This window comes from Vulpes lagopus, chromosome 2, assembly GCF_018345385.1.
Source record: "Vulpes lagopus strain Blue_001 chromosome 2, ASM1834538v1, whole genome shotgun sequence".
Lineage (NCBI taxonomy): Eukaryota > Metazoa > Chordata > Mammalia > Carnivora > Canidae > Vulpes > Vulpes lagopus.
Window position 1 is genome coordinate 67,431,008 of NC_054825.1, and position 109,743 is coordinate 67,540,750.

The 109,743-nt window shown below is 38.6% G+C and overlaps 2 protein-coding genes across 6 annotated transcripts; one reads left to right on the forward strand and one right to left on the reverse strand.

Annotated features, from left to right (window-relative positions):
* Positions 1-8,137: 8,137 nt before the first annotated feature.
* Positions 8,138-41,821, forward strand: MYEF2 (myelin expression factor 2). Of its 5 annotated transcripts, XM_041744430.1 has the most exons (18): positions 8,138-8,790; positions 14,305-14,513; positions 15,750-15,802; positions 17,027-17,034; positions 17,136-17,229; positions 20,733-20,924; positions 21,671-21,824; positions 22,362-22,411; positions 22,533-22,596; positions 27,132-27,233; positions 28,699-28,749; positions 29,047-29,115; positions 29,355-29,453; positions 29,749-29,811; positions 31,531-31,739; positions 31,819-31,870; positions 32,240-32,389; positions 38,336-38,461. In XM_041744430.1, the coding sequence occupies exons 1-17, from the start codon at positions 8,621-8,623 to the stop codon at positions 32,347-32,349; spliced, it is 1,749 nt and encodes a 582-aa protein (XP_041600364.1). In that variant the 5' UTR covers positions 8,138-8,620; the 3' UTR covers positions 32,350-32,389; positions 38,336-38,461. The 5 variants fall into 5 exon arrangements, with proteins under 5 accessions (XP_041600364.1, XP_041600366.1, XP_041600363.1 ...); XM_041744428.1 differs by lacking the exon at positions 32,240-32,389 and having other exon boundaries at positions 8,141-8,790; positions 38,336-41,821; XM_041744432.1 differs by lacking the exons at positions 31,819-31,870; positions 32,240-32,389 and having other exon boundaries at positions 8,139-8,790; positions 38,336-38,478.
* On the reverse strand, positions 39,076-65,556 carry SLC24A5 (solute carrier family 24 member 5). Its single transcript, XM_041744433.1, has 9 exons — positions 65,436-65,556; positions 64,555-64,734; positions 46,685-46,768; positions 46,491-46,594; positions 46,062-46,162; positions 44,081-44,364; positions 41,810-42,016; positions 39,903-40,004; positions 39,076-39,398 (listed from the first exon to the last, which is right to left on the reverse strand). Exons 1-9 carry the CDS (start codon positions 65,554-65,556, stop codon positions 39,076-39,078), a joined length of 1,506 nt encoding a protein of 501 aa, XP_041600367.1.
* Positions 65,557-109,743: the final 44,187 nt, after the last annotated feature.

Here is a 109,743-nt window from a genome sequence, read left to right on the forward strand (position 1 = left end):
TATGCATTTAAGGTTCCTCTTTGACTTTTCATGGCTAGATGCTCATTTCTTTTTATTGCTTAGCAACATTTCACTAGATGGATATACCACAGTTTAGTCATTCAATTACTAAAGGGCATTTGGTTGCTTCCAATATTTGAAAATTATGAATAAACATGCTGTAATCATTCATGTACAGGTTTTTGTGTGAACATAAATTTTCAACTCATTTTGGTAAATACCTAAGAGTGAGATTGCTGGGTTGAATGGTAAGACTATGTTTAGCTTTGTAAGAAACTGCTATATTACCCTTTAAAGTGACTGTACCATTTTGCATTCCCACCAGCAATGAATGAGAGCTCCTGTTGCTTCACATTTTTCATCAGCATTTGGTACTGTCAATGTTTTGGATTTTGGCAATTTTAGTGGCTATGTTATGGTATCTCATTGTTTTAATTTTCAATTCTCTAATGATACGAGATATGAAACATCTTCTGCTTGTTTTTCATCTTTATATCTTCTTTGGTGAGATGTCTATTCAGATCTTTTTTCACTTTTTTTTTAAAAAAAGATTTTATTTATTTATTGATGAGAGACACAGAGAGAGAGAGGTAGAGACATAGGCAGAGGGAGAAGCAGTCTCCATGTAGGGAGCCCGATGTGGGACTCGATTCCGGGACTCCAGGATCAGGCCCTGGGCCAAAGGCAGCGCTAAACCACTGATCCACCAGGGCTGCTCTTTTTTCACTTTTTAATTGGGTGATTGGTTTTCTTATCATTGAGTTTTGCAGTCTCATAAAATACATGTTTTGCAAAGATTTCCTCCTAGTCTGTCTTTTCATTTTTTGAAGTGGCGAGTTATTTCTAGGGGATAATTTTGTAAAACAAGAGTTGTTTTCCCCTCAGAAATGTGTGCATTGTTAAAGAAGAAATACTTGCATACTTGATATCAGATTTCTAAAATGAAGCTAGCCAAATAAAACTCACACTTCTCATATTCTAAGCAAAACTGAACTGAATGAATGTTTAGTAAGATATAAATTCATTTTAGGCAACTATCGAAGATAATTAGAAAGGCTTACATATGGGCCTTATCTTTCAATATTACCTAAAAGTCAGTAAAAAAAGTTGAAGTTAGTGACTAGTGCATAAAAGAATACCTGAAAGTATGAAAATTTTAAGGAGAATATTTTGAGGACTGATTAATTTTAGTAATTTTTTACATAATCTCTTTCTATATATAGTAGCTCTTATTTGACTGTTCTTAGATGATGCTCAAAGCAATAAATAGTTGGGAAGAATAAGGTCTGATTTTTCAGAAATAGTTTTGACACTGGTTTCCAGAAATATTAGGAGTCTAGATGTAGAAATCTAGGTTGAAGTAAATGGACACTTATGTAAACCTACATTTCCTCAATGACTTTGGGGCTATCAAACAATGACCTTGACATTACTACCATGCAGTTTCCCTAATAATCTGAAGGATAGCTCAAGGCACTTACAACTGGGATTTGTTGATGAAATCAAGAGTAATATCATGATAAATATTTCTACATATTCAATCTTATTTAGAGGCACAGACATTTCTAAATTTAACAGATACAATGAATGAATCGATGAATGAATTGATGAAAAAATGGACATAATAATTCTGTTTTGTTTTGGGGTACCTCAGAATGTATGCCAAATGGCTTAGACATTGTGCCAAATATTGCCTATTGATATCCAGCACCGTCCTCATCGTTCTATGTTCTCTCCCTGTATGAGATATTTCTCAGATTCTGTGGTCAGTAGTACTCCAAACTAAATTCTACCAAGGAGAGGCACTGGTGTAAAATTTAAGAGGAGGAAAAGAAAAAGAAATCACTAATCTCAGCAGCAGTAACCTTATAGTTATCAACAAGTGGCAGATGAGGTGTAATACCAGCAGTTTTGGGATGTCAGGAAGCTCTGAGACTTACCTTGCTGCCACAGGGACAAAGATCATTGGAGAGATACTCCATGATTCCTGCTCTTCCTAATTTTTCAAACCCTAGCAATAGCTCCTAGACCTTGGTTTCCCCATCCCCCCTCTACATCTCTGCGCATTAAATCCTACATGAAATACCAACTGTGTTTGGCTGGATTTTGGCTAATGTTTTTAGCATGTTTAGTTTGTGAATGGAAATGTAATGACATGAAACCACTCCAGCTTACCATTCTGTAATACATTATGAAAAAATGTACCACATTTGTATACTACTGAAAAACCACTATTTCCAATGAATTAGGCTCATAAACAGCCATCAGGAATGGTGTGTCCCTTGTTAAAAGGGGTTGCAAAACAATAGGATTTTTGAATTCTGTTCAGTTTCATGAAACTGAGATAACAGAAATTCAATGGCAATGCCTAAGGCAAAGGGAGTTCTTTTTCTCCCCAAATAAGAAGTTTGGATGTAGGCAGCCTGAGTTTTACCATGGCTCTGTAAGGTCATAAGTGTTTCAGTCCCCTATTTTTCTGATCTATCATCCTTAGCTGTGGCTTTTGTCCTCATTCCTATTCTCTCATGGTTTCCAAAGGGAAGCTGGGCACATTGCTACTCTAAACAAAAGTGTGGTTCTGTCAGTAAGGTAAAAAGGGAGAATGAATACCAGATAGGAAATTTGTAGTGTTCTAAACCATAAAGCAAAGGAGCAAACAAAAAAACAATGTAAATGATGTCTTCAGAAAAAAAAATTTTTTGTAAGTAGTGTTGTGTGACCATAGTGTAGAAGGAACTATTGAAGCAACTCCATCATTTCAATAAAAATACTGATCATCAGGATTAAGTTCAGCTGTATATGAGAAAGACTCCAGATGATAGCAATTTAATTAGGATAGAAATTTATTTCCTCCTCTTGAAAACAGTTTTGGGTTGGAATGTGAGGGTTGTTAGTGTCCCTATCTAAAGATGGGCTGATTAATCTATTAGTCTATTTTCCTGTTCCATCATCCTCAGCACTTAGTTTCCAATCACAAGGTCACTTCATGGTCAAACATGGTTTCTATTGCTACAGACATCATTCCTTCATTTCAAGCCAGCCAGCAGCAGAAGGCAACGACAAAAGAGCTATTCTTCCAGTTAAGTCAGTTCTTTCTAAGGCCTATTTGGTCCTCACAACATTTTTGTTTAGATTTTACTGGCCATAAATAGTCACTTCGCCATGCAGAGCTGCCAGTGAGGCTAGGGAATAGGGGCTTTTATCAATTTTCATAGTCACCTTAAATAAATTCCTATTATCAAACAAGGAGATGAATATGGATTATGTTAGTTGTTCTATCACCACCATTTTAGGATTACCTTCAAATGTGCAGGATGGCATGTGGATTAAATCTTATTATTCATCACTATAAGAAATCTATTTTCCCTTCCAAATGCTGTAATTGAAAATTGAGAATAATTGTTCTAAAAAAGGCAATTATTTAAATGAAAAACAATATTTGTTAAAATCATTTTCATTAATACTCTTTAGATTTGGACTAAACCTAGAATAATTAAAAATGTTATCATATAGTACCCACTGCTTTGGACAGAGGAAGCCCAGTTCATGGGATTATTAAAAAGGAGGGAGCAACTATGCCTATACGGAAGGAAGGAGGTAAATTGGCTCTTCTGATCCGCTTTTTAATGGAGTTACTGGAATGAGATTGAAGAAAAGGCAGGATGATTTAGGAAATTAGTAAGTAGACAAAAATTGAGACAAGTAAATGTCTAGGAGTTAAGGGGCCTTTAGTCTTCAAAGAAAAAAATGTCCAAATATTGCTTACAAAAATCAAAATTAAATCTGTTATTGGGTGATAATCCTGGCATTGTAAAGTTGAAAAATGAAACAGTTATCTAAGGAATTCAAGCAAAACCCTTGGTATTATCTGAGTTATTTGAATAATAGAGGGGAAAGTGGGATTTCTGCCTGGATTATTTAGATAATTGCCTCAATTCTAAGTTTCATTTAGTTCATAGGGACCTTTCCTTAGGATATATTTTTAGAATGCTAAATGGGAAAATTAGACTCCTAAATTAAGCAAAGCAATAGAATGAGGGAGGGCAGGAAGAGAGAGAGAAAAACAATGAAAGAGAGAGAGAGAAAAGAAATAGTAAGTAGTTCACTATCAGAATAAATCCAAACTTTTCTCCCCCATACTTTTTCTAAAGATAATAACTGACATTCACATTTCATCATAGAATGAACTTCCATGATGAAAAACAGAACTATATATGGATCTCAGATATAACCCATAGCATTTTTTAAAGTTTAAATCCTTTTTGGGTTTCAATTCTTTAAAGTGTGGAAACTTAACAGCTCCAAATTCAGCCATTTAATTTTATAAAGCCAAGTAAATTGATTTAAAAATCATACTATACTTTCTGCTGACTTCATATTGTTGACATTTGCCTCCAATTCTTTTTAAAAAATTTTTATGTATTTTTATTCATGACAGACACAGAAAGAGAGGCAGGGACACAGGCAGAGGGAGAAGCAGGTTCCATGCAGGAAGCCAGACATGGGACTTGATCCCGAGTCTCCAGGATCAGGCCCCAGGCTGAAGGCGGCGCCAAACCACTGGGCCACCAGGGCTGCTCTTTGCCTGCAATTCTTCAAAACAAATTAAAAGGGGATGCCTGAGGGATCCCTGGGTGGCGCAGCGGTTTGGCGCCTGCCTTTGGCCCAGGGCGCGATCCTGAAGACCCGGGATCGAATCCCACGTTAGGCTCCTGGTGCATGGAGCCTGCTTCTCCCTCTGCCTGTGTCTCTGCCTCTCTCTCTCTCTCTCTCTCTCTGTCATGCTCCCTGCAAGGAGCCTGCTTCTCCCTCTGCCTATGTCTCTGCCTCTCTCTCTCTGTGTCTCTCATGAATAAGTAAATAAAATCTTTAAAAGAAAAATAAAAGGGTGATCCTATCTGAGTTGCCACTCCATTCTCTTCTTTGGTAACAGAACTGTGGGCAGTGAGGCCAACTGAGAAATTCTTTGCCCACCTTCCCTATAGGTGAATGCATCATATTACCAAGTTTTGACTGATGAGCTGGAGTGTTGTTTGAGACTTCGGGATAGGATCCCTCTTTTCTGGACTGCTTCTGGCCTCCAGTGAAGACAAGATGCATAGATCTCCAGTAGCCATCTTGGGCCACAGGGCAATCCTAAGAATGGAAGCCACATGCAAAGATTGTGAAAGATTTAGAAGGAACCCGAGCCCATGATGACCATACCTGCTCTGCAATGCCTACTTTCGCACCACTTTTACTTAAGAAAGTAGTAACTTCTATTTTAAGACTATTATTTCTAGTCTCTGTTACTAGCAGGTGAACACAATTACTAAATAATACATATTAAAGTGTTGATTGAAAATATTCTGGAATTTTAGGGTTAAGTTTCCAGATATGTGTAATGGCCTCTTTCAATCGACCCTCCCAACCCCATTTTCACACACACACACACACACACACACACACTCCAATTCGTAAGAAAGAAAATTAAGTGGTTATGAGAAGTTGTACCAGTTATACATTTTGTGCAATTGCAAATAATAACATTTGCAGTGGAAATTGTAAGAAGATAAAAACTAAAGTATTACTCACGAATTTTTCAGTAGTATACATAGACAAAAAAAAAAAAGCAGAGGAAGGAAGGAAGGAAAAGGAACAGCACAGAAATAGAATGTAGCAATAGGTTTTATTTTATTTTATTTTATTTTATTATTTATTTCAGGCGGAGGAAGAGTGAGACAGAGAAGCACACACCCCGCTGAGCAGAGAGCCTGACAGAGAACTCAATCCCAGGACTCTGGGATCATGACCTGAGCCCAGTGAGCCACCCAGGTGCCCCTGTATCAATAGAATGTTAACATTTTTTTTTATTTTTTGCAGATTTAACTAAGGTAAGTATAATATTGATAATAAGAGAGGAAGGAAACATCTATAGAGCAGTCTGATGGAATAGTATTCATCATTTTCTCTTTAGAAGCTGTCCCAATTTTCCCCATCTTTTTTTTTTTTTTTAAGAGTTTATTTATTTACTCATGAGAGACACAGAGAGAGCCAGAGGCAGAGACACAGGCAGAGGGAGAAGCAGGCTCCATGCAGGGAGCTTGACGTGGGACCCGATCTCGGGTCCCCAGAATCACGCCCCAGGCTGAAGGCAGGCACTAAACCGCTGAGCCACCCAGGGATCCCCAATTCTCCCCATCTTTTAAAGCTCTAGCTCTTCTATGAAATGTTCATCAATCCCTCTGCAGGAATTACCTCTGCCTGTTGTTGCATTTATTAGAACTAGGACTAAGTTAGATACAGTGAGAGAAGTATTTGTCTTAGGCACAGCATTTTGAGAGGCAAAAAACTCAGCAATCAAGAAAAATATTTTAATGGAATATTTTAATTAGCACACTACAGTAAGTAGGTCAGTCTCTTGTTTTCATAAATAAATTTTTTTTGGAAATAAATTTTTAATTATGTTTCACACTTATCTCTATTATAGCACTCAAATAGTGCTTTTTATAAATTTTCTCTCCCAATAGTGCCATACTCATTTTTCATATTTCTCATGTGCCTACTACTCTCTTTTAAGCATAAAGTCTCTTAAAAATATTAAATTCGATTTATTGAAAGATTTTGCAAGAATATACTGTATTAGGGACAGCACGATTATGTTTTCATCATTAAATTCAACTGTAGCAAAAGAATAATAGAGGGTAATGAATGTTTTGAAAGTACTTATAATTCAGTTCTATGGGAAAATCACCTGACTTCTCTTTGACTAAACCCTGCTCAGCCTTGAGAGGGAATTGTAATTCTACTTTATATTCATATAGCACTTTGCCCTACATAAAGTGCTTTCTTTTAATTCTCACCTTAATCCTGTAAAGTAGGTATTATCACTGTTATTTATTACAGAAAGATTGAGAAGTGACTTGCCCAAGGAGTTACAGGCAGAAAGTGGCAGAGCTGGGATTGTAACCCAGGTTTTCTGTATCAAAATCCAATGCCTTTCTCTTATTCCAAATGCTAAGTCTTGGAATTGACCAAGAAGTAGTTCATGCAGCAACTACAACAGCATATATGTGTTTATGAAATAATGTTCTTAGCACCCAAGACAACAGTATTTTACCCAGTGTGCTCCTCATGACTAAAACTGTTCTGATTTTTATGTGTGCATGTTTGATGAAGTAGCTCAACTTTTCTGATATTGGATCAGGTGTTCTAAGATCCTTTTTTTTTTTTTTTTTTGGTCGACGGCAGAAATCTACATAATTTAAATGTCAAAGAACAGGGGGAAATGAGGAAATTATATATTACTTGAATATTAGTTCCTTCCTTCCTTCCTTCCTTCCTTCCTTCCTTCCTTCCTTCCTTCCTTCCTTCCTTCCTTCCACACAGAGAGGCAGAGACATAGGCAGAGGGAGAAATAGGCTCCCTGTAGGGAGCTGGATGTGGGGCTCCATCCCAGGACGCCTGGATCATGACCTGAGCCAAAGGCAGATGCTCACCCACTGAGCCACCCAGGTGTCCCTGAATGTTAGTTTCTAACTACCACTTTACTACTAATGTGTGTGTGAAACTCTGCAAAGCACGTAAACCATACAGGTTTGCTTCTTTATTAAAAGAAACATTTGAGAAGGTCTTTAAACTTCTCAGCTGACAAAGGCTATTTGAATGTGAAATATTATCACAGTCTTCAGGAGTTAGTAGTTGATTATGTTCAACGGGTTACTTTTTCATATTTGGGAAAATCTATGAGTATATTTTAAAACTCCATATGGTAATCAAATGTTTGAAAGCCCATAACCGCTTCGAATGTGATTTTCATCAACGTAAAATAAACACAACTCCAAGCCAAAATGTCCACTATCAGCCAGTCTAGCAGAAGATTTCTTATCAAAATTATAGATTCTCCTCATTGGTTGCTGCCCAGAGAATTCAAAAACTTCAGCCTTCTTTTTGGAAGCTGATAGCTGAGTTCTAAAGCGTCTGTCTTAAGAACAAGCGGAATGCAAAGAAATCCAAAGCTACTCATTTTGGTGAATTGCAACCTGTCGTCAATAACTGTATATCGGACGTCCACAGAGTGCCTAGGCTTTGAAGTAGCAAGTGATTTATTTGCATTATTCAAAGGATTTCTAAGAGGGGGAGGGGTGTGAGTCTGAAGATTTGCAGACGTCTTTAGAGATGCAAAGGGTATGTGCTTCTTTAAACTGCCCCATCCCAGGAATGGATTGAGCAGTGCGGGTTCCGGAGCTCCAGGGACTTCTAGCCTCGGGGCCGACCGCTGTACGCGGAGACCCCAGGGGGCGTCGAGCGGCAGGCGGGCGGGCGGGCAGAGCAGGGCCGCAGCGGGGGCTTCTGGGCACGTCGGGCCGCCCGCGGGCTCGCGCAGGGCGGGCTGCGGCCCCGCCGCCCCCCCCCGCCCCCTCCCCCTCCCCCCCCCCCCCCGCACGCCCACCCCCCGCGCCCGGCTCACACCCTCGCCTAGTCTCCCGGCTCCGGCCGGTTCTCGCGAGATCCGGGCCGCTGAGCGCTCGGGGCCTTTTCAAATCGGGATCCGTTACCGCTTCCCCGGCCGCCGCCATTGCAGCGCTCGGAGCCCCTCCGCGCAGGCGGCCGCGGCGGAGGCGGAGGCAGCGACGGCGGGATGGCGGACGCCGACAAGCCCGAGGTGCTCGGGGCCGCCGGCGACGACGGCCCGCATCAGCCGCCCGTGGAGCAGCCGGGCGAGCCGCGGCGAGACCCGCACGCGCCGGAGCCGGAGAAGCAGCCGCCGCAGCACGGCAGCAGCAGCAGCAGCTCCAACGGCGTTAAAATGTATTGTCTTTTCCTCCGGGGGCCGGGGCGAGTGCGAGTGGGGCGGCGGGGCGGGGGTCAGGGCCGGCCCGGGGCCCGGGGCCTGGGGAGGGGCCGCCGCCGCCGCCTCCGCGGCCGTGGGCGTGGGCGTGGGCGAGGGCGAGGGCGAGGGCGCGCAGGTGCGAGCCGGGCCCCCCCCGGGCTCCCCCCCCCCCCCCGCCGCGCGCGGGGCCCCGGGGCCGGCCCGAGACCGCGGGTCGCGCGTTCTTCCCGGGCCTGGGCGGGAGAGCCTGGGAGCGAGCCGCGCGGCCGCCGTCCGCGGGCAGATGGTCCCCCTTTTAAAGCCCAGCCGTGCGGTTGGTGCTCATCACTAGGGAGTAACTAGGGATGACATCATCGGGCATTTCCTCCTGACTACGGGGAGCGCGTTTCAAAGGAAGAGCCCCCCCCCCCCCCCCCACCTCCCGGCCTCATCCCGAGCTTTGTAAGTTCGGTGTTTGCCGCTGCTTGTTCCAAAGTATGATCTTATTTTCCGAACGGATTATATATACCAAGGGGGGGGGTCTAATAATGTGCGGTTCGCCCGAATCCATGGTGTCATTCCTGCGTTGGTTAAGAGGTTGTTCCCAAGGAAGACGTGCGTGGTGCCTTTTGCCACCCACCCCTCCCGCCCCCGCAGGCGTTTGTAGGCCAGCCATACAGGTTATTATTATTATTTTTTAAAGAACTCACTGCGTGACGGTTTGTTCTTGATTTTGGTAAAATGGTAAACTAAGTTTTTTTTTTTTTTTTTGGTCGTGGTGGTTTAAAAATTGAAGAAAGCCCGCCGCTTTTAGGATTGCCCCTGTCACCAGTGCTTATAAAGAATTTGGTTGGGTCGAATCCATGATTTCTAGTTTATAAGGAAACACGCTCCCCATTGTTCTTGTTGTACAGGTGATGTGAATCAGGCATTCTTTTGCAGGTGCCCAGCTCTTTAAACTTGGAGCTGAAAGCCTGTTAATAATTTAGCCAAAAAAAAAAAAAAAAAAAAAAACACCCTTTTCCTTCTCTTCAGTTGTGCCTCAGAGTAGAGAGCGGTGAACATACACGGTCACCCTAAAATAGGAAAGAAAAGTGTTCTTTTGTGTGTGTGTGTGTGTGTGTGTCTGAAATGTTTGAAGCAGGAGGGTAAGACCTGAACTAGTTGGTGTAGGGGTTGAGGGCAGATGAGGTAGCTCTCCCAGCTCACTTAGAACCCTCTTGTTTTCAGTTGGGTTTGAATAGGATAGATTGCATCTTCCAGGCAGAATAGAGGTGCGGGTAGAAGAGATTCGACCTCCGTGGAATTTGTTCCTAGGTGCAAAGTGGTGCACCTCAGGAACGGAGCAGCTGGAAAGTGAGCACTTTCTACCATGCCTGCCAAAATGTTGGCTCTCTGGGATTTGGCATCATAAATTTGAAGAGAAAGCATTGGAATGATAAAGTACGTGCTTTTTGTTTATATCAAACATGGACTTGCCACCCTATTCTCCTGAACAAGAAGTACAGCCTTGAATTACAGAGAGAAGCCCTACTATACTTGGGTGTGATTACTATAATAGTGTCAGTACAGATAAAGCTGGCATCTAAACCTCCCAGATCTGAAAGTCTCTAATCCCTTTGAAAGTCTCATTGTGGTTTAGCTGGACAGGAGAGGAGAGATTTTTTCCTACGGTTTTTCCTACGATTCTTTCCGACGAAAAGAATCTCTCACTTCTAATTGAAGAAGGGGGGAATATAAAGTGAAGTTAAGAAATGTTACTAGTAAGTACAAATGGAGGTGCTTTTCATGTTACTTATAATTCAACTCTCACTCTTTTTTCCCAAAAGTTGAGTAAAGATGCAAATTTATTCCCAAGGGTTTCTTGTACTGTAGGTTCCATGAGAACCATACAGTGGTCCAGCATGGGTCGCTCATGCTGAATCACTGGGGACATTTACCTGCATCAACCTAACAACCTTTATTTGACCCTATGAACCAACTGGAGTAGTTAACAATCCAACACATAACTTTTGATTTGATTACCTTACATTTTTAAGGATAAGAATTCACAGTATGTGAATGTAAAATATGTATTACTTAACATTGAGCAGGGTGCCACCTGCCAAGATTAAAATGACTTTTCTGAGGTTAATCCATAGTCACTGAGGATGGAAACCACTATGTCTTATTCATCTTTGTATCCCCAAGGCCTTATACGTAAAAAGGTCCAGTAAATTTATGTAAGAAGTGCAGACGTGAACTTCTATGATCATGACACTTACGCACAGAGGATTTCGTGGGCATGTTCGCATCTTTTGAGAAGTTAAAGATGTCTTCCTAGGTTTAGTCTTTTTGTTTATGCCAAAGTGGTAGGCCAATTCTCCTTAAGTGAAAGAGGAGGAAAAATAGCAGTATTGTTACAACTCTTCATTATTTCTGTGTAATTAAGTAACACTGTATTTTGAAGATTGAGAGTTACATTAGGGTATAAAATATTGCGTAAGATCCTAAGCATTTAGCGTGAAGCGAAGTGAGGTGGAGTAATATTTTTTATATTCGGAATAAAGAACTGCGCATAATTTTAGATCTCATACTAAAGCACTCTTTGTAAATCATATTAAAACTGTGTTTCATTATTTGGTGTTGAATATTGACTTTTCAGAAATTTATTATTTGGGTAGGCATAATTCCATCCTAAGAATAGATAACATTTTTGTGACTTAAAATAGTCACAGTCTTTATTTCAAGGGCATTAGGAATGAATGGTTCGGGCATTATTACAAGGAATTCTGGATATAGTGCCAATATTTAATACTATGTAGCATCATTTCTCTAAGAGTTTTCGCATGTATCTGAATTATTCCATAGTGTATTTATGACGTTAAAAAGAGTTTAGGAATTGAATAATTAAAGCTTATTTTCTTAATAATCAGATAATAATATCTCTAGCCACTAAACTGATCTGCTTTCCATAGATAATTTATGCATTCTAGATGAGCAGTGTAGCAGTTATCTTTATTTAATATGTCGCTAATTGGGGAAAACTTGAAGAAATTGCTCTCTGGTCATCATTGAAATAAATATTTTAGAGAGGGTATCCTACCCTATATAATAATATCATTGCTTTCTAATGGAATTATCAGATTGTTGTAAGCAAACAAACATTCATATAAGAATAGAAGAACATAGTATTTCAGAAATTTGCACAGTTTTCATAATTGGTTTCAACCAGGAAGAAAATAGGGAAGAGAAGGCATATTGAGCTAGAGACTATATAGATGTCTATTTACCTGAACAGAGACTTGGTGATTTTAAAAACATTAATTCTGTCTACTATGTAAATGAGTTCCTTGGGGGACGAAAAAGAAGAGTTCTTGTATCTTACTTAAAAACCAGAGAAAAGGCCTTTGTACCTTTTGGCTGCTTCCTTCCATTTGCAGAAGTAGCGCACTGTTCAGACAGGTAGGTACTTGCTGGAGTTGGGCAGTTGTGAAGACCACTTCTAGATTGTGCCATTTCTGATGAGGGAAGTTGTTTGACAGTGAAGGTGCACCTGTCAAGGTCTGAAAAGGTGGCAAAGCAAATTTGACCCTAATGTCTCTTCCTTGATTTTAGCAGTTTTTCTGGCAGACAGCAGCACCATCTGTGCCCTGATGAGAATGGGTTCTTAATTGACTGTTCATTCAGTCAAAAATTAATATTTATTGAGTGACATGTGCAGTCACAGTGCTAGATGCTACTAATACCAATGCAGATAGTTTTTGTTCTTACAGAGTTTTATGTAGTATATTTACGGCTGTGTTGTTATCTGCTCAGAAAAGTAGTGCCTAGGAAGTTCAGTGTATCCTGGAACAGATGACCACAATAAAAAGTGTGTGTGGACCCCTACAGTGTATAGGTTCCCACAATTGCTTGGCCTAGAAGATAAATTAGAGCCTGGATTATGAAGCCTGGTTCATTGTTGGCATAATCTAGGAAGCTTTAAGAGATTTGGAATTCTGAATGTCATTCCCAGAGATTTTTATTAATACATGTTTGTGGAAAATTATATTATTTTTTATATTTTTAGAGATGAGGAGGGAGAGCAGGGGCTGGGGAGTCATGGAGGTACAGAGGAAGAGGGAGAGAATTCTTTTTTTTTTTTTTTTTTTTTTTTTAAGAGGGAGAGAATTCTAAGCAGGCTTCATGCCCAGTGTGGAGCCGGACCCTGGGCTTTGAGATCATGACCTGAGCTGAAATTGAATGGGATGCTTAACAGGCTGAGCCACCCAGGCATTCCATGGAATTTAAATTGAAGTTTTAATTAAATAGTTTTAGATTCACTAGAATAATTAATAATTTAAAGGAAGCGTATTGTTATTCTGTTAAAAAAAAAAGATTCCTTTCAAAAAGTAAATTGCATTTTAAAAATCTATATCCAGATTTTTATCTGTAGGATTTACTTTAAGCGTATACTTACACATGGTTGGTGGGTAACGTCATATAGTTATATTGTGATTGCAGTCTTATGATTTAAATAGTTTTCCAGTAGAGTCTCATTAAAAAGTAGATTTATAAAATTCTGATTTGTGCTGCCTTCAAGTACTACTACCCATCTCCTCTCCATACTACCTTCTGTGTAATAACTTCCAGTAAAAATTATATGATTCTGTGAAGTACGCTATCCTAGTTTATAGATTAATATACAGAAAATATTGAGTATGAAAATATTAGAATACTTCACAAGTAATTATGGTGATCAAAATTGAGAATAGAAAAAATTTACAAGAGTCATATGGGAGTGTATGCATATATAGACACATCAGTATAGCTATGTATTTTAGTTATGTTTTTAAGCAAGGAGGAGAAAAGTTTTGTGAAATTGTTAAGCTTGAGGAGATAAACTTTTTTCAGGGTATCCTTTGCAAAGTAAAGTATAGGGTTCTGATTGAAGTTCAGAAAGTTAATGCTTCCTTTTTTAAAGATTTTATTTATTCATGAGAGACACAGAGAGAGAGAGAGAGAGAGAGAGAGAGAGGCAGACAGAGACAAGGCAGAGGGAAAAGCAGGCTCCATGCAGGAACCCTACATGGGACTCAATCCCAGGTCTCCAGGATCAGGCCCTGGGCTGAAGGCGGTGCTAAACCGCTGAGCCAGCCACCTGGGCTGCCGGAGTTAATGCTTCTTTAAAGAAGGCAGATATCTTTACTATAGGAATAAAATCACTCGTTTTCCCCTATTGTTAAGTTCTTTTAATATTTATTAAGTAGTATGATGGGAGAAGCTGGGAGACTGGATGCTGCAGCTATTTAATATGGAAAAAGAAGGATTGTTAAATGAGAAGTTTGGTAAGATGCCCAAATCCTTGCTTTGAAATGGCACTGGGTAATTTCAAAAGCAAGCAAGCTGACTCTCCAGCAGCTTTGCTAAGGTCTAACTTAACGGAGAGTTTTGTGAAGTGAAGTGATAAGTATAAAATATTTATGTAATGTAGGCTTCTATTATTAGAAACATGACTGAGGTTTTCTTCTTGTTTTGTTTTTAATTCATAGGGAGAATGATGAATCAGTCAAAGAAGATAAATCTGAATTAAAAGAAAAATCTTCAGGAAATAAGAAGGCCAATAGATTTCATCCTTATTCAAAAGACAAAAATTCGGGCACTGGGGAAAAGAAGGGTCCAAATCGAAACAGAGTTTTCATTAGCAACATCCCATATGACATGAAATGGCAAGCTATTAAAGATCTAATGAGAGAAAAAGGTAACCATCCCTGATAAACCCACTGTTGGGTAATCTTCATATAGAAGGGGGAGGGAACTAAGCAAACGTGTTTTTTATTCCCCTGAGCCACACAGACTCAAAAAATTGATTTTTGTTTATTTCTTGACGCTCGAATTAATCTTTTCCTCTTCTTTCACTTGACACAATTTCATTACAAAGTCATATGGATAAATGAAGTTATTTTTTTTCCCATTTTAGTGGTATAGTGTGAGCCAGCATATGCATGCCACCAAGAACATTGTTAAAGAGATTGCTTTGTCTAGTTGAAGTTTTTATAGATTTTTAAAGGACTATTGCACTAGTTAAGTAATACATTTAGCGTGTTAAAGTATGAATAATAAGGTCTGATTATTTTTTTCCAAAAGCTGTTTTGTTATTTTCTTGGTGGAGTCTGGAATCTGGCTGTGGAGTTCATTTTGTTTGCATTGTCATGAATGCCATGATGCTGTCTCTGCAGTTCTATATTAAAATTGCGTTACTGCTGTTGCAGTTTTGTTTTTAGAATAACCTGAAAACCTTCATTTTATATACATGGTTGGTTTTGGGGAAAAATAATTTTAATATTTGATCTTGTAAAAGTTAGTTTTGTTATCTCTTGAAAAATTGAGTTTCAACAGTCCTGCAAACTATGTACTTGGCTTTGAGGCTGATCTCTTCTAATAAATAAAAAAAAATTTGCATTGGTGTATCTGTTGTAAGGTGACAACTATTTGATTGGTTTTATTTATTGACTTTATTTAGAAAGTGTGTGGCTTGCTGTGAAGCATGACTTGTAAATTTAGTTTACTGATGGCAAACATGATTGAAGACATTCAGGTAGAAAGTCACCTTAAAACAGCTGTTGTGTGTAGGCGACCAAAGTTATTTGAAAAGTGTTAATGTTGATGTTTTTAATATGACAGGCTAAGGGACCATTTGTTATGTATATGTGTATTTGTTCACCAACTATATCATGCTGGCCAAAATATGATCTGTAGCATGAATTAGGTTAATATGGTTGTTAGCTTTTTTTTTTTAGAGAAAGTGGATGATGTACATTTTAGAAAATTAGTTAAATTTACATAGCCATTGATAGGAGGTATGTTGGTCTGGTTTTGATTGTTGGTGAATAATAGGTGCTTTTCTGTAGAGTTGTGCACAGGTGTGCAGTAAAGCAAGATACTGGTGTTTAAATGTATTGTTTCTTGGTATCTTCCTTTTGTATGTCTTATGTAGTTGGTGAGGTTACATACGTGGAGCTCTTTAAGGATGCGGAAGGAAAATCAAGGGTAAGTGCTGTGGGCAATAATCTGCTTGAGGTTTAAAAGTTCCTCAGCAGTTTACTTTTTTGTATAATATTTGTACCAGTTTTTGGAAACTTAAGTTTCATTTTGCTTTACTTTATTATGCAAGATTTGAGGCTTTATACTAGCAAGTCTGACACTTATCCAAACCAAACTAGCTGCCTGGAAGGGATGGGTTTCATAAAGGGCATTCACTTTTCTAATGCTCTAAGGTAATGCTTCTTCTTAACCAACAGATTTTAATATAGGATTTTTTTTTTGTTGTGTTTTGATGTCTTCAAGGATATTTTAAAAGTTACTGAATTGATAATATTCCCTAAGAGTTCTATGAGAAGCCCATAGCTTAAAGGTGTTAATTCAGAATGTATGTTTGAAACTTTACATTGAAGAACTTAATTTGGTAGCCTGCAAGACTACATAAGAGGCAGTGCTCTGACCAATTGGTATGAATGACATTGATGATTAAATTGACATGGAAGGAATTGGTTGATAGTAGATTTTGAGTTTTAGCAACAAGAAAGCAATATTCTGAAGAATACAGTGGAAAACTTTAAACAGTGTTTAATTATATTGGAAGAACCAGTTGGGTGCATGAGAAAAGCTTTGTCACTACATTCAAATGGCACTTCAAACAGTAATAATGACATGATTATTTTTAAAATGATTCTATAAGTTTCTTTCTTTAGCATAGGTTGTTTTTTTACATATTTAAACTGGATGCTATTAAATTGTGTGCAGCCAGTTTTGTCTAATAGAGAACTGAGTTAAAAAGATTATTTTCTATATTGATTTAATAAAACTGAAAGATATACATTAAAAACAATTCGTGCATCATACATCCTTTGGAAATATTCCTAACGACATGAGAATGGGTGTATTGAAACCTTCAGTTATTTCCTTGAGTTACTTTTTACTGAATTTGTGCGATGATGTTACTTTGTCTTAACTTAAAGAAGAGTCCTCTAAAAGTAAATATTTGTTCCAAGCTTTTTAAATGCTAGATTTTACTCTCTTACATAGATGGATTTAAACGTTGACAGGAAATTTGTGGTCACTTGCCTGTTGTGTTCTGGAAGTGTAAAAATACAAAATGTAATTGTGTTATTGGTTGCTTTTAGTGACTTAAATATTAGAATCTGCCATTAACTTCATCTACTGATCTAAAACTTTTTTTCTTTTGCATATATTGACAAATCTACCTGGATATAGGGTTGTGGGTAAGAATTTTTTTTAAAGTATCAAGTCAAATTTAAACTTCTAATTGGGAAAAAGAAAACTTAGTATATAAACATTTCCTATAATTTTTTTCCCCATTAAGTGTGGTTGAATTCAAAGATGAAGAATTTGTAAAGAAAGCACTAGAAACTATGAACAAATATGATCTTAGTGGAAGACCGCTGAATATTAAAGAGGTAAGATTTCTTATATGTGGAATAATTTAAACTTTGAATATAAGGGCATGTTTTCTTTGGATTTTCATCTTTGGGGATATGTTTCTCTTACTGCAACTTTTTTCTTTTTTTCTTTTTATTTTTTAAGCATAGATGCTTACGAAAGCATTATATAATTGATGAAAGTTTTGCTTGTAAATGCTTTCCTATTTGCTGTTAAGCAGTTTTCCTATGTATTTGATTTGTCGCAAGTTATTAGAAGTACAGATACATGATTAAAAAAAAAAAATTCAGACATTTAATGATGGCAAACCTTAGGTGTGACTTTATTCGGTATAGACATTTTCAGTTTTTAGATTGTGTGGCTTAATTTGATAAATACTATAGATATTCTTGTAGTTGATAATAAAAAGTTGCTTAATAATGCAAATACCTTATGGATTTGAATAAAATTGATAGTCCCTTTTAATGAAAATTACTCTGAAACTGTGTCAGATTAAAATTAAAAACAAAACAAAACAGAAAAAAAACAACTTGTGAATCTATTAGTGAAATTGTAACTAATTGAAAACCCCTCAAGTGGAGATACTCCCTTTGTATGGAACTATAGCAGTATAAATCTGTTGAAAAAAGAATGGTCAAAAGATAACATAAGCAACTATTTACACTTAAGTGTAATTGACCTTGGTAATGATTAGTTTGAATAGCAGTCATTTTCATGTCTTCCTTTAGTTCATATTGGTACTCTTATCTGAATAGTTTAATCACAGACCGGTTATGTTATATGTATTTGCTAAATTCTATATTACGAATAATTGAGAATGTGCTTAGGACCCTGAAGAGTCTCTACCAGCAAGCTTGCAAGTCATTGGTAGTAGAGCATTACTGTTGGTCACAGTTTAATTTGGTATAGAAGTGATTTGAATCCCAGCTCTGTCACTTTCTGTGACTAGGCATATTACTTATTCTCTAAACCTCAGTAAGTATAATAGTACTACTGATAGTACTCACCTAATAGGGTTTTTATGAAGATTAAATGAGATAACTTGGCAAAGAATTCAGGCTCTGGTATCAGATAATCTGTGACTTAGGGCAAACTACTTACCTTTACTTACTTAACAAGTTGCCTAACTCTAATTACTCTCTATTTCTTTGTTTCCTTATCACCAAAAATGGGAATAATATTAGAAGCTATCTGATAGTTTTATAAGGACTCAGAGAGTTAATATATGTAAAGTATTTGATAAATGTTAGCTACTATGATTGTGATGTTATTATATAAAACACTTAGCACAGTGCTCAAAGTAGTATATAACTACATAATAAATGTTAGCTGTATTAATAATTGATTGTTGTTATTCCTGTCCCAGGTGGGAATGTTACTGGTTGTTGGTCTCTTGATCCTGAGTATGAGGTGATAATTGCTTAAAATTAAAGGCCATGCCACCAGGAAATAGAAGTATCCCAAATCTTTTTATTGGAGTAAGCTCCTGAATTCTTCTAATTCTGTTTGAGTCTGGGGGTTTGTTCTTCTTTTCTTTTTTCTTTTTTCTTTTTCCTTTCTTTTCCTTTCCTTTCCTTCTGTTCCCTTCCCCCTTCCCTCTTCTCCCTTCCCTTCTTAAATATTTTGACTGGGAAGTGGAGAATTACAGAAAGTTTAGACTGTTGTCGTCTGTGCCAGCCATTTATGTGGTAGTTTTTATGCTACAAGCTGAGCCCATGTTATTTGTGTTATTTTAAGTTTTAGCACATCGTATATCCTCAGTAATATTTCAGAGACCCTAGTATAGAGTTATGTGATCCAAAATGATGTAGGTTACTTCCCATTTTAAGCTTTTTTTAAGAGAGAAGTAACCGAATTTGGACTAGCTAAATGGAGAGGTACTCTTTATTCAGTTAACTTTTTTGGATTAATATCATAAAAATTCCTGTCCTAGGAATATCTAATTTACAAATGGGTGGCTGAGCTCAGGGGTAAAACTACTAGTGAGAAAATACTAAGGAAAAATGTATTTCCAATATGCCTTACCAGATACTAGAATTGCATTTTTTCATTATCTGAAATGGAGGTTAGTAGCAGTTACAAGCTTATAGCAGGTAGTGACTACAAGGCTGTCATCTAAGGGGAAAAGAGGAATAAAAACCATGTTATGTTATGGTAATTTGCTTTATATAAATTGTATTTTATATATGTTTTATATGTATATGTACATATACATATGTACATATGTACATATACATATATATTTTTGTGTGTACACATTTATATACGTGTCAAATATAAAAAGACAAATCAAAACCTAGCAATATGCTTTATTGTTACGATATTAAGGACAAACAACTTATCTTAATAATTTATGATACATCTCTCCTACCCATCTTCCCCTTCCCATAGGTAACCACAATCCTAAATTTTGCATTTGTACAAGTTTTTGAAACTTTAGTTAGACCCAAAGTATTATTTATTAACTTAAAAATTTTATAGCATTTTTCAAAACATTTATTTCTTTACGTCTGTATTTCTTTTTCTTCATGGTGAAGACATACTTTGAAGCTGGTGTACCTTTATTCTTGCATTTACTTTTTCACCTTCTGTTTTCCCAGCCTTCCAAGAGAATTTCTGAAGGTCATCCAACTTTCTTTTTATTAGTATTCCCAGACTGAGACTAGTAGAGTTGAGTTGATGGTTAACGTTTGTCGTTATCATTTAGTATTGCAGATGATAGTCTTATTAATGTTTATGTGTTTTTTTGTTTGTTTTTTGCATTCCACCTAGTGAGATGAGTGAGTGACAGGAGATGAGCTTAAACTCGCTTTTTTAGTTTTGTTTAAAGGTAAAATATTTCTCTTAATGAACTTTTTAAAAAGCTGTGTTTAGTATCATTTTTCCTTTTGACACTTAGCCTTTCTTTATCATCCCCCAACCCCCTTCATCTCAGATCATAATCCATTGTCAGATCATAATCATTGTTGAGGAAGGAAAAAGGTTGGAAAATGGATAATATTTTGTTCAGGAATGAAGCTTAGACGTTATAATAGTTTCCCTTTACCCCAGTATTTCTGGGTTTTATAACAGTCTGTTCCACTGTTAAAAAGCTTTGACTTAATCTGGTTTGGCATTGCCTTGGGCATCCAGTGGTGAGAATTCACCATTACTGGCATTTTGGAAAGAAAACAGTCAACAGTAAGTATTTTGTTCCTCTTTGAGTTATGTATATTTATGTATATGTGTCATATATTTGAACACTAGTATAAGGGCAAAATTAAACTAATTTCAAGTTCTTAAGTGACTTTAGTGATTGGAAAGAGGTATTTAATTGACACCCCTGGAGACTGAAATCTTTTGTCTGTCCACAGGTTTTTATGGGACTGAATTCTCTGGATAAGAAAAAAAAGCTCACTCTTCAAGAGGGTCAATAATTTGAGCCAGTTGGGATAGCTACTGTAGAATTTGAAGTTGTTATTTTAATGATACAGATTTACTGATGTATCTAGTGGTATTTAACATTCAATGTGTGTTATAGGATCCTGATGGAGAAAATGCTCGTAGGGCATTGCAACGAACAGGAGGATCATTTCCAGGAGGACATGTACCCGATATGGGATCGGGGTTGATGAATTTACCACCTTCCATTCTCAATAATCCAAACATTCCTCCTGAGGTTATCAGTAATTTGCAGGCTGGTAGACTTGGTTCCACAATTTTTGTTGCTAATGTAAGTTTAAGCTTTAGTCTAAAATTTTGTCATTCAGATATTTAGTTCTAATCATGAGATTATTAAATTAGATGAATGGTTTGTATGTAGGTTTATAGAACATTTTGCTTATTTTTGACTGAAGTAAGCGAAACGGTAATTACTGTAAACTTGAATCCAATTTAAGTCTCTCTCTCTCTCTCTCTCTCTCACGCTCTGTGTGTGTGTGTGTGTGTATATATATATATATATATGGTTAGGGTGTAAATATGAGTAGGATTCTTTAGAAGAGAACTGTGGAATTTATAAATACCTAAGCAGTTCTTGAAAATGTTTACTTGCATTATATGTGATTTTTGTTCATATTGGGAAATGGATTTCTTTCTTTAGCTTTGTTATTTGATATTTGTGAATGTGCACATTGTAGTTGGTCTGTCATTTGTTCTAAGCTTTTGAAAGTCAGTGGTATCAACAATACTTTCCAAAATCTGAATTTTTCTCAGTAAAAATAGATGTGCAAGTTTCAAATGTATAAAACAGGATTGGGCAGTTGAGAGACTATTTTGGGAAAAAAATTAAAGATAAGGAACAATGTGGATGTAGCTTAATTGATTTTTAAACAACTTAAGATGTTTATATTTGAATATTATCGATGTACTAACAAGTATAGTTCTTCATAGTTTTGAGAGTTCAGAAAAGATTTGTTTGTATTATAAATGGGGAGAAGGGTTTATTAGGTATGTAACTTTATATAATTTTATGTTAAGCTTGACTTCAAAGTTGGTTGGAAGAAGCTAAAGGAGGTGTTCAGCATAGCTGGAACTGTAAAGCGGGCAGATATTAAAGAAGACAAAGATGGCAAGAGCAGAGGAATGGGCACAGTCACTTTTGAACAAGCAATTGAAGCAGTTCAAGCAATTTGTATCCTGATTTACACCTTAGCCTTATTTAATAAGGTTGAAGAAGCTTGATACCATTTTGTGGGGTCATGAAATTTAAGGTTGCCTGGCTTAGAAATGTATATTAGACTTTAGTCTCCAGCACATAAAACCTTTACTATGTCCAAGTACTAAAGTCACTCTTAAAACTTGAATTAGCTATTTTGTATAAGCCTGGTATGAACTTTTTTCTACTTTCTCTTCCTACCACAACTAATGGTATGTATATCTGCTTGTTGACAGTTAATGTAATCCATAGTACATTAATGCAATTGCTTGAAATGAAGCCTTGTTAATTTTCTTTTTTCAGTGGTTAAAATAAAAGGTTGTATTTTACTTATAAAACTGTAAAGCAAAGATTTCAAGATTTTTCTTTGAACATTTGGAAGAGACTAATATAAATACAATAGCAAAGATGTTGATTAAAGTTTTAGAGGTAGTCTGACTCTAAGATTATTAAAAATGTCTGTTCAAGTATAATTTTATAGTCTTAATGGACTTTCCTTGACTGAACCAACAGCTATGTTCAATGGGCAGTTTTTGTTTGATAGACCTATGCATGTGAAAATGGTGAGTTTCTATATATCACTTCGACCCTCCAATCTCTTCAACCTCATTTATCTGCTCTCCTCTGCATTACAGATCCTTTTAGTTCTGTATTAACCGTATAATAAACTTTTTTTGCAATTAGGATGACAAGTCTGTCCCTCATGAAGACTACCGTTCACATGATAGTAAAACACCACAGCTACCACGTAAGTAAAAGTTATTATTAGAAACAGTGCACACCATTTCTTTTCTATTTTATTATATGCTAAGCAAAACTCCATTTTTGTGCCTGTATCACAAATTTCTGACAGTTTAGGGTTAGTTTGGAGTTAATGAGGTAGATTGTCATGATTGATGAGGAAGACTGAGAAGATATTTTTCTTTTGGTGGTTTTTATGGATTATAACAGCAAAACATACTAAAAAATTGGTAAGTCCATATACATGAAGGGAATAAGGAGTCCTTTTAATTTTACCACAAGTAACCTCCATTATAACATTTTTGTGTATTTTTTATTGCTTTCCTTATATATGTGTGTTTAACGTTAATAAGCAGTATCCCATGTTGAAATTCCAAGTGTTTTTATTGGGTGTATAATAGTCTGTTGTTTAGGTGCTCCAGAATTATTTCACTGTTAATGTTAGGTATATTTTTTAACTTTTTTTTCTTTAATTATCAACAGTTATTCATATCTTTGTATACAGATATTTGGTATGATTTTGGTTATTTCCTTCAAGTTGATATACAGGTTCTCAGGCATGTTATTGATCAATATTATCTAATTGTTTTCTAAATGATTAAAGAACAGTACCTAACAATTTTGTCTCAATGCTCCATCTGCAAAATGAGGATGAAAATAGCACCTGTATCATGGAGTTGGCATGAGTGTTGCATGAGTTAATATATATAAAGCACTTAGAACAGTTCTGATATAATATAGAAACACTTGAAAATACTAGTTCTTGTTCATACCATTTTATTGTACCGTCTCTGGTTTTTATTTAAAAAAAAATATTTTAAAATATTTTAAATATAGACAAATAAAATTACTCCTGTAGCTATCACAAGCCATAATTGTTTTAGATGAGTTTTCTTTAAAATAAAATTTTACAGATAAAGTTGAGACTCCCCCTCTCTCCTGACTACCAAATACCATACCAAAAGGAAGCAACCTATGAATATAGTGTTTATCATTTAGGTTTTAGTGATTTGGCTACGCATTGATACATCCATAAACACTATGTGAAATTGTTTTGTTGGATATAAAATTTGGGGTGAGTGACATCATATTGTATATATTATTCTACAATTTGTGTTTTTGGTTTAATATTTTCAAGTCTGCGACCATACCACCCTGAACGCGCCCGATCTCGTCTAATATTTTCAAGATGCATTTACATTTATGTATTTTTTAGGTTATTCCATATATTCTGTTTTTTAGGTTATTCTGTTTTCTTGGGGAGTTGGGGAGTACTTATTCTTTTTTTGTTAGAATAATCTCTTCTCTCAGTGTTCAACAAAAATTACTTAGAATGCTGTCTGGCCTTCTTGTATAATTTGGGGGAAGATTTGAACTAATGATTGTATTTCCTATCGCCTCTTGAGTCAATTTTGGTAATTGCAGTTTTTCTAAGATTTTTACCATTTTTGTTCATTTTCAGGTTTATTGGCATTAAATAGTCTCCTAAATTTCTACTACATCTTTGGTTTTTCCCTCTGATAAATTCAAAAGGTTTACAATTTCTCTTTTGGTCGGTTTTGCTTAGATTTTTCAGTTTTATTAGTGCTTTCAAACAAATAAATTTAATTTCTGTATCTTAATTTCTGCTCTTTGCTTTAGTACTTTCTTCTGTTTCTTTCGGTTTAGTCTCTTGTTTTGTCCAAATTCCTTAAGTTGAATGTTTACTTGACTAATTTTGCAGCCTCTCTTCTTTAGTAAAAGTAGGTATAACTATTAAGTTTAGCTGTTGTGCACAGGTTTTGCTATGGAGTCTTTTTATTGTGATTTATTTTTTGTTAAATTACTATTATGATTTCTTCTTAAGCTATGCATTTTTGAGTTTCTAAATGTATAGAGCTTTTTCTTACTAATTTTTTAATTTAACAGTGTAGCCAGAGGAGATATGATTGTGATTCTTGGAATTAATTTGGACTTTGCATTGTGGCCTAATATATGGTGCTGTTTAATATATATTCCAGGTGTGCTTGGTGAGTGCAGTGTTCTACATCTGTCCATTAAATCAAGTTTGTTAATCATTTGTAATTTTTTATATCTCTACTAATAATCATGTCTGCTTGTGCTGTCAGTAAGTGAGAGATGTACATGGTATAATTTCCCACTAGAATGTGGATTTGTCTTATTTTTTGTTTTTACTTTAAATATTTTGAAACTAACTTAGTAGGTACATCCAAGTGTAAAACTGATATATTTTCCTAATGAATCAAAATTTTGTCATTATAATTTTATCTTTATTAACTAGGTCTTTTGTCTATTATTAATATAGATAGAACAGCTTTGTTTTGTTTATTCACGTTTATTGATTTATTTAGATTAATTCCATTTTCTTATTTTGTGTTCTGTTTTTCTGCTTCTTACAAATATTTTTCTCCTATCTTGCTTTCTCATTTAGTGGTTATCCTGTATTTTTAGTATAGCTATATAATATCTGAAGTTAATGTAATTATTCTTTTACTCAGTAATAGAGTGACCTATTTTAGTTCTGATCACTTTCCTACTGAATTATATGCTGTTATTGCTCATTGTCTTAGTTTTGTATTGTTTTCTTTTCAGTCCCACAAAGTAAGCATTACCACTTTTTTAAAAAATCTTACCTTTCTTTGCTTTCACAGACTCTGGCACTAGTGTTCCCTGCCACCCCCCCCCCCCCCCCCCGAAGGTTATATTTTAAAAGCTCTTTCAATGAGGATCTGTTGTTGGTAAATTGTCTCAACTTTGGATAGTCTATAAATGTCTTCAAAGATAATTTTACTGGTTTGTAGTTTAAGATAATTATTTTGTATCAACACTTTGAAAATATCCCAGTCTTCTGGCTTCCATTTATTGCTTTATTAAGTCACTATCAGTTGAAATGTCCTTTCTTTATAGGTAGTCTTTATTCTTCTTATGGTTGATTTTTAAGACATTTATCTTTGGTATGCAGTTTTCTACAGTGTGGGTACGAATTTTTATTGGTCTTTCACGATATTGGAATGCAGTTTTTTTTTTTTAAAGTAAATTCTGGAAAATTCTCAGCTTGTGTGTCTTTGCAGATTGCCCTTTTTCTCTTTATAGGGCAGTCTTTTCCTTCCTCAATCAAATTTACCTTATCACTTAAGATGTCCTCTTTCAAGATCCTATCTGGCTTTCTGCAAGGGCTTCTGGTTTACTTTTTGACTATTAAGTACACTTCTATTTATTTAGATTAAAAAATATCCTGTTATATTCAGACTTCTTCTATATCTGTTTTTTGATATTTATGTTTTTTATATATTCTTCTCTATTGACATATAGTATGAATTCATAGACTTTGACGGAATCCGTTTGTTGTCTAGTTAATCATTAATGTCCTTATTTTTCCCTTCTTCTCTTGCTCAAATTATTGTAACTTGTCAAGTGGGGGATTTCTCATTTCCTATGCTGCTGATTCTCTTTTGGTAAAAGCATGATTTCCCAGATTTGGGAAGATTTTTTTTTTTTTTTTTTTTGGTCCCAGAAACATGAGATTGGCCTAGTTTCAAGGAGTCCTTGTTCCTTTTAGTGAAGAATGATATAAGAGATGAAAATGTGAGTTTTAGGTGTAGACCTAGGCATTGCTGATAGTCAAATATGCTGTTGCTTTCAGTTAGACCAATTTTAGGAACTGAGCAAAAAAAAGATATTTCTTTTACCAGATCACAATCTTTCCAATTTAACACAATGTGCTTCCGTACTTTATCTTTTAAAATATGTATATGGTTTTCTCAGCCCCTGTCACCCAATTGCTACAGTGACTAGCAAGAACTTTAAAGCCAGACTCAGATTTAGTAGAATAAAATAATTCCCACTCAAATGTCAAGTCTTTAAGGTCATCAGATTAACTTCTTAAAGTCTATTTTCAACAGATTTAATTAGTTTATTTTAAGAGAGGTAGTAAAAGGAATACTGGATTTAGAGATAGAAAACTTAAATTCTAGTCCTAGCTTAATCACATAGCTAAGTGGTGTCATACAAGTAACTAAAGGTCTCAGAGATTTCCTCCTGTATGGAAAAGAGATGTGAAAACACTTTAAGATGCCATATAAAATGTAAGTAAATATCTCATGGACAAAACCAGGTAATGTAACATTTGTTTTATCCAATATTATGTTTTCATTGTTGTTGATCTTTTAGTTTGATTTAAAGTATCTTAAAAGTAATTCTTCTACTTTAAGTGGTTCTACAAATTTGAGCAGGGTTCTCATTTTCAGATACGTATACCATTTATAAGGTATATAATATTATTTAAAATCCTGTTGGTATTTTTTTGGTCCTTCTCAATATGCCTTGAAACTAGGATATAAGTAAGATAAGCCTGCTTCATTAATAAATGGTATTATAGTGAAGCTTCAGTGTGCTGTGTTTTGATGAAAGCAAGAGCCAGGACTCTTATTTGCAAATTTGCATAATTTTGGAAATAATCCTACAGGCATCCAGCTTTACAAAATTTATTTTGCCAGTTAGTTAATTATATATGAGTTAGTAATAGTCTTACTTATGTTTTAGGTGGTCTTGGAGGCATTGGAATGGGACTTGGTCCAGGTGGACAGCCTATTAGTGCCAGCCAGTTGAACATAGGTGGTGTTATGGGAAATTTAGGTCCAAGTGGTGAGTATTCTCACTTATTTCTTTTTTAGTGGTACATTTGCCAGATGACAACGCTTACATTTACTAGTTTGTAATAATATTCAAAAGACTATTTTACAGTTAAGCATTTTGGATGTCATTCAATCTGAATAAAGAATGAAACCTTGAGAGCAGAGAACATGAAAGAGGGTGAGCAAAGGTCAGGCAGGTTCCTCTGAGGCCAGTTGTATTGTAGCTAGCTTTTTAGCACTTGGGATTTTAAAGCGTCTTTAAGGCAGAGGGAGAATGTTTAAACATAGTGTCTTGTGTGTCATGGATATACGGTATTTGTGGAATGACTGAAATGCTACCCTGTCAGAAGCAGGTTAAATTTTTATATGTAGATGGGAAAGTAGCTTTTCAAAGAGCTGTTTGGCTCTTTACTTGGACTAATATACAGTTTATCTTTGAAGATCAGTTTTTAAACATTGTGGTTTCAGAACCCTTTTACTCTCTTAAAATTTGTTGAGGATCCCAAAGTGCTTTTGTTTATGTGGTTATGTTTGTCAGTATTTGCCGTATTAGAAATTAAACCCTAGAAATTTAAAAATACTTGCATATTTATTTAAGATAACAATAATAGTATCATGTTAATATAAATACAATTTTTAAGAAAATGAGTTGTATTTTATAATACAAAGAAATTAGTGAAAAGAGTGGCATTGTTTTTGCCTTTTTGTACATCTCTTTAATGTTTGGTTTAATGTAAGACAGCCAGACTGTTATATCTGTTTCTGCATTTAGTTTGTTACAATATAGTTCCTGGAAAATCATACCTTATATTCATGACAAAATGAAAGTAAAACAGTCAAATAATATCTTAATGTTACGTGATGAATGAAATAGTTTTGACTTATTGGACCCCAGACCCTACTTAGAGAGCTGCATCTTAATTGATGGACTAATCAATGCTATCAGATTCCTGTTTTTGCTGAGATGCTATAGCTAAACTTTTAAATTATAAGGATAGTTTAGGTAATCATTTTGACCCAAACAGAAACTTTGTTCCTTACTCTTAAGCCCTCCGACTTCCTAAACACATGCTATTTTATTTTTAGTTTTTTACTACCCCTTTAGCTGGCATGTAAGGAGTCCTTACTTTCTGATTTGATCTCTAAATCTGCTGTGGTGATATTTGTGTGTATGTGTGTTAAAAAAAAGTGAACAATGACCTAGTATTAAATATTCTGTACTTGAATGTGAGTGTGACCAGTGAATTTTGTTTTCTCATTCAATAAATATTCATAGAGGCCTTTTTGAAGACTAATTATTAAATAGCTGATGTGGCATAGCACTTTAAAGCGTGCCACCTGTCCCCATCCCCCACTGCTTCTCTAGCATTCCATCATGACTAGACCAGTGGTACCTTTTGCTGTATTGCGTTATGTCATTCTTTAGTCATAAAAATAAGATTGACTGAACGTACATACTGTGTATTTTATTTGAGGTATGGGAATGGATGGTCCAGGTTTTGGAGGAATGAATAGAATTGGAGGAGGTATGTATAAGCGTTTGTTTTTTGTATGCACCCATCACCATTTTTAGTAAATTAGAAGCTGTGTTGAGAAATCCAAGGAAAAAAGTCATGGTTTATTGTTGGCTCACACCTAAGGACCACTGGCAGGTACTGAGCCTGGTACATACTTAGGGGATATGGAAATTGACGTGTTGAGAAGCCCCTGGACAAAAAAGTAGGGTGGATGAAGAGCTTACTGGTGAGACTTAATCTTTACCTAATGTAGCTTTCAGCTGTATAACTGACAGGTAAATCTCAAAATTAATCTTTATTCCATAGGAATTGGGTTTGGTGGTCTGGAAGCAATGAATAGCATGGGAGGATTTGGAGGAGTTGGCCGAATGGGAGGTAGGTGAATGTAGGAATGTGTACTGTAGATGTCTTCAAAGGGCATATGGGCATAGGTAATAGGAACAGGCATGATGGGACTGGGGATAGTATATGGCATATGAGGTAAGTTGGTGAATCAGACTTTTGTTTTTGTGACTTTTGCTGTCTCTTCAGTTTAGTTTCAAAATATTCCTAAACGGAATACCATGTAACTGATGTACTTGAAAAAGAGTTAATTTGTTGCATAATCTTTTCAGAGCTGTACCGTGGTGCGATGACTAGTAGCATGGAGAGAGATTTTGGACGTGGTGATATTGGAATAAATCGAGGCTTTGGAGATTCCTTTGGTAGACTTGGTAGGGCTGGCTGCATATTTTTCCTTTTCTTTCTACAGGTCATATTTTTCAAAGTCTGTTTCCTTTTTTTGTGAACAATTGGAAATTTATAATGTTTCACATAATTTATAACTTGATGAAAAAACACTTTAGGAATTTTAATGTACTCTCTTTTTCCAGTATATTATGTATTTGACCCCTATTTCTAGACGACTTATATTTTTTGGTTACTGTACATCTGAGAGCATAGTACCGTGGAATTTTAAAATATGATTATTCAAATTAATTAGTATATTATCTTTCCATCCTTGTTTAGGCAGTGCAATGATTGCAGGAAGAATAGGAGCTTCTAACATGGGTCCAGTAGGATCTGGAATAAGTAGGTTTAAATTTTACTAGAATTTATTCAGTAATATTTGAGTGCTTGCAAAAGACTTTGCAAGAGTAGTGATTGTAGTATAGTAATACTTTGTTTTTATGTGTTAATGTCTTGTCATAATTTAGAGAAATTTTGATAGTTGAGCTTTTCTGTTTGATCACTGTTTGAAATTTCTAAACCAACTTGGAATTTTACTTCTTTGACATTTATAAACTAACGCCAGAGTATGTGTTAACTGTCAGGTAATCCAAGAAGCTCCATTCCAACTAAGGAATCTGGGGATTTCTCTGATCATGTCAGGAGCAACTTTTGCTTTAGCACCAACTTTGTTTCCTTGCCTGTTGTCTACAATTGCTGTTGGTGACTAGCATATTTCATCCGTAAACAACTTGTGTCTTTTGGTAGATGAACGTGAATCACCCCAGTTATAACCACCTGTAGAGACCTCCTGAGGTTGAGGGCTGAGGTTGAAAGAGATGCTTATTTCTTTTTCTCTTAAGAACCTTTCCTGTGACAGAATCAAGAGTAGTTGCAACATTGGGGAATGCCCATTTCTTCCATGTGTTTCCGCTACCACATTTGAGGCCTTATATTAATTCTTAAAGACATGGCTCAGTTTTTGATCTCTGTTGCTTATTAAGCCATGTGTCTTTGAGCTCTCCATACTCTACTGACTTCCTTTAATTGATTGAAGTCTCACAAATAGGAAATAGAACCTACTTGGACTTTTCTAAAATCCTGTCAGCTAAAGATATTTATTTGCATTGTACCTTGCTTCTCATTCCCTTTAATCATTTTCTCAGCCGTGAGGTAATTTCCCCATTAATCTTAACTTCCCTACTTTCTCTTTTCACCTCAGTGTTTATACTTCTGTTTCCCTAACTTTTTATTTGTTGTTCATAGAAAGTCGATTTAAAGGTGATGTTAATTTTTATAATTTCTGTGTGTGGGGATATTAGTACAAGAAAAAAGGATAAGTTTTGAGAATGGATTGGAATTAATTAAAGGGGACTTAGAGCATAAGAATGAATCGGGTATGAGCTGTGAATTAAATTTCAAGCTCTGGCCAAAGGGGTGTGATTCCTTTTTTTTTTTTTTTTTTTTTTGCTATCTCCTTAAGTTCTATATAATATTGAGATTAAAACTTAGGTTTTTCTGTGGTCATTGAGAAGCTAAATTACATGTGAAATGGAAGATACTGAGGTAAAAAGAATATTATGTAAGAGAGTATGATGAGACTAACAGTTAATGTGTTGGAGTTATAATAATTTGAATTCACTTCATATATCTTTGTTCTAGCATTTATTAAACCTGGTTTTATTAGATAAAAATGATAGAAACTAGTGTAACATTAATGGATCAAATAATTGGTAGGGAATTTATATCCTATGTATTTTATGATCAGAATTTAATTTATAGAAGTATATATGATGTATTCATGTAGTGGCTAGAATGAACAGATTTGGTTAGTGATTAACAGTTAACTAAATGTATATCAAATTCTGCTTCTTGGAAGATTGTTCTATTGTGTATATGAAAATAATTTTATGTTTATTATCTACTTATAGAAACGAATTAATTTTTCTCTTCTTTCTCAAAAATGATTCCTCCTCTTCCTCCTCTTCTTTCTCCTTATTCTTCTGTTTTTTTGTTTTGTTTTGTTTTGTTTTTAAAAACACCCAAATTCCCAAATCCTCCCCTTCCCTTCCTGAACTCTAGGTGGTGGCATGGGTGGCATGAACAGTGTGACTGGAGGAATGGGGATGGGACTGGACCGGATGAGCTCCAGCTTTGATAGAATGGGACCAGGTATAGGAGCTATACTGGAAAGGAGCATCGATATGGATCGAGGATTCCTATCTGGTCCAATGGGAAGCGGAATAAGAGACAGAATAGGCTCCAAAGGCAACCAGATATTTGTCAGAAATGTAAGCAACTAAATGTAAAGGATGCTTAAAATTATTTTTTTCTTTGTATATCTGTTACTAATACATTTTTTCATTCTAGCTGCCTTTTGACTTGACTTGGCAGAAACTAAAAGAGAAATTCAGTCAGTGTGGTAAGTATGCTAATGACTGCAGACATGTTAATATTGATTATGGAGGAAAAATTGATTTTAGACTTTTTAAACACTGTTTAAAAACAGACCTTACCTGTCCAGATGTTTTTTCCTGGGTAGTATGACAGGTCTAATTCCACTTCAAATCAATTATTCTGCTAACCTCTGACATTAGTGCAAATTTACTACTAAATAACAAGATTCAGAATAGAGCCTGCCTGCCATTGTCTTCTGTGGATAAAGAAAACGCTTGTTTTATTACCTTATTTTTAAAAGTTAATATATCATCATTGCTTGTATTTAAAAATATTTTTTTTCTGTGGGGAAATAATAATGAAGGGTATATTTATTTCCTTGTTTGTAATGTAGTGCAGTGCATTGTCAACATGATCCCAAAATGCTGGCATCCAAATGATGTGGAGTTAATAGATGAGACCCATTCTGCACACTTTGTTGCCTATACGACACAGGAAACTTAGCTGATAGCGTAGAGTCCACTGGCTGGAATTCCTTAGACAGGTACATTCTGGTGGCCCTTCTAGCCCTTTTATAAACTATTCTTGGCTGTGGTGATACTGTCTATACAACCTTACTGTGTTCATTAGGCCTGTAGAAGATTAGGTGGTTTTATTACTTTAAAAGAGGGCCTTTTTCTTAATGATGAGAGAATTAGTGTGATCAAAGTGATCATGTGGCTGTCATCTGCTGTGTTCTCAGAGTACTTTATACCCAACTTTGTGGTAATAATCTGCTCACATCTTTTCTTCCCTGCTAGATGGAGGCTCTTAATGCAAGAACTGTCATCTTTTTATTCTAACATTTTTCATTGCCTTGGTACATATAGTAAGACTTTATTAGATGTTTAGAGTGAGTTAAGCATGCTGAGTAGATCTTCATTCGTTTATTCAGTTATTTATTGAATAAATTTACAAATTTTTTGTGAGTCTGTCTAGGATGTTCCTTTGACTCCTTTTGTTGATAGTTTTTTTTTTTTGTATTTCATTTGCATTTTATTTAAAGAAGAGAAACAACATTTTTTTATTGTAAAAAAGTTGTTGAAAATGGGTTAACTGTTAAATAGGTACCACTAAGAGAAAGCAGGATTGTAACATTGTTTTGCAGTGTTGGTGAAATTTGTATGAGTAGGAATATCTATCAGAATGGGTAAGCAGCATCTGGCTACGAATCACATAGACTGGAGAGGAATGAACATATTAGGGCCTTTGTAAAATAGGTCAAATGAGGAGCAGTGGCAGCAGGTATAGATGATCTCTGTTATAGTTTCAGTAGAAAAAAAAATCTCCAAATGAGATATGTGAGATTATTTTGATCAGTAGAACTGAGACAAGAATAAAATGGGGAAACAATGACATTAATGAAAATGTGACCAATATTGAGTTGACTTTATCATTTGTAGGCATATCTCTTTTTTGAGGTCAGACATGAACAAGGCTTGCAGCAAACTTCAAGTCTTTTGGTGGGCTTATTAGTGGAGTGGCATTGTTTTGATAGAAGGACATCAGAAATTCAAAAACATTTTCTGAAAGAAAAAAGATAGTATCCAAATACACATTTAAAAAATGTGTACAGCGTTTTAGCTGATAAAATGGTTCTTATTCTTTGTTATTTTAGCGTTCTTCCTATGTCCTTTATTTGATCAGTTAATAATAGTATGAGAGTAATGATTTTTGTTTTTCTTCTCAGTTCTGTTGTAAAAGCTTCTGACTTTTAGGTTTATATTAAAGTAATACCGTATTTAAATAATTCCCTACAATCTTCCTGTTTTTAACCTTGAACTACAATGATGGGAAGGAAAATAAGTTACGGTAATATAGAATTAAGTGTCTAGCTATTGACATCTATGGAAATTATCTGGCTTGTATGAACTAAATGATCCATCTTTCTGCCACATCTCTTTATTTTTAAATCTTAGAAAGTTTATTCTTTGTTAGTATGTGAAGCTGCTGCAAGTCAGTAATGACCTCTTTCACAGTAAAAGGCAGGTTTTTGTTGATTTTTTTTTCCCCCCTTGAGCCCAAAGTGAGTAAGTATATACTTTAGTTGCTGCTTGGTAAGAGTCTAGTGGTTCTCCAGACTTCTTCCCTGGACAATATCTGCCTATAAATGGCTGATTAACAATCCCCTGGTTGTTAAGTATCTGTATAGATCTTCCTCGACTTAGGATGGTGTTACACTTAACCTACTGAGCATCATAACCTCACCTAGCCCACCCTAAGCATGCTCAGAATACTTAACATTAGCCTACAATTGGGCAAAATCCTCTAACACAAGCTTATTTTATAATAAGGTGTTGAATATCCCACGTAATTGATTAAATATCGAAAGTGAAACATTGAATGGTTGTGTGGGTACAGAATGGTTATAAGGACGTGGATTGTTTATCCTTGTGATTGCCTGGCTTACTGGGAGTTGCTGTTCAGTGCCTTCTGCCAGTATCAGGAATATCATACCAGACGCATATCACTAGCTTGGGCAAAGATCAGAATTCAAAGTACAGTTTCTACTGTGTATTGCTTTTGTACCAACAATGTCAAAAAATTGTAAGTCAAACCATCATAAGTTGGGACCATCTGCAGTGGTTAACTGCCCTTGAAAGGGCAAATACTGAAGCTAAAAAAATGTATTGTAGGTTATACTACATTCAGTACATTTCCTCAGCCCTAGGGGAAAATGTGTTCATATATCCCCAAATGTATAACAAGATGAGAAATAAGTGACTGTGGTAAACATAGATCTCTTTTTATCCTACCCTATGTAATTCATCAGTGACATGCATTTTTAAGAAATCTAAGTATAAATAAGTATACTTATGGGTATAAGTATAACTGACCCATTCAGAGTCAGACCCCACATTAGTTTAAGTTGTGCTAATGGGGTTAAATAGACATAGTCTTTCAAACTTGCTCCCATATTTACTGTCCACTTTAACTGTATTCTGACCTTCCGGTTCAGTGTGATGCAGGACCATAACATATTAGAACTATAGTGTAAAAAAAGCTTATTTAATTATTCCTCCTATAAACTATGGAAACAAATACAACTTTGTTTCACATATTTCCGTTACGGAGTTTTCTAGACCAGTGTACTTGAACCAGATAGAAACTAGAGACTTGTAGTAGATTTTATTTACCAAAGCACATGGTGCTTTAAGCATAACTAGTGGACTTTTTTTTTTTTTTTTTAAGATTTTATTTTTTTATTCATGAGAGACACATAGAAGCAGAGACATAGGCAGAAGGACAAGCAGGCTCCTTGCGGGGAGCCCAGCATGGCACTCCATCCCAGGATCCCAGGATCATGACCTGAGCCAAAGGCAGATGCTCAACCATTGAGCCACCCAGGTGCTCCATGACTGGTGGACTTTAACTATGGAATAATTTAATAGTAAAGATAATGCAGTAACAGTAAAAATAATATACAAAGAGTATTCATTGATAGAATTACTTTTTTTGTTGGTAGAGAAACACTGAAGCATTGTTTTTTTGTCCTTTATATCATAATTATGGCTACTTGTAGAATATCTGATTTTGCTTTTATTTCTTGTGGTTATGTTACAACTTCATTTGGTAGTACATTTTACTGAACTATTTATTTATTTGTGCTTTAATTTGGCGTATTTTTAGATGTGCTTTTATATCAGCATTTCCCAGAACATATCACAGGCTGGATTGAATAAAGTGAAAAGTTTTCTTTCGGCAGGATAGGTTATTTGTATAAATAGTACGGCAGTGTTAACTATAATAGCAAGATGTTTGATTATTCTGTGGTACTGATTTCTCATTGCATACTATTTTGTCCTGTACTGCTGTTAAAATAGCAGTTCTGTTTTTGTTTTTGTTGGAATCATACAAAATTGGTAGATATTTAAGTCACTCAAGAAAGTCCTCAAGAGCATGTGAAAATAGCCAGAGGTCTGATTTTAATTGTTTGAAACTACATTTTTTTTCTCCTGAATTATTTATCTTTAGAAAAGCAAATTATCTCAATTAGTGTTTTTATGGTATTAAGAAGAAACTTAGAAAACCTATAGCTCTTGCTGGTTCTGTTCTGCCAAGTAGGGGTTTTTGGACAGTCTAACCATGAAACATGGATATCTATAGGCCACTTTCAATAGCCTTAGTGTCCAAACGATAAGCATGTTGAAGCATCTTGGTCAAGAGACCTTGTCAGATTGAAAAGCCATGAGATCATTATGAGTTCAGGAATTTGAGGGTCTGGATGTTGGTTTCTAAACTGAGAGAGACAATTTAAGAGGAAAAAAAGAGGCTTGTCTTGAAAGATTGAGATAGATTTTGCACGAGATAATTACATATTTTCCTTTGAAGTTTTGAAGATTTCTTGCTTGAATGAACCTTACTATTATTGCTAATAAACCGATGATGGGATGCTTATGTTAAGTAAAGCCCTAAGTTTTTATAAAAGGTAAAAGTAAAAGTAGAATAAGGAAGAAACTCTAATCTTAAAAGCCCTTGAAAATTTTCCACAGTATCCTTCAGAATCATTGTGCAGTGCTGCCATTTATGAAGGTATGCGTCTTTAATTAAGCTTGTTTTTTTCAGGTCCCAGCATTCAAGATATTAGGACTCTGGAAATTGCTCTGTGTCTGTCTTTATAGCTTTTTAAAGTTTCATTTTACGTTGTTTATTAGAAAATGCGAAAATTTCATTTTATGTTGTTCATTAGAAAATGTGATTTCTGTGTTTTTTTTGTTTTGTTTTAACCAATTGTAGGTTATATATTTGAATCTACTTTAATTATGATAATAAAATTTTTTTTCTGGGAACTAGTCTGTTTTATGACTTTTAGAAACAGTTAAAGGCTGCCTGGGTATAAAATCATGGGTTTGGCTCACTATGATATTTATTAACTTAGACCATGTAATTAGTATTGAGTGGGTAAGTAGTTGACTACCAGTTGGTTTAAAAAAATGCAGTAATGGTAGGATGCGAAATGGATGAAAAGACAAAAATAGAAGAGTAGTCCCAAGTTGTAAATAAGAAAGCATTCAGTTCAAGAGTTAAACAGAAAACAAATTTTTCTACTTATGCATTGAGATTAAAACTGATCCTATCACCTGGAAAAGAGATTATGGGATTTTTTGATAAACTCTTTGCTTTTATTGTCCCCCTCTTCCCCCTTCTTTTTTAGTCCCTTTATAGAACTAAATGTGCTTGCCTTTTAAGTTTGTTGCCAGACTAAAATTAGCCCAGAGTGATTTGGCAACTATATAATATTCAAGGGAAAGGAAATATTATGGTAGGTAGGCACACAGCTCATCTAAATCTGTGTGGATCTGGTGAGAATACATCCCAGTTCGCCTGGGGATAGTTTCCCTTTGCAGCTGTTATTTATGTATAATTACTAATAACTTTCCATTTAGCTCTCTAAAGTTTCTAGTTTGGATGGTGGGTTTTTATGGATGTTTTATAACTTGATAAGTGATAACTAATTTACTCAAAAACCAGTCTCTAGAGTCAGCAATGATATTAACTGTATATGGAATAATTGTCTGATTTTCTTCTTCCTCCTTGAAGCTTCTCTGAGGTTCTTTCATCTGAGTGTTCTTATCATCACTGTTTTTACTTTTATTGTTTTAAATCTATGATATCTCTTCCATGCCAATTTCCATAACCCATTTGGCGCTACTCTTACACTGGAGTTCAAATTGTGATATTGAATAAATAAATGAGTTTGGCACTGATAAGCAGAGTTAGTGGGACCCTTTGTTGCCTAGTAAAAATTAAAATTCTGAGCAGTTGGTACTATTTGCAGCGATGAAGGAATGAAAAGGGGGATAAAAGGGAAAGGAGAGATTAGGGGGATTGGGCAAAAAGCGACAATTTTTTCTAAAACTAATTTTTTTTAAATTTGTAAGTTTGTTATTGGGCACATTGACTTGGTGGCATTTTGTGCTAGTTTGCCTTACTGCTATAAAATTTACTTCAGAAACGAAAAAACTTTTTTAAGACTTTATTCATTTGAGAGAGAATACATACAAGCTGAGGGAAGGGCAGAGGGAGTGGGGAGAAGCAGACTCCCTGCTGAGAAGGGAGCCTGACTGGGGCTCAGTCCCAGGACTCCTGAGGGAGCATGACCTGAGCCAAAGGCAGACGCTTAACTGACTAAGCCACCCAAACACCCCTGGAAACTAAGAATTAAAATAAGAAATAAATTTTAAAATTTTCTATTTTAATAAAATAGTAAGTCCTCAGCAAGTTATTTTTATTCCTATTTTGTATATTTTAACATGTTTATATTAGTGTCTATGAATTGCATTATAGTCAGAATATAATGATGAGAATAATGTTTATATGACGTATTATTTTTAAATCATTAAAGTTTTTAGTTATTTATCATTTCATTGGCTATAAGGAATTTCAGACCTGTGAAGTGAAATGAAACCCATTTAAACTGACTAGTAATTCTATAATTTTTCTTTTACAGGTCATGTAATGTTTGCAGAAATAAAAATGGAGAATGGAAAGTCAAAAGGTTGTGGAACGGTCAGATTTGACTCCCCAGAATCAGCTGAAAAAGCCTGCAGAATAATGAATGGCATAAAAATCAGTGGCAGAGAAATTGATGTTCGCCTGGATCGTAATGCATAATTTCAAACCACGGTTGGAACATTCTTACATCTGTTTTGCTGAATCTCCTAGTAAAAAGTCATTTTTTAGTAATACTGTATGCTTACAAAAGCTGTAAAAATGAACTTTTAAATCTCCCACCAGCTTTTAACAGTATAGTGTGAAATATACTGTGATTTTTGTTAATCTCAAGTTTGGGTTTTTAAAGACAGCAAGTCGGTCATTCAGTTCAAATGAATGGTTATACTGTTTTTAATGAAATAAGCCATTTTTCTTCTTGTTACTTTACTACATAGTGGGATTTGTTTGTTCAAGTTTTCTCAGCTTTTATCAACTTATTGTAAGGTAAAACATAGGTGATTTTTTCAAAACTTCCGTTTTATATATGTAATTGTCCTTGAAAAGAAAGGGCTCAGGCAAATTAGGATGTGATTTGGGTTGGTTTTAAATTACTTTTCTTTGGTGATAAAGAATTACTGTAAGTAAGTTTTAGATTCTAAAGTTCAGGATCTTTTTTATTTGACTTAAATGAAGAAGTGGAGTTTTCCTTCTCTTCCCTCTCCCATCATTCACATTTTCCACATAACACTATTAATATTACCCTCCACAGCCTCTTATTTTATTATTTCCAATGACTCCAAGTTCATATAGAACTGATAATGTGGCAATCCCCAGGTATAATAACAGGCAGACTACTCCTAACTTTCTATCTAATTTCCAGCCATTGAAGTGAACTGCTGAAAAAAGAAAAATAATTGATACATTGAGAGAGATGGTTATGTAAGTTAGTCCTCTGCTGTTCACTTCTACAGGAGCTGATGCATTTATAAATGCAGTTTTAATAAACCATGGAACACCTAGGCACAGCATATCAAACACGTTGGATCCCACGATGTTAGACATAGCCATATCTCCTTTGCCTGCAGAAAAAACATGTTGTTAAAATGTGCACACCAATACTGTATTTTATTAATAAGCTTCATAAAAAAACACTGGAAAATTTTTTTGTTTGTTGGTTTTGGAAAATTGTTATATTAGAACAAAAGTCTTACTGAATTTGTATTTTTTAATTTGGGGGGTTAGTATTTAAAGTCTTAACATTTATTTAATAATAATTATCTTTATTTATTAAACCATTTTTTTAATAAGGTCTATAGATTACTTGTTGCTTTTCATTCTAATTTAATATGGTTAATTATGATTTAATGCACATTTCAGATAAATATTATTTGGGGGATTAGATTTAGTGAAATTACTCTGATATTAAATAGTAAATCCTTCCTTTTGAGTCACTTTTTTTTTTTTTTTCTTAAAAGTATGTTAACTGAGGAAATAAATATCTTTAAAGGTACCTTTGCTCAGTGTATTTCAGAATAGCCAGTCTTGAAGAATGGGCATTGCAGCTTGAGGGGCCTAGTTCTTACCTTTTCTTGCAACCAGCACACTTGTAATTGTGTCTGGCAGGCTTGTTCCTGCTGCTAATAAAGTAAGGCCCATTACTGTATCTGGAATTTCTAAAGTTTCCCCTGTAATAAACAGAGATACTACAAGTTGCAGATCTTATTTCAGATAATTCCTTTCTCAACAAAAAGAAAACAGGCACATTTAGGTTTCACAACTAATATGTACTTAGACTTTACCTAGCAAAATATTTGAATAAGATTGGTAAATTGAAAAACCCAGGTATCATTAATTTTTAATGACTGCCAAAGATATTTAATAGAATTCTAAGGAGTAATTCTTCTACCCTGGTATGCTTACAGAAGGTTTGGATGTTCACTGTTATCTCATCAAGGCTGTTGCTTAATATATGCTAATAAGATCAGTCCTTTTCAAACTCTTAATGTGATCAGGATTAAGTAAATTGTTTTTAGCTATTTTTAACCTGTAAATGTGTTAAGATGGTACATGTTTTTTAAGTCCTACTTTGATGATCTACCTTAAAAAAGGAAAACAAAAATAGGGTTCTACTTGAGTCTTCCTAACATTATGGTCCCAATTTATTAATTCTGTTAAATTTGGTATCAGTTCAATATTTGACAGAAATGTGTTCATTCTGGGACATAATCAGGGAAGTTAAAAGTACATGTAACTACTGTTTTAATGTTGCAATTGAAAACTACTTTAGAATGTTTTTTAAGTAGCTGTTTATTGCATGCTTTATATATTGATATTGGAATTGTAATAATGGTTGTTAATTTTTTGTTACTGGTTTGCCAGAGTTCATATGTACATAAGTAACACTAGTATTTATCATCTTAGGGGCTGTTCTATAATATTGCTTGATTTTGCTCTTTAACTGATTTCCTATTGTCAAATATCTGGCTGAGAAAATTTGGAGAGATTTAATATGTAAGCTAATTGGATTCTTTCATCTTTCTCATTAAAAATAAGAAATATTCTGATATTTTGCTAGCATGCTATTTTAAGTCATATATTAACTTGGGAAAAGTCAGAGATCTGCAGGCTTTTTTTGTAAAGGGCCATGTAGTACTTACTTTAGGCTATGCAGGCTATATGGTTTCTGTTGCAGATATTCACCTCTGCCACTGTAGTGTGAAAGCATCCATAGATAATGTATAAATGGATTAAATGAATGGGTTTGATTATGTTCAGTAAAACTTCACTAGCAAAAACAGGAGACTTGGTTGTTTGGGTACACAGGCAATAAGTTGGGTCACCTCTGATATGCCCAAGTTAACCTTTTTGGGAGAAGTTTTTATTTTTTTCCCCTATGTTTATATTCAGTTTTTTCCTTGGAATTCTGTGGGACTAGAGCTGATTATGGCCAAGCAGTAAGATTGAATTTTTAATCATGAAGATAGTAGAACCTAAATTTAAATTTTATTTTATGCCCTTTTCACCCATTTCATAGTTTGTTTATATGTCCATATTAAAAAGCAAAATGAAATGCAATCCAGTTAAACAGTGAGCTCACATTGTTATCTCAAAATGCTGCCTCCTTTCTTATGTTTCATTATGGAATGGAATTCAGTATAAAGAGTATTGTGGACCTCATACAGTGTGATTTAATTATTAGTGTAATAGAGAGATATCCTGTGTATTTAATTTCATTTATAAGAAGATCCCGTGGCCTTTAACTCTGGCCTATACAATACTGAGAATATAGTTGATAATGTAATATGCAACTTACAAACCCTGAATTGATCTTGTTGGTATATTAATATTTTATCTTTCTATATCTTTAGTCTTTGCTGAAATAGAAATTTCCTCTGTAACTAGATTACTTTTAGTGAATATATGCAGTTTCTTCTTCTATAAAACTAATTATTTTCTTTATAAATTTTGATCTTGTACTAAAGATACATACCAGTTATTGTGACCATCCAAACCAAGATATATGTAAATGCAGATATCCACAGTGCTGACATGAAAAAGGTTATCATAAAATAATTTTTCCAAAATTTTCTTCTACAATCTGGTGTGGTTAGGAAAAGTAAGGTAATAATAGGAAGGGATAGTACCCAAAAAATTCTTTTTAAGTCTGCTTCAGGCATGTTGAAAACACTTGGTGGATCTGTTGAGGAAAAAAATAAATGATTCTGAGTTTTCTCAAATGGCCAATTAAGTTGGAAATGTCCATTTAGAAAGCTATATTGAAATAAATTAGCTGTATCAGTTTTTAAGAGGCTATTTAAAACATTTGAATACCTCATTACTGATATTGCTGGCAAAAAGAAACTAATTGAGACTTTAGGGCAGACAGTATAAAATGTTATACTCAGCATTTCTTGTTTTGGGGCCTTAAATCCATGAAAATCTTGGGTCATCCACTAAATATATTGGACGTAATGTTTATGAAGTACTGGTTGGACTTTCTTTTGGTTTTCTACAGTGTGGATGGTAATTTTTAGTAACTTTTTTTGCTTTATGGTATTAACCTGACTTCTACCTATTATAACTATTATACTTGTCTTTCTTCCTCAGTATTGATGTTTCTAGCCTGCCCTATGTATAAGACAATGCATACATACTTAGGACATATAAAATAATTATAGCATAATCTTTTTCTTAAGTTGAATATTCCATTCTAATTTTCATTGTAAGTGAATTTTGGAGGCTTGCTTCATATTTCTCTCTTAACATTAGTTTACTAAATTTGGAACTCACTACAGTTCTTATGAAGAACCTTTAAGAAAATAGCAACTAGCATGAAACCTACAATATAACTTCTAAAACTTGAGTATGTTCCTTTATACAGTACGTTTTATTAAGTTAGTGGAAGACAATAATACATTCGATAAAAACAAGCATTCACTTTAAAATCATTTAAAATTTGCATGGCATTTACAAAATAATGTACCCATATATTGGATCAAATTTATATTACAACTAATACTAGTAAAATAACTCATAAAAAAATTTGCCAAGCCTCAGCCAGTGGGCCACCAAGTAAATTTTAGATATAATCTCAGTGTAATGAAAAAATTTAGAATGGTCCTTTTGAATTTCTTGTTATAAAATTCAACTTAGCAATATGTACCACTTGAAAGGCTAAAAAGTATAATTTTTGTAAGAAGGGAAGAAGTTTTGTTTAATTTTTTTAGGTAGTAAATTAGAATAACTTCCCTTCCTAATGTACTTAGGTAAATTTAGAATCTGTTTCATACAACCACTTTGTAAGAAGCTAACGTATAAATTTCTATTTCTGGCCATAGATGAATTTGACTTCTACTCAATATCTAAATGTTTTGCTACTGCTTCAAATGACATACTTAAAACTCAAATGTTTTCCCATACCATTCCTTTTTCTTAAATTCCAAGTGTTGTTCCCATTTTCTCAATCAATCATAAACAAAGCCTCAGAATTTTCTCTTTTTCCCTTTCCTGGCCTTTTCTGGTCCTTCTATTGCCTCGTCTTGGTTGATACTTCCTTTGCATTGTCTTTTTTATTCCTACTTTCCTTTATCTAGGCATCTACCAAACACATCAGCTATTTTAGTAGCTTCTTACAGACTTCCATTTCTTTTATCCTCTAATTTTCCTGCTTCATAAACCTGCAGAGACTTGTATACTAGCATTTAAGACTCTTCCTATCCTATTCTTTCCTATCTACCTTTTCCCTGCTTCCTTATTGTGTACATTCTGTGCTCCAGGTATGCTAGTACATGAATAGGCCTTTTGCTCATATATTAATTCCTTGGCATTAATTTACAGAACATACTTTACCCTTCTACCCCTTCTACATCATAGTTTACATAATAAACTTCGTAGCTGTTACTTACTGGTCATAAATCAAGTCATCAGTTAAAATCTGATCAATTCTACAAGGCTCAGTTTAAATGTTCCCTTTTCTGTGATAATCATGCCTGTGTAGCCATCAAATTTTATACAATCTGTCCCATTTAGGAGCTACAGTTACACTTTTCTCTTTCCTGTACTTAAACCTTCATATGTTAGCTATTTTCTTTTTTCCATACAGCATTGGAAGTTTCTTAAGGATAGGACCACCTCTTCTTCACTTCTGAATCTCCACGGTATGTTTTACATAATAAGTGTGTGTAGTAATTGCTGAATTGAAATGAGATTCTTAAGTTTTTCTAGTGAATAGACTTACTAGTGGGCATGATGGGCTTATTACCTTCAGAAACCTGACTTAGATCATGTAAACTTAAAGGAAGCTGAGAGTAGCCAGACTCTTCATAAAATATCCCACTGTCAGTTCTTGATTGCCGACGGATGAATGGCTCACCCTCATCTTCCCATCCCATCAGTGGCTGTTGTTCACTTCTCTCCTCCATAGCTTCAGCAAGACAGGTGCAGCAAGGACTGAATTTCTTTATAATATATTGGTTAATTTTAATGTCAAAACACAGCACCAAAACATATAATCCATATATCAAAAGCAGTAAAGTTCCTTCATACCTATAAATTAGAAAACTTTGTTTTAAAATTAAAAACAAAAGTTTTTTTTTTTTTAAAGAATTAATAGCTTTTGAGCAGTACCTGCTTAATAATTTTCTGGCATAGCAATAGAATAAGCAAAGAACATTTCTAGATATATTTTGGTTTTCTAAGATTTGTCCAAACTTGGGTACAGCATTATTAGAAATTTATTGATGAAGGCTTGACAATCCTTTCTGCATTTCAACTAAAACCAAGAATTATAAACTCATCTTTATTTAGAGATTCTTTCAATGGTAGGCATAAAAAATGCTTTGAAAATAATTGTGGATTTTCAGAATAAAAGTTAATGAATAATGGGCATTCTTCATCTCAGTTCATTGGCAGCAAACATCCTCCAAAATGTATAGTGATTATAAAAGAATGTTAGTTCATTTCAGCTGTGTCTATTCAAATCTGGTATAAGAATTTTATGTAAAATATTCAGAATATATGAGGCTTTGGGACTTCTCAATTTACTGAGTTTTTTTTTTTTTTAAATTTTGATGTAACTGAATTTGGCTTATATTTATACAAGAAAACGAGGATAGTCTTTAAAATAAAATTGTACCTTAGGCACTGAGAACTGTTGCCCTGTACCCTGGTTTCCTAAAGAGTTAAGATTAGCTAATACCATTACATTTGAACCTGTCATTTACCTCTTATTTTATAACCAGTGATTTTTTGCTACAGCTGAAAGCACAGAGTTCTTGATTTCCCTAATGGAGGGAGTATAAGCTTGGATACTCATAGTCATTGTCTCCATAGAGACAACTGCTGAGTCTCAGAAGGATCCTTGCTATATCCATTGGTCTTTCTTCGGAAGACAGACCAGATTTTAGGATGATTCATTTAGAAATTGTTCTCCCTGCTAGATTTTAAGTTTCTCGTCAGCAGGTATTATGCAGGGTTGATAAGTTGTAGTTCTCCAGAAGGGTGCCATTTACATTGTTTTCTATTTTTCTGGTATCCTCTGGCATTGTGCAGTGCACAACCTGTGTGGCTGTGCATTGTACATTTTTCTCTATCCTTTATGATTCCTAGCATAGTGTTTTAACGCCTAGTAGAGACCTGGTTCTTACTAGTTGAAAAAGTTACTAGCTACCCACTGAGTCAGTCTCTGTTTCAGTTTCTTGAAACGGCAAGATACTGGGAGGTTACAAAGAAAGCAAACAGTTAATACCTAAATATTGTTAATTCTCAGAGGAAGAAGGCTGTACTTCCTCTTGCTAAATGAACATTAGAAAGTTGGAAGAATCTAGATTTTAAAATTTACTTCCTCCCTAATTTCTCTCCAATTCTGTGACCATGAGCACTTCTAACAAAGGCAAAGTAAACAACCCAATAGATGAAAGACCCAACTGATGGGGCTTGAGTGGACAAAGGGAAGACTTTCTGAACAGGCAGTGGGATGAAGGAAGATTGGTAATATCCAGTGATTAGTGAGACAAGGAAACTGACATGACTAAAGAAATTTCAAAGAAGGGAAAAACCCAACTGGCAACTGTGATGAGGAAGTTAGCTCAGAGGCATATGAAAAAAATGTTCTAGAAGTGGCAGGTAATTGAGAAGCGACTGAAATAACATTTCTGAAGAAAACATTGCTAAACCATTGGAATCTCATAAAATCCTCTCTGTAATTGTGTTTTACATAAGAGTAACGGTTATTTCAAGCTTACCAGTAAACTTGGTTGTCGAATATTATGCCAAGAACTGCAGCTACACTAATTGCATATGCTGCACAGTCTCTGAATAGGGGCCAACATGATAGCGTTGAGACCTGTAAAATGACAGTTTACTGTTTCCATTACACTGTAACTTTGAGTACATGCTTAGCATAATACTGGAATTGTATGTAGTTAAATATTGTTATCTTTTGCATTTTGCTTAGAGAAAAAGGAATTTTAAGAAAAATTGTGTTTCAAAACCTACTCTGGTTTTCATAAATTTGACCAAGAGCTATTTGTGGGTTAACTTTAAATGGAATACATGTTTTTCTACTGATTAATAAATTTGATTGAACACATTACTAGTGCCTTGTTTGTTCTAGACTATAAACAGTTTATAGTTTGTCAAGACAATAAATGCGTTGACATTTTCTTACATACCACGTTAGATAACAAGCCACAAGCTGCACAGATGCCAAAGAGGTTATACATTGCAGATCCAAGGATGGTACTAATGCCGATATCTCCCTTTGTGATAAATACACCTATGAGCAAGTTAATTGCTAAGTTAGTGTTACTAGACTTGAAGAGAAAATCACATTGAGTAAGCAGAAAATATAAGAAGCAATATTTACCCAGGAAAGCAGTAACTAACTCAGGAGCTGAACTACCGGCTGCCATAAAAGTTGCACCTGCAACATCCTGAGACAATCCAAGGGCTGAAGACAAATAAAATTATGTTAAAGTGGCAAATGAAAGGGTATGTCCCTATACCTAAATATTCAAATCTACGGCTTCACAGAAAAGCACTCACAGTGACAAACTGGAAAAATAAAACATGCAGTTAAAAAATTAGAGGAATCCAGTGCCTTGCTTTCTCAATGAATTCATTACTTCCATGGAAAGGGAGAGAGGCCAGGGACTATTGGAGCTATGCTCTGACTTGGTATTTATTGTAAATGCCAAGTTACTAGATTTCGTGGCACCCAGAAAAGATTCCTTCCTAGCTGCGCAGCTTGTAGGTGTATAGCGACAGCATGACTGCTTTAAAATGACACTGTCAACAGTGCTCCAATAAGATTTGGGAAAATAAAGTATTTCAGGAGTCATAATCCAGTTTGAAAGAGGAGGAAAAAGTGAACATTGGTAGTTCTTAAAATGTGTAAGCAAACCTGAATTAAAGGAGATTATTCACAAATTGGCAATTCCAACCTTGTCAACATAAATGAGAGGAAATTAGTTAACCAGAAACCAAATAAGATTTACTATTGTATAATTAGAATCTATTGATTTAAAACATACAGCCATTAAGACTTTGCTCTAGAGTAGGAAATACAAGAAAATACTACCATTCAAATAGCTGGTGTATATCCCCCAGACTTAACAAGCATGCAAATCCATTATCTTCAGTGATTGCTGGGATGAGAGTCTTAATATTTCTGGCTTTTTTCAGTTTTAGAGCTAAGGGATCTACTATGGGAAGGAAAAGAGAAAGCCATGCTGAAAAACTACCTTGTTTTGGGGAGGCTGAGACAAGGTCGCATCCGAAATCCCCAACCAGGCTTTACTGGTAGACTAAAAAGTAGGCTATAGAAGTAGCAGGCTTTTTTATTGGTGGTGTGACAGATTGCATTTTACAAAAATGGCTACAATATTTGCATCCATGTGATTTTCGAGAACTTTTCCATTCTTTGCCCTTTCCACCTCCACCCCCCCACCCAAAAGTAGAGTTTATGTCTCCCGTGACTGACTTGATTAACAGAATATGGCAGAGCCATGACATTTCTGAGGCTGGGATATAAAAGGTGACAAAACTTCCTTACCGTTCTCTCTCTGGGGACCTTTGCTTTAGAGCCCTAAGCCACCACATAAAGACACCGGAGATGCCTCATGAAAAGCCCATACAGAAAGAGATGCCTGATGCACCTCTACTATTTCAGCCCCCAAATTTTGAATCTCCCTGCCCCAGGCACCAGACATGTGAAAGGGAGAGAGATTTCAGATAACTCCAGTCTTCTACACTGCATGAGAGATCTCGAGCTAGAACTACCAACTGAGACCAGTAAATCCTCAAAGCTGTGAGAGGTAATATGGTGACTGTTGTTTTAAGCCACTAATTTGGAGGTGATTGGTTAAGTAGTCATTGGGAACTGGAACATCTGGGTATCGTTCACTTACTTGTTACACTTTGTGAGTACTATGCCAGATGCTTTTTTTAAGTGCTAGGAATATGGCAGAAAAAACAGCCAAATGTTTCTGTTCTTGTGGAACTTTAATTCTAGTGAAAAGAAACCGATAAGCAAAATTTGTTGTTAGATCTTCGATATTACTATTGGGATTGTTTGTTGTCACCGTGAACCACACTCATACAAGACAATGAACTTGGTTGATAAATACTGTGTGTGTTCTGACTGCTTCACCAACTGACTGTTCTGCTGTCTCTTCCTCTCTTCAGGCCTCCCTACTCCCTGAAACACAATATTGAAACCAGGAGAGTGAATAGCCCTACTATGGGCTCTAAATGTTCAAGGGAAAGAAGGAAGAGTTACAGATCTCTCACTTTAAATCAAAAGCTAGAAATGATAAAAGCTTAGTGAGGAAGGCACGTTGAAAGCAGAGATGCTCCAAAAGGTAACAACTCTTCTGTCAAATAGCTAGCCAAGTTGTTAATGCAAAGGAAAAGTTCTGGAAGGAAATTACCAGTGCTTCTCCAGTGAACACACAGAAGGTAAGAAAGTGAAAACAGGCTTATTGCTGATAGGAAATTTTAGTGGTCTGGATAGAAGATCAAACCAGATACAATATACTCTTAAGCTAGGCCTAATCCAGCAAAACCCTAACTCTCTTTAATTCTGTGAAGGCTGAGAGAGGTGAGGAAACTGCAGAACAAAAGTTTGAACCACTAGAGGTGGTTCATGTGATTTAAGGAAAGAAGCCATCTCCATGACATAAAAGTGCAAGGTGAAGCAGCAAGTCTTGATGTAGAAGGTACAGCATGTGATCCAGAAGATCTAGCTAAGATCACTAATGAAGGTGGCTACACTAAACAACAGATTTTCAGTGAAGACAGTGTTCTATTGGAAGAAGATGCTCTCTAAGACTTCCATAACTAGAGAGGAGAAGTCAAAGCCTGGCTTCAAGGCTGCAAAGACAAGTTGACTCTTGTTAGGAGCTCATGCAGCTGGTGACTTTAAGTTGAATCCAGTGCTCATTGACCATTCTGAAAATCCTGGGGCCCTTAAGAATGATGCTAAATCTACTCTGCCTGGGCTTTATCAGTGGAACAACAAAGCCTAGATGAGAGCACATTTATTTACAACATTGTCTACTGAATATTTTAAGCCCACTGTTAAGATCTGCTGCTCAGGGACGCCCGGGTGGCTCAGCGGTTGGGTGCCTGCCTTCAGCTGGGGTTGTGATCCCGGGATCAGGGATCGAGTTCCACATCGGGCTCCTTGCAAGGAGCAGCCTTCTCCCTCTGCCTATGTCTCTGCCTCTCCCTCTTAGTCTGTGTCTCTCATGAATAAATAAAATAATCTTTTTATTTAAAAAAAAAAAAGACCTGCTGCTCAGAAAAAAAGATTCCTTTCAAAATATGACTGCTCATTGACAATGCACCTGGTCACCCAAAGGTTCTGATGGAGATGTATGAGATGAGTGTTGTTTTCATGTTAACACAGCATCCATTCTGCAGCCCATGGGTTAAGAAGTAATTTCAACTTTTAGGTCTTATTATTTATAAGAAGGATATTTTGTAAGACTGTAGCTGCCATAGATAATGATTACTCTGATGGATCCCAGCAAAGTTTATTGAAAACCTCTGGAAAGAACTCGCTATACTAGATCCCATTAAAAGCATTCGTGATTCATGGGAGGAGATCAAAATACCAACAGAACAGGAGTTTGGAAGAAGTTAATTACAACGTTCATGGATAACTGAGGGAGGGGTTTAAGATTTCAGTGGAGGAAGTACCTGCAGAATTGGTAAGAATAGCAAGAGACCTAGAATAAGAAGTAGAGCCTCATGATGTGACTGAATGCTGCGATCTCACGATAAAACTACAATGGATGAGGAGTTGCTTCTTATGGCTGAGCAAAGTGGTTTCTTGAGATGGAATCCTCTCCTGGTGAAAACGCTGAGAAGACTGTTGAAATGACAACAGAGGATTGAAAATATTGCATAAACTCAGTTGATAAAGCAGCAGCAGGGTTTGAGAGGATGGACTCCAATTTTTAAAGAAATTCTAGTGTGGGTAAATTGCTATCAAACAGCATTGCACGCTACAGAGAAATTGGTCATGAAAGGAAGAGTCTATCAGTGTGGCAAAGGTCATTGTCTTATTTTAAGAAATTGCCACTGCCACCCCAGCAAACACCATCCAAGGTCAGCAGCCATCAACACTGAGGCAGGCCCCTCTACCAGCACTGACATCTCAGATAATAGTATTTTTTTAGCAAAGTATTTTAAAATGAAGGTATGAACATCTTTTTTAGTCATAATGCTATTGCACACAATATAAACATAACTTTTTAACACACTAGGCCACCAAAACATTCATCTCACTTTATTTGTGGTATTTGTGCACTGTTGTGGTGGTCTGGAACCAAACCGGCAATACCTGAGGTGTTCCTGAACCTGAGGTAATAGTGCTCTAGGCAGGAGTGAGTGCAAAGATTCCACGGTGGTGGCCAGCCTGGGTGGTCAAGAAACAGAAAAAGGCTGGTGTGTCTGGAATAAAAAGTGTGAAGGGATGGCAGTAGGTGATAAGGTGAAAGGTAGTAAGTGGCCAGATCATGTAAGACTTGTAAATCCTAGCAAGGATTTTGGCCTTTATCTTGAAAGATATGGGAAGTGCTTGGAAAGTCATCCACACACTGCCTGTCAATGATCCCAGCCCCAGTTATCTTTTTTGTCTTGGGGTTGTTTGGCCTCAGAGTCCCAACTAGCTGGAGGTTGAGCTCTCTTGCCACCTTTTAGGCCTCTGTTGTGAAAAGTTCTGTTAGGATAGTTGAATGATTCCTCACTGTTTTGCCTTTGGTCATGTTGCTTGATGAACATGTTGCAGTAATGAATGAAGGTAGAGAGGTCCTGTTTTGTGGAACATATTTCATAACATTTCTTTTGCTGGTTAGAATCTGTCTCTCCGTCCGTCCATCCATCCATCCATCCATCCCTGTGATGTGTAGTAAGACAAATTGGCCATAAAATTTAAAATATAGTATGATAAAGCGTATTGCTCTGTAATTAACTGTTTTCATTTTAGGAATGAAATAAATGATATCTTACTATCATGGTATACAATTCACTTTCATATTCATAATTTAAAAATCTCAGTTATCCTCAGATATGAGTGGTGGTATTTCCATTTTACCTATGAAGACATAGGTCCGGGAAGTTAAGTAACTCAGTTACATGGATAGTAAAGACCTTCGATGTGAGGAGTTAAGGCATAAACCCTGAGTCTGTTGTTTCTAAATCTAGTGCTATTTCTATTTCACCACAGAAACACAACATAAAAATGGCACTCGGGCAAGCCAATTATATCATGATGGGTGACTGAGTTATTTTCTTCCCTGATTCTTGGCATGGGCATATAACTACCTCCATTCTGGTCATTCCTAGGGGAAATAATAGTTACCAGGAGTCAGGGATACTTTGGAAGTTTTCCAGCATGTTCCAGAGGATGTATCAATTTAATGATATTGGATATTATCATGAATTTTCTAATCAGATCAGAACTGATCATTCATGTGGATGAAGTTGAAAAAACAAAATGCTTTATTTTGAACTAAATGTTCAAACTTGGTGCAGCTGAAGAGTGTATGACCAATCTTTGCTTAATGCTAGCTGAAGAACACTTCATTAGAAAACTTCAATCTCAGGAGGGAAAAGGTGATCTATTGAGCTGTTTGTTGCAAGGTGGGAAAAATAAGTGGCCCTTCTGAACACTTCCACTATCAAAAGGCAGTAACGATAAAGCTTGTTGCTATTCACTGGGCTCTAATTGAGTTATGAAAGGAAAGATTCTGTAAAGATGGATGTATAAAATTTCAAAGATATTTTAACAAGTTATATCTTAAGGTTCTAAGCATATTTTGTAAAATGGTTTATACCTTTGAACTTTAGAATAGAGTGACTTTGTCTTCACTGACCTTTGGGTAGCATTTCTCTCTGCTATAGTTTATTATTAAAGATAAATTTTTCTGGTTTTATTCCCCCCAGAGCTATTACTTTTTTCCTCTTTATTACTCTAAAGGAATAATCACATTTCCTTCAGGATATAGGAGAACCGTTCAAGGTGAGTTTTCTTTATAGGTTTAGATGTCATTACATTGTTTATATAAAGTGCAACTTCATGATAATGAGCTGTGGTCCATGGGGACCACGACTTGGACCAAAATTCATCAGGCTTTTTCTTAAGCATGTTCTCTTTTCTGATGCCGTGTTGAAAAGCTTATAACAGTTTTTGAAAACTCTCTTTTGGAAATATAATATAGTAGGAAGAGTTTAAAATGGAGACCTGTATTCTGGCCCTGCCTTAGTATGTGACTTCAGACAAGTCATTCAGACAAGACTTGTGTTTTGCCATCTGTAAAATGGAGTATTGGATGACATGATCTTTGAGGTATCTTCTAATTTTATCAATTTTTATCAAAATATAGAACATAGATTCTGTGCTTTCAGACTCTATACTCTTATTGTTAAAATCAGTTTCTTTTAATTAAAAAACCCCTACGTTATTGAAAATTTAGGAGATAGGGTGGAAATATAGAAGGGGATTACCATTGTGTTTTAACCACTGCTATCATTTTAATGTATTCCCAGTCATTTTCCTGATGCATATTTTAACAGACTTACAAGCATAAGCTATATATATGTGATTTGGCATCCTCTGGCACAATTTTAGAAAGTCTCCAGTGATAGCAAATTTTCATGCTCTGTGAATGGATTTGGATTTAAGTTTTGGAACTGATCAAAGGTCATTCAGACCCAACTCTAGTGACTTGGATGGTAGTAGTCATTCTGTGTAGTTTTATTTTGGGTCCAAAATGAAGTGTGACAGCAAACTGGCTTTTTTTTTTATGATTTGCAAAACTGGTTCTGACATTAATTTTAAATATATTTTTAGAAATTTTTTGAGTAAAGCTTTAGCATCATTGGACTAAATGCCTAGCTTCTCAATGCACTGTGTGTGTGTGTGTGTGTGTGTGTGTGTGTATATATATATATTCCGTGATGTTTTTTAAACAATAAATACAAACATCTTGAGTTTTTTATAGTTACCCACTTCACATTTTTTTCTAAGCTCTGATGGAATAAATGCTGAAACCCTACATAATGCTTTTAAAAGGCTTAATTCCACTTAGGACACCCACCAACCCCCAGCCTATAGTATTATAGTGAATTTCCACCTGCTCTAAGCCTATCAATAACATATGCACAAGACATTTTATCTCCAGACCTTACAGTTATCTCGGTGTTAACTCCGTAACTTGCCCAAGGTCATATAGGTAGTAATTGCAGAGATGGGATGGGCACCTAGCTCTTTTTTACTCTAGAAAGCTCCTCTTTCAGTTATCCATATAGGTAAAGTGAAGAGATTAATGCATGGCTTTATTACTACTACTACTACTACTACTACAATTATTATTATTATTATTGCCTGTTTCTGCAGTAGCATCTTGGTAATACACCCAGACGACTTGGCACTTATTTAGATCCAGACACCTGAGGTAGATTTAGGTGCAATCCAAAGAAGCCACAACTTAGAGAGAAAAGAAAAACACGATGAGGACAGCCCGGGTGGCTCAGTGGTTTAGCGCTGCCTTCAGCCTAGGGTATGATCCAGAGACCCGGGATCGAGTCCCATATCAGGCTCCCTGCACGGAGCCTTTCTCCCTCTGCCTATGTCTCTGCCTCTCTCTCTCTCTTTCTCTGTCTCTGTCTCTCATGAATAAATAAATAAAATCTTAAAAAAAAAACAGAAAGAAAAACAGGATGAAAATGCTCATAAGAGGAGGATGAGTGTCTTTGTGGCAGGGAGGAAGCACTATTCTTAGATTCTTTGTTCTTTGGGAAGGCTTTGCCTCTGTAAATTTCATGAGGATTAAGAATCAAACAATCCCCTGAAACTGTAGGCTATCCAAATGCCACACTCACGGAATTATTCAGCTCTCTTTCAATTTTATCAATTTAGAACCAATTCTACGTGGAATTAAAACTTGCATTTCTTTCTTATTGTCTATTTCTGAAACATAACATTGAAATGAACATGGGCAAACATTAGTTCAAAGCAGAATGAATACAAATAAATTTTTAATAAAAAATTAAATGTTTTATTTAAGTATGTTTCCCCAATACCTTATTAAGATAATTTCCACTTAAGACATGTTATACCTCAAAGGATTGGCATGATGGAGGGATTCGTATTTCTGAGTAGTATGTTAGTGTAACTTTAAAAAGAAAAGTGTCTTAGCCAGATTATGGTGGACTTTGGGCCAGTCCCAAAGGGTCCTCAGATTTCTATGTAGTTAGCTTGGAAAAAGGTAAAGGAAGCTGCTCTAAACAGTGGTTAGATATCTCTAAGAGAGCCCCATTACCTACCAAAAGGATACATAAAAAGGATTTATTTTGGCTTTATACTGAAATTTTATTGTTTCTAAAACTGAACTGCTTGTACAGATGAGAGACCATCTATTTGGGCTATAAGCTATTATGGTTTACATTATATTTTAATTTATAATATATGAAATATTATATTTAAATGAAATATAAAGATATCACTTTTTAAACAAGGGAAGATTGCCAAAGATAGAATAAAATAGTACGGATTTTAATGTAAGAGAAATAAAAGGAACTCTAAACAGAATATTCCAAAGATATTTGAGGTATCATTTAAAGTTGCCACAAGGATTGTTAGGTCAGATAAAAGAGTGGGTTTCATAAACTTACTTCCTACCTTGTGAAGGTAGTACTTCCTTTATTTGCCTTAAACTTAGTTTTCAGGCTCTAGCAGATGCGCCCTAGATTTGGTATTTTCCCCCAAACATACTCATACTGACTTTGATCACTCACCTTCTGTGCTTCCATCTTTGCTGAGTAAAGGATTATAGTCTGTGTTCTTATGTAATAATGAATATTTAGTGAATGTTTACTGTATATGCTAGGTTGTTGTATAAGCATTTTACTTATATTTCCTCCTGTTTCGGCACACAGCTCTATGAACTGTCTCCTTCCCTGGGTCTCTGTCACACACACACACCTCAGCATATACACCAAGTATGAGTCTAGAGGAACACAGCTGGTGGGGATGAGGGAGCTCCCTTAAGTTTATTCTTTACCATTGAGCTCAAATAACATTCTACCTCTGATGACACTTTTTAGCCCCTTCCCCTGAATCTTCATCCTATTTCCCAATTCAGAAACTAGGTCTTCTCATCAAAGGTAAAATGCTCTGGACAACTAGAGGGTGATTTTTATTCCCTCTATGATGTGGAATTAATTTCACATCATTCCTCTATGTTCAGAGAATCATCATTAACCTCTTTTCCTATAGTACCTAAATGGATGTGAAAGAAGATGGGATTAGAAGAAGAGAGTATAGCAACAGCCTTTTCTTGTATGGGTGCTACAAAGTTAAGATGACAGCAAAATATCTCAGATTGTCTAACAGAGGTTATGTGGGATGGATAGGAGAGCCCGTGTGACTTCTGTGATATCGTGAGTAGGGCAAGGAGAAAGCAAAGATCCTTGCTGGAAGAAGCCGCAGGTGGTGGTGGCTCTAGAAGAAATTGCCAGATCAATATAGATAACTACAGGCAGAGAAAGGCCCAGCAAGGGTATCAGTGAGAGGCTCTGCCATCCACGACCTCCTGCTCGTCCTCTCCACAGAAACTCCCGTCCTGAGCCCCTCTAGTCTTCATCTTGCTGAAGACCTTTCTGCTGACCAAACAAACCATTGCTGGTGAGTTAAAGAGGGGGTGATGGGGTGATAGGGTTGGGGTGGGCCTGGATTCTGCCAATTCTCCCTTCATGTTCTAAGTTGGGACTCAGAGTATGCACCCTACAGAAAGTCATTGCATCATACATGATGATTAGGTCCCATGAACTCATAGAAATCCTAGACAAAATGCTTAGGCCTCAGAATCTAATTATTGTACTGTGGGCAAGTGTTTATAACATTAATTTACAACCTCCAACAGGTTGCCTAAAGTCTAAACTGTTTTTTATTTATTTATTTATTTTTTTATTTTTTAGGAATTCAGCAGATTCTCTTTATTTTGTAGTATACTTCTTCCATAGTAATAAGAGGTAGGGGATCCCTGGGTGGCGCAGCGGTTTGGCGCCTGCCTTTGGCCCAGGGCGCGATCCTGGAGACCCGGGATCGAATCCCACGTCAGGCTCCCGGTGCATGGAGCCTGCTTCTCCCTCTGCCTGTGTCTCTGCCTCTCTCTCTCTCTGTGACTATCATAAATAAATAAATTAAAATTAAAAAAAATAAATAAAAATAAAAACAAAAAAAGATTAAAAAAAAAAAGTAATAAGAGGTATTTGATATATTCTTTTGGTCAAAATTCCAGTGCCCTTGATAGAAAAACACCATTTAAGACTGTTTAAAAGAACAGTTCTTCTAAAACAACCATATTATGACAGCTAACCTCAAATAACGATGTGTAATATTATACAGCAATTGAGAACATTCTTGGAGGTTGGCATTAGAGAGAGCAGGCTCTGCAATGTTCAGACTGTGTAGTCTTTCTTTTAAAGATTCGGAGAGAGCACAAGGAGGGGTGGGGGCGGGTTGAGGGGGGAAGGCAGAGGGAGAATCTTTCAAGCAGACCCCCTGCTGAGCAAGGAGCCTGAGGTGGGGCTCAATCCCACAGCCCATGAAATCATGACCTGAGCTGAAACCAAGAGTCTGACACATAACTGACTAAGCCACCACCCAGGCGCACCCAGGCTGTGTAGTCTTAAGCAGTTATCTGAGCTTCAGTTTTCTCATCAGTAAAACCAATAATCTATAGTCCTGACTTGGTAGGGTTTTTGTGAAGACTAAATGAAACCATCTCTATTTAATTTAGTACCATGCTTGGTCTTCTATAATTGTTTTATGATAAATAGTTAATAAATAAATATATAAATGAATAATAACACTGCAGCACATTGTGGAATGCTTCAGTAAACTGTTTTCAGGATTATATTAATCCTTATTAGTTGACAAAATGTGTGGAATTATTACAACTCAATGCTCATCAAAGAACTATGGGGAAGTGTAAAAGCATTTGCAGACTTCTCTGATGCCAGTTTCTGTGGCTGTAAACAAATTCCAGGGAAATTGTTTTTTATTGTTGATGTTCTAATTTGGATGAGACCAAGCTAGACTTTGAAAGGAGAAATGGCAGAATAATTTATAGCCATTTAAAAAATGAATTGAGCCAGTACTATTTCTATCTCATTTTGTTACCAGGATTTTCAGTACTCAAGACCAGGGTCAATTCCTAGCGGCTGAAGAAGATTTAGCAGCAACATGGGCATCCGTCAATCACCCATGTAATATTGTGATTTATAAGAAATATATATTTGGTCACTCAGTTGACCAAAAATATTATTTCCCATATATATAATCAGCGACAGTTACTGACTCAGGCTCCCTAACCCTTGGAATTTCCTAAGTATTCCCAGTGATGAAGGAATCTATTGCTAACGTTAACAAGATGACTTTTGGGTCCCACTTAAGAACCAGCCTTGTAATTAGAGGGTTACAAATTTCAATCCCACCCCTGGCGTCTAGGAAGGAGAGAGGGACTGGAGGTTGAATCCGTTGCCAATGGTCAATGATTTATTCAGTCGTGCCTATGTAATGAAGTCTCCATAAAATCCAAAAGGACCTTCCTGGAGAGCTCCCATGTTGGTGAATATGTGGAGGTGCAAAGAGGGTGGAAGTTCTGTGCCCTTTCCTGACCAGTTAAGGGACTGTTTGGAAGAAGGTAAAAATTTCTAGAAGGTTATTAAGAAATACATTAACAAAGCAAATATAGAAAGGGACAAAACAAAGGAATCAGAAAGAGGAGAGTGGTGGGACTTGTCCCAGCAGGGTGGAAATCTTTAGATGGTTACTAGAGAATGGGATGAATAAAGAACACATTGATGGGGTATAAACAAAAGTTTAATGCAGCATAACCTAAGGTTTGTGGGCCAGTGGGACCCAGTATTGGTCACCCACCATTAAAGGACCCCAAACAATTCTGCTGTATTTACCTCTGTCTGGGAAATTTTAAAAACTGGAAGGTAGAGATTACTATGAGAAAATGGACCAGCAGTCACCTGGGGCAGTGGTCAGGCAGATGAGTCAAAGATTCCCAAAGGGGCCAGGGTCCCTTGGGTTGACCCCTCACTGAGGACCTTTTGTGCAAGAGTGGGTAAAATGGGAAGTGGGTGGAGAAGAGAAGTTTCTGGGACAGTGTCCATTGGCCTGGCTGTATGATCAGATTAGAAAGGCAATAGAAACCTGAGTACTAAAGGTGTGCCCATATAAGACATAACCCTGTGGAAATCACTCTGAACATTTGAAAGGTGTTCTAGAGAAGAAGCCTATAAGAAGAATGCCCTTCCAAGTTTGGAAGGCGATTGAAATAGATAAGTAGATATCCCTGTATGCTCCCTTGAGATGGCTGACTGGTCCATGAAATGAATAGACAGGAGGGTCTGCAGTAGTGCAAAGATGGGCTGAAACCAGACACATTGTTCTTGCACCCTCTGAAGCACAAAATGCCAATAAGAGCTGCTCTATCTACCAACAAGAGAGATGGAGACTGTGGATGGCTATGTGGTAGATTCCCTGGGGAGAAGGTCCTGAATGTAGCTGGCAAGTGAGATTGATGCTGGTGGCCTTTGGGGGCTACCAGTGGGTCCTGACAGGAGTATTCGCTGCCTCCAGACTGGGCTTTGCTTCCCTGGTGTTAGATGCAAATGCTCAAAATACTACAAAAGAACAGGAGCAGAAGATATTACATGGATTTGGATTACTGACCATCACTTCTTCAGACTGAGGAACGATTTTTTTACATTTTACAGCCCATAATATCCAACAATGGGCAGAGAGATAAATTTGATAGAGAATTGGAGTGGTTGACTGAAACATTGGTTATTGAAAACAGGAAGAAAAAGGCCTGAAGGACTGGCTCACAAGTCTTCACCAGTGTGTGCTCACCCTCAATATGAGGAGTCCTGAAGGTGTGGCCCCACGAGGTAGCTGCTTTTTTTCTGGTGGATCTGGGCAAGAGCGGGAAGGGAAGCTGCTATATTCTTTCTTCCTCACATCACCTCAACTTTCGTTTTGTTTGTTTTGCCCTCCTGCTAGATGCACTGGTCCTTGTAGTTACAAGGTCTAGAAGCAGGGAGGATTGCTGAGCCGGAAACTGTAACTATGTTTTTAACCTTTATGTCACAATTCCTGAGAGCCCCATGGGATAGGATGTACCTTCATCCCCTCTGCCAAATTGGGATTTTTTTTTTTTCCAAATTGGGATTAATAGTGAATTCAGCCATATCGCTTGTGATAAAAATAGCTCACTACTCAGTGCGCCAGAGTGACCTTGCTTTGTGTGATCAGGAATGGACTGAGGGAGAGGGTCTTGCTAGTGACTTTGCTGCCCTTGATCTAGACCGGCATGGTGGACTGGGTGGTTAGTTACTAAGGAGTGAATGAGGGTCTAGTAATGTGCCAGTATCTTTTTGTTTTGTTTTGTTTTTTGTTTTAGATGATTTATTTATTTGAGAGAGAGAGAGAGAGAGAGAGAGAGAGGGCACCCGCACGCGCACATGTGCATGAGCAGTGGGGAGGGGCACAGGGAGAGGAAGAAGCAGACTCTCCTCCAAGCAGAGACCCCCAATGTGGGGCTTGATCCCAGGACTCTGAGATCATGACCAAGCCAAAGGCAGATGCTCAACGACTGAAATACCCAGGTGCTCCCCTGTGCCAGTATCTTTTGACTGCTATGATTGTTTTGGCATTAGGGGGATATGTGTGTGAAGACCAGGAGGTGGGCTGTGATATTGTTGATTATAAAAAAATATATATTTGCTTTTCATCCATAGTTCCTGGTTCACAGCTCCCAAAGCCCTGGAAATTCCTAAATATGGAGAGTGACAAAGGTGTCTTTTGTTATGTTAATGAAGTATATTTTGGTCACCATCTAAGGATGGCTGCTGGTTGCCAAGGGAACAAACCATGTGATTAGGGGGTGGCAACTTTTAGTCCTACCTCCAAGCCTCCACAGAAAGGAGAAGGGCTGGAAGCTGAACCAATTGCCAGTGTTCAATGATGTAATCAATAATGCTTATGTGATGAAGCCTCCATAAAAAAAAAAAAAACAAAAAGATGGGGTTTGGAGAGCTGGGAGAGTGACATGTCTGGAGAGGGCATGGAAGCTCTGCTCCCTTTTCTAGTACCTTGCCCAGGCATCTCTCCACCTTTGGCTGTTCCTGAGTTATATTCTTTAATAATAAACTAGTAAGCTAGGTAAGGAGAATATTTATCTTGAGTTCAGTGAGCCACTCTAGCAAATTACTTGAACCCGAGGAGGGGGTCATGGGGGAACCTATGATTTATAGCCAGTGGTCAGAAGTATAGGTAACAACCCAGACTTATGCCTGGTATTTGAAACCCAAAAAGGGTGTCATTGGAACTCCCAACAGCCAGTCAGTCAGAAGCACAGGTAATAATTTGGGCTTGCAAATGGCATCTGAGTCAGTGAGGACCAAAGGAGGGGACAGTCTGGAATCTGATACTATCCTCTGGGTAAATAGCATCAGAATTGCTTCCTGTTGGGGGGACTACACCCCACCCCGCACCTCCCACACATCAGAATTGTGGGCCACGTTCTGAATTTACACATTCATAATAGCTACTGTATTATATTTCAGAGCAAAGAGCGATTCACTTGTCTGCTGATGATGTTTCAAAATATTCCACAAGTGGCCTGGTAGAAGTCATTATCATAAATATTCAATGAAGTCACTTAATGAAGATTATTTTGAAGTAGCAATCCAAATTTTAATGCAGTCTCTTCTGCAGGGCTAGAAAAGTTATTTATTTACCACTCCCAAGACAATTTTTTATAAACAAAATTCTTGATGAATTTATTCTTTTAGTCAAGTCATTGTTTGGAAATGTGAAAACAAAAAGAAAAAAAAAATTTGGACTTTTTCTTTTCCAGGAAGAGAGATTTTCAAGGTGGCACAAAGTGCCTTGAATTTAAAATTTCTTAGCTTTTGTTTTGTTTTGTTTTTAAATATTTATTTGTTATTTGTTTATCTTTGAGAAAGAGAGAGTGTGTGAGCCTGGGGCAGAAGGGTGGCGGGGGGGCGGTTAGGGAGAGGCAGAGAGGGAGGGAGACAGAAACTTAGGAGACTCCATGCTGAGCTCAGAGGCCAACATGGCTCAATCTCACAACCCTGAGACCATTACCAACATTTAATAATATGGGGAAATGTGCAGAAAACATGTGCAGAAAAATCCTCAAACTCAAGAGTTGCAAGCTTAACTGACTGAGCCACCCAGGTGCCCCAGCGGCTCAGGTCATAATCTCGGAGTCATGAGATCAAGTCTTGTATCAGGCTTTGAGCTCAGTATGAAGTCTCCTTGGGTTCTCTCTCTCCCTCTCCTTCTGCGCCTCTCCTGTTTGAGCTCTCTTTCTCTAAAATAAATAAGTATTTTAAAAATAAAATAAATACATAAAATATATTGTTAGTATAGTTAACATGACGTATGTAGGTTTTCTAATTAAAGGTGCAGTCCTGGCACAAGGGCAAACAAATAGATTATTAGAGGTTTAAGAGTATAGAAGCAGATGTACAAATATATATATATATATATATATATACACACACACACACATATATATTTATTTATGGACATATGTATATATGAATATATATGTGTATATATATGAATTTAGTATATGAAAATCGATCAACTTTCTGAAAAAATTGCAATGCATCCTATAGTAAAACAAGTTCTCAGTGAAAGAAAGAAATGTCAAAAAAAAAAAAAAAAGAAACTACAAGTAAAAGAAAATATGACAATTTTTATGACCTGGGGATAAATGTCTAAGTATAAAACCAAAAGGAGAATCATAAAGGAACATATTTATAAATTTACTTAAAGATCTGTAAACTTCAATGGGATAAACACATAAAATACAAATGCAAACAGCAAACAATGGAAAAGCATAGGATATAACAATTATATTAGAAAAAGGATAATATCCTTATATATATATTTTTAAAGATTTTATTTATTTATTCATGAGAGACAGAGAGAGGCAGAGACACAGACAGAGGGAGAAACAGGCTCCATGCAGGAGCCTGATGTGGGACTTGATCCCGGGTCTCCAGGACCACACCCTGGGCTGAAGGCGCCGCTAAACCGCTGAGCCAACCGCTGCCCCATAAGTATCCTTATATTAAAAAAGAAAAGTCTTGGGAATCAATAAGAAAAAGACAAATCCCTTCCTATTAGAACATGAATAAAAAAAGCAAAAAAGCAAAACCACAAATTTCAATAAATATGAAATGTTCAATCTCACAAATAATAGGATAAATACAAATTTTATAAAGTGAAATTCCATTTTAAAGCAATTAGCAAAGACATTTGAAATGCTATTATTCATGGTTTTCTGGAATGGAAACTATCGCACAATTCTGGAGGTTTAAGTTGGTACACCTTTTGTGAAGTGTTTTTGGTAATGTATAAAATAAAGCTTGAAATATGCATAGTTGAGCATCTTTATCAAAAAATTATCAGAGAAGTTTGCAAAGATTTTATACAAGTATGAGCACAACATTTCTTAGAATAAGAATTAAAAAAAAACCCCACAATGTCTAAAGAGATCAATAATTTTAAAAAATCATGATACATCTACTGGATACCTACTATGTATAAAACCCAGTGTGAGGTACTTAAGTAATTTACAAAATCATGCTACCATTAAAAATTATGTTTTTGAAGAGTATTTAATAATATGGGGAAATGTGCAGAATAATATATGAGGGAAAAGAAAAAAAACTCAAACTCTGTCTATAGCTAGATCTAAAAGCCTGAAAGGAAATACACCAGATGGGGACTGTGAGGAATCTGAGTGATGAAAATGTAGGTGATTTTACTTTTTTCTTTCTTTTTTTTCTTGCATTTCATCAGTCTCAGTAAAAATACTATGTTAAAGTAATTTAATCTGTAGTAAAAAAAGAATCAGTGGTGATGTAAAATGGAATGTCAATATAAAAATGGCTGTTTTTATACCTACTTATGTTAAATGATAATAACTATAACAAACTTACGCTGACCTGTTTTATGAATTTTTTTTCTTTAAACAGTTTCATGTTGAGAGCCTGTGTTCTTGCTAGGTCCTGTTTTAGGTCTTAAAGATACTGCAGTGATGTAGTGAACAGGAGAGAAAATCACTAGCAGTTAAGCGGGGGTAGGGGTCTGGGGCCATGGGAAAAGAGAGAGTTACTGTTCTAGCTCTCTCTTTCTGGGAAGAAATGCTAGCAGTGTGTGTGTGTGTGTGTGTGTGTGTGTGTGTGTCTGTTTGGTGGGGGGAGAGGGTACCTTTTCTGTGCACTCCTGTGAGCATGCAGTTCGAAACCTACCCCTTAATTTTGACATTCTCTGAGGTGAGCATGCTCAGCCATCTCCACTCACCAAGCTGGAGACACACTGGAAACTTCTGCTGGCACTTTTGTTGTATATGGCATGAATGAATCATCATTGATATCCTGACTTTAAGAAGCCAGTATACCAATGAAAGCTCTGTGCTCAGAGTTCTGGGTGATCCACGTGGCTGAAGGGATGGAAGAGAGGGGCTTGGCCCAGCAGATCTTACATTCAGAAAACAGTAACTGAACTTAATTTTTAGTAAAACTCAATTTACAATAATCTGATGCCTGAGGTCACTTTGCATAGGATGCAGGATTTATTTGTTTATTGGTTCATAAACATCGGTTAGTTTCCTTACTAGCAGAAGGCTGAGAAAGGTAAAGGGGGAGGATAGTCCTTAATGTTGTTTACCATCTACCTTTAAAAAAACTTTAAACAATTTTAGAGTAAAACTGAAAAAAACATTTTTTTTTAAAGTATAAAGTGGCAAGCATCAGGCATGCTTTGTCTTAGGAGTACACACCAAATACACATATGTGAAAACTCGAAACAGTTTACTAACAAACAGCCAGCCGGGCAGTATAGTAGACAGAGAGTTTCTGGAGATAGTCATTATAATAGTACTTGCTGGGTACTCATTTAAATAAGATGCCCTGCTGCACATTAACTACCAAGAAAAGCCACACGCAGGCCAGTTTTTTTAAGGTAGGGCCCCGAAACACAGAAGTCTATGCTCTGCAACCAGTTGAGATGGACTAAATTGTTGCTGAGCTGTTTTTCAAGACAGCCACGTATGTGTGGCACAACTATTTCGGAAGCTTTAGGGGAGATTTCCAGCCACTTACATTCACTGATGATTTCCAGGGAGGGTAGGAAGTACTCGTCACAGACGATAGACAGGGCCACGAACATGTAAAGGATAATTAGGAAGTAGATCACGATGCCTCCATCTGTGCGCTCCTGTTTTGTGAAAAACCCTTCAGGAAATTCCAGTGATGGAGAAATAACACATTGGGTGCTATTTCCTGGTAAGGAAAAGAAGGTGAAAATTTGAAGTATGCTTGTGTCACTTGTTCCAAGGCCATGAAGAGAAATTCCTTAAGAAAACGCTAAGTATGCAGTAACTGGGTGGCATTTTAAGAACCCTGGTGAAAATGTATAAATGATGTAGAGCTTTGCAGAGCTTTTAAAAAAAATAATCTTTGGAGCCCAAAAAGGAGCTTTAATGAAATAAGCTGATGATGGTAAAAGAATTAGAAAAAAGAAAATCATGAGATCACTCTTCCTTGTCTGCTTTATTTCCAAAAGGGAATTCTGAATCCCTCCTCCTCCTCAAAGAGAAACTGTATCTCTGATAGAAAGATTCCTACTATCTGTACAATTTCATTTTCCCATTTCAGAGGCCAGGCTGTCCACAGGCCTGTGAAGAATCCTCCACTGTTGCAGAGAGAATTTCTAAGACGAAAGAAGATTCTCTTTCATGATAAAGTCTCCAACAATAAAAAACTGGAGACTTGCCTGCTTCATGATGTCTATAAATGATTTCTGAGCTATCTTTGAGAACTTACTCGAAGGATCAAAAGTCTTTGAAATTATTCCAAATGCTTAAAATCAGAGGAGCGAGCATAAGCCAAAGTGAGTCAAGTGAGATCTCCCACTCTTTGTCCCTTCGTCCCTCCCTCTGTGGCAGCAGCAGCGGGGGCAGCTGACCCCAGTGTCCACCTACCTGTGGCCCTTGGGACACGCTGGAGCAGAGAGGCACCTGGAGGAGGCAAGTGTGCAGTAGCCCAGAGGATGGCGAGGAGCAGAGCTCTTCTTGCCCACCGCTGGCCCCCTTCCGCCTGCATTTCTGCTCTTACTGCAGTGTGCTGCTTTGGGAAGGGGTGAAAGGGAGGAATAAGCTGGATCATGTGAGGAGTCTCTCCTTCCTGCTCACTGCCCTGCCCAGGACACATCTCAGCAAGGCCTGTGCAGGAGGGAGGGTGAAAGGAGCCAGACAAGCTTCTCTGATTAGGAGCCCCAAGCTCCAGAGAGGCTGGGGGAGCTGGGGAGCAGAGCAGAAGATTCATGTGATACAGCTGTAGTAGTCCCCGAGGGCAGATCCAGGCAGCTTGCTCTTTAAGGCATGGTTTGATTTACTGGTCTTCATAGTAGCTGTGATTTTGACTTTCTCTAGATCTGGACTGACCTCAGTTTGCAACTTCCTCCATTTCGCCCTCTCCAGCCCTCCCTCCCTCCCTCCGAGAAGTTGCTGCGGCTGGTGTATGTGAAATCTTTGCCTCGATTGGCATGTTTTTATGTTTCTTTGGGGCCTCTCCTCTTCAGTTAGGGCTAGAGGCAAAAAGGTACCTTTGGAGGCTGTTGCAATAATCTAGTGGAGAAATGACGAGGGCTTGAACCAGAGCTGCAGCGGTGGGGCTGGAAAGAAGCAGACAGCCTTAAGAACTGCAGTGGAGACATGGTGGATGCTCTTTGATCATTGGTTAGCTGTACTCTCTGCCAGAGGTTCTGAAATACAAATTCAGCAAGCCCGGGAGGGCTAAATACCACTATCTTGCCTACCCCAGCATGTAGTTCGCTTGCCACAGCATTGAGAATTTGGGGGCAGTGAAGTAACCTGTGCCTAATAGCACAGATTCTGGAGCCAGACTATATATAATATGAGTCCTAAGCGCTACTAACACTAGCTGTGTGTCCTTGGGCATGTTATTTAACCTCTCTGCTCCTCAGTTCTATTCTCTGTAAAAAAAGGAAGGTTAGTGCCACCTCACCTCTGTGGTGAGGATTACAGAGATGAATGCATGCAATCCACCTAGAGCAGCCTCTGCCGCGTGGTCAGTGTTATCTATTTATCTGTCATCTATCTATATTATTATTAACGTGTTACTCTTGATTAAGATAAAAGCTTCTTGGCCAAAGGATTTCTTTTTTAAGTTTTGTGACTCTCGTGGTTCCTTTGCTTTGCGGAAAAAGCATAAAAATTGATGTGCTTGCTAAGTTTTAGATTTAGAAACTGGGTTTTTCTGGTGGAAAAGAGTAAGTTGCTTCCGGATGTTTATGATCTTTGGTTGGTAACAATTCCCAGATGCCCTTTTGTTTTGCTGGGAATTGGTAGCCATTATAAACCTTTCTGAAATTGTCATTTCTAGGAACTGTCTATCCACATGTGTGGTGTGGTTGTGAGGTTGGGATGATGAGTCAGCAAACTGTAGCCCAAAACAGAGCAAATTCTCAGCAAGCAGCGCCGACCCAACCCCCACAGAAGGTGGCGCCCTGGGCCACTGAACCATGGCCTCAGGGCCTGTAGTGGCTGGGGCCAGGGTTAGGAACCACTTTTGTGCTGAGTGGATGTGTCACATGAGCCTTTCCTCTCCAAAATGCAGTAGTCCAACCAATTAATAAAAGTGAACATTATAAACAAAATAGCACAAAAATTCAAATCAACAGTAAATATTTCTAATGGCCAATATTAATCCAGGAAACAGCAAACATCTGAAGATACAAGCCAGTTATAATGGAATAGGAGTGCCTTACACATAGTAGGTACTTTTATTTATTTTTTAAAGATTTTATTTATTTATTTGAGAGAGCAAGCAGAGGGAGAGGTAGAGACAGAGGGAGAAGCAGACTCCCAGATGAGCCGGGGGCCTGATGCAGGGCTTAATCCCAGGTCTCCGGGATCATGACCTGAGCCGAAGGCAGACACTTAACAACTGAGCCACTCAGGTACCCTCATAGTAGGTACTTAATAAACATTTGTTGATTGATTACATTATAATGGTTCTTAAAAACACAGTCCCAGAACACACGTGTACTTGCTCCGAACAAACTCTGAAACCAAATATGAATTTACCAAGGACATTAGGAGGTTAGTTAGATCTGCCTTATACATTTATTGCTCACTTTGCAAAAGTATCTTAAAAAGTTTTTTTATTGTAAAATCACAGATAAAGCCACACAAAATAAATGTACACTTTGCTGTCATATTATTATTATAATTTTCTAAGATGGATTCACTTGTAAACACCTCAAATCAAGAAATAGAACTTTCAAAAAAAAAAAAAAAAGAAATAGAACTTTCCCAGCCACCCTAGAAGTCCCTGCATGTGCCTCAATCCCATCTCCTGGAAAGTAAACAGCTACCGACTTCCATAGTGGTCACTTCGTGTGAGTGTATTTTTAATAGTTTATTACCCACATCTAAGTGGAGGCATCTTTAGGACACTATAGCTTAGCCTTTGAAAAAAAGACTTTTAAGGTGCTTTTAGTTTACAGATTTCTCCTTCTTCTCTCATTCTCTGTTTTTTCTTTATTTCTTTTTTATAATTTATCTGTTGGAAGACGCCAGGACACTTGATCTGCAGTTTCCCAGAGTTCTGATTTTGTTGAGTGTATCCGATGGCATAGCTCAACATGTCCCTCTGTTCCCTCTTTTTTTGTTAATTGGCAGCTGGAGGCAGAGGCTTGATCAGACTGGGTTTTCTGACCCACTGGCAAGACCAAAGTGGGCGAGTGGTGTGACCTTTCCTCAGAAAGCACACAAGGTCTGCACCTGTCTTTCCTTTTGTGATGTTAGCACCATTCCTTCTTTTGAGGTCACAAAACGGTCATGCTCTAATTCTATCTATAATTTTTTCTTCAGTTATTACTTGCAATATTTTACAGTGAGATGATTTCTATCATCTACTCTTTGGGTACCCAGTTTAGATGGAAAAGATAAGGTACGTCCTTGATCCTTTTCCTCTACTTATCAGTTCTCAAGTTAATTGGTCTCAATTTTTTCCAAAACTAACCAACTAGATTTTAAAAATGATTGAGTCAATGTATTAAAATATATATATTTATATATATTTTAATATAAAAATATATATTTATATATATATTTTAAATATTTTATTCATTTATTCATGAGAGACACACACACACACAGAGGCAGCCTCCATACAAGGAGCCCGACGTGGGACTCAATCCCGGGACTCCAGGATCACGACTTGGGTCGAAGGCAGGTGCCAAACCGCTGAGCCACCCAGGGATCCCCTGTATTTAAATATATTTGATGGCTTCCAATTGCAATGATTATCCTTTTTGAATTTTAAATCATCTCATCTTTAGCTGGTGGGAACCTTATGTCTAGGTTGTGTTCTGAGAGCCTTTGACATGACCTTAATAATTCTTGATAGCTTTCTTATTATCTGATAAAAGAGATGTTCTGGGCTCATCTTACACATAAAACCAGTCATTTCTCCAAAATACTCCTTTATTTTTTTAAGTGGAAAAAACATCCATATCATGATCTAAGATCTGGGTGGCTAAGGATGCTCATTGTTGCTGGATTGCTCATTATTTGTAGTTCCCCTGTCTCCTCCCACCCCAATATCTCTTAATAAAATACCTCATGAGTTCATACTCATACTTCCCATTCAAGGGTCCTGGATGATAGGATTAGAATATCTGATATTTCATAATTACTTATTCACTGATCCTATATTACAGATATGAGTCTCAAAATGATGACATTGATTCTACAACCACTAATATTAATTACTGAGAAGAATTAAAAATTTTTGTTTGTGCTCTTTCTATTCTTCCATTCCAGGAGCTATAGCCTATCTGCATTGCCTGGGCATATAGTCATTAAGTGGCTCCCTTTAACCCTCAACTAGTCTTGGTTGAATTGCCTGAAACTTATTTTCTAGTAGATGCCTTGGAAAAGCTCATGGGAATAGTGTTCCTTGAGTTCTTTCCTGTCAATAATGATTTCTCAATGGTCTTTATATTTGAAAGTCAGCTGTGCTGGATATAAAATCACTGGCTCATATTTTTTTCCTGAGTATCTTAAATATGTTACTTTGTTTCCTTGTGGCATAAAGCATTGTTGTTGACAAGCTGATAATTATATAATTTTCTTCCCCTTAAAGAAGTCAATTTCTTTTTTTTCCTAAATACCCAGAAGATTTTTTTTCTTTTTCTTTAAAGTTCAGTAATTATACTAGAATATATCTATTAGAGTATTGGTCATTTTAAGTCAGTATTCTTAGGTATATAATGTGGTCTTTCAATTGTAGTTTCAAATTTCTTTATTTCAGGAAAGTTTTATTGAATTACAGTTTTTAGTATTTGTTCTGTTCCCTTTCTTTGGATTTATTCTTTCAGGGACTTCCACTATTTCTATGTTGGATATTCTTTGAATATCTTCAATATTGTTACTTGATCATAAATCTTTTCTATTTTTTTCTCACTTTTATTTTTCTCTCACTTCTTTTTGTTTTTTTTTCTCACTTCTTTTTGATTTAAAAATTTTTCTTCTTTTTTTTTGCATTTCATTTCTTTTAAGATATTATCTGCCGTGTTTACTGCTTCTGTGTTCCTTCTAGTTTCATACTCATTTTTTTTCAAAAATTTTTCTTTTATATCCAATATTTCCAGATTGCTACCACACCACATTTCTGAGTTTTTTCTTTCTAATTTGATTTATGTTCTTTTTATCTTATATGATTTTCTTCAAGTCTTCTAGATTCTAGTTGCAGTTTGATATGTTGTGTGGGCATGTCTTCCTAGCATGCTTCCCGTTTCTGAAGCAGTGCTATTCTGCCCCTTATTCTCTTTTATTTTTATAGTAACTTTGTGTGGGATTTGACCTCTGTATCTTTATTTTTATCATTTTTATGTGAAACTAATTTTTCCTGAACTTTAAGAAGAGGTGTTGTTCAGTGTAGCTTTTCTCAATTTGCAGAGATCGCTCTTCTATTGTTTTCTGGTGGTGTTCCAAATCTCTGAAATTTGCTGGCTCTGTACCCCATGCCTACTTGTATTGGAACCTCCTCTGTCCTTTTTTCCCCTATTGTTGCTGTCCTGGTTAGCTTTTATTTCATGACTAGATGTTTCAATATGTAGTTTCAAATCTCTGTGTGTCAGCCTAATCCTGGAAGGGAGCCCTGCTTGATTGGTTTCAAGAGTTCATATGTATCAGACCTTCTTGTGACCCTTTGTACTCAACCACTGTTAGACTGAGCTGAACCTTTTTTTTTTTTTTTTTTTTTGGTGTTTAACTGTTCGTTGCAAATAGTCCTATTGTATTTCATCCAACTTTTGTTGTTTTCTTGGGGTCTCCTGTTCTCAGGTTGGTCAGATTCCCTGGGCCTTTCCTGTACTTCCTCCTGCATACAAGTTGATTCTATGCATATTTGGTGGCATGAGGCACTTTGTGTTTGGGGCTGGTGGTGATAAGCTCCTTACAACTTTCTGTTAAATGCTGTTAATGGATCTTTGCTACCTAGTTTCTTTGTCTATTTCTATGTGGAGATTTGGAAAGATTGATAAACCGTGCCACTCCTGTCTCCGTCTTGAAAAACCTTTTCTTTTTTAACCAAAGGAATCCATAGCTGTATTTTTTTAACAAGAACTTTTTTTAGTACATTGAACATATGCTTATACTTGACAAAGATTCTATTTACATACAACCAGTGGGAAACTCATCTATTATGTAAAGTTGCATACATCTAAACTGTTACTGAGGTTCATGCTGTGCAAACAAAACAAAACTGTGAACCCACTGGGTGTTGACTCTTGGTATTTTGACTTTACTTCCTAGGGTTTCCTCATGCCCATTTAAAATAAAAGGACTGGGCTAGATACCTTCTTAATTCTTCTTATTAGCATTTTGCTGGTATTCAACAGTATTAGACTCTGAGTAGCGGTTTGTATCAAAATGGAAATTAAAATGAATAAACAAATAGGGAATCTCTAGAGCAAGCCATCTCTTGAAATAACCAAGTAAGTAACCCATTAAAGTCAGTGCAGAGGTGGTTATTGAGCTATGGTCAAGTTATAGATTAGTAGCCATCCTTTCTTTTAAGGAGTAAAACTATCAGAATTACCTTCAGCTCTTCTTTGCTCACTGACCAACTTCAGTTTAACAGTCTTCTCTGAGATATTGGAACTCTGCTGAGTAAGACAGCACCAGTTGTGCTTGAGAATCAAAGCTAGCAGTCATGTGTTTAGTAAACCTGAGGTATTCTTGTGCATCATGCAGTGCAATTCTCCTACCAATCCTAAAAGATGAAGAGGAGTTCTCACTGGCTGCTCAGTAGAAGTAGCTGGTGGCTTTTAGAATTACTGATGTTTTGGCACTTACCCATGAAATAAAATTTCTGGGCATGGCTCACGCATGGATACTTTAAAAAATTTCCCAGGTGATTCCAGGAGGGTTGAGAACTACTGGTACTGGGAAGGATATTGCTATCCTTGCTTTATAGATGATAGTTTGAACAACTGCATAAGATCTAAGGTTACATAGTTCCCATCTAAGTGACAGAGCCAAGATGTAGGCAAAGATTTCTCTGATGTCAATGTACGTAACATCCTCACTTGCTGAGCCAGCTCCTAGAATGTAAGTTTTATGAAGGTAAACCCATACCTACCTAATTTCCTACTCCATTGCCAGTGTTCAACACAGTGTCAGGCACATGGTGGGAATCTAATAAATATTGTGGGAGGTGCGAATGAATGAACTACATAAGGAATTTCACAGTGGCTTTTCCTTGAAAACATCCCTGGGCCCCCATAAGAATGCACAGGATCTTTGGTCCCATCCAAATGCCATTGGCTCAGATGTCTGATCATTTGTCTGAAGTGTCCCCTAAATGAGCAGCTCAATTAGCTCTCCAGCTCCACCTGCTGATGCTTCAAACACGGGCTCTCCAACTTCCTGTTGGAGGAAATATGGAAAAATCTACTGTTAGAAGCTCTTTGAAATCAGTCATTTCCAAAGGTTTTGATTCTCCTCCATAGAATGAAAGCTAGGGATGTTTTGCACCTCCTACCTTTTAGTATCTGCACCGTTAAATGAAAGTTTTCACAGACTGCTCCTATTACTGTGAGGACAGAGGAGGAGAAAGAAGCAGTGGCTGAGGCGGTCCCCATATTCTGACTCCAGCTTGTTAATAGAACTTTTTTTTTTTTTGAACTTATATATTATATAATATATATATACATGTATATATATTTGTATATATATACATATATACATATTTGCATACATATATGCATATATATACATGTATATATTTGTATATATATACATATATACATATTTGCATATATAATATACATAACAGAAAAGTGCATGTATTTTGCCATTGCCTTTTGCAGTTTAGACCTGCAGAATCATGCCCCATAGGTAACCCTTAGTAAGGTGAGGGATTGAGTGTCACCATGTTCAGAGCAACCTGGGAAGGCCTGGGGGAGAGTGAGTGTTGAATGTGAGTGCATTGTTGCAAGGAGGCTTCAGTGGCTGCTTGCTTAGGAAAATAGCCCGGGAATCCTCAAGGCAGGGAACTTTCAGTTCAGTCTACCAAGAACGTTCATATTTTGTCTCCAGCCATCACAAGAGCTGCCAGCTTGAGCCATAGCCATGCAGTTGAGTTGAGTAGCATTCTACTCGGTTCACAGATTGACAAGGTGCCTGTTATCTTTCCCACTCCCTCATCCTCAGTGAGTTTATCAGCCAAAAATCAGGGTCGAGCATGGATGGGTTTAGGGTATGACTGAACATGGTCAATTTTCAACCCAGGCTGTCTCATTCACTGCTTGTGTGGGTCCAACTCAGTGAACATTATTCAAAAACATTTTCGATTCCTAGAAGGCCTTCACAGTCTTCTCAAAATTTCTATTTTTCCCTCCTTTTATTGGAGGGCATATGTCAATTCTCTGAGTACTAAAGGAGAGTTCGAGTTTTTTAGATCAAATGTTACTTAAAAAAACATTTTGGAGTGGAAATAATTTTAGATTATCCAAACCTCAGTTAAATCTCCCCTTCTTTGTTGTTTCTGAAATGTAGTGAGTGGGGGATAATGCCACATGTTTTTTAGGCTGTGTGATTATAGACCTAGAGTATAAATATTTGTCCCTTTTCCCTCTGTGCTGCAATTCCACGAGACCACATTTTGTGTTATTAGAACTTGGCAGAATGCTTAGCTTTCAATGAAGTCAAATGCATCCGGCAGGCCATCATCTAGGGGGAAAAGTGGTAAGGGATTTTCATTAGCTATATTTATGAAAATTGGAATTTTGTTTTTAGCTTGCTTTTTGATACTTGTTACTGTCACTTAATTTGTGGTAGTCTTTCTTTGTCTTTGCTCTCAGAATTCAAATAAAAGCCTTCTGTGAGTGTTTCAGTACCTGGTGGCTGAGTGAGTGATCCGGAAAAAGGCCTGCCTCAGCCTGACTTTGCATTTTCTCCTCCAGCTCTATTTCACTGAGGTGCTCTGAAGGGGTGGCAAGTGAGACAAGAAGTGGAGGGGCCTGACTAAAATATGCTGGAGTGTGGAGATTTATTTTCTTCACTTTAATATAATAAACCCCCTCAGGGTCTGAGTTAGCATCATCATTTTTCCTTAGTCTGCTCTCTGAAGGCTGCCAACCCTATGTGAGGAGATTGATGCCTCCTTTACTATAAATAATCAGGACGAAGGCATTTATCAGGGATTCTTCAAAATTTGCTGGCCTTAGAACTTCTCCCTTAGGCTTGGAACTTAAAAGCCCTAGAGCTCATGAGGACCAAACATCAGAGCCTGATCCTGAAGAGAGAAAGCCAGTAAGTGCATTGTGATTCTCTCTGGCTGGGATTGGCTGTAGAGATTATACTATGTGCTTTGAAGTCCTTGCTTAGTAGATGGAGAAGGAAGTTGTCATAGCTCTGTTGCTGTGGTGGTGGGGGTATGGAGCTAGTAGGGAAGTGGGCCAAAAAGATTGACCATTGTAATAAGAGTAGCTTAGTACACCATGCCCTTGTAGTCCGGGACTGCTGTTGCGATTATGACTGTGGTCCGTCTTTGTAAATCAGTCTCTTGCAGGCCTGGAATGCACAAGTCTGTGAAAAGCGCCTTTGCTTTCCAGAACACTGGGCTACTCATTCTGCTCTGTCTTTGGCTAGATATTCCCAAAGAACTAGAACAATAGTACTTTTTTCTGGAACCTAAGGACACACATTCCTCAGTTGTTGCCCTTCCCTTGCCTCTTTTCCCACTTCTTCTTCAAGCTGGAAGGTCACTATGGGAGACATGAACATGTGTCTCCCAGAGCCACTTCGAGAAAGGACTGTTGCCCCAGCCCTGGGAGTGCCATTAGTGGGTGGCCTCCACCTCTCAGCCCCATGTGAGGCTGCCTGAGTAGCACAGAGCTGCCTCACCTGAGATCACAGCATTCCCAGGGAAGCTCACATCTAAATAAGGGAGAGCTGTAGAAGCCCAGGCATGTTAGCCAGACGGAGACAACTCTGATGGGTACTGCTCATTTCACAGCTTCTCATTGGTTCGGCTGTGGCTTCATTCATCTGCCCCAAAGTTCAACTTCTTCCACCACCAAATCCTACTTCCTCCTTTTTCTCTCACAGATGCTGAGCCCCAGGAAACCTCTTACACCCCAACTTCATCTCAGTGACAGTTTCAGAGAAACCTATGTGTGACAGGCTCCAACCTGCCTGGTAGCTGGGGAGAGTCTATGCTCAGAATTCCACCTTCTATTCTTTGTTATAAACAGGGAGTTTTAGATTTTGGAAAACGCTTTTTTTTCTTTTAATATATCGTGGCTTTCAAAATTGTTGTCTATGGATAGAAAAAAACAGATTGAACTTGAAACTCAAATTTGAGGAGTGACTCCCTGGTTCTAGGCTGTGTCTACCCTTTCCTTGAAGCCATGAATACTATTGATTCCATGGATGGGTTGTTAGTCACAGGGTAAGAGGAAATGGGGAAAAAAAAGGAGTTGGAAAGTATTTCTAAAACATCAACCCCATTGTATCTCTATTACAGAGCTTTGTAAACTGTAGAGCACCAGGCAAATCCTGATGGTTGCTACTTTTTGATGGATGGTCACTATCCCTTTCACCATGTTGCGGTCCACTGAACAACTGGGCTGGCCTCATTTTGGTCTCTTCCTCAGCCGACTCTGGTGTTCCCACATGCTTTGGGAGACTATTTAGGCAGGAAAGAGCAGTGGCTATGATGGCATAAATGGCTTTAATTAGTTAAAATAATTTTATTTAGCTGCTGTCTCTATTGTCTATCATGCTTTCTGCTCTCCTTTTGCTCATGTCCATATTTTGTGGCTCTGATGGATCCTTCTAATCTGGAGATCTTCAGACTTTTCTCCTACATACAAAAGGAGGGAGAGGTTCATTTTTGAAGGGCCACTTCTCTTTCTGTGCCTTCTGTGCTTAAACTTTTGAATGTGTCTTGTGCAGCCATCGATTTGTCCTGCATGGTGGACTTATGTTGCTGGAAGTTGTAACATAGGAGAACCCCAAAAGACCAGCAGCCTTTGATCCCTTCACAAGGAATTTAGCTGCAACATTTAAGATTCACTCAGCACTCCCCTAGGACACTTGGCTTCCTTTGAGGAGAGGTCACAAAGAGAAGTAGAAATAGGGCTGCCATGTAGGTAGAGTCTCTTAGCTAACTGTTTCACTGACTCCAGGTCTTTTTGTGCCTGGGAGACTGATGCAGGGCTCAGAAGTTCTAGCCAAGTCTCAGGATTCTTTCTCTCTTTCTTTAAGACTCATGGTTTTCTTAAAAAAAAAATCATAGAAATCATTTGGCACTTCCATATGGCAGAGTAGAGGTTCTGTTAAAAAAAATCAATAATAAAAATAGACTTTTTTGAGCATCTACTATGATCCATGCACTGTTCCAAGCCTTTATAGTTATTACTGTATTTAATTCTTACAATAACTCTACAAGGAAGTTGCTACTAATATTTCCATTTTATCATGAAGAAAGAGAGGCAAAGGAAACAGGCATCCATTCTGGTTCATTTCCTAACTGTTCATAAGGAGCTGCTAGCTATCTTTTCTTTTTTTGGGAGGAGGGTGCAGGTAATCTTATTTTATTAGTAACTGTGTTTTCCTTTCAGTTACTCAGTAACTATTCACTAACCACCTACTGTATGCCCAGTGCAATGGCAGCACTGGGGGATAGAGAGCAGGATAAAGCACATATGGTTCCTTCACTATCGGAAATCAAAGGTGGTCAGAGCATCCAGTTCTTTAGGGGCAATACCTGCACATCAGGGCTTTTGGCTAGGGAATCCGCCTCAAACCCTCTGCATGCTGTCTAATTTTTCTTAAAGGCTAAGCTGAGAGAAACCAGGTTTCTGGAAAATTTCTAAAGGATGTATTATGTGCAGCCCATTTTCCCTCCAAGTGCCCAGTTTTAGTGAATGACATCACCCTGGTTGTCATCCTTGTCTTTTCGTAGTTTTCCCATCCTCTATCATCTCTCTCAATCTCTGAGTCTAGATATTTCTTTCTCCTAAACATCTCTTGGGTCAACACGCTTCCTTCCATGTCCATTGTTACCATCAGTTGTTGCCCAGAGTCTTCCTGACAGAGGTGTCATCTCTCTTACCACCCTACAGCCCACTGTCCTTGTGTGTCAAGTAGGCAGTTGAATATAGGAATACAAACTCAGAGGTGCAGCCTAATAAAAGAGGAGGAGCCAGCAAATGAATTTCAGCAAGCAGGTCACCGTGGTAGGATGAAAACTAGAGGGTTGTGGTATTGCCAGAGTAGAAGATGGGTGGTTTTCAGTGAAGTTAAGTTGAAATACAAAATAGTCGAATACATTTGGCAATATCAGAGATCATGGGTAAACTTAACTGAGAAGAGTCATTAGAATCCTGTGGGTAAGTAAAATGGGAATTAACCCTGAGAAGGAAAGAAGTAGAAATTTATTTATTTATTTATTTATTTATTTATTTATTTATTTATTTTTAATGTATGTGAAACAGAAATTGGATAGCAGCTGGTGGAGAATATTGGGTAAGGGATTTTGGCTTTTGTTATTGGTTTGTTTTTACCACAGAAAATTCTATAGCATGTTTATGCATTGATGGGGATGATTCAATAACAAGCAAGAGGTTCAAAGTGTAGCAAGGACAAGGGAATCCTTGGGAAGGTGCTGGGGATCAGGGTTCCAGAGCTCCAGAGGTAGATGGGCTGTAGTTGGAGGCACTCTGCTACCTCCACTGAAACAGGAGACATGGAGAAGATGAGCATAGATGAGGCTGACTTACAGATTTGGTAGGGAGGAAGAGTGCAAATTCTTACCCGACAGTGTCTATCTTTTAATCAGAACATTTAAAAAATCACATTTAATTCATAGTTAAAGAAGTTTTGAGAAAGACACTGTAGAAGGAATAAACTAATAAGACTGGAAAAGCTAACTTACTGAGGAAACATAAGAGGAGTGTTGAGTGTTTTGTTCAGGTATTCTGGTCATGAATTTGGAGTGAATCTGGTCAGCTGTGTTTCATGTGTGTGTTTTCCCTCCAGGATTATTATTATTATTATTATTTAATACAGGCATGGATAAATGAGTCCACCAGGCTTGGCTTTATTCCAGGCAAGTGTGACAGAAGAGAGAGGTGTTAAGGAGAGGAAATTTTCAAGGAGGCGATAATAATTATAGAGCATATGATCTAAATGACTCAGAAAGAAATTATAAAGAGGGGACTAACAGACTGATGGGTAATGGGAATGTAGTTGATAGTTTGGAGACACCACTGAGGTTAAAGAATGATGTCAGTGAGTGGGAACTACGGGAGGAGGTGTGGGCTAGAGACGGGCTTTCATGAAACAGAGCTGGAGGTGGTGTGATACAGCAGTAACACAGTAGTGGGTGACAATAAGACTAGCTCAGCTGCAATAGGCAGAGGAAAAAACAACCAGAGATGAGAACGTTGAGGAGCTGAACATTCAGCGTTTAGACGTTATCTCATTTTGCACACATCTCAGTGTTTTTCGGTTGTTGGTCTATCTTTCCAACAAGTATGCTATTCTCTGAAGGAAGGAACTCCATTTGTCTTATCACTGCTTCCTCTCTCATGCCCAGTGAAGTACCTGACCCATAAAATACTCAATAAATATTTACTGAATGGGCAAATAAGTCTATTCTTTTAAAAATTCTAGAAGGTATTCCTGAATCGAGAGCTGCACCCTAGGACCATTGTCTTGACTCCTTCTGGACCGCTTTTGGTGAGCTGCCTTGTAGGTAATGCCATTTACTGCTGCTGTGGAAGCAGTCCTGTTGAATTCTCCCTGGTATTTAAGGGCATGCTGAGGAAGTAATTCACTCCTTTGCGTAGTATTCCCTTCATTAGGACCCACAAGGGAAACTTGTCTGAGCTTTCATTGCTAGGAAGACCTGTGACTCCCTTAAGTGAACTGACACTTTGTGAGCCTCGTAAGCAAATGTGTATCCCTCTCCGCTTTGCCCATTACAGGCAGATTTGTGGCTCAGGCTCAACTTCAGCAATTATGCAGAAAAATATGGTATCTATTTCTTAGGAATAATTTTATCCTTTGCTTTATCTGGTTATCTTTTCCTGAGTTCCTCGGTGATTTCTTCTCGTGTTTCATTTCTATTCTAGAATATTTCTCAAATATGTAAAGCTAAAGTATGTTTCCCCAGGGTGCAGCTGGATGGAATTTTATCTCGACCACTTCAACTGGTGCATGCTTCTGGTGATCAGGTGAAAAGCGAGCCTGTTATTTCATAACCTGTAAGAATGAAGATTTAGATTATGACCATTTATAAACAATACATGTTTCTTGGAATTTATTGAGCTAATCTTTTTGAGTTAAGCTTGGAATTTCTACATAGAATGCTATACATGTCACCTATTTTGGACTTAATACCAAGCACAAAATTGCTTACAAAAAGTAAACACTTTTTTGAGAATTTATCAATTAAATCAAAAGCTCTTATCTGAGCCTTTATTAATTTAATTAAAGAATCTTATGAATTTTTTGAGCATATGCTTGCTTAATTAAATAATTGAGGAAATGTGAAAGGAACTAAGTCATGACTAAGGCCTTTGGGAGCCTTATTAGAAATGCAAATGCAATAGTAAGGCAGAGATCAAGATGACAAATATGGACAAAGGCCACTGAGGAATGAGAAGGATGGCCGGAAATGAGAGGACCTGGGAAACTCTATATGGCTAACCACAGAGGAATACTGGGCACAGAAATCTACATACTACAGAAATGAAAGGGAAAAACAGAGGAATCGTGTTACAGCTGTGGGCTTTGCAATACACGATATTGGAGAGTCATTAATGCATTGAGAGAGTACATAAATACTGTCATTGTGGGAGAGTGTGTTCCAGAACACAAGCTGAGACACCTACTATATTTTACAACCGTTGCTTTCCACAGATGGAAATGTGGAACGTACAGGACAGAGAATGATACACAAGTACAACTCAACAATGGCACTCGCACCAATGGGGCCATGACCAGACCTCTGTGTGTAATTTGGTTAGGGATGACTGTAAGCTTCTTTCTGTGAAGTGTGATCACTGGTCTCATTAAGTATTGTGTCTGAGAAGAATGAGATTGTTGATTGTGTTGGCCATGAAATATATGCATAAGAAAATCAAATGCATTAATATTTTATCAACAACTATAAAAATATTCCAGAATGGTCTAAATTATGTTGGCAAAGCAAGTTTCACATATTTCTGTAAGCTACCTCAAATCCTTTCTTGGGAAAAGCTGGGCTATTCATTAAAGAATGTAAAACCAGACAGTCATATTTTCAGTACTGCATTTTAAAAAATGACTCTGGGAATGGAATGTCTCCTATTGGTATTATTAGAACTATTAACTATCATACATTGTGTGCTTCCAACGTGCTAAGCAAATGCTAGACATTCTTTGTGCCTTACTCGTTTAATCCTCATCGTAATCTGACGATAGGGATGACCACTATTCCCATCATGCATGCAGCAAATATTTATTGAGTTACTAATATGTGCCGGCAACTTTTTTTAGTGAGTGAGACAAAGACTGTATTTTCATGGTGTTTCCTTAGCAATGGAGGACAATGAGTGAACAATCTAACAGAAGACCAATAGTAATAAATGCCTGGCGAAATGTGAGGCTAGGCAAGGGGATGGAGATTGATAAGGGGTACAATTTTCAAAGAGTGGTCTGGGAGGGCCTCTCTGAGGAGGTGATATTTGAGAAGAAACCTGCGTACAGTGAGAAAGCGAGTCATTTCATAAACACAAACTCAAAAAAGGCTAAGTAACTTGCAAAGGGTTAAGCCCAGGGTTATCAAATTCTAGAACATCCCTTTCAACCATTTAATTCACTGGGGGTAGAGTTCTGGGCTAATTCTATGACCAGCCTTAAGGGCAATTTTGAAAGTAGGATCTCAACTCTTGGAATTCCATCTTCCAAAGTCAGGGCTTGCCACTCACTGCTTCAGGGCCACAGCAGTGTGGCCAGGCTGCAATTTCATGGCAAAAAGATAAACACGTCTTTGATGAAAACAGATTTGAAATCCAGCTGGGATCTGTTTTGCTATGTGAAAATAGAGGGGAGTGTCTTTGGGAGCTGTATTGTGTGGTGTCGGCACTTCTAAAGCATTACGCCATGAGGTACCCGCAGAATGTTCACGCTGCTTGAGGGTAATTCATGTTGTGTCCTGCGCCGGAGTCCTACAGGATCAAATTGATAGAGTGGAAACACATTTGGCTCTTTTAGCCTCCTCTCACTTGTTTTCCCTGTCATGCTATAGTTGCCACTGGAAGGGAATGCAGAAACTGTCCCATTTACCTTCACAGCCCACCTTCGTTCAGCTAGAATCGTGTCACCTTCCCTTCTCTCTCAGATATTCTCAATGTGGACAATGGACAGTGTCTGGCTGGTGTCACCCACTGTGTTATGGATTAATCACCTTTACTGGTGGTAGTATTTATTCACAAGAAGGCGGGGAGAGCATGTTATGGGTGGGAGCCTGGACTGGGATAAGCCCTCAGGGAAAGCTTGGCCCCTAATATGCAAAATAACATCTTTAAGTTGATGTGGATTTGAGTGAAGCTCTGAAGTTTTTGGAGAGGTCACAAGAAGGGCTCAGAATTCTAATATGTTTGTTCATTTGCTCATTTGCACATTTTCCGAGTACTTATTAGGCACCTTAAATATACACAGCACGTTTCTTATCCCAGGAGGTGGTCTCATGGGACACAGTTGTGAACAAGGCCACTGCATTCAGTATGACAAGTGGTATGGAAGGAAGAGCTACACACGATGTGATGTCAGAAGCACAAAAGGTGACTGGTAGGGGGTTCAAAGTAGCTTCACAGCAGGTGCTCTTGATGGTGGATCTGCGGGATGTAGAATTTGCCAGAGAAGGAAGGAATGAAGGGGAATGTTCTGAGATAGAGGGGATAGTATGTTCAAAGGCAGAATTCAGAAGTGGTCGTCTGCCTCAGGCAATAGTCCTGGGACATGAGATGCATGTGCAGGAACTGAGGGCGGGATGGCAGGAGGGGCGGGGGGGGGGGGTTGGTTTCTGTTCCCAGCCAGGGGCTCAGGCCTTTTCCTCGCCCTCTGTGGAAGAGAACCACAGGTTTGGAAAACATCTGGTGAATAAAGAACCTGACGCCCAGATGGTGACTTGATTAAACTAGATACTGAAAAATAGGATATGATTTGAGTTATTGCCAAATGAGAAATTCCTGAAGATTTTTGTTTTGTTTGCACATGGATGTATTCTATATTATTTTTTTTCCTCCGGTGTGCTTGTGTGCAAATGATGGACAATGTGTCATAAGGGCTTCAGATTCTTACAGCCACAAGAACCTGGTTCTGTCAGAGAGTTTACTGCGCAGCATGAAGACTAATGCTTTGGACACTCACCCACACCATGCAGGTGGGAGTATAAATTGGAACAGCACTTCTGAAGGGCAATCTGGCAATGTACATCAAAACAACCTATGAAAGCTGCACAACATTGACCTCAAACTCCTTTTTAAAGAATTTGTCCTAGGGAATGGCCAGAAATGCATCTAGAGCATTCATTGTAGTATTTTTTTATGATGTCAAAAAGCTGGAGATCACCTACGTTTTCTAATGAAGGGATTATGGTATAATGGGAGAGCTCTGTCGATGTTAAAAGGATTAAACAGAAGTTTGTTCTTATGGAAATTTATTCCTAAATGAAAAAAATAGTTTGCAACGTAATATGTACAATGACTCTAATCTTGTAAAAATTAGATGTATAGTCTACTTATGTGTATGTACAAAAAAAGTCCAGAAAAATATATATAAAGATGTTATTATTGGTAGTAGGATAATAAGTAATTCTTAATTCCTACTATTGGCTTGTCTGTATAATTTCTAGGGTTTTTTGTTTAATAATAAACATGTATTACTCTATGACTTATGCAGTATAATTTTCCCATGTGTTTGCACACTGGCTGTTGTTCACCACACCTTTTTACAATTCTCCTGTTATTCCATCCAGGATCATTTGGCCAACAACTCAGGAGAATGGACAAAATAAAAGATTTGGGGACCATATATTATCTTTGGAAAACTTCTGCCTTGTGTAGGCCATGTCTGTGATGAGAAAGATAAGCTAGGCTTATCTTCATTCCTTTTTGGAACACACATCTTTAGATTAAGCATTGCTGGCAAACTTCCAGAATTTCCATTTCCCTAGTAACTGAGCAGTGTAATAAATTGGATAAAAGCATCTGCTATTTTTCAAGTCATCTGTGCTGTGCAAAAGTCTCACCCGGACACCTGGATTCTTTTTCAAAAGCTGTGATTTTCATATTCTGTACGTACAGCTGGAAATGATCTGGGTTTAAATTAGTCCTTGTAGGGGTAGCTGCTTATTTGGTTTTACCCAGTATTGTGACTCTGGTGTTCAAGTGTGTATTGCCTGAATCTTGTGTCTATTTCTAAAACTTTTGGAAAGGATTCTGTACCTTGGGTTTTATGAAGATCGTAAACACGTTGTGGAAAATGAATTGAAACACCATTCACTGTTCTTATGTATTGACTTCAAGCTGCAAAGAAAGATATGCAGCGATTCTGGCCATTTCCCTTTTCCCTCCTCACTGCAGAGATTGGAGATAACCTTTCACTAGATCCATTCTGGTCCAAACTAGCTGCTCTTCTGCACGTCTCCTGTTGCTTTTATCTGAAAAGGTCTTACCTGCCTTGGGGCATCTGCAACCTGCTTGCACCTTTATTACAGAGTCTTTGTTTATGGCAGAACAAAAGATTGAGATAATAATTGGTGCAGGTTTTCCCTGGTTTTAGTTCAGATGGGAAATTCTTTCTCCTTTCTTAGTTCAGATGGGAAACCAGGTTGTTGGATTTCTTTGCCCTGGAAACTTTTTTGCAGAGCAGAGAGGAGAAGCTGCGTGAGGGAAAAACCCCTCCGGTGTGTTATAAAATCTTGAGCTCATTGGAGATGGCATTGGGTATTCTGGAGAAGAGTGATGTGGAGGGAGCACCTTTGGGGACAAGATGAGAGTAGGGGGTCCCAGGTGATAAGCAGGGTTTGCAGGCTTGGCTAGCCTGGAGTGAGGTCAGGACCCACACCTGTGCCCGGCAGTGCTCTAGGAGGGGAGAGGTTCCAGGGGGTCAAGGTCACGGCAGCACCAGCACGACTGGCCAAGACTCTCTACTTTGGAGCAGTCACACTTCAAGGGACCCTGTGGACATAGATTTTGAGCAAGTCAGAGGAAGCTGTTGGGAGAAATGAGGACCTGCCCCTATTTCAGGGCTTTTTGTACATCTTCCAAATAGTGGAGGGGTAAGAGGCTGGACTAAAAGTCGGAGAGGCCGTGTACCTCTAACCCTGAGTGACATGAGCTTTGAGGTAGACTTACTGTGGATGAAAGAGAACGCTGTTTCTGGCTCTGGTGTCATTGGCTCTGAGTCCATCAGATACAGTTTTTGTTTGTTTGTTTGTTTGTTTGTTTTTTAGAAGACCTTGCTTGTTTCCTTTCAGTATTCCTCCAACATGCTGCCAATGGTCATATACATTTCTGAGGTTTGTAGATCTAAAATGAGATTGTTTGGATTATTGCATTCCCTTTGCAAGGATTAGTAATTTGGGGGCCAGAGCTCAACTTTTAAGGGCCGTGGTTATTAATGGGATTTGCAACCCCTTTGTGTGGGAAAAGTCGCTTCGAGATTGGAGCTGAGAAGAGATAACCCATTTCTGTAGCTTCGTGAGATTTCCTCTGTCACGTTAGTAGGCCTTGTCCTTTCCCTTTGTAGCAGCGCCAGCTGTAATTGTTTCTCTGTGTGTAGGAGCAGGTAATCCATTTTTAGTTGCACTATTTAAAACGATGCGATTGATTATTCCTTGGTTTATGTCATGGTTTCTAAGGCCGTGAGGATGTAAAGTCACTATACGTTTGCAGCTCTGACAGTTGCCGCTTATGTATCTAAGGTGCCTACCTGAGCAGGCCTGAGCAGTACGGATGACACACCTTGCAAATGAACTTGGATTACAAGCTGTGGGTGAGAAATAGAGCTAGGAGGCCTGACTTCAGCTTTCTGACAGCTCATTGGAAAAGTTAGAACCTAGTCATCTAGTTGTGTGACACACAACCTTAAACCAAGGCAGCTATTTATAAGGGTTATAATCAATTTACAGGGCATTAAGGGCATTTAAAAAAGGGAGGGTTTGTTCCTGGATGGAATATGTGTAGAATATTCCAGAATGATGCACAGGATTTGGGTGGGCAGAAGGCAAAAGGTAATTTATGTTTCTATTATTCATGAAGTTTTATAACTAAAAGCCTATGGATTTGGTTCTTAAGATAACCCAGAGGCAACCCAAAATCGCCCTGTTTTCCCATCACATCTTTAGCCCGAGTCTGAGGCAGATTGGAAAGAGGTAAGATTGTGTTCCATTTCTTTTTAAGAGAGTTTTAATTCCATTTCCTTTTTCCTTTTCATTCTTTTTAACCAAAGACTGGGCCGGGTCAGTGGTATGAGTTCAGGCATTCTCCAGACACCAGGAAGGAGTGGGGACGAGGGGAGGGTTAGAGCTCCCTTCTCCCTTGGGATGCTGCTGCCCTGGCCCTCACTGTCCTGCCTGGGTTGATAACCATGGAAAGGGAAGAGAAGAGGAAAGGGGTAGAAGAGAGCCAGCGTCTCCAGATTGCTCACCTATAAATTGCTGAATACCAAACATGGGAAAGGCCCGAGGCCGAATGAAGCAATGAACTGTGGGAACGTGATGCCCAATCGAAGTATGCTCTCCACCCACATTTTGGATCATCAAGGAGACACGGTGAAATGGAGAAGTACCCACGTAGAATAATTTCCAGATCGATAGCACCAAGTCTGGACGTTCTATTATCATATAACCATGAGAGCTAGTATTTATTGAGCACTCACTTGCTGCCAAGCTCTTGACATGCATTATTTTATTTACTGCACATAACTACCCCATGCAGGAGATACACCTGCTATCCCTATTTTATAGGTGGGGAAACTGAGGCAAAAGAGTTAAGACAATGAGCCAAGGTTACTAGCTAATAGCTAGGGAAGGACTGATGTCTGGCTCCAGAGCCCCAAAGTGTAATATGTATGCCACATTGACTGTCTGCTTTCAGGGGAGCAGAGCAGGGCCTGCATTGGAAATTTCTGTAAGCACTCCCAGCGTCTTGGTCGGTAATGGAGACGTCACTGAGTTTACTTGCATCAGCAGAGAGAATTTAACGAACCATATTAAAACAAAAGCAGTGGTTGTATTCACATTTCCTCAGATGTTTTCCCTTTTATCCTCTACCATTAATGGGGTGGTGACTAGGCAGTGGCATTTTTAAAAAGCATCCATAATGAATTAAAATAGCTTTTTGATGGAGAAACTATCGATAGCCTATATAAGAGTAACACTCTTAATAACTCATCTGGAGTGACTGAGGAGAGCAAATGAAACACATTTGCAGCATGGTGTATTTTGCTGGTTTAGTTTCTGAAAAACAAATAAGCCAATAAACTCTACCACTGAAGATTATGTTGAGTTACAGGGTTGTAATATTTATTCACCAATCAGGAAACATGAGCTTGCATCCCTAAATATGCCTCTGCTTTTCAGACACACTTATTTGTATAATTCTTCAGCTTCCTGAGGGAGGAGTGATGTTGAACCTATATCCTATGTTCAGTTGCTATTTACAAGTTCACAGCCAATTCTAGACTCCAATTCCAATTTTAGAGAGAACATTTCTAAGAGAACCTTTAAATTTACATCTCCACCAAAGCGATGGTGCAAATACATTGGAATTAATAGGAATTTTAATTAAACGTGTCCCCTCCTGGAGATGTCATGCACTGTTTTCTAGGACTCAAATGCATGGGGTCTCTTAAGGACATACACAATCTTAAAGAAAACTCATTTGTATTTTGATAAAAGGTAATGCATGCACATAATACAAAATGCAAAAGGTGTTAATAATATATACTGAAAAGTGAAAGTCCCTCAACCCCATTCCCTGGCCACAGCAATTACTGTTTCCTTGCCTTGCCTCACATGATATCTTGATTCAAATAATTTGAGAGTATTTTGACTAGACTGTAAAACAATAATTGAACTTTCACCTTGAAAGAAGTTATCAGGTAACACTCATGCACGATGCATCACTGCACTCCTCACCTCTTCCTTTAGAGCCAGTTCTTTCTTTACCACAACTCTGATAGTCACCCCATTAAGAATGAGATAAAGGGGAAGGTGGGAGGGAGTAAAGGGTTTCATGAAGTTCTGGGAGGGGCAAGAATGGTGGGCAGTCAGAGTTGGGTAGGATGAGAGGTAGGATAATCAGAATTACATGCTATGCAGACTCATTTTTTAAATCCAATTTTAAGACTCAAATTGGCTGCTGCTTGATGTTGTGTTTTATGTGAGGCAAAGCCTTAGTGACAGCCCTCAGAGGAGCTTGGAATCTGATTAGGACATTTGGTTGTCTAAGGTAATATAACAGGAGTTCGTGACTAAGCTCTAATGGTGAGTAAGCACTGAAAGCATTATTATGTGTTCCAGGCTTTATCACCAGTGGGATTGAGTGGCAACCCCACTTTAAGCAGGGTGAACGGGGGAAGGTAGGAGGCTGTTGTAGAATGTGTTTCCAGAATTCACTGAAGCTCTTCCATGCCCACAGGCTATGAGTATCTTTGTAATACTTGTTCTTACACCCCCATCCCCCCACCCCCAAAAAAAGTTTACCATGGTTTCTAGTTCTGATTGATTCATTGCAACGTAGTGTAGTGGAAATAAAGGTTATCTATAGATATAGATATAGATATAGATATAGATATAGATATAGATAGAGTTGCATTTTTCCAGCAGGATGAAAGTAGATAGAAATATATACAGAGGAATAGCATGACCAAGGCATGGAGGAGTGACAGCCCTGTGTGTCTGTGTGCTGGACAATACAGTGTCATGGTCAAGTTTGGGTGAGGAGCATGGAGTGACCCCCTGCTCTAGAGGAAGCCTGGGCCTGGGCGATGCTTGGCCCTAGATGAAATAGGGAGGAGTGCTGGGCCATATGAATCAGTAGACGGTTGTGGTCAGAGTCTGGAATAACATCTTTGGTCACAGTGTAGAGGGTAGCTTAGAGAAGTCAGTGTTGCTTGTTTCCCTCATGCTTACTGGCTAGCAGTCCTAAATGGCCCTGCCAAGGATTCAGGAATATACTTAAGAGAAAAGCTTTCATCATCTCTCACCAGATGCATAAGGAATTTTAATACCAGTTTTCTTCCTATATCTTGGCTTTCTAAGAAACTTATCTAGCCATATGACTGACTCTTTGGACACTACCTGGTTGCATTACCATCTGGGGTGGAACCCAAACATTTTGGGATTCTCCATCATGTCTCAGTTGTTTATGTTGTTTAGATCCCTCAGTTAAGAACTTAGTTTTAATTTCTATGATTGGGCGGGTCAGTTTACAGGTAAATTTGCCATACCCCCAAAATGATAGAAATATTTTTGTGCAATAATGTAGGTGCAACAACAGTGACAAGGGCCAAGATGAGGTTTCCAATATTGGGACTTTGTGGCATAGCTAACTCATGCCTCCAGGGCTGTGCTGGTATGACTCAGCCCCACTCAGCAAGGCATGTGAGGATGATAGACAATAGTAATATATTTGAATGCTTCTTTTTTTTTTAAAAATTTTTATTTATTTATGATAGTCACACACACACAGAGAGAGAGAGAGAGAGAGAGAGAGGCAGAGACACAGGCAGAGGGAGAAGCAGGCTCCATGCACTGGGAGCCTGACGTGGGTGGGATTCGATCCCGGGTCTCCAGGATCGCGCCCTGGGCCAAAGGCAGGCGCCAAACCGCTGCGCCACCCAGGGATCCCTGAATGCTTCTTTTATGATGAATAGGAGTGGGTATTACAGAGTGATCAGGAGATATGCTAAGAGAACATGCTGAGGAGAGAGAGAGATTTATTTTAAGGAATTGCCTCATGGATTATAGAAGCAGGCAAGTCCAACATCTTTGGAGAGGGCCATCAGGCTGGAGGCCCAAGCAAAAGCCAATAGATATTGCAGTTCAAGATCACCTGCTGGTGGAATTCCCTCTTGCTAGGGGGCTAGGGATGATGGGAAGTCAATCTTTTGTTCTATTTAGGCCTTCAGCTGATTGAAGGAGGCTCAACCTCCTCATGGAAGGCAATCTACTTTACTCAAAATCTGCAAATTTTAATGTTATTCTTAGCCCAAAATATCCTCACAGAAACATCCAGGGTAACATTTGCCCAAATATCTGGGCAACACAGCCGATCCAAATTGATGCACAAAATTAACCATCACAGAGACTCAGGCACACAGGGATAAGGAAAATGTAAAGATGGAGGCAGAGATTGGAGTGATGTGCCCACAAGCCAAGAAACAACCAAAGATGGCTGGCAACTATCAAAAGTGAGGACAGATGTCTAGGTTGGTTTATCCTACAGAGCTTCCAGAATGAATAAATCCTGCCAATACCTTCATTTTGGTTTTTTTGTTGTTGTTTTGTAATAACTTGATTTTGGACTTCTACCCTCCTGAATTGTGAGAGAACACATTCATGATGTTTTAAGCCACTTAGCTTATGGTAATTTGTTACAGTAGCCCTAGAAAGTGAATATACAGTAAACTCAGCAGTGCCGCAGGCACATTTCCGAGCAGAAGTTAGAGTCTGATGTCCTACTCTGGGAATAGGTTGGGAAAAAAAGAAGGTTGGGATGTTTGCGATGCCAGGCACATTGGCAGAGCTTTGGAAAGAAAAGTAAGGCTCAGATACAAGGTTTCCAAGGGACACTACGTACAAAAGCCAACGGCAAACTCACTGAAAAGAAGTGGAGCTTATATGATAGCAAAGCAGGGGTTAATTTCCTTATATATGAAAAGCTGGTACAAAAAACATCAGGAAAAAAAGACAAATTACTTTTAGAAAAGTGAGGAAAATTGAGGAACAATCAAGATGCAAAGGAAGAACCTAATGAGTCACCCCCAGGATGACCCGGGCTCAATGTGCATCCTGCCTCCCCTTAAATTTGTGCTCAAAATGTGTTCTTTTAAGCATATCCTGAAGATGCACATACAGGACCCAGCTTGTAAGGACCAGAGAAAAGGCCTAGAGCACTGCATAACTTACTCCATCACCCATCAGCAGGGCAGGCGTTGCCACACAGAGATGGTTTCCTCGACCTGGGAGCAAAGGGTGATGGGACATATGAAAGCCCGATCAGTTGATTAATCAAGAAACAGGCATTTACTGAAGATCTATTTTGTCTCCGGAACTATCCTGTTCATTGTGAGGAACATGAGAACACTATGCTCCGGGCCCCTGCCCCACCCTATGGAAAAGAAAAGACAGGGATGAGAAATAATAGAACAACAATCCAAGGAGGGATGACTATTTGGCCTAGATCATATCAGTGGTTCCCAGTTCTGGATGCCTGTTAGAATCCCTGGAGAGCTCTTTACAAAATGCAAATGCCTACTAGAATGTTCTAGTAGTAGCACTACTTGTAAGGCCTCCAAGCTGGAAACTCTCCAAACGCACATCAATGGTAGTTTGGATAAATAATTATGGATTATTCATGTAATGGAGTAGCATTCAGCAATGAGATTGAAAGATTGACAACTACACGCATCAATGTGGATAAATCTCTTTCATATAATGTTGAGTGAAAGAAACCAGATAAAAAAAGAGCACACTTCAATCTGCCATTCTAATGTAAGATGTTAACAATAGAGGAACCTTGGTACAGGGTGTAGAGGGACTTTCTGTACTACCTATCCTTTTTCTATAAAAATAAGCAGTTCTGAAATTTTAAAGTTTATTTAAATATAAAACAAAATCATACTGTATGGTTTCACTTACGTCAAATACGAAGACAAAATTTGCCTTACGCTGTTAGAAGTCAGGAAAATGTTTACCCTGGGAGGAGTGGTTTCTGGAATGGTCCGTGAGGGGACTGTGGGGAATTGGTAATGTTCTGTGTCTTGATCTGTGTGCTGGTTACATCAGCAAACATGTTTCACTGTGAAAATTGACCAAGCTGAACACTCATCTGCACTTTCTGTAAGTGATATTTTATTTCAATAAAAAGTTAAAAGCTATTCTGGTGTCTAATCCTACCTAGACTAACTAAATCAGATTTCTTGGAGAAGGGCCTGGGCATTAGTATTTTTAAAAGCTCCCTAGATTATTCTAATGTTCACCCAGAATTGAGAGTAACTGTTACTTGTCCTGTAGGCAGTGAGGGAAGCCAGTACAGACTCAAGCTGTGAATTCAAGCTTCTCAGAGAGGTCAGAACATGCATGGGGCCTCAAAGGCTAGAAGGGATTGATAAGGCCAGTGTGGCCCCACAATAAATGAGCTTTTTGAGCCCAGGAAACATTCAATTTCCAATTCTCATTTTCCTGTTTTTCTGGCAGTGGCTACGTTTTCGCTTAGAAACTTGATTCTTTAGAAACTTGATCTTACATGCACTTAAATGTTCAAAGAGCTGCAAACAGGGTCTTGCCAGAATTCTTGCAAATAGGATTAAAAAGCAATTAGTCTGGTGTACCCCAAACACTCTGTTTTATCTAATTTGTACCCTTTCTTGTATTTCTACTCAAGCCTCAGTAAGCCCTCCAGAAAGCATGCCTGAAATGAATGACTGGAAAAAACAAGCCCCAGCATTTCGGTTGGGTCAACAGAAGCACTCCCTGTTGTACCCGTGATCAACTGCTAAGATCTAATACATTTAAGTGTATAAGATCAGGGAAGGCAAACTTCATAGGGGCAAAGTTTCATGGATCTTGGCTTATGGAGGAACTTATGTCTGAGTGCGTGTCGCTGCTTATGATTGTTAGTAGTCCAGACAGGCCAGCTGACTCACTTATAAGGAGAGAGAAGCTGACAGAACATTCACGAAGAGTATCTGTGAATGGAGAGCTGGCATTTTCAATCTGATAGCCTTTACTTCCTTGGGCTAATTCTGGGTAAAAATGGTAAGAACAGCCGGCTTCTATTGAATGCGCACATCACACCAAACACATGGCCAAGCCCTTTCCATAAATTATCTAATTCAATCCTCGATTCAATCTTATGAATCCCCACTTGACAGATGAGAAACTTGATGCCCGGGACTAACAATTTATCCAGCTCCCACCACCTGTCAGAAGCAAGGCCAGTTATCTCAACACTGTTGACTTCCAGACCATGTTTTTAACCGTGGTGTGATGCTGCCTCCAGTCGTCCTGGGAAAAGTTGGGATAATATAACCCTGTAACACTGTGTCCCTAAAGCTGTCCTCTCCTTCCCAGCCCAGATTCATCCCCTCCCCACCCTAAGCTCAGCTTGTCACCTCCTCCTTACCTCTCCCTCTGACTTTCTGTTTTCATCTCCGGATACTCACATTTATTCTGGACAGTTGTTTCTCCTCCCTCTGCTTCTCACCTCTAGAAGCGTGGATGGTGAGTTAAATCATGCTAAGACTTTTGAGATTTGCTGAGTGATTTCTCTCGAGAGTGATTGTCCTCAACGAGGAACTCCCCTGGGAGGACAGCGCTTACCACCGTGAGTGCTTACGCAGGTGGCATCAGCTGGCCCAGGGGTCGGCAAGCTGCTGGCCAAATTTGTTTCGGTAAATAGAATTCTATGGGAACACAGCTGTGCCCTCCTGTGTATTGACCGTCTATGGCTGCTTTGATGCTACAACGGCAGCATAAAACTTTTGCTCTCTGGACCCTACAGAGAAATTTTGCCCATCCCCAAGCTAACCTGTGCAGAGGCTCTACGCAGAACTCAGCACACAGGCACCCTGCAAATGGTCATTTCCTCTTGCAGGTTCCAGATGTCTTCCTGTGGGGAGTTCCAGCAGGAGGAGCATTCTGCAATCACATCACGTGGCTGGCTGCTGCCCCTGCCCCTCCACAGCGGGCATGGGGGCTACAATCCTCGCTGGATATTCCATTGCACCTTGGCAAATGAAAAAGTGACAGGCATCCTCGCGGAAGCAAAGCCATGTATTATTCATTTTGCAGAGAGTGTTTTCTGGTGTGCAGACAGCAGAGAAGCCCTGGCTGGGGTGGAAACAGCCCAGGACTGGGAGTGTCACCTCAGTCCCAGGACCAGAGAGCAGGACACAGGGATTGATGCCTCCGTGCCACAGACACCAGGCAATTATGTGTCCTCACAGCTGTTTCCTTCACCGGGTTAGAGAAGGGACTTAATTTCTACACCAGAATATGTTTAAAATATCAAAAACCGAACCGAACCGAAAAGTCTTGAAGTACTTGGAGTTAATTTGAAGTTAACTGCAGTGTCTGCTTCTTTATTATACTTTTGTTAAGGACCATTTCCATCATGCAATCCTGTTTTCCACTGGTTAGCTGCAGGGGTGGCTTGGATTTGTTGTGGATAAAATTGAATGGCTGTCTTGTAGCCATTTTGAGAAGTCACTAAGTGTAACCCCTTGGTTGCTCCATTAATTTTACTTTCTCTAAATTGGGGGAAGCAGGCGACTTGCATTTTGTGAACCATTCTCTTCAGAAACTGTATCTCCCTTCCTAGGGACCCACAAGTACTTGGATCTACTCTTTTCTCCTGGATGACCTAGAAGATCTGATCCCACATTATACCTCGCACCATCTTCACTGAGATTGAGCTTCTGTGAGGTTGGTACAGTGGTGGAGGTTGGAATTAATAAGCAAGTAACCCCACTAGGGAACCTGGGTGGCTCAGTCGGTTAAGCATCGGTCTCTTGGTTTCGACTCAGGTCATGATCTCAGGGTTGTGAGATTGAGCCCTGCACTGGGCTCCACCCTGGAGCCTGCTTAAGATTCTCTCTCTCTCCCTCTCCCTCTGCTCCTCCCCCACCCCACTTGCACAGTGCACTTGCTCTCTCTGTCTCTCAACTTAGTTCCAGGGAGCAGGAATGAGGGCTGAGGGAAGTGAGGCAGGAAGGAGGAGGGGTGGGGTGACGATGGGCTGTAGAACTAGCCTCCTCTCAGTGAGGTGGGTTGCTCCATCTCCAGAGACCATTTTTCAAGAAGATGTATAAACTGGGTCTTAGGACAGTCAACCTTGAGGGAATAAAGGAGGTAGAACTTATCCACCAGCTCTTGTCTTCCCACCATCCCCCAAAAGCTTTACCGACAGTTTTTTTTTTGTCCCCCTGTACTTCTGGCTGCGTGTGTCAGCCCTGAGTGGAGCCTCGAGAAGTCCCAAGGCTACTAGTCATAGATGTGGCCACTTTGTTACCTGGCGTCCCTTGGTACCCCCTGTTTGGCAGCTCTCTGCCTGAGGCTCTCCCTGGTTGCAGGACCATGTCTGGCCCCCACACCAGGGGCTTAACATTCCTGGGAGCTGAGAGTTGGTGCTAACTACTCTGGTGCCTGCAGCCCTTGGGTGTGTCAACTGTAAAGCCCGTGATGTGGGTTCTCTCGGAGGCTTCCAGTGGCACGGAAGCCCAGGTACCCACGGCAACACCTCCCGCCAACATCGGCTTTCTTCCTATCCCTTATCAGTGTTCCTAGGATCCACTCTAAATTCTTACCTCAAAGTCTGCTTTAGGAGAACTTAGGCAAAGCCAGTAGAGAGGTCCTCAGGGAGGTGAGAAGCGCATGGCATGGGTGTAGTGCACCGTGCAGCTGCTCTGGCTATGGTCCCAGTAGGGGTGGAAGGCAGGGGAGGTTGAGGCACGTACAGGTGTCTAATGGTGTCTGCTGCACCTGGCAAGAAGAGTTAGAGTTCATTGATTTTAAACTGCCCCTAAGTAAGGGTGTACCGCGTGCAGAGGCCACGCGTGAATCAATGCATTGAAGTCTCACCATTGTGACGCAGGCGCTGTTAACACGGCCCACATTTTACACATGAAGAAACTGAAGCACATAAGGAAGAAGTAAGCTGCCTCAAGTAATATAGTGACAGAAGGCCAGAGGTAGGACTTGAACCCAAGGCAGTCAGCCTCCAGATTCTGTGCCTCTAAGTTAATGGTTGAGGATGATGCATCTTAATCGTTGCTATTTGCAGATTTACCGTGACCTGATTTAATTTCAGGAGATGCAGCCGTTCAGCCCCCCTGTTCCAATGCCCACCTCTAGACTCGGTTTCTTAGTGGAGTGTGTGTATGTGTGAGCACTGGGTGTCGGGAGCATGGGAGCTGGGGGTTGAAACACGGTGACCCCTTTGCCTGCAGTTATTCCCCAAAGAAATAAGTTCCCACCCTTTGTAATCAAAGCCACAGCTGGATATGAGCCTGTCATCGGGGTTTGGGTCTTTTTCCAGGACCAGAGGCTGTTTCTAAATTAGACTCTAACTTACTGGCCATGAAATAGCACAAAGCAAACAACTTTTTGATGAGTTAAGTGTAAATGAGTCAGAGGCAGAGAGATTAAATTTTCCCTCAAATACACATGGGTTAAAAAAATTATAGTCTCTAGAGAGCCTGGCTCCTTGAGGACTGAGTTTTTGCCAAGTCAGCACATTGGAGAAAGAGTTTGTGACTCTCTGCCAAACCCCAAGCGCCACTGGCTTCCTTGCCTTAGCTTCTTGCTGAACCCAGGAGGAATCCGTCTTCCTAAATCCTTGCTGCCTGTCAGAGCTGAGTGCCCGTTTCTGTGCAAATGATTCATTGTTATAATTTGTGCCACCTCCTCATAGACTCAGGGACTTTTCCTTTTTTTACATCAATTCCTGTGTAGTATTCCAACAAGTCTTTTCTCCCTCCCCTGTCTCCCTCCTGCCCTTCCATCGTCTCTGCCAACAGATTCAAAACAGGAGTCCGCGACAGGGCTTTCTTTGTCTGGCCCCGAAGCTCGCTCTGCCTCTGGCGGCCTATGTCTGACAGGTGCAGCACGGGCAGGAGGAATGACAGCATCATGCAAAACGCAAGCAAATATAGTAGCGTGCATCATCGTTTCTCCTGCTAGTGCCTTTGGGTTACGGTGAGGTCACCTTTGGGGACAACTTTTGCTCTTTTCCTTAAACAAAAGAGTCACTGTGGATATCACGCACCCTCCAATTCTACTTTTAAGAGCACAACAATGAGAAAAGGATTAGAATGATTTCGAGTATCTTAGATACCTCCCATTCCAGGGTTTGGGGTAAAAATGTGTCCCCCGTTGCAGGGGGCTCTAAAAATGAAAGAGCAGGAGGGCCTTTGAGGGGCCCCTGAATATTGGTGGTGGAGGGCCAGTTTGCTCAATTGCAGGTGATGCTACTTCTGAGGTGGGTGAATTAAGAACTTAGAGCCACGAAAACAAATCTCTTTGAATTTGAATTTGAATACCAAAAAACATGGGTCCCAAAATTGAACCAGTGGCACTTGCCAATTCCTCTGCATTTGGAGTGGATTTTAATGAGCACCCCGGGTGTCATTATATCTCCCAGGCTTTTTGCAGAGTGTCCAGATGACGCCTCAGGAGAGCTCCACTTGTAGAACCTCTGGCATCCACACCTGCAGCATTCCGGAGGGCTAGTCCACTCAGACATTTTTTGTTCTGTGGGTCCTGGAAGACGGTTGGAGCTGAGCATAGATCAAATTCCAGGGAACATGCACGTCAACTTGTCAAATGTTCTGCTGGGTTAGGGGCATACGGTGGCGTAGGCTCGTGCCCAGGGAACAGCCTGCATGCAGCTCATGGAAGGATGCAGAAGTACAGCCTGCTTGACACCAAGAGCCGTACACGTGGAAGCCCCGGTAAAGTCCAGCAGCAGATGGAAAACTCCACCAAACCTTTTATTGGCCATATGTCACTTTTGAGCGTTGGCCAACAAACTAAAATTTCAGCTAATATATAATGATTTAAACAGCAAAAGAGCAGCTGCACTTTGATTTTTGATGCCTTTCCTCCCGGCTCTCCCAGCTCACTGGAGTTTTTTGATCTTTTCTCTTTAACCCTGCATTGGCTCTGAATCTTCACCAGCCGGCACCCTCTTCAGAGTTTTGCTGCTGGTTACATCCTGCTTAGTGGGTCAATCTCTCTATTCTTTCTTCCTTGAGGCCTGAGTTTTCTAGCATTTTTGTGGTTATAATTATTTCTTAAATTTTTAAAAGATTTTATTTATTTTTTCATGAGAGACACAGAGAGAGGCAGAGACACAGGCAGAGGGAGAAGCAGGCTCTGTGCAAGGAGCTCAATGTGGGACTGGATCCCTGGACCCAGGATCATGCCCTGAGCTGAAGGCAGACGCTCAACCACTGAGCCAGCCAGGCATCCCAAATTATTTCTCAATTTGTTAAGAAAATACTACAAAGCACAAGATTGGAGTATTTCAATACTTTCAAAAATCCCTCTTGGGTAAGGGCCCCATGCATTCGTTTTGGGTGCCTGGGTTGGCCTTCTGCTTAGCCTGCAGAGCTAGTCCTTGGAGTCGACTCTGGGAGGGCAGCTTGTTCTGATTTATGAGGACACGACCTGAGATGGAGTTCCTCTGGAAAAATTCAGCTCTTTTACTGTCAGAATCATCTAGAAGGAAATGATTGATGTCAGGAATCAGGAAAGCAGGCCACCCCTTGGCTCTTTCGTCTCTTCTGGCTCTTCTATCTCACACACTTGAAGTGCCAAGTCTCTACTCCCAGCGGTCGTGGACATGATAGCTGGCTTAGTGCTTGAAGCCTCATGGAAGAAGAGGCTTCTTGTTATAAATTGAGGGTTATACAGTTGTTTCTGGGGTCAGTGTGCTGGAAACCACTAGGAAAGGAGTGGGTGAACAATATGAATTTAAACTTGCATGCTTGCCAACGACTAAGACTAACCCAATACTCAATTTAGGAATACATGATCGCTGAAGTTATGTCCTCATCAAAGGGCTTTGTAGTTGTCACTCTAACAAATTCCAACTCAGGTTTCTGTATATTAATTCCTGCAGAACACAGCTACCTCTCTAATGTTATTCAAAAGATTTTGAACAGCATTGTGAATAAAAGTTATAGCAGAGCGCACCAAACTCCATGATTTCTATAACATCTGGAGCAAAGCACGTCAAGGGGGGAGTAAAATGCACATTCATCATGGGTGTTTGGGGTATTTTCTGTTTTTACAAAGAGAGGAAGTAAGAAATATTTTTCCTGTAGGGATTTTTAGTTATCTGTTCCTGTGCTAACCTGGACACCTCACAGAAGAATTATGGTTTCTGTATTTATAGGTTGATTCCCATTGTAGGTCTGATTAAGATTTTGTCCTGTAGCCGCTTTCCTTTGGGAAATTTATCCAGAGATAGAACTGCTGTGTGAAGCAACATGTGTACACAGCTAACCGTTTCAGCATTATTTATGAAAGTGGGAGACTGGAAACAACCCAAATGTTCATCAGTGGAGAGTAGACTGCACTATAATACATCCATACACTGGAATGCAACCTAAAAGAAGAAAGATGGTCTCTACATACAAAGTTGGATAAAGCTGTAGGACATTTGTTAGTAAAAGTTAGGTATAGAACACAGTGTGCAGTGTACTACATTTTGGTTTGTGTAATATGTGTAATAGGTGTATACACATAAAGAAACTTTAGAAGGATACATGAGAAAGTAGGCTGATGGGAGAGCAAGAACAGACACCATAGGAGAGAATATGTCATTCACTGTTTTTTTAAATTGAATATATTTGACATGTAACATTGTATAAGTTTCAGCTGTGCAATGGGTTACTTTGAAAGACTTATATGTTGTAATATCCTTGCCATTGTATTGATATTATCACATAATTACAGTACAATATTTTGTCTATGTTAATTTTTTTGTGCATTATATCACTATGGCTTATTTACTATTTGTTGCAAGTTTGTGACTGTAAATAACAACAATTTATCCTCCCATCTGCTATCCTCTGGTAACTACCATTTTACTCTGTTTATTTACGAGTTTGACTTTTTCATATTCCACACATAAGTGAGATCATGCGATATTTGTCTTTCTCTGACTTATCCCACTTAGCATAATGTGCTCAAGGCTCCTCCATGTTGTTGCAAATGGCAAAATATCCTTCTTCTTGTGGCTGAATAATACTCCATTGTATATTGTACACACAGACCATGTCTTTTTTATCTGTTCATCCACTGTTGGACATTTAAGTTGTTTCCATATCTTGGCTATTGTGAATAATGCTTCAGTAAACATGGGAAGACATATATTTGAAGGACAAATACAGCAGTGTTTTCACTCACCAATGACAGCTTCTCTCCTCCATGATTCTCCCCTGAACTATTTCTTCCACTACTCTCAATGCTCATTTCCTGACTTTTTTTGTTGGCTCTCCCATCTCCTCACACAAGGTTGTCTCCAAGGTCCTGCCCTTGCCCTCCTGTCTCTAGCTAACTCCCTTCCCCAGAAGAGCTTTGATCTTCACCCTATGGATTTCCTCTCCAAGTCTGTGTCCATACCTTTAGATATTTATTTCCACTTGCTTGATGGGCATTTTCACCTAGAGATCTTGCTGGAACTCGAGCACTGGTATTTCCCTGAATCAAATATATCATCGTTTTCTTACAATCTGGTTCTTCTCCTTGCTTTATTCTTCTGGTAACACTGCATCCCCAACTCCATATTCCTTAAGCACAAAACCTTAGAGAAAACTTTGGTTCTTTGTTTTTCTGCCCTTGCTTTTCATTTCCAATAAGTTAAAAAAAATTGATGTTTTGAGTTTGATTGACCTCATATAGCTTTGTCATGCATTAATGTCTTGCCCGCGGAGCTCTTCACTGACCACCTCACCTCCAACTTTATTCTTCTGCTATCTACGTAGCTGACAAAATAATCTTCATGGAGAGAGGTGCTCATACGATCTGTGAGGAAGACTTTCAAATGCTAATGAGGGATACACAGAAAATGTCTTCGTAAATGGAAAGGCCAGAAAGCACAAATTATTATAAAGCTGACAATTCTCCCTAAATTAATATATAAAGTTAATGAGGTGTCAATAAATATACAAACAGGGCTTTTTTGTATTTGTTTTAGTTCTTCATTTTTCTGTAACCAGATAAGCTGATCTGAAAGTTTTTAAGGAAAAATAAGTGTGATAACATATTGCAGGAAAATTCTAAAGAGGATAAATAAAAGGGGAGAATGAATCCTAAAAGATATTAAAATTATTAAACAGTGATAGTATTTAATATAGCTTAACTGCACATCATAAGTGAGAACAATATAATAGAATCAGAAATTGATCCCTATACTTTTATGAAAAGTTAGTACTCGATAAAGGTTGCACATGTAAATTAGTGGAGAAAAAATTTACAGTTTAATAAATGGTGTTGGGCCAATTGGGTAGCCATCTGGAAAATAATAAAGTTGTATTCTTCTAACTCTTTAAGCCAACATAAGTGCCAGATGGACTATCAACATGAAAATTATACTATCAAAGTTCTAGGAAGAAAATGGAAAATTTTTTTCTAATGATCTTGGAGTGGAGAAGAGCTTCCTATGCATGATGAAATTCAGCAGACATAAAAGAAAGGATAAATTTGGCTCTAAAAATCAAAGACTTCTGCATGGTAAGAAACACTATAAATAGAGTCAAAAGACAAATCATAATCAGGGGAAAAATATTTGTTACAAACATATCAGACAAAAGGCTGAATATGTTAAAATATAAAGAACTTCTACAAATCAATAAGAAAAAGATTAACACTCTATTAGAAAAATTGGCAAAGGACATGAACAAATAACTCCCCAAAAGAAATACAAATGGTACTAAGATAGTCGAAAATATTCCTAGGTCCTTACACAATAAGCAAATGTAAACTAAAACTGCATTTTTCACCTAATATCCAAAGTTCCTTAAAATGTATTTTTGACAACTTGTTTTTGACAAGGATATAGGAAAACAGACATTTGTATGTTTTTAAGGTATGTAAATTAATACAACCTCTAAAGAGAGCAATTTCAGAATATTTATCAACATTGAAAATGTGCATACCCTTCCACACATCAGTCCCATGTTTTAAATTGTCTCCTACAATTCTGTTGAAGCTTGTGGCTGAAGAAATGTATGAGGATATTCACTGCAGCACTAAGTGCAATAACACATTTTATCATCTCAAAAAAAAGAGAAAAAAAAAGAAATGAAAAAATAGTAAAGCATAAAACCTGCCATGTTTACCCTCTACTCAACACCCCCTACCCCCAATTGTTTCCCATCAGGCATGGAAAGTTTTGTGATCTGGCCCAAGCCTGCCTTTTCTGTCTTGCATCCTACCTCTGTCTACACTTCTTATACTGGGGCAAACGACCACATTGCTACCCTGCACAGTCCTATCTTCATACCTTTCTTTGTGCTGAACCCGTTGCCAACATGCGCTCTTCCCCACCTCTCCCTTCTTCTTCATCTATGTGAGTCCTAACTCTCCTTTATAACCAGACTCACATGCTACCTCTTCTGAAGACATCATTGAATGCTTGACAATCCCCTATACTTACTTGAAAATCTCTACCTGCTACAACTTTTGCCACAGCACTGTGAGTCATCTCTAGAATGACAGTGATATATCTTGATGTCCTCACTTTGATGCAGCTGTTTAACCTGGGGACCCTATAAATACAACCTACGGAAGACACTATTAACTTACATTTCCCCCAAGAATGAAGATATCTTAACTGTTTGTTTCTGATTATATAAGCAAAAATGCACATACTTAAATAAGTGGAAAATCTCAAGACTCACTCCCGTGTGTGTGTGTGTGTGTGTGTGTGTGTGTATGAGAGAAGAGAGAGAGAGACTAAAGGAAAGATAAATTTCCTGAAGCAGATCCCTGGGTCTAAGAAACACAAATTTAAAATTTTGACATATGCTGCCAAACTGATCTTCAGAAAAATTTATAATTCACTCAACAATAGTCATTGAGATAAAAATATGTGCCAAGTACTGGGTGCTGGGTATTTAGGATACAATGGTGAGTAATGGCAGGTGTGGTCCCTGCCCTCCTAGAGGTCTGGTGTAAGTGTTACTAAGGAAGACACATAGTTTTGTTAGAAAGGACAGTAGAGAGGATTTGGTGTAGTTGGGGAGTTCAAGGATGGCTTTGTGGAGGAAGAGACATTTCAGATAAAGCCTAAAGCTTAAGTGGGAGGTACCTAGACTAGTGGGGGCCATAAGAGCTCTTTAGCAGTAGCCTGTGCAAATGGGGACACAGGGGGTGTTGCAGAAGGTTTGTGTGGCTGCTGTGGAAAGTGAGGAGGGCCTGGTGCAAGGCTAGGCTGGGGGTATGGGAAGGGAGTAGGCCACAGATGCATTTGTAGGTCTTGTTAAGGATCATATTGTTGTACCAACGGCAAAGGGAGATAAAAGCAGGGTTTAGAGAGCATATTTGTGTTTTAAAAAGATAACTTTGGCCAAGTGGAGAACTGATAAATAGGCAAGAATGAACCTGGTTGACAAGTTAGGAGGCTATTGTAGTCGGCCAAGGGATAGGTGACACTAGCTTCAACTAGCCTGAATTATAGACAACAATAAGGTGATCAAGGCTGAAACACAGAAAGTGGACGATTTTATAATTTTATCAATGAATACCAGTATCAGAGTAGATATCACTGATCTTTTCCATCTTTGCCAGTCCAACGTGTATATGTAGTATATAATACACGTAATATGGATTATATGTATAACTTAAATAATTTCCCCCTGATTTTTAGTGAGGTTGAACATTTTTTCCTTATTTTATTAGCTCTTTCTTCTTTTGAATTATCTGTATCTAGCCTTTGTCCATTTTCTTCTTGGGGTACTTGCTCTTCTTCTGTTCCAGGATCCAGTCTGGGATCCCACTTTGCATTTAGTTTTCTTTCTTTCTTTTTTTTTTTTTTTAAGATTTATTCATTTATTTATAATAGACATAGAGAGAGAGAGGTAGAGACACAGGCAGAGGGAGAAGCAGGTTCCATGCCGGGAGCCCGACGTGGGACTCAATCCTGGGACTCCAGGATTGCGCCCTGGGCCGAAGGCAGGCGCTGAGCCACCCAGGGATACCCTGCATTTAGTTATCATTTCTCCATTGTCCTCTTAGGTCAATGAAAGTTTCTCAGGTGCGTATATTTTTATTAACGGTTTGAAAAAAACCATCATGATTGATGCAAGGCAGAGCTTGGTAAGAATCCAAGTGTGAAATCAAGGTAAACTTAAACCAATTTTAAAAAAGCAAATGACAATATGTGATACACATTGCAAATATTTATCCAGTTTTCTTAAACTTGGGTGCTTGTGTATATGTAGGTTTATGTGTGATACCATCATCGAGTCACTGTCTTTTCCCTTGTTACTGCGGCTTTGGTATAGTGCTTAGAAATCCCTCCACCCCAATGGATAGAACTATTTATGTGAGTTATCTTTTATTACTTTTACAACCATACATTTTCAGGGTTATGGCAAGTAAGATGCAAAACAGACATCTTTGCCTTGTTCTTTATTCTCTCCGATGTCCACTTCACCAGATGGGGTGATAAAAATCAGTATGAGGTAGTGCTTATGATATAAAATCAGCAAAGTCAAAATGACCGAATATTCTCCTCTGGATTGCTTTGACTTTATACCTAACTTGGGTCCTGAACAAGGCCTTCCCTGTCCTTAGTCTTCTTTGCCTTGTCCTACTGGATCACGAGTTCCTTAAGGTCAGGAACCACATCCATCTCCTTCTGTGTAATACCCATGTAGTTGGGGCCTCCTTAGAAGTCTCCACCAACATAGCATTCTGATATATGTATTCCCATGAAGAAAACTCAAACTCTAAACATTGACAAAAATGTAGCTTTTCTCGAAAGTTTTGTGAGGTATTTATTGGAAGTGAGAATCCATCCTAAATCCCACAGCAAGACAATCAAATGTCTCTATCAGGAAGCACATTCGTCCACTTCCTCTTCCCCTCTCTTCTACAACCACTTTCCAGTGAGAGCAAAAGTCTAGTCAGCATAATAAAACCTGCCACGTCAGCCTAATGAGGGTCATGTGTGTTTTTTCAAACATCCCTTAAGGGCTTCAGTTCATCTCATCAAGGCTGTTTCCCTTGGTGTTTTTATCAGAAAACTTTGTGCATGACAGTCAATACGTGCTTATGCAAATCAATAAGGTAGGCAACAGTGCAGCTCTGACGCTGGACTTAAGCTGAGACTTAATTGGCATCTAGGAAGTAAAAAAGACTTTTGTTTTCTAATTCCTTCTTGTTAGGACTCTATTGGAAACCCACCATAGTTTTATGGGCTATCAGATCAAGTTAATTGTAATAAGGATCCATCTTAAATTCTCACCAAAGGGCTGTTCTTAAAGTGGCATTGTCTTAGATGGTCCCTTAGCACAGACTAGAGGACAGTGTAATTGCAAAGTGAGCAGATGGTCTGGGTGGACTGAAAATATGGATATCACCTGTCTGTCCTGGGTGGCCAGCCAGATGCAAATCCATTTGGGATAAAGCCTTTAGGCTAGAAGCCAATGGCCTCCAAATGGGAAGTTTTATCTTTTCCCTGAGGAATATGAAGAAGGGAGTTGAGACATCATACACCATTGGACAAAGTAGATGGAAACATTCTTTGTTCTAAGGAGAAAGCCAAGTGCACACGCGTGAGCAAACCAGATTACACAAGGTTAAAGGGTAGCTGCTTGATGCCTTGTCCAGGCTCAGGTTGGGACCAGGGCCATAGGATGTTTGACTATCACCTGAGCATGGAGTTACAAGAGGGGTTCAAGTTCAAGTTCTCAGAAATCTGCTGCCCTGGCACCAAAATTCTGGCCTCATGGTGAGTGCAGTCAGTTTTCTCCTCTTTCATTTCCTAATGGCCTCATCCTGCTTCCTGGGGTCTTTTCAAGCCATCATTTACCTATAACAAGTTCACCTTGTGTGAACATCTCTTATTGGTGATGTGACATTACTTTGTTAGCTTTAATTTCCTCATCTGAAAAAATAGAAGAAGAATAATAGAGATAATGTGGATAGAGCGACCAGCATGGTACCAGGCACCTAGTAGGTGCTCCTGTGGCTCATTTTAGGAGAAGCTAAGGCTGATTCCTGCTGTCAAGACACCTGAGGCTTTGGCATTCTTCTAGGCCATTGGAGAGGGCATGCCTTGACCAGAGCGGCAAGGATGACAGGCGGCTTGTTCTTTCCTCATCCTTTGCCATGTCAGAGTTCTCGTCATTTCGGTCTCTTGCCCATTTTGGGAGCCTGGATGATGGCTCCCTGGTGTCTCTTCACATGCCACAGCCCATGAGCAGTCACTTCTGCCGACCTCTCTGCAGGGTAAGACAATGAGCTGGGGACAGCTGCAGGAACCATGAGAAAGAGCCAGAAGAATCAAAGCTGTAACTGAGTTAATGACACCGTGGCACTCGGGTGGCTGTCTTGAGAACTAGAGAAAGAAAGAAAGAAAGAAAGAAAGAAAGAAAGAAAGAAAGAAAGAAAGAAAAGAAAAGAAAGAAAAGAAAGAAAGACAAAAAGAAAAAGTCCCAGGCCTCCAACCAGAGACAGCTGTTTTGACTTAGGAAAAAAAAAGCCTAAAGAACAGTTTAGAAGTTTGTTTATCTAACAGCAAATGGATACATAAATGGTTTAAAATAAATCAAAAGACATTTTGTATTTACATAAAAATTAATCCAAAAAGGAAGATAAATAAAAATCTCATCCTCTTGACTTCTCTATTTTCCCTCTTCTCTTTCTTTTTCCTCTCCTCCTCCAATACAATGAACACCCCTCTTCTTAAGTATCTCACACGGCTCAAGCTCAGGCCCAGGTGAGCTGGAATCAGTGGATGTGATCATGAGTGGGAGTCCTGGAAATTCCAACTCTCATCTTGTGCTGCTTCATGTACTTGAACCTCACGAAGGCAGAAACCTCTGTTAATTTAGTTGTGAGTGTAGTGTGCTAATGATGTCAGGGAATAGCAGCTAGCATTTGTGGAATTGTGCAAGGAACCCATGCCTGGGACGCAGGACACAGAGACTATGGTTCTAGTTGACTCCTGATTCATGTGTGACTTTGGGAGTGTAACTCAACCTCCCGGGGACTCTCCTTCCTATGGTCTCTTCCCTGATGGTCGAAGTGTATGCCTTGGGCAGAGGGCTGTTTACAGTTATGGCACTGAGGGAGGTGACCCTGGGGACAAGTCAGAGTTGAAATCTGGCCTTCGCTCCCCTTGCCAAGACTCCGCCTCACCAGAGGGGAAACTTGCTGAGACCTGGATAATGAGCCTGGGCAGAGGCCCTCTCTGACGTGGGGTGGGAGTGAAGAGAGGGGGAGGCATTTTTGAGATCTTGGGACCTGAAAGCCCAATGATGTGACTGCAAGGTGGTCAGGAGAGACCAAAGACAAGAGAAGTCTGCAGGAGACTGTATAGAGGAGGTTAGGAGATGGAGGAGAAGACTGAGAGTCAGTGAGGAGAGGAATCCGGGAAGCGGTCTGGGGGAGGCAGTGGGAGGGCCCCTTCTCCGAATGTCAGGGTGACTTGGAGTACAGCCTAGCCTCAATTCAATGATAAGACGCAGAGGAACCAGACAGGGGGGAGGGTGCATGCACACCAGCCCACACCATTCTGACTGATACTCCATTCTGCTGGGGTGTTGAGGAGGGCTGGATGTGGGGGGAGTGGGGGTCCTCAGGCTGGGGGAGGCTGGAGACCAGAGAAGAACATGAGGATGAAAGAGACCCCAAACCTCCACTTTGAGGTAATGCATGGCTGTGATTTATCCACTTTTATAGTTGAATAGAGTCTGTCCCTTAGAGAGTTTACACTCTGTGGTAAAGTGGATTGCTTTGTGCCCACCTGAGCCTGGCTGACTGGCCTCCGGTGGTGTTTTGATTGGCCGAGACGGGGAGATGCTGAAGAGAAGTGACAGGGAAGATGGGAGGACCAAGGTGGTATTAAAATAAGGCAGACCTTGTGCTTGGAACACCCTAAGCCTGGCCCCTCCTCGAGGGGGACATGGATCATGATCTGAAAAGCTGGGGCAGAAAACGTGAATAAGCTGCAGACATGAGTGCAGAGCTGGGCTGACCCCAGGCTCCCGGGGGGACTCTTCGGATGGGGCCAAACCAGGCTCCGTTTGGAAAATCCAGAAGCGCGTCGGTACCTGAGGGTGAACGTCTGTGCGGAGGGTGCTCGTGACCCGGGGCTGGGCCGGGAAGGAGTGTTGTCTGTGCTCCCCTGGAACGTCTGGTTTATTAGACGGGGCGGCAGAAGCAGCCAGAACACAGCAGGTCCCTCTGCGAACTGCCTTCTGCGCCCTGCGCCGGGCTGGGCCGAGCTGGTGCGGGTGCTGAAACCCCGGCCTAGGGCTGTCACCACCGAGCTCGCACCGTGGACTCTCCCAGAACGTGCTAAAGAGGTTTGTGGGTAAGCCACATGGGCTGAGGGGCCACAGTCAGCGGCGGGGGGCTGCTGTTAAAGCCTCAGAGAAGGGCAGCCCGGGTGGCTCAGCGCTTTAGTGCTGCCTTGGGCCCAGGGTGTGATACTAGAGACCCAGGATCGAGTCCCACGTCGGGCTCCCTGCATGGAGCCTGCTTCTCCCTCTGCCTGTGTCTCTGCCTCTCTCTCTCTCTCTCTGTTTCTCATGAATAAATAAATAAATAAATAAATAAATAAATAAATAAATAAATAATAAATATCTTTAAAAAAAAAAAAGCCTCAGAGAAGACCAAAGAGTTGGGCAGCAATCCTGCTTTACACCTCCTCTGGAGGCTGAGGATGACAAGAGGAGCAGGGGTGAGGAGTTTCGTCATGGGGCGAAAACAGCACCGGGTTAGGTGACTTAGGAGATGGGTGTTGGCCCTCCCTCAGGCAGCTGACCTTGCTTACCAGATGGACCCCTTGGTCTAGAAGGTTCTCTGAGACTGAGACAAACCTCATGCCCTGTTGCTGAATATCCTCAGCTCAGTCTCCAGACCTGCCAGAAGATTGTCTACATTAGCATTCCTCAGCAGAGGTGCCATCCCATCACCCTACATGGAAAGCCAGTGTCTAGCAGCAACGCCTGACACACCAGCCACGTACCCCCGCATGTGAGCCCTGCATGCCATGTACTTCATTATGGTGAAGTGCTGTTCATTCATAGCTGGACCCCCCAGGGCTTGCACATACATCCAGAATTTTGACATCATTTTCTTATCTAGCAGAGTTCTGGAAGGATAGGTGGAGATGGCAGTCACACCAGACTGAGTTTTTCCTACTTTACATGATTCCCCCAAATTGAGTCCATCTGCATATCGACTCTTTGAATTGCCCTCATTTCCTCAAACTCTCAAATTGTTATTTCACAAAAGAGAATTCTACGTCTCATACCTACTAACTCTAATACCTTTATGGAAGTAATGGTCAGTGGAACAGATTCACTTATGAAAAGTCACCCTTGGCAGACATTGTCAAATTAAGATTTGAAGGCCAATAAAGAAAATCTAATAAGATCATATTCTTATGTTTCTTTAAATCTACCATAAGACCAAAAATCTTTAATGAACCAGAAAATCCACAAAAAACATCAAGCTAAAAATAAGCTTTAAAAATTGACTGGAAGTCAACAAGAATAATAGAAAATGTAAAACCTGCTGACTAGAGCAGTGGTTATATTATATTGATCTGAAGGATTAAGGCAAAGAGAGGGAATTCAGGGGTACACCATGATGAATGTTTGCTGCCCTTTGAATGAAAACTTCCAGGAATGATATGACGGGTGGTTAAGTTTTAGGACCTCAGGAGGAGGCCACCTTCTCCCTACCCTCACCATGAAGAAGTTTGTCCAACAGGCTATATTCCAAATTCTAAAGCAGTTTTACTAACAACTTCTGATGTGGCCATATGATCAAATCAAATGAAATGCCTTGTAAACTGTGGAGGGCTTTACAAATGCAAGTGGCGCCTTGGTTGTAGGGGGAAGAGTTTAGGTCTCAGCCACTAGTTTTCTCCTCAAAAAGCCTGGACACAATAAGAATTTGTTGAACAAATGAGTCAAATATTCTACAGATAATACTCTTTGGATATTATTCCTTCTGATTATCCTCAAAGATTGTTTTTGGGAGGGGTGGGTGCGAGGGGATACTCATTTACTATCTACTTGCAACCTAAAAACTGTCCTGAGTGGTTCTGTTACATCCTATTCTCTTTGGAGGGAACCTATAGAAAAGGAGTCCTTTAAAAAAAAAAAAAGATTTTATCGATTTATTCGTGAGAGACACAGAGAGAAAGGCAGAGACATAGGCAGAGGGAGAAGCAGGCTCTCTACAGGGAGCCTGATGCAGGACTCAATCCCAGGGCCCCAGGATCACAACCTAAGCCAAAGGCAGACAGACGCTCAACCATTGAGCCACCCAGGACTCCTGGAAAGGAGTCCTTTTGTTAAGAAGGAGGATGGAGGAGATGACATCGACGGTCCTTTCAAAAGCCAAGATTCTATGATTCCAGATGCATTGGGGGTCCTCAGGTGACCCCATGTGATTTGCCCCTTGCCTTGCTCACTGCCATCCTCCTCTTGTGGCCTGGCTGAGATGTCTTAGGATGTTCATTTCAACTCCTAGAAACTCAGACATCACTTGATTTCTATGATCCAGTCCTTGGAATTTTCTTTCTCAAGCCATGAATAAATCCACAGAAGGTACACTGAAGTAGTTCTTTAGGTTTCTCTTGAGGGTGGGCTCCATTCATTCATTTATTCAACAGATATTATTGATCACTCATGAGGGGCCAGGCACTTTGCTGTTACTGAAGATCTGGTCCTAAACAACACAGACAAATTCTTCTCATAGAACTTG

Bases quoted from the DNA above. Each gene is read 5' to 3' on its own strand.
- MYEF2 (XM_041744428.1), top strand. From the start codon at position 8,621: ATGGCGGACGCCGACAAGCCCGAGGTGCTCGGGGCCGCCGGCGACGAC. The intron at 8,791-14,304 runs GTATTGTCTTTT...TTTAATTCATAG, and splicing joins AGCTCCAACGGCGTTAAAAT to GGAGAATGATGAATCAGTCA. The intron at 31,740-31,818 runs GTAAGCAACTAA...TTTTCATTCTAG, and splicing joins ACCAGATATTTGTCAGAAAT to CTGCCTTTTGACTTGACTTG.
- SLC24A5 (XM_041744433.1), bottom strand. From the start codon at position 65,556: ATGCAGGCGGAAGGGGGCCAGCGGTGGGCAAGAAGAGCTCTGCTCCTC. The intron at 40,005-41,809 runs GTATGTATCTTT...TGTTTATTACAG, and splicing joins TTGGATGGTCACAATAACTG to GGGAAACTTTAGAAATTCCA. The intron at 39,399-39,902 runs GTAAGAACTAGG...TTTTTTCTGCAG, and splicing joins TGTGCTGGTTGCAAGAAAAG to GCAAAGGAGATATGGCTATG.